Raw genomic sequence first — 130,252 nt, forward strand, 5'->3', positions numbered from 1 at the left:
TCCCTCATGTTCAATGTGGTTTTATTGTTGTTCTGAATGAATGAAACTATAATTTTGCTTATGCTATTTCTGGCAATATTTCATTTGAAAAACCTGCAATGCCAACATGTTTTGAAAAAGAACTTTAAACCTGGGTGAAAGGATGATGGAAAGTGCCTTGTGCTATCTCTGTGTCACCTACAGTGCTGCTTAGGAAACTGACCTTTTATTCTGTAAAGATAAGAGATTTTGAAATATTTTCCTCTCACAAACTCATATCTCAAAAAGTTTTGCATAAACCACTAAATTAAGAACAACCCGATATCAATAAAGCTGAATATTTCAATCAGACATTTTTGTAACAATTTCATTTCAACTTCAGTTTTCTTAAAACCTCAGTAGCCCTAATTTCCTAGCAGTTCAGTTGAGCAGAATGGCTTGACAGCTGTGACACTTTCTTACCAAAAAAGTTTCCAAAATGAAAATTCAATAAAGTTGTTTTTGTTCTGCGTGTGAACATTTTTGATTTTAACAAATTAGTGTTCTTTAGAGCAAGGAGGGAATGTTTAACTGAAATATTTTTTCTGAGCACTGGTTGCACATATATAAATTGAAGTACCAGGTTACATCTGGAGATATACAGGATTCAAACAATGTACATCATAGGAGACCTTGGCTTGGCCCCAGTGAATCTGTTCCAATCTGCTCCAGAAGACTTCCTAGAATTGCCAAGAAAGTTTGTCTCCAGAAGTCTTCTGTGATCCTTGTGTCAGAGCAATGGTCTTGGCCATTCATGGTGACCCATGAAATGTTTCTCAGACCCTTCTCATGTTAAATAAACTCCATGCTCTATTGCTTAGGAGCTGTGGTTAAAAACCCTTACCTAACAGCACTATTTGCAAAATCTGTTACTTGAGAGTGATGAGCTCAAGGGGAAGCCAAAGGGACTCTTTGCAGATCACTAGGTGGGGGCAGCCCCACAGGGCACCTGGCCCTCGCTAGACTGGCAGCTTGCTTGACCAGGGCGTTTGGGGTATTAGGAGGCAATTTCAAGGTTTCTGTGTGCCGCATATGCCTCCTTCCCTTATGTACTTCATCAAGAGTTACACAACCACAGAAAAAATCGGGGATCTATAATGCTGCTGTACCAGCCTCAGTCTGTACATCCTTGTTAAAGTGTAACCCCATGAAAGTCTAGACATGAGAGGGCACAGCGCCTTGCCTGTGGATGTTATGGTATTGATAGTCGCTGGCACGACTGCAAGGGTAAGCAGTGATAAATTTAAAAACATCAGGAGCTGGGCAGAACACCTTATTACAATGGCTACACCAGGTCCCAGTGGTAGCAAAGTTGATGCATTCAGGCAAGGTGATGTAGGTCACTATTGCTGTGGAAGCGAGGGAAAGATAAGAAAGCGAAAAGAGAAGAGTGGCTCTGTCTTGCTGTCCAGGCCCGACAGGCAGATAAACTGTGTTCCCGCAGCCCGGAGAGCCGGAGCTGCCCAGCCAGCCTCCGTGGAGCTGGCTCCCCGCCATCCCGCCAGCAGCCCAGGGCCACAGAGGAGCGGTCCAGCGCCGAGGAAGCAGCTGGGCTCGCAAGGCAGAAACCCCCAAAGCCCGAGGCAGCAGCTATGGAGAAGGCGGTGGGGAGAGAATTGGTTTGAGAGCTTTTTGTTCAGAGGTAGCAGCTCCAGCTCTGCCCCCAGCTGAAAAAGCAATCTATTTATGTAGGTATATACGTATATATCAAGCTTGGTATTTTACTGGAAAAAAGTTATGGAGCTTTAGTGTTTGCTTAACTGTTCTTTTCTATAAATATTAATAGGCATGTTGTCTTTTATACATACACAGTTTCATAACAACAGACTGTATTCCAGCTTTGCAGAGTCCTAGTCATCTATTTGCCTGGGGTGAGTAATTTCTTTTGATAGGCAAGTTAAACAATATACAGGCTTTTTTTCTCAACATTTATGGAAAAACAGGGAGATTTCTTGGCCTGTCCGGGTAGACCTTCAGGATTTCAAGAAACTCGCAACATTCCAATATTCTAATAATCTCCTGAAGGTTTCTTAGTTATAAATTGTTTTTTGTTTATTCATTTGTTTTTTTCCTTTTAACATAGTGTGATGTGATACAATATGGACTTTAGATTATTTTAACTAGTAACATGCTTTGTAATATAGAATGTCATACTACATGTACAAAGGAAGCAATGTCAACAGCTTACACCAACTAGCTCAGTACTTTACCCAAAATCTGCCATATGCTGTGTAAGCTAAGGGCAGTAGAGTTAATTTGCCCCTTTTGCCCCTTCTCTCTAATCTTTATTGCAGGTATCTGCAGCAGTCTTCCACTTAGAGACTGAGAAAACCCTTCATTTATGGATCTCAAAAGAGATTAGCCTGACACAGCAACTAAACACTGCAAAGGATGATAAAGACGTTTCTGGGTATACAGAGAAGAAAAACTTTAGAGATAAGGTAGACAAAATCTTTGGCATTTCCAGAATTACCCAAGAATTTTAAGATCACAAGTCTGGACTCAGGCACCTGCAGATAGAGTCAGGGCAGTATTACGCACTTGAGCTAACCCCAAAGCATGTCTGAAAGGGACACAGGATACAATCCTGTGGCTTCGGCCATGAAGCTTACTTAGAAACTCTTTGCACCCTGGAAGACATTTGTTCCTAAGCCAAAATTCATCATCTCTGCAGTCCTGACAGTACCACTGCCATGCTTTAAACTGCTTCACTAGAAATAGTCCTCTACTTTAAAAAAAAAAAAAGTTTAAACTGTTTTTTTTCTGCCAAAGCCATTTTATTGACTGAATCCTTCATGCCTTCGGTCATTAAGTTACTTGTGAAAATTTTATTCGTTATCCCTGAAATAATGTGGCGAGTGTGGTGGGAGCCTTTTTAGAAATGTGCACCTCATCATCTTACTGTTGCCAGTCTTGGATCAGCAAGGCGGTCAAGCACGTGCTTACCTTTAGGTATATACTTAGTCCCCACAACTTGCTGCTTTCACAGCAGGTAGAAAGGATAAGCACATACTTAGAGATAGGCATACACTTACTTTTCTCCATCTTTATCACAGCACTTGTAACCAGTAAACCCTAACACTAGCCAAATTCCTTTACTAATTTGGAAAACAATATTTACTTAAAATATTAATATATTTAACATATCTTATCTTTGACATAATTAATTAAAGGAATTTTTCTAAACTAATGTAACGCCTACATGCCCTAACAGTAAAATGTGAGAATAATGGAATTTGGAGTGAGTGATTTATTAATCTTAAAATATGTACTTTGAACTAAAAAGGTAAAATTTTAAATTGGGAAGCAATGCATATTAAAATTATGCTTTATAAATTAGATTTGTATGACTGTGTTTACACAACCATAAAGGGCATATGCTAAGTAATTATCATTTAATATATTTTTCCATTTTTATATTCTGTAAAACAGAAATAAATATAAAAGAACCTATTTTACTATGTTCTTGGTGGCCTTTTTTTAGATTTTCTTGACCTTTGATATAGATAAAATTTTAAAAGCAGAAACATAGGAAATATCAAAATTTTCGAAAGTAACTATAAAAAATCATACACCCTCTTCCAGTTGCTGCTACCTTGTCTCTACACATATCAGATGCATCATTCTCCAGCTTTTCTCTCCTCTCTTCTCTCCTCTGAAAGTTTCCTTCAACCTATTTCCAGTACTGCAGTCAGAAGTCTTCACTGACTTCATAGTCACCTCTATCCCTACCTACCTCTTTCACATTAGACATTGCTCACCTACCCTCCTTTTGGAATCATATCTTCCTTTGGCTTCTATGACTCTTTCTGTCTTTGTCCTTCTTTATCTCCCTAATTTCTCTTTTTTTATGTTCTAGTGCTTTGCAGTCACTAGTGACCATGTTATCCAATACCTCCTCATTGGTTACTTTTACTCCCTACCAGCATCTATCAGTCATCTCCTGGCTTTTGGGTATGCTGCAAATACATAGAGAGAAAAGCATCTTCGTCTTCCACCTTGGTATAGCACTGTATAAATTTTAAGAAATACAGGTTAATGTCTGGCTGCTGTGATACTGAAACCTTTTAAAGCTATGATACATTCTACTTGTTGATTTGATTAAACAGCTGATAAAAGGATGGCAATGTATTGTTTGTATATGTCACCTTCATGTCACCTTTCTCACATCATCTTAGATAATGTGATTACACAGCAGAATAAATAATTGTCTTCTACATTAGAAGTCTGGCATACTAGCCAAAAGCATGCATAATTAAAAAAGCATGTTGAATGCTGCCAGAAAAATTGTGTAAAATATGTGTGAGCTTGAAGGGAAGAAACTATACAGAAGTTGTACAAGCTGCTTAAGAAAATCTTTCAACTATGACCCTATTAGAAAATAAAGACCTTTTTTTCTCTTTTACATACATGCATGTCAGTGATGTCTATAGCATACAAACTAGAGGTGGCCCAAGTTCAACCGTGTATTTAATTGTGTCTCTGCCTATCTGGAAAAGTACACAGTTACATACCTAAAGAAATATGATTATGCACTAGTGAATAGGAATGCTTTCTTGACTCAGGTTCAAAGTTAGACATACTGCACAAGTCATCTGTATCTGATACTAATATGCTCACCCAAGTAACTTCACTCCTACCATCACACTTTGTTAGGTGAAGAACTACTAGACACACAAGACCTGCATAAGACCCAAAGGAAAATACATCTTTGCTTCAACCTTGAGTCAGTCTGGACATAATAATTGCATGGAGTTTAATTTGTCAATTATAGATTTGCTGAGTTTAGAGAAGTTGTTGTTGTTTGTATCTACCCTTGCCCATGAATTCTGAACTGGAATTCATAAAACTATTAGCTTAATTTTAATAGCAACAGGAAAGCAGGAGAAAGATTCACATGTCATGGCATGAAACAAAAAGCCCAAGATCAAGAATGATTTAACATTTAAATGGAATCTCCTTTATATTCTGTTAAGGAGTTTGAGATGTACTTTTTTATCTTGTCTTCCAGGATCTTTTTTTCCAGAGGAAAACTTACCCATAAATTCACAAAATATTCTGGTGCTTGGTATAGTTTTACACCCTGAGAATTTATTATTCATGAGATAGGCCTTTTGAAGTACAATTTCTAAGTATTGATGTTTTATCTTTAAACGGTGAACATGAACACTGGCTTGAAGGCCCACTGACAATCACTCAGGAATAGCTCAACTGCTGATGTATAGACAAGGTCTTCCCCACACAGGGAACTTTTGTAAATATTAGTTACTAGAATTGCAGTACTAATACATGTAGTTAATAATTATTACAATGTGCCGAAACTGCACAGTTTGCTCCCTGATTACAATATTAAATTGCTATTGAGCTGTGGTATTTGCTTCAGGCAATACTACTGAGAAGCCTCTGAAGACTTTGGTTGGCCTCTCCACACAAGAATGGGAAACGTACACCTGCACAGAAAGCACAGGCAGCACTGGGGTTTGCCAGAAAACAAACAAAACCCAGACAGTAGAAGGAAAGTTTTATCAGAGATGATGTGTCCTTTCACTTGGGAACTGTCATCTTGTAAAGAGAAAACACACACATACGCTTGATAACAGCTTCTGTGGCAGACCATTACCATGGTCACGTTGATTCAAGCTGTTCATACAGGGTACTGCGCAGGCAGCTCTGAAAGCTTTGTTTTAGTTGCTTTTGGTGGAGTCTAAAAAAGCTGAGCCACTGCAGAAAAGTTCAGAGGTTCCTCCTGACATGTCTGCACACCTCTATCAATGGGTACCTCCCACTGAAACTATTGCCCATTGCCCTACAGACTGAAGAGCTTCCATCTAAGAGTAGAGTTGTGGACTACAAAGGGGAGCTATTGTTGCTAGTACCATTTTTCATCTTTGTAGTGCATTACAAATTCATGATGGGTCTAAACCCAAACCTTCAACATCAGCTTTAACTTTTGGTTCTTTATCTGTCTAAACCAACAAACCAAACTTGCCATTTTAAGAGTCTCCATCTTAACAGTGTAAAATTCAGATATGACTCAAACTCTCTCTTCAGATTTCAGGTATTTGAGTTAGTATCAGCATTCAGACAAGCTTACAGTAGGGTCTGAGAGATACAGTGATGTCTGAGCACTGACCAGGTCCTAGGTAAAAGTTTCTGTTCAAGGATGAGAGTTGGAAAATGCTTCTGCAATGCAGGTTAATTAATGCTGAGTAATCTGCTTTGTAAATGTAACCCTGATTTGATGGGAGGAGAAGCTGTGAAAAATCTATCAGGAGCAAGGTTTCAGACTCAGAAATTGTTTCTTCTTTGCCTGTGCTTGAAGCCAGTTTCTCTGTGATTTTTCTAAAGTGAATGTGTTTACAGTTTGGTAAAGCACAGAAAAGTAGCATAACCAGAAGAGGAATGTGATTTGCAGGTACAAATTCCAAGCTTTGCACATACAAAAGGCTGTTGAAAGATAGCATGCAGGCTTTTGACTTTTTCTATAAAGCAAAGCCAGGTGTTTGCACTTGGAAAGTGCAGGTGCAACTTTATGTACTTGAGTTTATCAGGCCCAGGCTGAAACTGTACCCTATATGAGATCATATGCTATTGTGCAGCTTCTGCATCATTAAGGCATGCAATTCATGTAGATTCTGGGAGTTACACTTGAAATCAATGTGCTGGGTTTTCTCACTCATTTCTTTTGTGAGCTTTATGGTCTCCTTAACAGTGCTATGTGACTTACATGGGGCAGGACTTCCATCCTCCTTCAGAAAACATATGTTAAATTGAAACAGTAATAATACTATAGCCCCTAGAACAGGAAAGAAAGAAGAGGGGGCATGCATTTGCTGGCTGCTTGCCTAAAACTGTGCATAGGTACCTCAGCTGAATTGAGTATTTCATTTCAGCGTTTGCAACTTACCTCAGACACTTCCTCAGAGAAGATACTAGTGCTAACTCGTCCTTTTTATTTGTGCAGTTGCTGAATTGCAGAACGTGTGTTTTAGGTCTCAGCTGTCAGCCTTTTACAGTGGGTTTCTTGTCCAGAACAGAATGTCATTCTTAAATTAAATCACAAAGGTGTTAAGAAGAAAAAGAAAAGGAAAGGAAAAAAAGAAAAATTTGTCTCCAGACTGCTTTCAGGATTCTTCTCAAACCAAGGTCATAAAACCAAGTAGAAAGAAACTATTGTGCATTAAATCTGTCCTGCGAGTGCCTGCTTGTATCCTAGTACCTATTTTATGGGACATTGTACTGCCCAATTTTAAATGTGCCAAGCAAACCTGGGACATTTAAATAGGGGTTCTTTTGGATCATGTGCCAAACTAAGATCAAGGTAGCCAGGTACTGCTTTTTCCCCTGATTCTGTTCTGCCAGGCATCTCTGAGATACTTTACATCCTGTCAACAGCCCCCCTTCAAGGATAACCTGGAAAGCAGGTAGGCTTTCCTACAAGTAGCGAGGGTCTGCTCTCTTTCTTCTGGTTTCTTCTTCTACTGTGGCTAACAGAGAAAGATCAAAGCTTAATGCACAGAACAAAAAGAAAAGAACTATCTGGTGTTATATGTTGTATTGGCAGGTACAATTCATTGTTTATACAGTACCATTGGTACAGCAGCACACAGGTCAGGTTCCTGACTATGCTGCCTGTGGGCATTTTGCTGATCTATGTCAGCTCTGTTCTCGGTCAAGTATCATGGCCCTATCCCACTGCTGAGCGCATATGTCTTTTGTGTGTGAATTGCCACTTAAAGAAAAGACATACAGCTGGGAAAATGGCATCTCGAGCAGCATATATATGTTTTGCTGGTTCTGGACTGTGTGATAATTTTGATCTGATCTTACAGCCCTGATTCTGGACAAAATCGATTGCATTTGTAGCTATAACAAAGGTTAGTGTAGGTTATTTCCAAGGCGAAACTAGAAAGCTGGAAGCTTTAATAAAAGCTAAGATTAAGAGAAGGACCCAAGCAGAGGTTGGCATTATTTTGAAGCTTATGTGAGAATTTATATTAAAATTTTTCTAACTTCCTTGTTCGCCTTCTTTTTAACAAACCTCCCTCCCTCACTGACTTCCGGCCAAGTTTAGAGGAAGATTTCTCATCTAGGCAATGCTTTAACATTCATGTCCTGTATTTTACAACCAACCCATAATCTCTGCAAGCCTGGACTAAAACGGGCTATGACTTCCCTATCTACTCCTCCTAGTGAAGATTTACCATCAGTGCTGACAAGCCAGCAGCAGCCTTGCTGGCTGCGGGTAACATCTCTTCTCACTGACAAAATATCCCATCAGCCTGTATTAGTCTGGGGAGCGTGTCTCTCCCAAAAAGCCCTCCGTCATATCCACAAGTCCCGATGTGAAGCCCTACTGTCAGGGCAACACTCAAAATTTATTCTCATGCTGGCCTCACATGTTAACTTAACACCAAACTAAACTTTCTGCTGAAAGGCTGGAGCTTGTATTCACAGAGGGTGAAAATTGGTTCCACTGGGAAAGCTTCAAAGTCATTTCAGCCATTAAACTGTGGCTGGATGTATCATAAGTACAGGAGAGGTTGAGGCACTGCCTGTGAACCATGGGGACTTGGTAAAGAAGTTTCTGCTGAAACTGGCAGCGCTATTGTGTATTCTGCTTCAGTCCGGCTCTGCAGCAAGAGCGAGTCGCGTTCGTACATGAGACTCATTATGCTTCCTCTGTTTAACATACCAATTACTTTCTGTATTTACCATGTTTAGAACGACTTCATGTCAAAAATTAATAATGCTAAAATAAAGAGCTACGCTGCGGTGTGCTAAAGGGGAAGCAAAGCAGACTAATAGAATGTATAATAGAAAGGGAAGGTGAATTTGTAGCTGTGGGGATCACATCCAGACAAATTTCACTGCGTGCAGTGGTGGGGGTCCCACAGAGGCATGTGTGCTCTTTAAGGCACACTTCAGACAGCGGTAAGTGTATCTTGAGAGGCTGCAGTGCCTAAGGAATTTCACCCTGTAAACAGTGTAAATAAGTTGTGGTGCCAGTCATTCCCTCTATGAGCTGCGCTCCTCTGAACTTCTCATTGGCCACTCGATATTGGATAGAAGCGTTTGGGGGACAAGTAATTAAAATGAGTGGGCAAGATGACAGATGACTTTTTTTTTTTTTTTTTTTTTTTTTTTTTTTTTTTGAACTGATCTTTGTACAAGCTTGGGCAAGTGAGGAAACCTTGATTCCTCCCTGCTGGTCCTAGGAAAACCCCTGTAATAGCAGCGGGTCTGTGATCTTCCTTCTCAAAACTCAGAAATCCACAAAGGATTTTACACAGATTCCACAGAGAGTCTGACAGCTCCAGTGCATTAACCCTTGCTTATAACTTCTGAATTCAGCATCTGTCTGGTAATAGCATTTGAAATGCTGTCAAAGCCTCTAACAGACAGCATGCAATCACGCACTGAAGAGTACTTCCTTTGTCACATTAATCACAATAGACAACAGACTGGACAGCTTCCTAATGGGAAGTAACAATAAAATGACTATATTTATTAGTGACACTGGAATTCTTGTCATTAATGGAGATCATAAAAACAGTTATAATATTTATAACCAAAACAGATGGAAAATTTATGTTTTCATTAAATGAAAGCCTCTGTACATGAAGACCTCAACAAGCATCTAATACACAGAAATGCACTGTTAATTTATATTTTAGTAGGTCTCCTGTTTCTCCAGGTTGGCATAGAAAAGATGCTAATTTCTGCATCACTTCACTCATAATCTGTGTTGATTTCTTTATTGGAACTTCATGGGGGACAAAGGGCAGAAGCTCTGAATCCACCTACAGCATGGCTAATTTGCTGGGCTGAAGGAGTAATAGAAATGTGGAAAGAGGCTTTCCCAGTTTCTTTTAACAATCAACTGATCAGTTATAGTGTGACACCTTCATGTAAATCTTTGATGTTGGAAAGATTAAAATTCTTCCAAAGACAGCCGAGAACACAGTTTTTAGTTTGCCTTCCTTTCACTTACATTTTTTAAAGTAGAAGGAGTTCTGCAAAAAATGAAGGAGGAGGTAGGAATCCAGCGACATGATGACAAAGGATAGGACCAGTGTGCCATCCCTTTTTTCCTTTGCTTGCTGATCCTGCTCAGACATTTGGAGTTCCTCAGCCAGAAGGTCCATGTATGGACAGACAGAAAAAATTCTGCCTCAGAACAAGTCCCAGGGTCTGGATGTAGGGCCCCTCCATGTAAAGCCTAGCGAAGAATCAAACTCACCTTACTGCTTTATACCCTGCATGTTCCAAGGGGAGCAGACTCATCAGTTTGATATAGCCCTTCTTGCTCCAGCATTAATAGATGGTGTTTTCATACTTTCCAGTTTTCCTTGCTTGGGAAAGCTAATCCATACCTAAGCAAGCAAGTTGCTTTTATGATAAAAACACACTTATAGTGCTGAGAGTTTGCCTTCCATCTTTGCCCTCTTATAAAAGATGATCTCCATTAAGAAATCCGTATTTGATAGTCCATTGGGTAAAAGCTTAAGAGATGGTTCGTGTGTATAGACTTTCTCAGAGCCAAATCCAGAGCTCTTTGCTTACTTCTTTTCCATTTAAACTTCCATTTGCTTTAGTGGAAGTTTCCTTTTCACCAATTTCCTTATTAAATATGCTATTTACCCATCTTTTTTTTCCTACCACAAACTCAGTCATGCTCTGAAGGCAAAGCAAGGTTCTTTCCTTCCAATGCATCACTTGCAAGTAATGAAATCTCTGTCAGAAAAAAGATGCAAGAATTATTGCTGTGCAGACGTTATCCACCTCTTACACAAGGAGAAATTCCACTCATGCCAACACTAAAGGAAAAAAGGGAGAGATTCAGGAACACTTGCTAACAACAAATGTGTACACAGACTGGCCTGGTAACTGATAACAAGTACAGAGTTTTACTAATAATACAATAAAAAGGAATAAGAACCAGATCACTTGTCCTAAAGAGGTTTTGCAGGGCTAAAAACCATAAGCTTTGCAGTTTTGAATGCAGGTAGCAATGGTTCTCAATACAGAACACGAAGAGATCTGCTGAATAAGAAGGCTCCATTTTTATAACATTGGTTTTAGAACAAGACGTACAGCAATCTTTTAGTCATAAAGAAGCTCAGTCTTCCAAAAGAAAGGACAAAAATACATGATATGAAATCTAAATCACTCTGTTTCATTCCGCTTGGACTGGATGGAGGGCTATTTGCCTCTCACTGACTAGGTGAAAGCTAATGAAAATGCAGAAATACTTCAGGTTTAAATACCTCCAGAAGTCCTCCTTCTCGAGAGAGTAAGGCCCTTAGCAAAGAGAGGCTGCAGTTATTAGTATTTCAGCTAGGAAGCACTAAAAAGAACACAAATTTCACACCCAGCTGTTGTGCACAGCCATGGAAAATATTTTGCAATACTTAGTGTATCAACCTCTACAATTTGGAATTAGAGTATAGCATTGCATATCTGTTTGGTTTTGCAATTAGAGTACACTTCTTAAGCACTTGTTATATTCAAAACTTATCAAGACACATTGCAAGGAAGAAGACCGGATGGAGTTAATATTAACTGTATAGGTGAAAGAAGCAGTCAATCTGCAGTGCTGCACTTCTGCTTGGTGAGAGCACAGGGGTCTTAGAGATTTGCTCTGATGTGCTGCTGAATTCTCATCTTGCTCCACGACACGGCCTCTGAAGGCCAGTCACTCGTGCGCTCTACTCAAGGGGATTCTCTATAGTCCATTGGCAATTTCTTGATGTTATAGGCTGATTGTCAAAACAAACTTTTTGAAGAAAAACTTTTGAGAAGGATCTTCCTCATGTCATGGTGAAAAGTTGTCCAGCTAGTAAGAGCATTCACTTGGGCTAGAAGAGATTGTTTCTGCACTCAGTTAATCAGAGTAATGATTTGTCTCTCATCTTTAATTTGTCACAGTCTGGAGCAGAGCCAGTTGAGGTAACATCAAATATATTTACCCAAAGGACCACAAAGCTCATTTCTCTGCATGCCCTAAATTCCTACTCGAGACACACAATAAAAACTATCCATACCAAAAATTATGCTACAAGACCTATCTTCTTGCTATAATTACACAACTCAGTTCATAGTAGTAATTTACAACAGCTCTAAGTTATGAACAATTCAATAATTTCAGGGTAGTTCATTGCCTGGACCTGAAGGAACCTCTTTCTTTGGATCCTGATAGATATTTTAAAGTAATCTCATCACCTGCCAATGGCTTAGCAAAAATTCTATACCACTAAATAGGAGAGTAGAGAGTTCAGAGAACTGAATAGAAGAAGAGCAAAGATAAGGTTATCTGGGATTCCAGAAAAAAGAAAAATCTCACATGAAAGGTCTGATAAATAGCTAAGTGAGAAATAACATTCTATTGATCGAAACTCTGCTATAATTTGGATGTGTCACATCAGGAATATATAACTGACTTCATGTAACTCAAAGTAATCAAGGAGTTTGGAACTGGAATCTCTGTCTTCAGCAAGTAATGTGCACCTTCCTATGTGATAATTGTATAATTTGAGGCTATCTATGAAATACAAACAGAATAATTAATATCTCCCTCATAACATAAAATGGTAGGATGGACTAATGTTGTTTGATCTCCTTGAGTCTTCTCTTTGTAATAAGCTCTTATTTTGTATTGCATTATGCATAGTATATTCACTCACATCGTACTATTGCACTGTTTTCTACCAAGAAAATGAAAATCCTGGCCCCTTTTTACATGAACCCACACCACATATTGCCAGAAGTAGCTCACATCTAACCTGAGGCCAATAGCTGCTGGGAAGTAATTAGTTGTAGTGCTGCTATAATCCCTTAGTAAATGTAAGTGTAACTCCTATTTGTGCTGAAGGTGAAATGTTTGTGGTAACAAATGCCCTTTTCTCTGAATAAAAATGTATTTACTTTTAATCAATCAGGGACTCATTATCAGTGTTGTCTTCATCTCCCTAAACCTTGCCCTTTTTGTGTATGATTTCAGCGTTGGAGGAGAGTGTCTGCAGGTCATTTAAGATAATATTGCAGAATAGCTCTAATGACCTGAATCGGCTAGGGATAGACAGTCAGAAATTACGAGGTAGTCCTGTTATCTTGTAGTATCTTTAGGCTTTCACTGGACCCTCACAGTCCACAAAACAAAAAAAGGAAGGATGGTGCTACCCCTACTATTTAATCGACGGGTACCTACACACATCTAGGCATCGTAGGACGTGCAGACATGCATGTATTGCATGCATGCAGAACCGTTTCCAAACGGGAAAATGGATCATAGGTGAAATGCCGTGCTTTGTGGCTGAGGACTACAAGCTGTGGACTCCAGAACATGATACGGAGAAATCATTGCCTTAATTTAGAGAGAGGAGCTGGCTAAAGAGCAGGGCAATTGCTGGGCTAGCTCTGAGCAAGCTCACTAGAACTTGAGCGCTGTTGAAGAGAGGTCTCCTGGCCAAATATAGCTTTTAAAGACCTTTAGGTTGTTGCAGCCCTTCTTTCTCCCCCTTCAGAGAGACAAAGCATCTGGGGTGGGGGGTGGTGGAAGGTTTCAGCCATAAAGCTTCTCTGCTTTGAAAGGCTAAGGAAATTGGAAGGGAACTCTGGGAATCTGTTGCCATGATCTAGGGCAGCAGGTTTATTTATTCTCAGTTTCCCCAATGTGCTTCTCTTATCCAATCCTGGAAATAAAAGTTACAAATCTCAGCTATTACAGTAAGTAACTTCCCAGCGCGGCCCCATGCTGTGTGATCAGGCAGAGGGACTTTCCAACAAGCTTTTCCAGGACGTGCTTGAGGAGGGATGGCAGGATCCTGTGAAGGAAAGAGCTTGAATGATGCTCTATCTCACCTTTGCGCTCTTGATGTTCAACCCTAAAGCAGGGCAAGAGAAAGGTACCCACTCCTACTTATTCACAGGTATCTTACAACAACAGGGAAGTGACAAACATTATTGAATATGGCGAGGTGGCGCTGACTTCAGGTGTGGCTGCAATATCTGCAATCGCTTTTGTAATTTGTTTAGATTTTAATTTTTTTTATATATTTGTTGAGATTTTTACATTGACTGTGAAACATTAATACCAATAAGAAAAAGAAAATCTTAGTAATAAGCTCATTTTAGAGAGGAAAAACTCAGAACCAGTGTTGTATCCCTCTGGAGTTAATCTGTTATCCTTCAACATACAAGTAAGGCTTCTATAGACAAATGAAATGGCAGTGCACAGCATCTGTTTGCTATGGAAGGAGCACATAGTTGTGGTGAAAACTACATGTGTTGCAGAATGAAGTTTTGATTCTGAACACGTGCAGTTACCTTTTGATACAAAACTCTACCGTTACAACCTGTGATCTGGACTCCATTATCATCTGCTTTAAAGACCTCTTTCTATAACATCAGCGATGCTGAATCAAGCCAGCATATTTGACTTACAAGAATAGCTTTAGCAGAGGGTAAATTGTGACGAAAATTGTCTCCTTCCTTGTTTCTTTCTTTGTACAGTGCAGATCAAGTGATACACTCTCAGCAGTAATGCAGCCTGGTCATTACTGAGCACTCTCCCTGGCATGCCTATGAGCAAACTTTCTATTGTTTCAATTAGATGATCTTGGGCATTCAGGGAATTTAATACTGATGGAGCTCAGCTCCTAAAATCCTAGAAATTAGAGCCTGAGAGAACCTAGGGAATCATCTTGTCCATCCCTTGACAATGCAGATTATTTTCTACTGTATTTTTACTGTGTTTTTTCCCAGTCTATTTTTAATGATTCTAGCAACGGGGTTTCCATCGCTTTTCCTGGGGGACTATTCCACATTCTAATAGATCTCACTGTTAGGAAAATTTTCCTGATAATCAGTCTAAATTTTCCTTTGCTCAATTTCATCCCATTACTCCTAGATATGCCCAGTAGAGGCTGGTGAAAACTGAAAGTGAGTAGGCAAACCTGACACATTACGTGTGCTCAGAGCCAATTTACAGCAGCAGGTAAAGTGATAGAGTCAATTTGCAGCATTCTGTAAGTGACAGAGAGGGTCTTAGGGCATGCACTCTCTGAAAATGGTTCTGAATCTTGACGAAAACCCCAAAGTATAGAAAAATATCCAGAAGCTCTAATGACTTATATTTTTTACAATTTTCAGGCTGAACACAAGAATCCTCTATGAAAAGACAACAGGTAGGACACCTTGTTTGTACTACAGTTGCCAATAAAACTTACATTTATATGGGCATCTGAAGAGCATACTTTCCTTCTCACTAAACACTGCAAAACTGTCATTTTCTTTTACATGCTAGGCAGAATTAAAATCCAAGTTACATTCCTTGAGCTATTACCCACTCAATAATGGATAACTAAACCCACAGTTGAAAATTGCATTTATATTGTAAATGTTCTTGTGTAAGTAACTTTATGTCTGTATAGTTTTCGATATCTTGCTAATAAACTTTCTAACAAAATAAGTTTGCTAAATTCCTTCTGCACATACACACATCTCTTTTTTCATTTCTCTATTTTCTTCTTCCCATCTTGTCACTGCTTTGCTGCCTACATCACTACTCCTTTCAGATCATTTAACTACTTTCATCTCTCTTACTGTAAAAAATTCATATTTCTCATCCTCCTCTTCAGTAACATAGATCTCTTTAGTCTTGGGCACACATGCACCATTTCTACCCCATCACCCAAAAAATGTTTTAAATCCTGTTCCTTATTTATATTCCTTCTCACTCTCACCTCTTCCCCAGAGCCTTTAACTGACAGCACCCCAAGACCCTCATACATCAGCCTTTAGCTGGTATTTGTGTCTGATAGAAACTGCTAAGTTCTCAGGCATGGACAGTGCCCTCCTTTATGCTGGTTATGGGAGATGACAGAAAGCTAGTGAAGTAATTCACAGGGGGAATGATATGGCCACAGCAGCAGGAAAGAAAGATGATTTTAACAGCCTCTTGAACAGCTATCCAGCCTCTCTCAAAACCATCAAAAAGTTTAGCAGACAAAAGAAAACTAGAAGACTGTGTTAATCTCATAGCAATTCAAGGGACTCCACAAGGACCTGACCAGAATTGTATCCAGATGCCTAAGTAGTGGTTGAACCACCATGAATCACAAGAAACATGAAAACCAGCAACTCATGACAAAGCAGGTACATCTGGAAGAAACACAAATCATAGACATCGGAAGAGCTGGTTCAGCCATTTGTTATCAGCAGTTTGTATTACAAACTCTGCACTTGGGGGAGGATTCAGCAGTTGTAATAGGCAAGCAAAAGAGGGGCTTGTGAGAGATTACAAAGAAATACCAATACTTATCAAGAGCCACAGGATGACAATGACAAGGAGCAAAAGCTGATTCTGAGGCTGTGAGAAGCAAAGAGGGTGGTGGATCTGATGGGAGAGGGAAAGAAATGAGTCATTAGGAGAAAGAAAGTTCGGGTTGGATGCAATGGGAGACATGCCTCATGAATCACTGTCAGTATCGGGTCTCCACATGTCCCTGGTGGTGCTATGAATATCTAAGATCTAAGAAGGGTAACAGGGAAAGTCATCTTTCCAGTTACCTAGCATGGCCTCAGAAACTGGTCTGAAATCACTGAGTGCAATCCTATGGCATTGGCCAAGAGGTAGGTCACAGGACAGGATTACAACCATTCCTTCTGGCCTCAGATTTGATTAATCCCACTGACTTCTCCTATAGTTGTTTCTCTTCCTTGCAGTCAGTTCACATACTGCTCCAGATATCACTTTTTTCTCACATGTTCAATCACGTAAGCCACCTTATCTGCAACCTGGACACTTTCACAATTTCTTAGTCTTTTGGTTAGCTGGAACTCAAGAGGCGTCTTCTGAATGTAAAAGAAAATTCCCTACATAACTGAGGATCCACTTACAGTAATGTCTTGTTTCTCCCTGTAACAAACTACCATAGTAGAAGCCAGTAGATGCATTCAGACTGGAATTACTTCAGTGGCTGAGCTGGAAGAGCATTTCTTGTAGGGGACCTTTGCTCTAAGAAATCACTCCTCACCACAGTCCTCTAAAGCCCTCTCCCTGCCTACCAGTGCTGTCATTTTGGTTCTCCTCTCCCAGTGCGTGGGAAATTTAGCAACATTCATAATTAGCAGTGCCCTTCACCTGCAATTTTCCTTGTACTTGATAGGCACCAATCCGTCAACTGTATTTAGGAATCTGAAGAACCAAGTGTTTTATCAACTTCAGCTGTCTTTGATGCTCCTGAAAGGTCACGAGCAATCTTGTCTGACACTCCTTTCATCCTATTTCCCTCACTGATCCCATATTTTTTCAACTCTGCTGATCACAGTGCTCGCAGTGACCCCTTCTTCCACTCTGCTTTCTGCCTTCTTTCATGGCATTTGAGCTATCCTTCCCCATCTCCTTCCTTCATGTCCTGCCTTAAAACTCACAAGACTGCTATGCTGATCTTCTCACCATTCATGTTCCCAGGCCCTCTTTCTTCTGGACATCGAATGTAATTTGTTTTGATCTGTTAATGCATAAGCTCTTTTGGCCAAAAATTTTGAGTCCTTGTTTCTTTCACCAGTTGTCAGGTACCTTCCTGGCTAGCTGATGAGACAGCTAGTGTACCTATGTGGTATTAGGTACTGAGCTTAAATTTAATTGTTGTCCTATTTAAGATCTCTATAGGTTAGTACATGTCTCTACCATATATAGGACATATAAATGCTTCATTAGAAGTGATAACTCTGAGACAGAGCGGATTTGTTGAGGTAGAGCTCTACACAGGTGAGACAATAGAAGGAGAAAGAACATGCAGGAGTCTCAACAGATCTAAAGCACAGCCCTCTCAAAGTTGCTGTGGCTCTGCCTTTAGAAAAAAAGCCTCTCAGTTGTCTGCTGCTGTCTATGGGGGTCCAGAAGCAGGCTAACGTTCAGATTAGATCTTGGAACAGTCGTGAAAAGCAGAATGTTCTTTTCTTTAACCCCTGTCACATAGTTGCCTTCTCTACCCTATTTCAGTCTTTTTTTTTCAGTGGCTCCTGCTTTCAGAGTGTTTCTCTTTTGCCTTGTGTCTAGTCCTCTGGCATGCCATACCTACCTCTGTCTGAGAGCGGAGTAAGTGTGTCATTAAGGTGCTTCTGCCTTCAGCGTGAAGATCTATGACCTTCTCACAAGCCCCAGTGGAAGGCTAGTAGGAGGATTTTTTGGACAGGTTGCTAGCAAAAAGAGCTGTGGGCAAGAAATCTGTGCATGATTAACTTTTCCCCTAAGAAAGCAGAACTTCGTACATTATTATAAATTAAGAGAAGTGTATCAGAAATATCTCCCTCATTAATTTCTCCTTCTAATTGGAATAACCTGATGAGGTCATAAGGGAAAACCCTGGTGTCAACACCGGGACTGTGTTCAAATAGAGAAATTATGAGCTGGTATTCTTCTTGAACCAATGACAGATCTGTTCTCAGACAACAAAACTAGCCAGAAGGAATTAAAACAAGACCAGAAGGCACTAAAACAAGAGCTGGAAACTTTACAAAAGGAATTACAGCAGCATCTGGAGGTTTCCCAGAAATGGATGAAGTGATTTGCAGGCAGAGGTGAACTCTCTGTTGGAGTTACAACTACAAAATGTCCCAATGGACTGAGAAGACCAGCTGCAAAACTTTCAGTCAGAAATGGAAAGCCCAAAGAGGTAAATGACAACTATACTGCCACAGACTCTTCAGGGTAGGGAGAGGCCAAGCCAGAGCCTGCTAGCAGGGATGAACTGGAACAAGGACTTACAGGCTAAAGCTTCAGCTCCAAGAAGAAATTTCCAGTCAGACCCATCATGGTAGCTACCCATTTGGGCAGTTAATTGTTCCAATCAAAAAGCTTAGGTAAACACAGATATTTAGTGCAGTTCTACCTGGTTGTCAAGTCATGGAGTCCAGTGGCAGAGGCTGAACTTTCACAGGTCAAATTATGCAAATACCTAATATCTTTTAGAGGAAATTCCACTGTAGACTTACTTAGATAAATAATAGGCCAAATGGAAGCTGGGAAAGATGAGCAGGAAGGAGGAGTTCTAGCAGCAAGCCTGAATAGCCATGCTCTGAGGGTGTTGTGACACTTCTTTCCCAAAAAGATTTCATGCAAACCGTTGACTTTTGGTTTAGAACCGTTCAGAAATCTGAGTTGATTCATATGCAGCTAAAAGACAAGAAAAAGGAAAGAGAAAATCCCAGACAAACTGCAAGAGAACCTGCAGAAACTTGTGTTGTTGGCTTGTGCAGATGTCAGTGAGGGCTGTCAAGATAGAATGGCGATGGATCAATTCAGACACTCATCTGGACTTGGGCTTTCAAATTAAGTTCAGTGGCTGACAGCCAAAGACACCTCAAGAGGTCTGTAGAGTTTGTCATGGAAATTCTGATTCTCCCCTTGCAGTCATGGACCACAGGAGGAAGTAGTTTCTGGTGACAGGGATGAAAGACAGTCACTATGAATTCTGTAAGTGCAGTTCCATAGCAGGGAAGGGGATACGAATTTGCCTCACAGTATTATTGAACAGTGAGAAAAATGAAAAATTTGTCTTGCTAAAAAAATTGAAAGTAATGTGAACTTCATTTGAAAACTGGCACTGTGAAAAGTAGGATTATTATGATCATAAGACTGTCCTGGGTCATGATCATTACTTCATAGAGAACTACTCTTTCAGCTCAGGAAATGGAAGGACATCATACTGAAGAAGCAAAGCTCAGAGACATATGAAGAGACTAGCCCACCATTTTTATTTCAATCTGGGCAGCTAACAACAATAATGGGAATTTTGGCTATTGAATATTTAATAGGATAAGTGAAATGTGAAGGAATCATAGACATTGTCTCGAATCTTACATTTATTAGACCAGACAAGCCAAAAAGACTACAGATTTGGGAGATCCAAAACAGGATCTCTTAATTGATTTCAAATGGAGAAAATGTCTGGGGAATGTGAACACATCCAAGAACTGGGAAAACAGGTTTGAAAACAGGACCTCTGTAATTTGAACAAGAACTATGAGTAACTGAGGTAATAGATGAGCTAATAAATTAGTTAATCATGTCTAATAACAATAGGAAAAATCTATTGTAAATATGGTCTTCAGAAATTTCTTTTAAAGATGTGGCCTAGGTGAAACAATTGATTTTCTAACTGGGTTGCAGCAAATAAGCTGTCCTGTTTCCAGCACAAATACCATTATAATAGCAACACACTCTGCTATCTTTCCTACAAAGGAAAGACAGAGAGTGTCTGAAATCTGCTTTTTGGCCCAGATTCTTGGTTATACTTTACTTGCCAAAATTCTTGCAAGTCAGCTGCAGGACCAAATCCGTGTTGTTTGCTACTGAGCAGAAGATACAAGTAAGCAAGTAAGGAAGGAAGGAGAAAAAGAAGACACACTTTCAAAATGTGTATCAGTGGACTGAATAAACTATAAGACACAAGAAAACTGAGACAGTGTAGAACTGGCCTATATCTTGAATTCTCCCAGAAGTAGAAGTTCTGTGTGACTGCTCCTGTTCATTTGTGGGCTTGCTAATAGCACCATCACCACTCCGTAAGTCTGATAAGAACAGAAATCTGTACTAGATAACTTATTTCTTTGCCTAGAACAACCACTTAATATCTTCCAGTTTAGAAATGGTGGATGGTGACTGTTCTTCAGTTCCTGAACCACACCTGCTCCTCCATCTGTCAGATGTGGCTTCCAAGCCAACAGTACGTCAAACAAGCCTCAGCAGGTTCATCTCCATTTCTTGCTAGGGGAAAATTTGAGCCATTGAGGATGCTTGAAGTTGTCATTGCCAAGTTGTGCTGGGACTTCGTGTTGCTTCAACTCATAGCAAGCTGTCATTATCTCCTGTAAGCCTTCCTAGAAGGTCCACATCTCCTGATTATGTAGGTAGCCCTAGGAAGGTGTTGGTTCATGGCTTGTAACATCAGAAAAAGGTGAGAGTGGCTTCATCGGGGGCCATACAGACCCAGAAAGAAAATACTCTTCAGGAACTTGTTAGAGATACTATTTGACCGGTAGCTGGAAGAAAATAAATCAGGAAGGGAAAATGTCTTTAAAGTGTTATTGAAAAAAATAGAAACATCTGGTGATGTGAAATGAGCCTATTAGAAATAGCTTATAAATGTGGTAAGGCTTAAGCTTGCTTTAATTTTGCTTTGCTAAAATGTGGGTGAATTTTATCTTGAAGATCTAGGTATCTGTAACTTTGTATGAATTACAATGGCACTGTTTCAGTGGCCTAGCTGATGTGAGGGATGTACATCAGGCTAAACCTCTTTCAGACAGGTATGCTTAAGTACCTTTACCTTTAATATAAACCTATATTATATTCTAATATATTCTAAAATACCTTTAAGAAAACTGTAAATAGATAACCATCTGTGTTCACCTACAATAAAGAAAAGGTGACACAGTAAAGAAAGGCTTTTCTGAGTATTTTGGGAAAAACATGGAGGGGGGTGTTAAAAGAGAGTGGACAGGACATAGATCAGCTTGAGGGGAAAACAAATACTTCAGCCACTTTTGAAAGAACTGATGTATGACCTGAGAGCAGCAGAAAGTACACTTTTGTGATAGGGAGTTGCAAATGACCTTCAAGCGAGGAAACTGCCTCTCTTTCTCTTGTCCTGAAAGCAGAATTTTGTATATTTCTGTAAATAAACTGAATTTTATCAAATACACTTCACTCCATTGTCAGTTTTTCCTCCTTGTTGTTATAATACAGAATTTTGTCTACCTGCTCACATCACAAGGAGTTATAAAGCTGACCACCTTCATGATAAGACACAATGAGGAAAAGTGATGGGATTTAGGATCCATGTCAATGGATCCATGGTGGATCCTTGCTGGATTTCAGCAAGGAACTGAAATACACAGATACAGACTCAAGAGAATTTTCTGCCACATTTATTACTGTTTTCTTCCATGAGTTAATTAAAAGTTTGGTTCTCAGAAGATTAATCCAGATTTTAACACATTTTCTTCCTAGCTGCAGAATCTAGAGATCATCATCTGTTAGAGTGGGAAAAAGTCCTAGAAACAGAAAAATAAATCAATACAGTGAATATTCTTTACTAAAAGGAGTGATAGGTTTGTGATGAGGAAAATATTATGATCAATAATCAGATACATTTTAAATTGAGTGGCTGAGAAGAAAATTGAACAAGTAGAGCAGCGCCTGATGAGGCTTATTTTCTTTCCTGTCAGATTGCTGGTTTTGTTCTTTGTGTTGAACTTTTGGATGATAGCTACACAGTTTTAAAAAGGCTTCCCTGATGTCGCACCTATTTATTCCTTTAGTTTCCTTGTAACTCTGCAGGCAGTCTACAGAGAGCAAGATCTGATCCACAACAGAGGATCCTTTGAGTTGTAGTGTTTACCATGCTATCTCAAGCCCTAACCACTTCATTCTTTGTAATTTGATTATTTGGTCACGCCCTGGAATGCAAAGTATTATTCTGATGCATTTGTATAAACCTAGCCTCTTCAAATACAGTAAGTAGTTGAATGATTTATGTTAATGACATGCTCTCAATAATTTTTATAATGCAAGATCTCAGCCCAGTTTTAATGTTTAATATCCCTGGGATTCACATTGAAATTATTATACACATTATGTATTCCATTCCTTGGACTTAGAATTAATTTCAAAACAGAGCAAAAGTGCATCCTATTTGTTTTCTTGAGGGAGTTTGCATCAGTAACAGTCTATTTATTCTCGAGCTTCTGAAGTTAGAAATACCTTTTTACTTTACTATGTTTGATCCATCCTGATGAATTGTGCAGAACATTTCATTTCTGTGTCTTGTCTCAGTTATGTCATTTCCTTTTTCACTTGAAAAATATTTATTCTAGCAAAATTTACCTCCTTAAATGAAGGACACAAGTTGTTACAAAGCACTCTCACAGAATCTTCAACATAAAGTTGTCTGCCAAAAATAAACAGAAAAAAAATAGCTACTTCTCTAGATCCTCTATATGAAAGACTACATAAGAGAATTCATAATCTTCATTGCTTTGATCGATCATTCAATCTTTGCATTGGTGATGTTTCTAATACAGGGGCTTAACCTCTGGAGTGACTCCAAGCAGGATGGAACAAAGCAGCTAAACCTGTGTTAGGCTGTGATCTGAGCACTCTCAGGCAATAAGTCTGTAATTTGTGAGACTGGCAACTATCTTAAAATTAGAATTAAAGGAACATTTAGCATTAGTGATGTTCTTAATGTTGTCACAAATTGCTTTCCTAGGCATTTTTTGAAAGGTTGGGTCTTACTCAGAAGCATACGTCCAAGATACCTGCTTACCCAGTAACCCATCCATTCAATCCCCTCCCAGTCAAAAATCAAACCCAAAAGGCAGCATGGAGATGTAAAGAGGAAAGGGTGTTGAAGCTCCTTTTTATTATAATCCTATTGAATGATTTGTTCTAGCTGGGCTTATATATATATATCCATGCTGTTGTCACTGAGCAGGTCTTTTGGTATTACCAGTGCAGAGAGAAAACCCTGGTTTGAACTAGTCCACTTAGGAAAAAGGAGTTCACTCTCAGATACGAGGACAGTGTGGCAGTGCTACTTTGGTGTGTGAGGACAGAATGATCTACCACCTTTGCTGGGTGAGGGTTTCAGGATTACCCACCTTGCTTGCTCAAGCTTCACATATAAATGGGGGCTTGGCCACACAATCCTTCTAGGCAAGATCCACAGAGGATTTCCTGCCTACTTTCTCCTTTTGCCATGTTAAGTCCAAAGCCATGTAGTTCTCAGTTTTTCCCTTTCCCTGAAGGCATGTAAATTCCTTTTCTGCATGACACATCCACAGGTGCCCACAATGCTGCGGGCAGGCATCACACTGTTGGGATGCTGAACAAGTCCCTCCTATTTCACAAGTGCCAAAGGGCTCCCCAAAACAGATGGTCCCCCCCACATCCAAAGAACACTTGGATAGGTATTCTCTTAATGGCTCCACACCAAGCAGAGCTAACAGAGGAAATTATGCTTCTTTTTATCTAGCCACTAGGCTTAGTAAAGTTTTCATATTAAGCAGAGCAGGAACTGAAACATCCCAGCCGAGTGCCCTAATCCCCCTGCCATGCCTCCACACTTATTCTCCCTGGCTACTTAATTCTCTCTTATAAAATGGAGCTGCTTCACTGGAGAGAAATTGGGAATGATTCCCCACAGTCCCTGGGCTGTTAGTTATGGTATTCCCCCATGAGATGTAAGCTTGAAGCTTTTTCCAAGGGAGAAGTGAACCAAGGTCCCCTACAGCCCAACTGAATGATACAGCCACTGAGATACTTCTCCTTACCATGAAATGAAGCACATCTCCAAAGGACTGTGTTCTTGCCAATATGCCTTTACATATGCAACTACATTCTCCCCCTTCCTCTGCTTTGGGATGGAGAAGAGGTGGGAATTTGGCCCTGAATGAAAGATTATTAGTTTCTCTCTCAGCAAGGGAAAAGACGGGGACATACAATAAGAATATTAATTTTAATGAGAAACACAGACTGGCAAGAGAACTTTATTGGCAGAAGTGAAATTAGCTTTTCTACATAAACAGTTAGTGGTGTCAAGGGACTAGTCATTCATTGCCCAGAAGGAAAAAAAAAAAAACAAAACAAAACACAAGAGTCTTTAAGGGTCCTTATTCTCAAGAATGCTCTTCGCTGTTTAATGCAGAGAGGATTTGCTTTGTACTTCAGCAAAAATCAAGTATGAAAGATATCATTCCTTTCCAATATTTTGAAGCAGTAAATATCCAGCAGAAACTGAGTCCTTCAGGCTTTTCTCTTGACCCTTCCCCTTCTTCCACATAGACATGTGTACATACATTATACATATTTAATTTTTTAAAGCTGTTTCCCAAGTTGGAAGGAGAGTTAAGTGTAAAAATCTTCATGATCGTAATCTCACCATTCTCAGAACCATTTCAGTTTTGGTTCACCTTGGAGGACTCACCTTCCTTGCTCTCGCCCATTCCTGCTTACTGTTGTCACCCTGACGTAGGTGAACAAGCTACCAAGGACAGACTGTCCAGTTCTGTCAGTTGTGTGACATGTGCCCCTTTTTCCCATTTTCTGCTTTCTAATTCCCCTGAGCTAGCCCACAGGGGGCCTGCAGGTGATCAAGGTCCCCTTTATATGACAGATCTGGTGGTGACCATTCTGGTCAAAGCCCAGACCAGAAAAAATGGTTCTTGAGACTTTGACCACACTTGTTAGGATAGCCTCTGTATTGTCAGGGCAAAAGCCAGACAAATAGCCTATGCAGTAGTTTTCCTCTGTGTGTCTTTGGCAGTATGATGGGATTTAACCTGTAGGGTAAGAATCCATGGAAGAATTGTATTACATAGATTATATAGATTCCCAGAAGGGAGGTTTTATCTTGCTCACACCTGTAAAGAAAAATAACATTTTATGTTGGAGAACAGAAATGTAGTCAGCCTGCCACAAAAGGTGTTATTTAGTCGAAGTGATCCTATTTTACACTTGAGAGTAGGGCCAAAAAAAAAAAAAAAAGAAAAAAGCCCACTGGGGTGTATTTCTTCACAGAAACTGGCCACATCTGATAATATCCGTTTTTTCCCCCCACAGCACAATGAGAAGCAAATGTGTGCAGAGCCTCTAATATTTCCACATCCGCACAGCCAACAATGACTGCATGAAAAGAGAACCATTCCCTCGCATGAGTCAGCCCCAGCCAAGTCAACTGGCATTCCTGTTCCTTGTCAGTTCAAGACAACCTGATTTCTCTAACTTTAATACTTTTGCAGGTTTTCTTTTAAAAACACTACTGTGTCTGATTTCACCTGGGATTAACTAACCTAAGCAAGGAAGAGTAGTAGTACCGATTCAAAATTTGTGTTTTACAGCTGCCCAAGGAAGCGTGTGTCCACAGCAAGGGAGGAGACGTTTCACCTCCGTGACGTGTTGCGTTATTCAGCCAGGAGTCAGCACAGAGTAAAATGTCTTTTGTTTTAATTATAAACAGTCAATGGTGTGGTTGTGCAGCTGCTGTGAGTCTGCTGCAGGACTGACCCTGGGTATTGACTCTGAAGCAGGTATTGACTCTGAAAACAACATTGCAGGCAGCAGAACCCCTGCTGCCCCCTTTTCCTGCAGCCTACTTTGCCTATGCCAGAGTCCAGCAAAGCCAGGCTGGTGAGGATGCACAGGGTGAAGCTATTGCTGAGGGACACAGGGAGAGGAAAAAAAGTCAAAATAACCCCTTCTAGCCCCTGTAGCTGCTGACTTCTCTGGGCTCCCAGCAGTGTCAAAACCAGTAATCCCAACTGCAGAGGGGTTTCCCCAGTTGCTCCGTCCCAAACCTTCCCTCTGTTTTCTCCCTTCAGGGCCAGAGCAACCTGGCAGACACTTCTGGGAAGCTTTGGCCTGCCTTGACATGAATGGAAAGAGACTCACTTGCACTGACTAAAAGTCTGGCCTGAAAGCATCAATTGGCTCAGCAGAACACACTTTGTCATAGGAATATTACTGATTATGCTTAAATGCTCACACTTTTTTTTTTAATGAAGATGTGCAGCAAATCCAGCCCACTTACTCCATGCTGCCATGTGTCAATAATTACTGAGTGTACATGCAACTCTGCTCATCATTTTTCCAGTCTTGGATTCAGAATAAAAATCTGTCTCAAAATATATTCCGCTCTAATTAAACAAATATATACAAGATTCAGAGCCATCTGTATTTCATACTGTAGTTTGTAATGTCTCAATATCACAAACTCCAAGGAGTAACACTATACATTAATGGGAGCATGTGTCATATCTACTTGCTCTTTATGACTTATGGGCTATCTATATTATCCCCATGTCTCCAAATCTCTAAAAACAAGTGTAAATAGTAATTCTTATTAACTGCAGAGACACCTGCACTGATACGGACAAATCTGGTCAACAGCAGGTTCCCCTGCTGTTTTACTAAGCCAGCAACATGCTCCTGTCTGTGGCAGATGCTCTTGTTTTGTATTACTTCTAAGCAGATACCAACTTTATTCACTTTTTGAATTTCTTTTCAGGAACCAGTGTCCTTCTGTCTACCAAGGGCCTTTTGCTGGAACAAAGCAATGAAGAGATCAGGAAGGTACCAGGAGACTGAATTCTGGTCCTGAAAATTGCTGGCAGCTTTTGCAATCTTCCCATATTCCCTCTGCCAGGGATTAGCAGCAACAAGAAGGAGAGGGTTACTAGGGAAGACTTGTAAAATAAGCAAACATTACCAGTCTAAGCATCCACCCACTAAATACCAGTTAAATTACTAGTTTAAGCACCTAGGATTACTAAATACCTTTCTTGGGCACACTAATAGGTAATACTTTTCTTCAAAGCTCTCAGTATTTCCATGAAACAGGAACTGTATTAGGAAGCAAAGTAACATAGCATCAACTTGGGAAAACACAGCAATAAACAAATCCAAATGAATGATAAGTGGAACACCCTCCACAGTGATTTTTGACTATTACTGCGGTCCATAGAAACATAGGACTGCAGGGACCCTTTGGGTCATTAAGTGCAAACCCCAGAGATGGCAGGCAATAACTTGTTATAAGTCCCTTCTTAAACTGAGGAAACTCCATTTTCAAGCTCTCCAGGATCCTGCCCCATTTTTTTTTCTGGATATATGTCCCCAAAACATGCTGTTGGTTGTTTGCCTCAGGCATGCCCTCTAGGAGCTATTCTTGCTGCTGAGACAAGATCCCACTGGACAGCCGCCTGTGCTAGCACAGCTCTGTGTGAGGTGCTGCTCTTTTGGACTAGAACCACATGCCTCCATTCTTCCTTGGAGCACAGCCATTTCAAAATGTTGCAGTTATTTGAAGAGGAAAGAATAGGAAGAGCAGGAATTTTACAAGGGGAGGCCTTGAAAAATTTAGGAACTTCCGGCTTACAGAATGATGCAAAGACCATTTACTTCTTGTAGAGCTTCCTAGAGCGCTTCCTAGGCAACTGGGTTTACATGCATTTTGAAACCGTTTGTTCCTAGAGACGCTACAGGGACTACTCAGAACTGCACACCATGTTTCAAAATAGTTGGAGTAACGTTATGCTCACAGGTACAGCTCTGCATGTCCATGTGCCCAGTTGTGGACCATGGGCACTTTGGCGCAGACTCCTGGGCCCACAGTCAGGGTTCCTGCCTTAAAACAACAGTGATTACACAGCAGCATCATATTGCCAAGTCAGTGCAGTGGATTAAGGGGGAATTTAGCTTTGTGGAGCTATGTAAAGTTTTGTATTGTTCAGCAGGAAGAATAGCTGCTATATAGATGTATAGACTAGCTCCCTCTGTATCTTAAATAGAAATACAGACATCTGAAATACTAAACCAGAGCCTACAAGAGGCATGCCATGATAGCAGATTCAGAGGGCACATAAAAATGAATATGAGCAGTGAAATTAAAAGGCAGCATTTTTAGAATTGTTAATGGTATGGTAATTGGAAGTCAAAGCAAGATCTATTTAAAAATCCAGGATGTCTACTAGGAGTCCATAGACCAACACACATCAACAAAAATTAGAAAAGGAGGCCAGATTTTAATTGTAAATGGGATACTAACCCTCAGCAGCTCAGTTTCCCAAGTGTCAGTCAGAGATGGTTGTTTGACATTTTACGTTTTACTCTTAGCTTTAGTAAAAGCTCACCAGTGGCCTGTGTATGGGCAGGTTCCTAATAACTGGTAACTATTACACATTTAGCCAGGTAGCAAAAGTATCCTTTTGGATAAATGTCCAAGGGCTTGCCTATTATTGCCTCCATCCTAATTGTGTAATTAGGGGTGAAGTACTTCCATGAATGATTAAGTACTCTGATGGAGGAGGCACTGTTGCATGTGGCTATTACTATTCAGTTTTCCTTCACTCCAGCTTTGCTGAAACACAGGCCAAAGTACTGTCTGCTCAGGATTTCTTTGAAAACATTACAAAGTTAAATGTCAGGGCTAACGTGTGTAAAACTCTGAGAAATAGAGATTAACAAGTCTCAGATACCTTTCTTGCCTATCCAGTCACTGTAAGGTGTATTATACTGGGATCACTTATAGTGGATTTCACTCATTGCTTGGGTTGACAGTCAGGGTGCACCAAGAACATATCTGTGGAGACTTAGCCCAAAGTAACTAGTACATTCTCAATGTGAGTACCCTTGTTTCTAGTAGAGAAATTCAGCTGGGAGTAGAATACTCAGCCAGATGAAGATTAGCTAGAAACGAAGAAATTTCACAAGATGAGGTCACCGCTGGAGTGGAGGTGAATTTGTCTAGTCCCATCACTGGAGTCTGGTGCATGAATAACTCTTTATCTCCCGGAAATGCAGGATGGCATCAGGTATTTCTTTTCTCTGTACACTGACAACTTCCTATTTGACAGAAGAAACATAATTTGCAGGATTCTTGTTCTTTTAAAGTGATTTTCTGCTATTTTGCCCATCAGCAATGGGAGGAAACCTGCCCATTGCTGAACGTCAGGTAGGCAACTAATTATGATCATTTCTTCTTCCTTCTTCACTGCTGCTCCTCAGCAATGGGGAAGCTGAACACTCCAGCTCTCCTCAGAGGCAAGGGTTGATACAGAAACCTGAGTTACTGAGACTGAGTACCCCCAAAATTGCCAGTCAGTTAAGCCTGAGCATGTGAGGTATCCTCGCAGGCACTCTAGCATCCATAAGTTTGCATTTTAGAGGCAATATGGATAATAATAAAGCCTTACAGTGCAAAGTTTCACCAGAGCATACAGCTCCAACAGGCTTCATACTAGAGTGATACATCTCTGATAAGGATTTTGCCAAAGAATATTTAAATAGCTACAGACTTCTTTCTAAGATGGCCTTATGGATATCTCTTGTACCTGGCTGAAATACTGGAGAAGGGTTTATCAGGAATCATGCATTCAATTGACTGTGTAAAGCCAGCAGGCTATGTATACACCATTATCCTACACCCATCACCATGGTATCTAAGTGCCCTCTTCATGTCCCTGTTTATATTCATTATTCATGAACCTTTGTGCAAACAGCATTTTGTTCCCCATGAATGTTTGGAGAATGACTGCTCTTCATACAAATGGCCACATTCATATGTTAACATGGGTGTCTTTGCACAACAAAATATTCATTACAAGTCCTATCTGCTATGTATCATTCATTATTTTTCCATTTTATCCAGTCAAGAGACTTCCATGACCACTCACTCAGCACAAACAGTGAATAGTAGAAGTGAATAACTTGTGAAGACCCCCTACAAATCACAACCACTCTCTTAGAATAACACCTAGCACAACTAAGTCCTACTCCTTCACCGAGGTTGCCACATACCACCCTAGTACCAATAGCAGCCACAGCAGAAATCTGAATTGTCTCATGAGAAAACACAGAAAAAGTCACATTCCCTGAGCAACCAATTGGCGAATACACAGGAACCAAATAGCACCATTTTATTTCTAACCAGGGCTTTTTGTCTGCTTGAGATGTTTCTGATTTGCCATTTCATGTCCACTTAATCGGGTGAAGTATAAGGAAGTGGATATATATTTGGGAAAATGCATATTGACAGTGAAGCACACATTTTGGATTCTAGAAGCTGAGGCACGGTTTTCAAAACAGAAGGACTGAAGTTAGATCAAATCTTTAACTAGGCACTGAAATAATGAGATTTCATCTACACAAATGTAGAGTATCCTGCATCTCCTAAATTAAATTGATGGTATCTGCTCTTCAGTCAGAACACTAGTAAATAAAGCACCTATTTAGGTATGCACATAGTGGCTTGAACTCTAATTTTTGGCTCCCATTTTGAAAATCTTATCTGAAGTAAAATCCTAGAAACTGACTGCAAGAAGAAAGCTTAAAATCTAATGAGTAAACAGTACAAAATCCTGCACTAAACACTGAGGAATGAATGAGTGCCCATGCAAAAAGAGCAATAAAGAACATTTAAGTAACTTGCATGAACTGTTAAGATAAGACCAATTGCATCCCATTCAGTGGTAATGCACCTCAATCTATGTCACTGCAAAAATTAACCTGCAATGAAAGTTTCTAGTCACATTTGTCAAAAGTATAATAGGTATCTAAGTCACACAGGAAAACTGATGTGTTTAAACAAAACTGTTTATCACTATGAATAACCTGTGTAAAATCAGATCAGAGGGGAGGAAAAACAAAATGCAGTGAGAAACAGCTTAAAACTGTTTTGGACACCTTTCTTTACAGCATATAAACCTAACAGGCCACCTGTTTGCCTCGTAGTAAGCAGAATCTATGAAATAGTTTAAAAGGTGACTTTCAAAAAATATTTAGCTCAAGGAAATGCCATGAAGCAATAGCTTAAATCTTTCAGAGTTGTTATCTTTCCTGTGTGAGGATGTTGCATGGCCTCCACAGCCATCCAAAGTGGCAAATGTTTCCCAGAATTCTCAGGGAGAGCTGACAGAGTGAACTAATCTTTAAATTATTGATGTTCTACTTCACTGAGAGATGTAGTATATCAATAAATGGCTTTAGTTAAGAAGCTAAGGTCTAAGAAGCAGTGGTAGAAGCTTGCAAAAGTACATCAAAGCTTACAGAAAATAAAATCAAGAGCTTGTGGGAGAAAATTGATGTCTAGGAAGGACAGAGAGAACAAACAAACACTACAAACTTTCAAGATCCACAGTTAGAGTTTTCTACAAGGCAGCATTGCTGGCCATCTTAAACATTTACACATTTTGCAGGCTTCTGCAGCCTTCTCTGTTGTCCAGCAGCTTATAAAAACATTATTATGGAATAAATAACTGGCCACCAGTAAAAAAAAATTGCCCTCAAATGAAAAAGGAAATCACTGTCATATGTAGGACAGTGTGGTCTGGTAACTGATGGCCTTATTGTGATGGTATTGCCCAAATCACTGAACCCACTACTGCAATTGGCTGCGCTTGGAGGTTTCTTTGGCTTGATAATAGGCTGAGCAGACACAGAATGGAGTAAAAGCAAACCTGAGTTCACACAGTGCAGGAAACAGTGTTTGTGGCTTTTCTTTTTTTTTTTTACTGCTGTCATCTTTTTTTCTGTAAAAACAACTGCAAGTGCGAGACAACAACTGCAGAGTTGGGGTACCTGCCTGCAGCTGGTACTTTTGTACCTGTCTGATACCTTCCCATCTTCTAGAGGTGTATGTATTAAAAAAATCACCCTCTGTGCTCAGTCCATGCAGGAGGTGCATTGCCATATGCTCCTTTCCCACTCCCAGCCTGCTGGTATTACCTGGCTCAGCAGAGCCTGCAGAGTCAGGTCCCTGGATCCACTCATACCCTTTTCAGCATTACCCTGGAAGACACATAGAATAAAAGAAGTGAGGAGGCACTGGGTCATAGGAGGAGCCAACATCATTACAGGTTCCTCACACCACAGGGTGTAAGTGAACATATGAATCATATATTACATGACCCAGAAGTATAACCTTTGCAGCACAGTCAGAAAGAAGGAAGTCCCTCTTCTAAAGGTTTTCATAATATTGATCCTTAAAGCAACACTTCTAGGTGAAAGTATCCAAATAATCCTTCATGCAGCTTGGATGAACCAGTTGACACTGAGCTGTGACTAACTCAGCCCTGCAGAACCCCTCCCTGCTTGCTGCTGTGAACTCGCAAATACCCTCTCTAGAAGACCAGTTCCCACCAAAGGGAGAGGAGCTGATGGAACAAGGACATTCAGGGAGGATCCCTGCCCAGAGACGATAAAAACAGTAAAATTTCAAAAGGATTAACTGTCTTGGGATTGGCTAATGCTGCTGTTAAAGGGCAATTGGCATTGCATGGAAAGCCACTAAAGATAATGAGAGAAGCTGTTTAGGAGATAGGCCAGAACACATGAGCAGGCAGGACTTATTCCTTACTCCTGGGTAAAACGTATCAGAAACACTGAAATGGAACAGTGCTCCCTACACCAGAAAAATGCCACTTCTACAGCCTTGACACATTCCTGCAGAACATAATGTTTTTGTCAAATTTCCCAGCCAAGAAATAGGCATGCTTCCCAAAAGCACCAGCTTTTCTGCATCCCCCATCTCCCCGCCAGTCTTCACCTGAGCCACCTTTAGACTCCTGGGAGCCCCAGGCAGTACAGGGAAGCTGTGGGCATCCCTCGTTTGTGCTCTGTGGCAAGGATAGGGGAGCTGGGCAGTCTGGGAGTTTTATTAATTTTTCCTTGAAAAACAAAACCATAATGCTATTGTAATTCTTTTTAAGATAACTATAGGATTTTTCTGCTCTGTAGGAAATTTCTAATTTCAAAGTTTCATTCCATTCTTCATTGCAAAATAGTTTTTTAAAAATGAAGCTTCCCAATTAAAAGGAGTTACAGATTTTAATCTAAATCTGTCCCTGAGTAATAGGTCTTGGGGTCTGTGGTGATGTCATATGCCCATTAATTGATCAGACTCATCTTGAAGAACATATCAGTGCTTGGGAAAGATATGTTTGCCTTATCCTCAGGACAAATGGAAATTAAACAAGTCCAGAAGGCTTTCATGCGTTGCTAGCACTGGCCTTTGCTTCTAGAGAAGTCAGTCTAACTATTAGCAATACCATAGCTTATCCACAGGATGGCCTGCTTGCCAAGAAGTTGCTAGACACTTCCCTAAATAAGGTGGAAGTCTAGCTGCTATCGAGGTTCCCACCACAGCAGAGCCATATATGTACTCCGAGAGAATTTCAGGGGTATTTCTGGAGTGGCAGGAGGACCTTGCAGAACAAGGCGCTCAGTCTTGAGTGACTGATGAGTAACTCAGCCAGGTCACTCTGTGTGCTGTCAGAAACCTGGTGCTGGCTCTGTTTTTGTCTTTTCACAACAGAGCACCTGGCCGGGAAGGGGGAGATCTGTGTTCTCAGCCTGAAAGGACTTCATCTGTAAAGATGAAGTAACAGTCTGGCAGTACTTTACAGCCTGGCAGTACTGCAAATTCCAGGGTAACCTTCACCTTGTGGCTGGACCTCCGTGGAGGATGCCAAATGTGCAGAGCTGAGCGCAGGCAAAAGGGAGTCTGAGCCTTCAGCCAAACAGCTGCGGCATTTCTGGAGAAGTGGAGTGATCGCTAGATCCAGATCCAGTCTGACTTCCTTTTCTCCTACCTCCTGAACAGCAGTGGTGTACCAAGTCCCAGCCCACAAAATCATCTCACTATTCAGCTAGATCAGTATGCACTTCTCTGCCACATGCTTTCGTGCTTTCCCTGACCCCTGATGCAGTGTGTGGATAGACAGAGCTGGTTTCAAGAGGCATCCAAATTCCCAGTACAGCCAAACAACAGGCAGACTCTTCACAGTATGATGTATAACCCCAATCAGTGATGAGATTATTGACCTGGCTGTAAAAACATTGATACCTCTTCTCCTGTTATAGCTTCCCTTCCCTACTTCAACATCCTCTACACTTTCTTTTGGTTTCCCTTCCTTCCCTTGTGCTCTTTCTCTGATACAACACTTTTCCCCCCATCTGTGCCATCTGGAGGATGCTCAGTGGGCTCTTTTGGACTCCCTGCAGTTCCAGCTCTTTTCCTCCAGCTTTTCTTTTTTTTTTTTTTTTTTTTTTTTTTTTTTTTTGTCTTCAAAAGAGCTAATACAAACATCAACTAAGAAACTGAGACATATCTCTGTTTAGAGTTGCTCCTTAAGAACTTGCAAAATTGCTAAGTTCTGCAAAGGCTGATACAGGTTTCTTGCTCAGGGGTTTCAGCTCCAGAGCAAACTCTGGCATAGTCCCATTTCACTCTAATGACTTCTTGAACTGGAGTCAAGCCGCTGAAAAAATCCTTTATTACATTCACTCTTTATGCCAGACACATCTTTGCAGATGCAAGCCACTCATGCCCCACCATATTGTTTTACATTTGAAAATGCAATGGCAGTCGTTTGTTGCAGATTTCACCTCTGTACAGCCTGTATTAGCGTTGCAAGTTCATTTAAGGTGTAGCTCTTAACTCATCACAGACATCTCCTAGTGCTTTAGGTAGACCATCCGGACCAGGACCAAGGAAGTCTGGTCAGTCAGAAGAGGGTGGGCCCTTGTCGGGGTACAGAGATCTTTGCTGTCGCAGCCTCTCAGACAGCTTTCAGTATCACAGCTCGGGCTTTAACTTTACACCAGTCCAACAGTTACAATTTTCTACAATGTCTTCACAGTTTCAAAGCTTCCTCTTGACTTTCATGCTTGGGCAAAGCTGCCAGTGAAAACAAGGAGTGGCTTGCTTGAGTAATGGGTATAAAATTGGAGCTTAGGTTGGTAAAAATTACTGCAGGAGAAAGACGGCAATAACTGAGTATATGCAGCACTCCTATTAGCTCCCTGTCAAAAGACTAAACCTTTCATTCTACAGATCTTTTTATAAACCCCCCTAGCTTACAATTTTCTCTATAAAACAACCATGAATTTAATTTGGCTTTTAAAGAACAGAAGAAAAGGAAACACCCAGTACCTGATCTGTGTCTGAAAGGTAAAGAGGGAATTTTACATAAAACAGCCAAGTCAGAACTTTTTTATTTCAGTTTTTATTGGGGCTCTGATTTTAAGCCAGGCAGTATTTCAGAGAAACTCATATTCTGCTATTTTTTCCAATGATATGTTTTTAATCCTAGATTTCACCAGTAGTCAATTGCTTCCTCTATTCCTTGCTCCCCACCTCTGACTTACTGTCAGTATTTCTGGCTGATTCTATTCACAGCCCTCTCTTGCTAAGCTCTAAGTCCGTGCTGAGATTTCTCAGTACAGCCTCAAAGCCAAAAGTCTTAATATAACCTGGAAGCCAAGCAAAGTCAGCTGCGAGAGACTGAATGGAAGAGAAAAAAACACTGACTGTGCATACTGAGTACTTACTATGTATTTATAGTTGGAGTGTTAGCAACAGGCATCGTAAAAAATGACCTGAAAACAGGAGAATAGAACATGGCTTTTTAAATCTATATGTGTTTTTTATGATGCACAACAAAAGCCTGGAAATGTTATTCCTATAATCCATTACTAAGGTGGAGTGGCAAAAGATTCTTGCTTTTTGTCCTAAAGATTAAACCATGTCCATTTTGACTTTTCAGGAGTGCTTATGGAGGACCAGAGAGCCAGTATGATTGTCAAAAGTACCACAGAAACTAAACTTGAACAGATAAGAGGGTAAAGTACTTCTAGTAAGACCATTTCAAGCTATTTGTTGTTTTTTTCAAGCATACTCAAAAGAGGTTAGAGGAAAAGATCTCTTTGTTATTCAGCATCTAAATTAAAGGCTGATAAAGCTGCTTGTTCTGTCCTGTCGTCAGCCAAGATGACCTCCAGCAAAAATGACAAGGATATTTATTCTTAGCCCTATGAACCAAGTGGAATGAAAAACAAGTATTAAGAAAAACTCAAAAATCACATTTATTCTTTCATTATACCTATAGTTGATGCGACCTCCTTTTTCCTGTTCCAGGGCACATTCTAAGATACCATTTGCAGAACATTTAGGAAACGGTTCATGAACATTAGTCAGAAGATTTTTTTTAAAAGCCTAGAGGCAAATAATGCACTCTTCTCATCATTTTAATAATAACAATAATATTTTGGAGAAACTCTCCAGCTAAAAAGTCCAGTAAAAGAAACAAAGCCAGCCATGCTTATTTGGAAGTGCCTAAAAGAACTCTGCTGAAAGTTGGTGGAAATTTGACTTAGTAGTCTCTAGAAAATGCACTTCTTATCAGTGACAGTGTTTTCCCAGCAGTTGGGAGACAGGCTGAATAGGCTGCAGATTTATGTGCAGCTAATCTAACCGTGTAATAAATGTCCGTACTCAAAAGGTGTATATTAAATAGGGCAGGGATCCAAATGACACATATAAAGTCCATATCAAAGAAAGTTGCACAGTCTTTCCCACCAATTCATTGCTTTCAGTCTGGTTTCAGGAGGAAACGAGGTTTACCAGTCATGCTGTCTGTCAGTCAGTCCTCCCATAATAATTCTCCAACCCATTAGCCACTTTCAGACAAATTTGAGAGAGGAATAGAAGTCTCAAAGATATTAAGTTCCGACAAGTTTCATAAAAACAAACAGCTGGATAGAGGAGAAAAATCCAAATTAGTGCCTCTGCGGAGGGGGTGAGCGGCAGACTTCATACGCGGGCTCATCTGCCTCTCCGCAGCTTTTGTCCTGGCAGCCCGGCCGGTCTCAGCCCGCAGCGAGGGGATCAGGCTCGGCACCCCATGCTGCATCTGGCTGCGGCACCGGCGCGGGGCAGCGAGCGGAGGCGGCTGCAAGCCCATAGGAAGGCTCTGCTCACCCTGGCGCCCACGGAGCTGCTCATTCTCCTTCCCTGATGCAATTGCAGGACTTGTTTTCCTTCCTAGCAGGGGAAGGACAAGGAACATGGAGGCCAGTCTTCCCGCCTTTGGAAATGCCAGTGCAAAACTTTTCTCTTTTTTTTTCCACTTCCATTCTGCTAAAATCACTCACTGAATGGCAGATGAATTCTTGAATAGCTTTGGTCAAATTGAAACAGGCTTCCTCAGTGATTGAAGGGGATTCAACCAAAAAACTCTCTTAGCTCTTCTTGTGCTTCTCATTGCCACATAAAATTTTTAATTGGAAGCCTATAAAACAAAGCTTTCCCCAAATCTTTTCAAAGCCACCAGGAATATCATCCAGAATGTCCAAAGGAGACATGCAACAGGGAGCTGGGGAAATCTTATTAAAGGGTTTGTTAATAATTGATATATCAAAGTATTTTCTTGTGGGAGCAGATTAATCTTAAGTTCCTTACAGGAAGAGCAAAATTCTAAAGAATGATGAGAACACTGAGGTGTCTTCATTAAAAAATGCAAAGTGCAATATGTAAGTGCCCCACCATAGTGGCTTTTATTAAGAAGTGAAAGAGAATTGAAACTGTTTTTCAGAAGACAGTTATTCAATATTTCTTATGCTAACAGTTTGCTGTTCCAGAGGAAATCTTTGGAGAGAAGAGTGGAGGCAAAAAGACCAACAGCAGAGGTATCAGCAGCAACAGGCTCCTTACATCTAGCTGACAGTTTTGGCAAAGCAGAAGGCCGAGGGGGGTTAGAATGTCATCAGCTATTTATGGATATTTCTTTATTTATTTATTTCATTTTTGCATTTTACATGGAGGAGAATCACATTGCTTCATTATTTACTGTAGGATGCCTTTCTAACACAGTCTAGCAGATTTTTATACCCACAGCCAAGCTAACAATTAATAGGATCTGCATGCAAAAATTCTTTTCCCCACTCTCCATTCAAATTCTGATCCTTTCCCACAAGATATATGATTGCTGAGAGGTAAGTATTATTTAGTACTTTTTTTCCAGGGGAGAGAAAAGAAATAATTTGACCTCCCAGTTGACTGGCATTGCCTGACCTCTCATTGCCCTCGCTGCAATTGCATACCCACTGCTTAGAAATACAAAGCCATCTTTCAAAACAGGGCCACTTAAACACTGAGCTTGGGGAAGATGATGGAGAAGGGAAACACTACCTGTTAGGTTTTAACAATTTAATAACTTGACAAAACATACAGAGAGGAGAGACAGAGTTCTGGGAATGTCTTAGGCTAAATTTTCCCTCTGATGCCAACATCCTCGGTATTATTCTTTCATGAATTTCTCATTGTGCTATTCCAAAAGTGAGATCAAAACTGGGGAAACAGAGGACTTCTTTAGCTGTGACCCATTTGATCACTTTCTGAAAGAATAGAGGAAACTCTTAAGATTAGTACTTAACATTTTTTCTAATGAAGTTTGAAAAATCACTATGCCTATGAAAAAGTCTGGGCAGGTAGGTCTCATGGACCAAGTTTTTCAGATAGCGAAAGACAAATTCCTTTGGACCTCCTTAGTTCACTGGAGCTCCGTCAGGATGAATTTAGTCCTCTGTATCTTGATGTTTCTTTTGCTCTCTTCCATTAATAATAGACTGGGCATTCCCCAACTGTCTATTTTTAAACACCTTTTCCTGAGAAGGTAATATTAAAAAATGCAGTTTTGCAATACCTTTGACTTGTTCCCCCACCTTCACTTTTCACATTCTCACAGGTCCCCCTTTGGGTAGCCAGGGATGAAGTGAGACAAAAGCACTGGCTGTAGGTGCCCAGAAAACACTTTCTATAGACACAATAATTACATTAAGCCGTGCTGAACTTTCTTCCTACTCATCATGTTTTAGGATTTCAAATATCATAGAGACCCTGAAGAGGCCGTGCTATTTCCTTTATAGAGATCTCTCTCTGGCTCCCATCAAAAACAGTTTTATGCTGGGGAGAATTCTGCTTTTTTGCTCTGCTGTAGGTGTGGAGTTTGTCTGTTGATGCTAGTGAATTTGCTCCCAGTTAACACAGTGCAACTGCAAAAAGATTTGGCTTTGTATCAAACTGCATTTAGACTATTGCTGGGACCCACATTTCCCACTGGTGGTGGCTGCTATTTTTGGCTTGGTACCAGGGTTGCACCATAAATAGTACTGCCAAATATACTGGTACAGGTATAAGACTGTTTTGCATGCTGATGCCTTCTCCATCTACTCTTCCCTTCTCTGAGAGCCTAAATTCCTTTGTACCTCAGGACATTTCTCTGGGATAAATATTTTTATCACATGCAAATGTTCACTTGCAATGCTAAGGAATGAGAGGAGGGGAAAGAAATATTAAAGGTAATAAAAAGGATATAACTAAGAGTAATGGGAACCACAAAAAGGAAAAGTTTCACTGAAAAGTCAGGGGAAAAGCTTCCCAATAGTGAGATCTAATAGGCCATGAAAGACTCCCAAAGGAAAATGGCAGTCATATCACTTGAGACATTTAAAAGAAAGCATGAAAAAAATATCAATATGCAGCCAAAAACAATGTTCCCTCACAAAGGGAGGGATGGGCTAGGATGACCTATCAGATATATTCCATCTTTAGGATCACTGGTCCACCTGTATTTTGCTTTTAAAAAACTAATGTTACTTGCGAGACCCCCCCCCCTTCTGTAGCTTAATTCTTCCAAGCAGAGAAAATGTGTGTAACTTAATATCTTATATTTCATTAACATTGGTTTTTATTTAAATACTGCATTGCTCCATCTGTTTAGTAGCTATGCTACATGTGACAGACTAATAAACACAAAATAATACAAAAATGGGTATTTTATGTGGTATCTTCCTCCTTCAAAATCTTGCAGATGTTTGAATCCCAGTGATATTTCTTAGAGGATGGAGTTTGCAACTCCTATAATTAAGCAATACAGTACCATTAAGTCACTCGAGAGGAAATTAGGAACTAAACTAGTGCTGTGTGCCGAGGAAGCCAAAATTGTGAACTGAGATCTTTATTCAGTGCATGAAAGTCTGCCTTTTTCTAGTTTACTTTAAAAGAGGTGTTATTCCTATTATACACCACCAGAAGATGTAAGAAGTGGAATTAAATCTGTATTCAATGTTTATTTTACATGTAAATTGGGATCTTAAATTGTGAGAAAAATATGTTTTTGTCAACAGTGCTTTCTGTTTTGATATTGCTGTATTAGCTTTTAATGGGCAGGAGAAATGTACAGATTTGGAGGCTTTCCAGGGGGTTGGCAGTATTCCACTGCATCAGCACTGAGTGAAAAAGATGTTATTCCTTCTTATTACAGTAAGAACTGGATAAAGGTAATGTCATTTCTTTGAGTCATCCTAACTAAACTCCATCTAAAGAGGGGCAGTTAGACCAAAACAGTCACAGTATGAGATGTGGAAATCATATATGATAGCATATGAACTCCCAGTAACCTGTATGGGACGTTGATACCAACACTGCTCATACACATCACCTTCAGCATCAAATAGTCCAACGGGCTCGGAAGTGTTGTATCCAATGGAAAAAAAAGGACTATCTTCCAAATAACACTGAATTATTAGACCTTGGATAATCCACCATCACAAGAGCTCTATACGACCTGCCAGCCCATATGGAGCTTTACACAGCAGAGGAAAGTTTTTCTGATTGCCGTTTCTTCATTGTTGATTTCCTTAGGTTTTTAAGGCACACAAGGTGGCTGGCCCATCTTCATATAGCTCTGTCTGGGCCCTCTCCTCATTTTCCTATCAGCAGTTCTGCATATCTGCTAGACAACCATCTTCTCAGTTATCCACTGCCTGCAACCTCACAAGGATTTTTGTTCTGTCTTTGACAGCCTCCGGACCACTTCTCAGCAGGATCCCTGACTCTGAAGCTGTCACCATCCCCCAAGTCACATAGTATTTGCCTGACTCAAGAATTCTTTGTAGCTCCCAACTTGCCAAAAAACATAATCTTTCCCCTTTACTTTTCAAGGGATGTGATTTTACTCAGCTACATACAGAAACATCAGCAAGATCCTGATGTTCCTTTTCAATTTAGTTCTTGGACTGATCTTTCTGCACCTAAATTGCCACTTCAACAAATTGCTTTTCTCACTAGTCTTGACACACGCCTCCCCTGATCTCAGACTAGACTACAGTTTGGCAGCTTTCATAGATGGAGTTATCCATTCTTCTTCTAGTTCCCAGGCCCACAGATGCTCTTCTTTCTCTCTATTTACCTACCTTGACTGAATAGGATTTACATAGAAGGGAAGCTAGGAGTTTGCCAGTGCATACAAGTGGATAAATAATTCCCCTTAATTTAAGTGATTCCAGAGCCTTGCTGTGCTATCAAAGGGCTACTCATGAATGTGGCAAAATAAGCCAATGAGGTGCCACCTCCCTGCCACACTGCTCCTGAGATTAGATTTCAAACTTGATCTTTCTATTGTGAATTAACTGTATTGTAGTAGTAACTTCAAGCAGCAAAAAATATCATCCAATTGTGTAAGACAGTGTAGTAAAGTAACGTAACAGAAAGTCCTCTTCTGCAGGGCCTGGTAACCTAAATAGATAAAACAGATGAAGGGATACAGAAAAGAAGTCTCATACAGTGGTTGAAACCACAAACATTTAGTTAACAGTTTATGTAGATGCCCTCATTCTGTCCCATTTCTGCTCAGTGGGAAGTGGCACTGTGCCATTTTGTTGTCTTAGAGTGGCACCTCAACACACTTGGTCATACCAGTCATGCTGCTTTTGCAGTTAGAAAAGGCAAGGGATCAAAAGGGAAAGATGAGGACCTAAACCTATTTCTGAAAGGTGGCCCTACAGGAGCCACCTGGAAGGGCAACTGCAGGACACTGTTCATCTTACCCTGAAAGCTACTGCCCCTCTGCAAGGGGCACAGCCCTCTCCATGGCCATCAGAGGTGCCAGGGGACTAGTTTGGCTCAGACTCTTGGCTTTTCACTAGCGATACTCAGAAAAGACAAGTCTCCCCCTATGCGACTTGACAGTAGGTCTATGATAGTGCTGTGAATGATCCTCTTTCCAGCCCTCTCCTAGAAGGACACATTCATTTCTTTGGAAGGGAATAAATCTTTGTAGGTTACCTCCTATAGTGTATGGCAGGATACAAAATACTCAGTTATTTGGCAAAGTCAGATTAATCACACCAGTTACCGGAATGCCAAACACTGCTCAAAGAGTTTTGAAAGGCAAGAATCTGCTTTGTTTCATACAAAGTCTCTGCATAATGAGAAAAAAAAGTCCTGTTTGTCAGCTGCCTCCTTGATTATGTTCAATAAGAGTACACAGGGCTGGTTTTATTTTCACTTGGCAATTTCTGTGTTGCTATGACTTCACTAATCTCCAGTCCATAAATCATTTGAGTAAACAATATACCAACAAGCTCAAATCCAGAGGAAATTTCTCCAAGGCAAGTGTTTTCATCTTTCTGTTTTCAAGAGAGAACTCAGGAGAGTCCTCCTACATGGGATATCACCGTAAGAAAAAACTCCTGACATTCTCTAGGTTTAACTTTAAATCATATCATTAGGTGTAGGTATTACAGTGAATAGAGAATAGCACACTGGTCAGCTGAATCTTTTCTCTCTCTGAGTTCTGCTCCCTCTTGACCCTTACATGAGCATCCTTCTGTTGACTAGAGGATCTCTGTTTCTCTTCGCACTTCAAAACCCTTCCTCCTAGCAACAGAAAAGCTATCGATGTGTGGAGGCTTTTAAGGCAGCCCATAGCTATGCTCCCTTGAATGTCAAAAGTGATTGGTCTCACAGCTACAAATCAAATGTCATTTTACTTAATAACGTATTTCTTAGTGGTGTCTATCTCGTCTGAGTTGTTTAGTTGCACATCTATCCTTTGAGTTTTATCTATAGTTGCTATCCAGTGCAAATAACCTTGGGCTAGGGGAAATGGGCATCAGCTTTATAACACAACTTAAAACGTAGTCCCATAGGTAAAAACATGTTATAGGAATGAGGAGGGAAAAAAAAGAAAAACATGCAGATATGCACTAAAGTGATCAAGTAGTAGGCTGGTCTAACTCTCTACTGCCTTATATCTTGCTGTCAACATAGTGCAGAGTGAGTTCAAAACAGACAGAAAACAATGTCAGACCCAGAAGGTGATATTCACACCATCACTCACTTCATGCAAACTTCAGTAACTATGCAATGTGAAAGGCAGAAAGAAATCATGCACCCGCAGTTTTGTTGATGAAGGGTCTACCTACCAAGGTAACTCTGAGATACAATATAATCATGTTTTTTACAATGTCTTTTGCAGGTTGTGAAAGAAGATTGGATGTGCCAGCCTTTGGGAATCCCCGACCTGGACAGACTCAGGGTGCAATGGGCTGACTGGGGAAGGAGGGTTTGGGTGCCTCATAATCATTCTCTGCTTGTGTGAATTGAATACTCTCTCTTTATGATCAAAGTCTTTTCTTTATAATTGACATACAAATTGACAGGGGAATGACCCTGTGTATGGGATCCATGCCTAGCTACGACTTAGATATATTGTGTGATGACAGCAAGAAAGTTAACTCTTTTGGTCTTTGTTTTACCCATCTGCAATATGGTGCTCTTATTTTTCTCATAGTCACTACTGAAGAGGCCTAAGAAGTTGTTGGCACACTGTACATTTCCTTTCTGCTAACACAGACTAAATAATATTTTTTCTAGATTAAGTACTTGTCTCTTACTTTTGTTCTCAGTCCTTTCAGTAGAAAGTATCTTAGTGTTATCACAAGGTCTTCAGCAGTGGCTTCTGTATGACTGCTGGCTTTTCTCATGCTCTTCCATTAAAGGATCCAGCCTGAGTTTTCCAGCATATCCTGATTTTTCCTAGCTGTGTGTTGCTACTTTGATACAGCAGGAGACAGACACTGAGACAATATTTGAGAGGTTTTGTTTTCTCCTCACCTGCCTGCCTGCATGGCTCAATTTCCTTCCTTCCCTGGCTCTTGGCTCTCTTCAGCGTTGCTCCAGGCTCACCATTCAGAGGAGCCATCACAGCTTTCTGGCCTGTCAGTTTTAGAGAGAGTTTGTTCAGACGTATCCTTCAGAGAGTCTTCACTTCACTCAAATAACAGCGAGGAATCCCCAGTATGTTGCAATTTAAAGGATGGTAAGAGGGTGGAAACCTGCTTCACGGAAGTCCTAGCACAGAAAAAGAAGCCCCAAGACATAAATCTCTCTTTTCCATTCCTGTTAGGCATATTTCCCCTTTGCTTCCACTTTCTTCCTTTCACATGAGATGATCTGCCAGAAAATATTTTTTCAACTATCTTCAAATGTTCATCTCATTTTTGACTACCCCAAGGGCAAACTCAGTCCCTGTTTTATTATCGCCTTTTTTTTGCCACAGCAAATAAAAGAGGTATTTTTCACCCAAAGTTGTCAAAGGTCCTTACAAAGGTGAACAGGCAATATGGGTCCCATCTGCCAAGTGAGGTTAAGTGACCTGCCTGAGGCCACACAACAGGCCATAGCAGAGCTCACAGTCAATCCGTGACTCTTCTTGCCTGCCAGACCAGGAAACATTATTAAATCTATACATTGAACAAGTACAAACAGGAGAGGAAGGTAGGAATATGGTCCTCACCCTGCAGATCACTTTAGTAATTTAACTACAAAAAATCCAGTGGTTCTTCAGAAACAAATTCTCTCTAATCCTGTTTTCCATCCTGTTTCTCGGAAGAGATCTCAGTAGAATCACCTTTTTTCCATATAGGTAGTCATCAGTGATGGGAAGCTTATGCAGCTATGCTTAAACAGATGCTATATGCAGCTTCTCTTAGGGAGGCAGAAAATGTAAGCAGAATTATGATATTTAGGCAGCTGCTACATGCACCAGTAGACCTAAAGAAAAAATTAAGTTTTCAATTAAAATGTCTAGTGTTATTGTTTTGTTCCAGCATTCTCTCCCCTTCTTGTTGAAAAGTTCCTCTACATGGTCTTAGTCTTCTTTACACCCGACTCCCACTTTTACAATCCTCTGGCTGTGTCCCACCAAAAATAATAAAAAACAGTTTAAAAGCAAATGAAATATTACTGAGTACCAAAGAAGGTCAGACATATAAAACTATTTATTTTTGTAATGGAAATGGGATGTGATTCTTCTGCTGTAGAAGTTTTCTACTGAGTGGAAACTTATTGTGCCGAAAAATTTTGACCATCATAAGAACCCTTCAGAAAACATATATAGACCTGTTGGGGTAATATATTTTTTAAAGTTAAAATATAGGGGTGGGGTTTCTCTTTAAAAAAAATTAAGAAAAGAAAATTGGTATATTCCTTTTCTACATTTACCTTTTAAATGAAGACTCCGGTAATTTAAAATTTGTTTAAAGAGGGTTTTAAAATAGTAGCTTGCAAAATTTCAGAAAACATTTTTGGTGAAAAACCTTGATTAAAAAGACACTTTCTTGTAAACAAGTCAGTTAGCATGGCTGACTGCAGTGTGCATAAGTGAAAGAGCCATTATATGTTTATGACTGAGTCATAAGCATACTGCTGCACACCATTTATAATGCCATTTGCAGTTTATTTGTATCTCTCACCTATCTGCAGCTGTCCGGTGTGGGCAAGGATTTGCAGTCAGTCAAATGTTCCTTAGAAAAAGATGCCCGGTCTGAGTAGCCTCCGAACCGAGACCCAGCGCCCAAGGCTACCAAAAGCCTTGTTGCTGCCAAAGGTACCGAAAGGCTCCCCCAAGGGCCTCAGGGCGGTGGGGCCGGGGGCCCCTGCAGCCAAAGGGTGACTGGCACTTACCTCTGCCGACCTCCCCAGGGCTGAAACATCCACCTGGGCTTGGGCGAAGGGGAGGCGCCCGGGCAGCCAGAGCGAGGCAAAAAAAGGCACAGGAGGGTTACAGTGGCAATGGTACGGGGAAGCAGAGGAAGGCAGGGACCATGTCTGATCCATCCGGACGCATGTCCCAGGGTAGTGAGAAAAAAGGGTAATTGAAACTAGAAAAGAAAGTGTTGTATTGGACAATTAAATACTGTTTTTTAAAGGAAGCCAAATGTTTTATAATCACCAGCTAATTTAGATATTTGTGCAGCTGATTGAAAATATGCAAAGAAAGCAGAATTATTTAAGATTATTTTTAAATGTTTGGAACTTATTAGAGTTGACTATGGAAAAGAGATAATTAAGGATTCTAAATATAATTAATGTGCTGAGTTATAAAAAGCTCTGCTTAGGTTAGGGGTTTTCCAGCAGTTAGCAAGATGGTTGACACAGTAACAACATTTTTACATTTAAAGAGCTTTGCAATTCACATAAATATGTATTGAAAAATAATTTCACAGGGGGTGCATAAAGTATATACCTCATATTACTTAGCTGTTTATCGTTCCATCTTCATTTTAGAGCCTTAATACATGAGCAAGTATTGGGGAGAAATGAAGATAAGTTAGAGTAGAAAGTCCAGACAGCTGTGTAACATAGATTTCCCCTGTCTTTGACATATGCAAAGGGGAAGCAGAATCACAAGCAGGCAAGGAGACACATTCATTTCTGGATGCATTAAATGTTGATTTTTCAACTAAAAGCTGGCATTCAAAAGGAGAGAAATTTTAAAAAATCAAAAGACAGAATTTCTTTGAAAAAGTGTTATTTAGATTTTTTAAATACTCAAATGATAAGGGGGCCAGTCTTCTTTCTTTGATTCTCTTGAGACAATCTAAATCACAAACTTTGATCATTTGAGAGGAACAAGCCTAGAGGCAGGGAGGCATTCATTAGCGGGAGGGAAGTCCAATATCATGGCAGGACCAAGCAAGAGGACAAATACCTCCTGCAAGGAGGTGAGCTTTGCTTGGGTATGCATATGTTCTATACCAGCCAAAGTAAGAAAAGTATGCTTTTCACACCCTTTGCAAAGCTTATCCATCTGTTCAAACTCTACCCTGCCTGAAGAGCAAAGCTGAAACCCTGGCATGTCGAGGAGGCTGGTGCTCTGAGAAGGGCCAGCTCGTGTTCCAGGCAAATGTAGGCCTTAACGCCGGTGCCAATGGCCTAAAACAGTCTAGCTGCCAAGTCCCTTTGCAGAGCCTGTGCTGGGACGTGCTGTGGAGAGCCCGAGGAGAGTCAGCGTGGTGGGGCTCTCATACCCACTCATGCCCTAAGCAGCCTGGCGGGGGGCCTGGGCACTCAGACATGGCTTGTTTAATGTGCAGAGAGCAAAGTCCATCCGGGCTGCATGACAGACTGCATTGAAGCATCATACCAGCTGGGCACCAGAAATCGTGGACCTTCTGAAAGGTTATGAAGTTCAGCTAAAGGACTGCTACTGTTTTAAATATCTTTAGGCTGGACTTCCAAATCAGCTCCTGAAAAAAAAATGCTTAGAAAACAGTATTAAAAATTTCAGAAGAATTATGGGCATGAATATTGTATGGAAAGGCCAAGCAAACCCAGCTAAGAGCCTAAGATTTAGCATAAAGAGAGTTAGGCACTCACTGATTTCCAGTAGTATGTAGCCTCCTGAATCTCCATGCCACCTTTTAAACTGGAACTTAACATCCCAGGCTATCAAAATTTAGAATTTACCATCAAGTATAGTGCGATGCAATACTTACCCTTCAAGAGGACTTGACTTGCCAGATTTCCCTTGTAACATCTATTTGGTCTTTGAATAGGATGCTCATCGGTCCTCAAGAAAAGTAAATTCAAGACAGTGCAAGGGAAAGCAAAGTGCAGATAGCGAATAAAGTGTTTAGAAGGAAATTCATTCTTCTCTTGAGGAAAAACGCTAGTATTGCAAATAATGTTGCCGTAAATCAAGTCATCTAGGTAATCTTATCTATGGGTGGACCAGAACTAAATTCTTTGTTGTTTGCCTGTGTTTTGAGATCCTCACTGGATCCTTGTTATTGCCTGACTGGCGCAGCACCTGGAGAGACTCCCTCACATTTAAAGTAACCACTTAGCCTCTGGGAGAACAAGAGCAGTCAGGGCGAGACTTGTGTAACCTTAACAAACTGAAATCAATCCCTCCAGTAATGGCTTTCCCAACTCTTTGCTTTCATTTTTCTCCAATTCAAGGAGCATGCCTGAAACCAAACTAAGAGGATATGATCCGCACCTCCACTAGCGCATGCATTTTATCAGTATCTTTAAAATTAGGAATTTGTCTAGATTTTATAGCAGCTGTTTGAAAGTCAGGTTTCTTTTTGTTTTAGATATGTGTTTGAGGCTGTAACTTTACATAGGCTTGAAAAGAACTTTCATCTCCTTGATGCTCTGTGTTCAGTTTGAATGCACACACTCCAAAATAATGCGGACAGAAAGTACTTTAAGTTGATGTTTTCCACAGACAAGTGAGATTTAAATACATACTACAAGCCATTTATTGCATAGACCTTCACTGATTACAGCAGCATTCAGCGCCTACAGTCTGTTGTCAAGTACTGTTACTCAGCTCCCTGCCACAGGGTATCTTGCCATTGCATGGACTTAATGGCAGATAACATCTGTCCCCCCAAAAATGAGTTGAAGTCTGCAGGCATTTATCACTCAGCCTGTGCAAATGGCCTCCTGAGAACCTCAGAGAAAAAAATTTGCTGAGGTGTGAGCACCCCACCTAATGTCAAGCTTGGGCTCTAGAGCTCAGCAACACCTACCTGCTAGAGGTGTTATTTTGCCCTCATTGCAAACAGGCTGTCATGTGGAGACCATGTTTTCCTGTCTCTCTGCACATTAGGATACTCAAAGCATAAAAGCACATTCCCAGAACTTTATTACCACTACTGGAAAATTATTCTGTGGAGAGAAGGAAGATAAAACTCCCAGACAGATGTTGCCCAGTCTTAGGGCTTTAATGGGAAAGAAGAGATCATCTGAGGGGTTTGTCATGCTTCAGCCTGTTCTGCAGTTGCACTCTCATTCTCATTTAAGATCCTAGTGTTTGGCAGAGGGAAAATCCTTTCTCTAGAGAGACTCTGTCCCACTAGCAAGCTTGCTGTAATCAGATTCTATTTTCTGGAATAAAATACAGAAATTTGAGATATGGCCACAGATCTCAGAAGGCCAGCCCACAGGTTGTTCCCACACCACCCAGAGGAGCGCCAAGCAGTGCTGCAGCCTGCACACAAATAGCCAGGGAATAAGGAAAGCCCACCAAAGCAACTGCCAGCTCTGATGCGGACCTGTTCTCACCTATATGACCCTGGCAGGTCCCCATGACCCAAATGTAGCTTGAAGGCTCCACTTATCCGCACACTACTGCCTTAACACAAGACCACTGCCCCACTTTGCTCTGCAAGGGTGGATTACGTAGTGCAATTTCTCCAGGCTCAGAGCATTGCCACCACTGGCATACGCTGTGCTCAGCTGCTGTCATCACCAGCAGAGCAACTGCAGCTGCCCTCCTCAGGGGAGGAGACAGAAGCTGGAAAGGCAAACCTCAGACTTCATGGTTTTCTTTTTCCCACAAGAGCTAGGAGGAGCATCTGTGCCATGGGAAGATGGGACGGGAAATAAAATGGGTGCTGGTGGGGCCCTGCTGCCCCCTCCTCCCCACACACACACACGCTTGACTGCTTTGCTTTTCTAGGTCCTAAGCTGGTGTTTTCGCAGACTCTTGTCTCAAGGGGGTCCGAGTGCACACAGGTTTTCCATACTCCTCTGGCTTTGCTTTCCACCCTAATCTCGGCTTTGGCTTTATCTGTTCCCTCTCCTACATCTGATCAGCCTAGAAATAACCCATAAAAAATCACAACAACTCCAATCAGAAACAAAATAAATTATTTTAACTCTTTGGAGCAGCTGTTCCCCTCCACCTGTGAATCCAAGTGCTAGGAGAAGCATGATTCACATAACTGAAATGAAAACTGTGGGAGGAGGGGAAGGCAATTGCTGTGAAACTTAATGCCACTGAGGAAAGGATATGACAGCAGGTCATCCAGACGTAGCTGCACCTTGGCTAGGGTCTAGGATACTTAAGTGTTGAAATGATGTATGTCCTGGGGCTTCTAAACCTGTCCAGCTCCATCCTAGGTAGATTCAGACATATGCCTCTCGCTTCCTAATTAAGGTAGAAGTCACAAACAAGGCAGAGTCAATCTCTTGGAAGGAGCTTCCCGCTTCTATGGTTGTTTCTGTCAAAGGGAATGATTAAGATTGCTATAAATGTTATTAATGTTGTCCTTAAAAAGTCATAAGGAAATCTGCTCTGAGCCAGGCTGCTGTTCCCCTGGAATTCAGAAACTAGCCTGTTTGTTTCCCAAACAGTAATTTGCAGCAGATAAACATAGAGTAAAAGGAAATATATGGTGCTGGATGGTGACTGAAAGAGTGCAAGAGCTGGGAGATGTTACTCACGCTACACAGCCAGGCTATTTTACAGCTTCATATCACGCAGCTGAGTTCACTAGGCGGCAGTGTGTAACCCTTAATATTTGTCATTGTTAAAGAACTGGTGAGGTTCAGGAGAGTCACAACAAAATATTCTGTTTAGAAACAATCTTGTTCCCATATCATATTAGCTGTATTTCCCTTCTGTCATTGCCATTTACAAGGATATTGACATATAAACCAATGTTTGTTTTGTCGAGCTCATTTTCTCTTCCTACCTATTTCCCCTCTGAAATCAGGAGGTGAACTATTTGCAGAAACAATATATTTGATAAATTTACTCCTTTTTCCTTTTCACAGATTATCTGGGAGCAGACATTGATTTTTTATTACTTTGTTCATTACCTAAAGTATTTGTCAAATTGTTTACAAGAATAATCCAAACCATGCATTGCTATCAAGCAGCCTGTCACAGGTATCGTTAACAATTTTGACTTAGTGATTTACCTTATGGAGCTGAATCTTGAATGATTCTTCATGTCTTTTCCAAATCCCCAAGACATGGTTCATTTGTTCTGCAGGAGCATCTTCTAATCCCTGACGTGCATCAAGTTGTCTCTGTGCTAGGTGCTGCATAAACACAGTTGAAAAAGAATCTTATTCTAATACACGGTCCAAGTCTAGAAATGAATGGGTATCACCAGAAAAGCCAGAGCACAGAAAGAATGAGGCTATATGGGTGAGTATGATGGACATCAGTTTAGCATGCCAGCGGTCAAGCAATTGTCAAATATTTTGTAGGCATCATAGCAAAGACAAGTTCTAAGTAGAGATTGGAAAAACAATGAGGTAATTTAGATAAATACCTAAATCATTTTGGTTTATTCTTTTATCTGATAATAACGGTCCCCCGTGTTATTCAACGTGGCTTGGGTTCCTCACAGACCTTCAGGCTAGCTTTATGAACAATTGTGGTATCAAAATGCCTAGAAGAACAGGTACAGGTATTTATGATACCGTCTCCATCACCAATTCTCATAATTACTTTTTCAGAGAGTAAAAGAGATGACAAATACAATCATAGCCAAAGTAAGAATGCGTACTTTCTCAATCTTTAATTTAAAAGACAATTTTGTAAATTCAAGTACGAAACATTCTCATTTTCACTGTATTGTCAGTGCACTTCCTGTTTAAAAAGGAAAGAGTCTGAGAGAAAGAGACAGAGGAAAGACTCTGCATACAATGAGTTTTCCCCATAATTTTCCACAAGGAGCTCACAGCTCTTTAAAACTAATAATCATCATTTCAATATATAAAATCAAGCTTCAGCAGAATCAGGCCAGAGCATATCATATGTGACTGCTGGGATTATATAATGGGGAAGTTCTCATTGATTTTTATAAAGCATTGGATCCCAGAGATTTTAAAATTAGGCACTGAGGTTGACCCAGTTTGGGTGGAAAAAGCTTGCAGAATCCCAGGGAAGAACATAGCCCAGGGAGAAGTCTCAGGAGGTACAGTTATTTTTAACCTTTCAGACCTGCATGACAAAGAATGAATTCTGAAAACTCTGAGTAGAAAAGAGGTATTTAGTTTAGAAATTTTAGAATCCTCTACCCCCTAGATCTTGACCCTGGTAGAGAACTTGTACAGCAAACTTTTTTTTGGATTAAGAAAAAACTTTGGCATAGATTGAAGCTGTCATTTGACTCTTCCCTCCAGAAGTGTGCAAGACAAAAGTAAAACACTTTCTAGGACATGATTCAACTAGCAAATAGATAAATCAAAGCCAGAACACCAAGACAGAAAGTGTTTTCTTTTCAGCTAGAATCAAGAAAACTAAATTTGTAATCAGCATAAAACACAGCATACACAAACCGTATACATAAAAAGATGCATTTACCCTCAGAATTAACATTTGAAAACTGTTCTAAGAAACACTGCAGTTTTCCAAAGATTAAGTATGCCTCATTAGATGATTCAAACAAAATTTGTTCTAGATAAGTATTCTGTTGGAATTGTAATTCAATTTTCTTTCAACCTATTGCAGGTTTCAGCCCTTCTTATAGATGTGACAGAACCATTAGCTGAAGAGATTTCATGACACTTGCTGGACAGCATTTCACATACAAAATTTATTTATTTGTAGTGGGGTAATACTAAACAGGCATTTGTGTTTCAAATCAGGTGAGGATGAGATGTTTGTATTGGTATCTGATCTTATCATAACAGTGTATATATTTTTAGCCACTCTGAAGTGGGAAGAGGACTGAGTACACATTATTTTGACAGTCTAGTTATATAGTACTTGCCTTTTATGGATTAAAAACCTCACTACCATTCCAGCCCCATTACACCAGATAAAAAGGCTGGACTAGCATAACAGGGCTTTAACACACACCCTTTGCCTAATCCCTAAGGATGGAAATGCAACAAAATGCAAACAGCAGAAGAAATGTGCAATAAGGATGTACATCTTGGGTCTCATTTCTGAAGACCCCCTCTAAACCCCCAGGCACAGACGGGATGAGGAGCAGTGAGGCCAGGGAGTCTGAGTCAGCTTATGACTTGTTGGTCTCTGACTCCCGTGCTAACGCATCTCCCGCAGGGCTTTTAAGGCTGCCTTCGATTAGTCAGTGTGGAAATTTTACAGCACGGGGCTCTGGAGGAGCTCATGCTGCGTGGCCAGTTGCAGGTAGGAGAGAAGAGCTGGAGATTGAGTTCACCCCTCACTGACCCTCTCTTCTGTCCTGTCTCACACGGTGCTTGCTCGTAGTGGGACCATCCCCTGCGGGCAGCTGGCGAGGGTGGGCAGCTCACGCTGTGACCTGCTAGCGCAGCACCAGCTGTTTGCTACTGGCACTCAGGCTACAGCTCAATGAAAAGTACCTTTGGGCAACCACATCCAGGTTAGCTATTACTGCTGCGGCCTCTTATTCTCGCTGTTCACTGTGCCTACCAGGTGTCCCGGGACAACACTGTATGGGACCATGCTGTGAATGGCTTCTTGCTTTAAAAAAAATAAATCTTTTTCCATATTTTTCTTCTAAAGCAAGATCAAAATTCCTGATCCTGTTCTTGGCATAACTGAGAAGGCAATGTACTGTGGTACTGGCAGAAGGTGGTAGTGTCTTAAGCTGGTATTGCCAATGAGGATACGGACAATTGTCTCAGAAGAAAATCACTGGCCTCACAGCCATGTTTTGTTAACAGAGCTGAACGTTTCTCTTGCATTGCAGTCTGGCTTTGTTTTATTCTTCCTTCCCATCTTCAGTGGAATAAAAATCATTCTAAATAAATGCCTTAGAAATTCAGATATTTTTGACATAATAGTCTTCCCTATCTCTTAACAAACTTTTAGCTTTTTACCCACAAATTTTAGTGTTGCTACCTTCGACTAAGAGTCAAAAGTATCCTGTTGATCCTCAGCCACCTGCCATTAAAAAGACAACATGAAGCACATGATCACAGAAATAAGCCTGGACAAACTTCATTCTAAGGCAAGAAGAGTCAGATATCACTGACCTACAAGCTGACTTTCAGTTCCTGCAACTGAAATAGAAAAAAAGCCATTTATAACCTATTAAAAACCCAAGGATGATTTTAGTCTTTTTTTTTTTTTTTTTTTTTTTTTTTTTTTTTTTTGAGAAATCAGTCTTTCAGAATAGCCTGGGAGTTGTGCATAAAGAAGAACTTTGCTATGTTTATTTAGAGAATCTAACCCCTTGGAGCCAGCATTTTCACTAATGCATTTTACATTAGCGGGCTGCATCAGGAAATCCTGACTTTTGGTGCCAGGGGGGTAATTAATATCAGATCATGTTTGCAAAATGGTTGTGTTTATGTGGGAATGAGGACTGAGCTGTAACTGGCAGGATTTGAAGTACTCAACTTTGCTATGGGGCTTCAACAGCTTTCTAGAAAGTGGGATGTTGAAATTAAAGTACTGGGTTTTGATGGCTTAGTAAAGCTACCGTTGCTGAAGAGAGCTACAGTCTTTTGGATTCTGCTCTTAAGCCCTGAAGGAGTGTCTGAAGTATTTTCCTTAAAAATTTTAGGGATTTGTAGATAACATAGAAATGGTTGTTTTGTTCCTGTGGTCTCAGATGTTCCAGGAAGTGTCAAAATATGCATAATTTGTTCCTCTCCTAGCATATCACCTCACACAACACTTCCTTCCAAATCCCTGTGCTTACGAGCAAGGCAACATTCACATATGGTGCAAAAATATTTTTTTAGCACACCTCAGAAGAAGTACTTGCTTGTGTGTACAAACCAGCTAGCACAGTCTGAGCAGTAGGTATGGTTCAATGCCAGCCTGTTTCCCACCAGCTGTGATCACACTCAGACTAAGAAAGGTATTTGGAAATATACTTGATGAGGTATTTCTTCAACCACTGTCATGTCCTGTTATTGCAGTATGGGCTATGTGCCAAATTTATTTCTTCAGACTGTCCAGAGTCTACAAGCAGAAGGGATGGGGAGTAGTTAAAAGTATCTATTTTCATTCCTCTGGCTCTTTTCTTGCATCCTAATCCCCTAAATTTTGGAGAAACTGAGAGGGGAGTTAAAAAGGAGCCGACTGCTAAAGCTATCTTCCACAGGCCAAAACCCCTTCTCACTCCGAAGGGATGGGGCAGCTGGCAGGTTCTCCATAAGATAGTGTATTTACTCCCCTCACACTCAGACACTTTGCTGGAAGTTCACGGCTCCCTCAGCAGTGGTGGGGATTAAAAGAAAAGGTGTAATCTATGTTAGAGCTAATATGTTTCTTATTATAATGAGCCACTACACTATTAGGGATCTTGCGGTCAGCTCATGGTGTTTGATAAATACAATCAATACATGTTACTCCCCTCTGAGATCCACCTACCATCATTTTTCCATACTCATCTCTTGACAGTAGTCATTTGGGGATAATTATCCCCACCAAGAGCCTGCCTCCAATGTGCCCATTGTCTTTCCTCCTGCCATGAAGTGGTCTCATACAGGCCCTCAGATAACAAATCTAGACTATATCATTATTATTGGTGTTATTTTACTGGTTCCTTGATCCTAAGATGGGAGTAACAATATAATCATTTGCTATAGCTAAAGGAAAGCTATGTGTATCTAATGAATTATTTCCTATTTGGCATCTGTGTAACTGATTATTTCTACCTATGTCTAAGAATAGTGCCCTGAACTCAAATACTCCTCAGCAATCTTGTCTACAGTTTTTGTTCTCTGTGGAGCACTGGACCGTCTCTTCCTTTTCTCTTTCTACTGATATCTCTGAACAGTTATATTTCATTTTGTGGCTTGTCTTGATTTTATTTCAACAAGCTCTATTTGTTTAAGCTTAGCCTAACAATGCACTTCCTCTTTTGTTTGAAGGCACTGATGAGTTCTTGATCCTCCATGTTGGGATGATCTGTACTTCTACTCGTAGCATAATTTAAGGATTTGCCTGGTCTCTTGGAACACCCTTTTCTTTAGACCTTTTCCCCCATGTTACCTCTTCAACCTCAGAGATTATAGAAGTCATCTTTATGGAAGTCCACTGTTTGTTAGGCTTCCTGAGAAAACTGTGTGCGCCTGCCTGCCTGCCTGCCATCAGTTGAACTCCCTGACAAATTTCAAGCAAACTCGACAAAATCCAGCCAACTCAGAGGGGGATGTTTCAAGACAATAAAGAGGAAACTTTTACCAAGAAGAAATCGGACAGGAGAACAGGTCGCCGAGAGAGATTGTGCAGTTTCCATCCTTGGAGTTTTTCAAGACCTGACTGAAAAAAAATCCTAAGAGACCTAATCTGATTTCCCAGTTGACCCTGCATGGTGCATGAGGTTGCACTAAAGACCTCCTGAGGTCCCTTCCAACCTGAAGTACCCTATTATCCTGCTTGATGACTCCTGAGAATGCCATCAGCCATTTAAATCATTGTAAAGTATCAAGTTGTTCCCCTGGTATTGGCACTGGTGGTACAGACCTTGACTTGCAGATCTCTGGAAGCCCTTAACTTTGTGCATGTTTCTAAGCCTCAACACCTCATCCTCCTCCCAGCTTATTAAGTCCTCCTTTTACTCAAACATCTGTTTTATGCTTTAGAAGGCAACATAGCTCTCAAATTCATCAGTGTACAGTAAGCATGTTGCTGTAATACATGGACCCTTTCATACCACACATGCTTGTCTACATAGGGTCTCATGAAACTATGCCACAGGATGTTGGCAACATTGCCCACAGTGCACTTAGGGACCTACACTCCTTGGACATCCATGTTCCCAGGAGAAAAGGGAGTATCAGTCTCTCCTGCTCTGCAGACCTTGACTTGCAGGATATGGGTGTGGTACAGGGAGGAAAGTCACAGGCTGGGCCAATGAAGACAGTCAGTAAATCCGAAAATTCATGAAGCCTCACATAACGATGGAATAATAACTCTTCTTGTTAATGTAGCCACAGATGCCCCAGGATGGGTAAGTTATGGGAACTGAGGAAATTGTGTTGGGCAAGGTTCCACAAGACCCTGTGGATTTTTACATTTCCTCAGCATTATTTCCTTTTGCAGAGGCAGATTTTAATAGCCATCTTCCTTGTAGTGGGCTTTCCCACTTCAAAGTCATTGGCCACTGAGAAGCCTTTTCAGGGCAATGAACACCCTCTTCCATACGTTTACTGGTGTTTGGAAGGCGTTGTGCTCTTTTTGAAGTGCAAGGAACAGTTCCTATGGAGATCTTCAACCAAAAGCCCTGCTTCCAAATGACAAGGATTATGTAAATCCACAAATTCATACTTGTCTCTCAGGCCCAGAACCAACCTCCTCATAACAATGGAGAAGGTGGTTTCAAACAGACCGAAGCAGAAACTGCAGATGATTTTCTCATTGTCCATCTGGGAAGCTCCATATAGATTCCTATCAGTTTATCACAGCCATCTTCCAGCATCTCCAGCAGCAATTCTATCTTTGCACCTGTGTCAGGCTTCAGAAGCAGTCTTGCCTGCTACCCTTCTAGAAGACAGACATGGTCAAAAGTTGAGCTACCATGGCTGAGAGAAACAGGAGAGATGATCAACATGGTTCCACAAAGAGAAAGAGCAAAAAAGGTGAGAGTGAGCTTCTCGGTTTTTGCCTAAACATGCAAACTTTCTGCATGACTGATGTCATAGTAAAATGTGGTAGCTGGCAAGTTAATGAGCTACTGAACCAATGTGTTGCAGAAACACAGTCAAATATACATCAGCCAGCATGGCACCCTGCAGCATCCTCCTGTAAAAACTCTCAGTGGAAGTGTAAGCAGCACAGCAAAAGGTGCTTTGGCACATTAGCTCATTTCGAATTAACTGATGCAAATCGGTAGTGCAGACATACCGTCAAGTGCTCATTCAAATGGTGACTAGCTATCAGTGGTCATTTAAACAATGATCACAGGCTAGAGTATCAGGAAAACCTAGTTAGGTGGTCACTGCTTGTCCTACGGACCTCGGGTCCACTGCATTTTAAACTACATATTGTCAACAGGAAAAACAACTAACCAAGCAGTCCAATTCATTCATCTCCATGTTCATTATTCCTTCCTCTGCAGAGTGCGTCTCTCAATGTCCTTGGTTTTCTGCCTCCCTTGTTTGCTGTCAGAGAGCAGGAAAACCCAAAGCAATGCAAAATTGAAGGGCAAGTAATACAGGCCACAAAGCAGAACTAAGCTGCTGATGTAATAAAGTATCAGTGCTGTCCTTGTATCAGCATTCACAACAAGCACCAATGAACACTAGGCTCCACTGGACATGTTACTGTACACGCAAGCTATTTGGAGTGGTTACAGATTTCCTAGTACCCACCAGACATCCATTTACAGTCCTCAAATCAACCACTCACCATCAGACAGTAACTTTGGGGGATACAATAGATGCCTACGGGCTTGCCTCAGTTTTGCCATGCTCTTATCTTCCCTGAGCATACATAGATACTAGAGCAGGTGACAAATCTGAAATCAGTGTGAAGTTGGTTAGTTCTTTGTCACATTCAGATGGGCATGCTCTCTGGTCTAAAGAAATTAAAAACTCCCATGTTTATGGGCAGAAAGGTCTTCCCTGAAGAATAAGCTTTTAAATAAGGTATCTCATGGTAGAAGGCAAACTTTTTATCCCAGCTGAGAAAACAGCCTTGGGAGCAAATATAGACACAGCTACCTTGGTGCTTACATAAAAACAGCTAGCCTTGAAATGATATATATCACTGCTAGTAAAAAAAAGAGAGAGAGAAGATACAAATCATTAACCTTTGAGATTGACATCATATTGACTTGACAAGAAAGTATCTTAACAAGTAAGGCCATAACCAGTATTTAGATAGAAACTCTAAGAACTGTGGCACTTGTTAATACTGTAGCTCTGTGGAAAAGAGGTCTGAAGGCTCTGGACTGAAAATGAGAAAAGCTATTACGGGACAAATGTAAAGGCAATGTAATACTGCAGACTGAAAATTCTTCACTTGATTTAAAGTTTGCTAAGAAAAAACAGGCACTAGCACTGATGTAGCTTAATTTCACGAAAATAAAATGTGTATTTCTACCAAACCTGCCCTAGCAAATGGTATTTTTCTACAAAAGTATCTGTAATGGACCTATGTCACAATGCCAGCACACTTCTGGCAACATCCTACTGCAGTAGGTGATTAGAATTTATGCTGTGTAAAATTAACTTTTAGCTGAAATGAAAATAATGAACCAAAATACAAAAGGATTCATAAGGCAATTCACTGATTGCTTACAAAATGTCAGGTCAAGTGAACATAATGCAGTGTTCTGAAGAATTCACAGACTAATAGCTTTGGATATTCTAGTAGCTTCTTTTACATCCCCACAGTTCTTTTAGACCAAAACCTGCTTGTAAATATGCAAAATCACTGGCACACTGAACTACCTTTGTTTAAGATGAAGTGAAGAATAATAAGGGGAAATTAGAAAGCATTATTTAAGGAAGAATGAGAAAAAAACTAATAAAATAATCAGATGTCAGGCACAGGAAATCATACATTCTGCTAAATTAGTCAAGAATTTTTGTTGGAAAAGTATGTCACAGGAAACTTAAGGGAATTGAGTGAAAGCACTCAGCATCTTGCAAGCTTGAAACATATATAGGAATTAGAGAGGCAGAAGGTCTTTATGATAGGTGTGTGTTTCATGGAAACCAATGTGCCCATTCTATCGCAAGCTGAGTGCTGAAACTGCTCCATACAATGCCCTCCGAAGAGCCAAATGCATCAGCTCACCAAAGGGAGGTGGAAAATGAGCTGAGCAATTAGCCAGCGAAGCTGATAGCAATGTGACTCCTCAGCCAACTCATGACCTCAAAACAGAAAACACACCCTACAGTTTTTCAGTGGTGCCAGTGATCAGAAGCAGAAATTAGGATAATAGGACCCATTTTGGAATTATTATTAATTTCACCAAAAAGCCAGATTTAAAAGCTATGTAATAACCATGTAACTTAGAAATTTACTAGGATAAGTAATAATGCACATTAGCAAATACATCCTAGGCATCTCACTACTCACATTTTGATGCTTCACTTCACCATCATGGGGGGGGGGGGGAGAAATCATTTTTTGAACAGATCATTGTCACACCAGGTTCAGATCTGTATTTCATTTTAGTTCTGCAATCTAATCCAATAGTCTGTTGCTAATAATGCCTACTACCAGATTTTTCAGAGTAAGGGTCTGATAATAAGGATGACAAAAAGAAATCTAAACGTTCTTCCACCATTTCCTGTCCATAAGACACCAACAGGAATTTCTTCCAAATTCTAGCATGTTGCTTTTTACTTAATGCTGTGAAGCTTGAGATTTTATATTCTTTCAAAATAAAGTGTATCATCTGATCGGATGTAACTGTGCATGTTCCGATACATATAAATATCTAATTCCTTTTTTAATCCTACTAGGCCTCTGGTCTCAATAGTATCTTGTGGATCGAGTTTGCAGTTATGCATTTCATAAAAAGCATTTCTTATGATCAATTTAAATGTATTGCTGCTCATCTTCAACATATATTGCCCGTATCCTTGCACAAGTTGCACTATTTACTATGTACCTCCATTTTACCCATTATCATTTTTGAAACAAACAATCCCTATCTGCTAAACTTCTACTCCATTATTTCCTTATCATTCATTACCCACCTATCTTTTACCCCACGTTATCCTTTTTTGATACAGGAGAGACAAGAATTTACACAAAAATTTAAGTGATGAAAAAACTCTGATCAGTTTTATGGTGGTTTGTTAAACATTCCATACCACCACACCTTAAAACATTTTGTTGGCACTGTGACCTCTGATACTGAAGTTTCTCTGAACCTGCCACAGAACTTCTCCCGAAGTTAACTAACTGCATATGAGTAAACTGATATTATTCCTTCCAATACCTACTTTGTTGTATTGATCAACAACAGCTCTCATGTCATTAAGTTCTGCTATGGCTCTCTGTGTTTAGGTACTGAAGAATCTAAGCAGCACTATTTTCACCTTATTTTGCTATCTCAACATCAATTACTTATTTCCACTTCTTTTGATAGGTGTTAATCAATGGTCCCAATACAGAAGCTCTGGCATAATTTATTATCAAGCATCATCTTTTTTTTTTTATATTTAACATTTACTCCTATTCTCTCTCCCATCTTATCTACTTTCCAATGTTTGACAGTTCATCTTATTGTATGGTCTGTTTTTATGATAGCAGGTTCTCAGAGAATTGAAGGCTGTGTGAATATACAAACACGGATCAATTCCATCAGACTTAACTGATCTTTTACAATGATTCTAGTAGATGTGAGAGGCAGATTTTGGTGAGGGCTCTTTTTTGGGTGGAGGGATGTAAGCATATATATCATCATTTGGTATAGTATTCAACATCAGTTTAACTTACTACTTCAGCCCAGTTATCTAGTCTCTCTAGAAGATTCATTTGGGTTGGTTTCATAGAGTATCTCCCATATGATCCTATTTTATGGTACAGCAACAATTGCCCATGAAGAAAAATCAGCTACTTTCTTTTTAAATTTCTTCAGGGCTTCTGGCTGAATTACACCTGGCCTTGCTGATGTAACAATTTCTCTTCTTTTCGTAAATTTAAGTAGTCCTTTCTTTTTTGGAACTAAAATCTGATTTTTTTAAAAAAAAATCATAGGAAAGTATTTTCTCAACATTCTCTGTGGTGAGAACTGCAAAGAAATACAATGATATTTTGCACCGATGTCCTTGCCCCTCTTTCTCAGGAGTATCACCTTAGAAAAGTCAATTACTTTAAATGTTTAAAAGTAAACTTAGGTATGAAAACAGAAGTGGGAGTATTTGCAAAAAAAAAATTGTTCTTTCTGCTTCATGCAGCATGTTTGCTTATTTTTGTTAGAACACTGTGAAGTCAATTCCACTCTAAACAGCGAGCCAGCTTCTCCCTATCATGAGTCATTCACAGAGCAGAAGGGGAAGTAAAACCATCTGAAAAGAAAGAGCAAAATGTGATGGCAAAAATCACAACACTATGACAAGTAAAAATCACTTCATTCACTTTGTCTCTCTTAGGCCATTTGTACCATTTCTGTTCACATATCTGATTTGCTGTATTGGTCCCCCCCCAACTCCCGCCCTCTTCTGCATCGTGCACTTGGCATTTTACATGCAAAATGTAACACCTTTTCCACTAGTTTCCTATTGGTTGGATTTTACTTAATAAAAGATTCATACTAAAATGAACATTGTATCTTGCTGTTTCATCATCTTGCTCCTATTATGCATCCTTGCTTCTTTATGTTTAGGGAAAACTGATTTTTTTTAATACAGAGTTTTAGTAGAAATACTCACTTTTCAGTAGAGCGATCGTCTCTCAAGTTGTTCTTCTAGCGTAGTATCAGAGGAATAAGGCAATTTTTGTCACCACCAATTAAAAACTTTTACGAAACAGGACCGTTATAAAACAATTAAACCTTGCAAATGCAGTAGTCTCTAGGAGGGAAACCCTGGAGGAAATTCTGCTTATTAAAATTGCAATTTTAGTTTCCATTAAAAAGGAGAATAAGAAAACAGAAGATGGGCTGGCAAGACAAATTATTTCTTAATGTCAGTTGAGCTTATTTCAAATGAGATAACATATCTACACCAGGTTGGGTTCAACACATTTTTGCCTCCTCAACTCATTTATCTAATTCAGTCATCTTGATTATAGCCTCATGGACCTTCATTTTCAGGAAGAATTTTGTAACAAACAACCTACACAACATGCTGATTACTGAACAGTTAATTCTAATTAAGTTGGCTATGGCAAGAGAATTTTGATAAAGTCCTAGAATGTAAATACAGTTTGGTTATCCTGGCCCAACTTCTATATAATAAAAACCCACAGCAGAGTCTCCAGATGAGACAGCAGAGTGATAGAGATCTAATTTAAAGAAACAAATGAGAAAATTAAAATCACAAATAATTTATTCTTCCATTAGAATTGATGGAGTACAGTTTTAAATAGCAATGAAGTACACAGTGGTGGAAAATTGGCACAGAACCTACAAGCATTTCATTCATAATAATGCTCCTCATACTGTATCTCTTCAAACCTTGATGTGTATTTTCTATCAACCAACTTTAAGTAAAAGAAAATTGTTTTCCCTTTAAAAATGACGAACAAATTGAAAATCTTGTTTTCCATGTATAAGGTCATACAGATACCATGAAGATCTTTTTTCTTTTTTTTTTCCTTTTTTCCCCCCCCCCCCTATTCAAACATGATTGCCAACTGAAAAAATATGATTTTACTCCTGGGCTAATTTTAAGTTATGTCCTTTATAAAAGTTGCCAGGAATTCTTGTATGCATATATTCCTGCACAACAGAATATCCATTAATTTATCTGATATACAGTTGCAGGACAGTCTCAAAACCATTTTTTGTTTACTATGCTACTGATCAAGGTGCTGCGTCTATCTCACATGCAACACTATAAGCATTAACGCAGTTCAAAACAAAATTTGGCATTTACCTCACCAACAGGTTTTATATTTGATGTTCTAAGACATCCCTTGGTCTCACGTTAACCAGTAAGAAAAATGGACACACACACAAAATGCCCCCTTTCTAAAGATATTAACTCCCAGTTAGGAAAGTTTAGATAGGTTTTACAAAGTCTTCTAGGCTATTTTGATACATACAAATTATTCAACTAAAGGTTAAAAATACACTTACACAATACAGTCCTGTTCTCCATATTCTTTTCTGAGTTCTTTGCATATTCAAGCCAAGTAAAATTAACACTTGTCATTTTCTGTGTTATTGCAATTATTAAGAGGGACTACAGCTTGCTTGATGCAAAGCTGTGACAAAATACTTAAGAAATACAACCCAAACATTTATCTTGTTACCCCAAAAATGTTGCAGGAAATTGTCAAACTATGTTAGAAATAATTTTTACAAAAATGCTTCACTCAGAAAAACTGGAAAGCTTAAAAAATTAATCTTTGCACAAGACTGTATTATACTGTCCTTAATTATGTTCCCATTTAGATAACTGGGATTCTTATTCTTTGTACATGAACCTATCAGTGATGTATGATGCTCTTCATCTTTTTTCACTGTTATCTTTATTGTACACCATTTCGAGGACTTGCACAATCAAGCACTTGTCATGCCCCTACCCATTTTAACAGTAGATTTTTTATCCTGCCCAGCGAGTAGTGTACTGTCTTGCATATTCACCACATGAAAAACATAATATACAAAATATTGCTGTTGTAAAAAGTGTGCATTTCCCCTTTCCCCCTACAAAAAAAATCTGTGGAAAAAATATTAAATTCCCATAACCTTCATAAACATACAAAGCTGTTCGCACCTTTCTGTCTGTAACAGTCTATTTGATATACAGTTCTCAGCTCACTGCAAATTTTTTTGTCACGTATTTTCTGTCCAATATTGCCATCTAGAGTAGAAATGTGAAATCAGTTTCTGAGAATCTACAGTCTTTTGTAATTAACCCATAAAGACTGTATACCATAAAACAGCCATTTATCCACATGATTTTTCCAAAAGCTAGATGGATTGGGAAGTTCTCCTCTTAGGAAGATGTCCACAGTGCTGAGGAAACAATATGGCTGCTAATAGATACTGCCTACCGGAATGTGAGTACTTTTTCACTGTTGATAATTTCCATACTGACCCTAAAAAGGAAATTCAAAATATGGAATTAGACCAACAGGTAGCTTTCCTGTATTAAAAACTGAAATCAGAAGACCAATAAAAAAACTGTGATGTTAAATGGTGTAAACATATGACAGTAAGTAGTACAAAGTTTCATTTCACTAAATCCTTTATGTTTTAATGTATTAGTAAGACCAATGATGATATGGATTTAAAACCAGAAACTTAACAGAATAGTATGTTTTTTATACAGCACACTGCTGTGAAATTTGCAGAACACCATCAGAAATAAAAGATGGGAATTACTTCCCACCTAAATATCCAACTATATTTTAAAAAGACAAGGTCACCTAAAATTCAAAGAAGTTTAGAAAACTAACCTGCTTTCAGATACCTAAAATATTCATATATCAAGCATCACAGAATAGACTGATATAAGTAACTCAAAAACCAAGGCACATTGTGGTGAACATAAATAAGTAACCAACTTATCCTACAGGAATAAATTATTCCATAGATCTGACCCACAGAATTATTCCCCTTGTTGATATCCTCTACTTCCTTTGATAGAAAAGTCCAGTGTTATGTACTGAAGAGGAGGGCAGAGATGAAAGCCTCAGTGCTACAGGCTTACCAAGATCTTTTACCACAGGGTTCAGAGCTTGCAGAAAAAGTTAGTGTGCCATAAAGCAAACATTCTTCAAAGTGCCATTTCACATAAATTCGGTTTCTCTGTCAACATTCCACATAAATACCATCACAACATGGCAATACTTTAAATGCCATTTTTACGCTGCAATGTCACTTTTTTCCATTGTAATACGCCGATCAATCGGGAAGAGTTTCACAACAGCTGCCAGATGAGTATTTAAGCAGTGCAGTTCCTATGGGAATGGCTAGTATGAAAGAGTGGGAAGGCCTCCTATAATTGAATTTCCCAATGGAACTTAGACTGCACAAACTGGAGGACTAGAACATACCTACACAGAGCGTTTTCCATTTCTACCACATGGGAATCTGAAAGAAACTCAGCAAATTAAGTTTCCTTCACTCTGCATTTGCCACAAGCAAAGCATTTTCCTATAGCTTATTCTTTGCACGAATGAGATATTAGTTCAGTGACTGAGCATTTTGTTTATTTTTTAAATAATGAGGAGAAATAATTGCAGCTCTAAACTACCACACTAGAAGAGTCAGTCTGTTCCTCCTTGCTCATCTTTTCTAAATTCTGTAGAAAAGAAGCAAACTATTCTCCTTTTGAAATGCTGATAATGGTAGCTATTCTTACTTCTAAGGGTAAGTTCTTGTTAAAAATTCAACTAACCCTTTACTGACCTATCACAATTTTTTTGAACACCAGAACCTCAATTGGATCACAGTGTATGTTCAGTTATATCAATTTTATTTATGCTAAGGGAAGTAATAGTGTCTACTCCAATGATGTTCCTGAACTATTTACACTGCTAAGATTATACTTTTACAGTTTAGTAATTTCTACATGAATAAAACCTCTGCTTCATGCATTAACAAGAAGGCAGTTTTACAGGAGTCCTCAAGAACAATTCCAGCCTAGTGGGCATACTTTTTCTTTTTTTAAACTTATCTCAGTAGTGATAGGAAAGCACATGATTTTCAGGTCACTTCTTTCACATGTTCAGTGTTCCTTTATACTGCTCAGAGGAGAACTGTGCAAAAGCGGGCTTCATATCTCCCAACACAGTTCTACAATAGAAGGACTTTAGTTGTTCACTTGAGGTACTCCTGCAGCTGGAGAGGAGGATTACTGGATTTGTGACAGTGGAAAATTATTTCAACCATTTTTAATGCAAAGCAGTAATGAAAAATGATTCTACATGGGATTTAGGAGTCTCACCTTTTACAACAGTCATTCACCTTCAGACTGTGAAACAGGTCACCTTAATTTTAAGGTTCAAAAATATGGTCTGTAGGCGCTCATTTTGCCAAACTGCGTTAAACTTCGCAAACTCAGAAAAGAATGGCTAATCATACCTCCAGATAAATGTTTCTGAATGACCCACATGGAAATAAAAGCACAAGAGTTGCATATACACAGCAGAGAGACCATGTTCTCAAACTCATTAGTTTAAATGCCTGCAACAAACTAAAATTATCAAATGAGTGTATAAGAGTCACAACATTCTGTTTAAATGAAGGTATACCTGGTCATATCCATAAGGCCTCTGCTGTGGTGGCTGTGGCGGCCCAGGCTGTGTGGGTCTATATCCCCCATACTGCTGGCCCTGTCCTTGTGGATAATTGGGATACTGAGGTCCTGGGCCACTCTGCGAAGGGCCTGGAAATCATTAAAATGGAAACAACAGAAGAAAGAAAAATTGGTTAAAGGAGTTAGAAAGAAGCAGTGGTAAAAGCACTGAATTTTACCAATTAAGCAGGGCTCAGAAGTAGCACTACTGTGCAATTAGATCATCTCCTACCTAAAAATGTATCAGGGATCAGTGGTCCACCTCTTGCACTGGAATGCACCTTAGCTGACAGGGCCTGTGCTCCAACCATAGACCACTTACCTTTTTTTATTACCAATGCACGCAGTCCACACACTAGGTCATAGGACAGGAAGAACAAGGCAAGAAATTACAAATAGGGATCATGATCAGTTTGTAGGGTTTAAGGAGGCACACACTCCTCCCGCCATATGCTGCTCCAGGTCCAGAACTTATTCTTCCAGGAACAGCTAAACGGTCAGTTGCGTTTAGCATTTGGACTTTTGAAGATACTAGCAGTGCTGCACTGCCTAAGAATCAGTTCTCACACCACGGCAGGCAATCATAAATGGGATAATAGGCAAGCAAGTTACATGCATAAAATGTGAGATGTTACAACCAGTCATCCCACTATTGTGGGATGAAAAAAGGCACCCTCTACTCGCCATTCCTCTGGTCATCTTAACTTTCTAGGAAAAAGGTAGAAAAGGACTTTGGCTCCAGCCTTTTTAGGCTGTAAAAGGAAGCAGTTCTTTTGTCTATACAAACTCTTTCTGTCACTACTCACAGGGACTCTTCTTTCTGGACAGTTTATCATTGGAAGTTGCGTTTTACTACCATAAGGCAGCGCAGACACGTTCCAAACAAAATGAACTTCATCCCCTCCCACCTTAGGAAGATGAGGTGTGTTTCAGTGATACTCCAAGTTGATTGTTTGCAGCAGATGCCTTGTAAGTTGCCTTTTTCAGCACCTCCTCTTAAATTGGTGGAGTTAGGAATACCTGCAACTCTCTAGGAAGTGCTTTCTGTGCAAACCAATTTTTTCCAGAAGAAATGGATATGTTTTAGCACTGAATCAGATTATTGCTAGAGAGTGCTAGTTTTAGCTACAGGCACTGAACATTAAGATGACATCAGCTGGTAACTCTTTTGATAATTCTGGATCTCTAAGAGAGTCAAAAAGATGACCTGGAGGAGAAAAGCTCCATAGGCTATTACCTTTCTTCTCAGGCCTCAAATCCCCTTGAACTATACAGTTTTGGCTTTCTGCAGTGGGACAAAACTTAGAAGATTGATAATAATGACTGAGATGCTGATTTATTTTTTTCAAATTAGTAACCAATTAAATATTAAATCAAGCAAGGATACTACATCCTAAAAAGTGCTGCGTTCATCCGACAAACGAAACTTGGTTTCATTTATTCACAGTAATTCTTCATAGTAGAATTGTAAATGTTCAGTAACAGACTTTGTAAAATAAAAATGAAATCTGTTTATTTGGGACTTTAACATCTATTTTTGCTAAAAAAACAACAACAAAAAAAAGAAATTGAGAAACAAGCTTATCTAGGTGTACAAATTTTGGTGGGTAAGTCAGTCCAGTGGATTTCTTGATCCCTTTCCTCTAGTACTTCTTAACCAGAGTAAATCAGATTTATTTGTTTACAACATTTAGAATACCGGGCTAGATGGACCTTCACTCTGCTCTTGTGTTAAGCTTAGCAGAATACAAGTACATGAATATTTAGAACTATCAATTCATCCATAACCTTGAAAAGTTTGTCAGATCTCAGTAGATCCTTTTAAAACTTAACTCTATCTCAAAATAACCAGATTTGATGTGAAACTGGCATTTATCTAGATGGCAAACAAACAAGGTGCGCACTTCCTTGCATACCCACAAACCTGAATTCTTACCATTTAAATCCACAACAAAGCTAAATGTTAAAATATATGGAATTAGATTTCAGAGATTCCTTTTTAAAGGTTGCTGCTTCTAAGATAAATATGTATCACCTTACAATATGCAAGCAAGGAAAACTTAAAAGAGCAGTGTTTTCAGTATGACTTTCTGTCCTAATTTTTTAAGTAGTAATGCACAAAAATCACATACTAGTACTATAAGCTTCCTGTTAGGGAGAATGTCCTTGAATCCAAGGATTACATCATCTCACGTGTGCCAAACAATTTCTCTTGTGTCACATGTAACACAACAGCTTTAAGAAGTTTTCACTATCAGTGCAATACTTTCTAAGACAAACTCTTCCCAAAGCTGCATTGGTAATACTTCTATTAATTTACTGATCAGTGCAAGAATCTTAAAATGATTCACACAGGTTGGATGAAATTTTACATGAGTTTGAGAGATGCAGTTCTAAACTGCAAAACCAAAGACAAAGTGGTGAGAACAGCTTTTTGCCATCTTTGTGCCCTCCTGACTCTATGTTCACCTACAAAGAACGGAAAAGAGCAGTCTTTCAGGGTCTTTCTAAATTACAGATACTTGTGCCAATATTGTCTAGAAACCCCTCAATTTGCCATGCTATCAACTTGTCTTAGTTTTCCATCAGATTTACTTCCCAACGGATGCTGTCTTCTGCACTTTCTTGTTCTGGCCCAGCGAGGTTGAGGGCATTGTGCTCTTTTGCATAAAACTGGGCTTTCAACCCAGTAAAACTGGGCTGGAATAACATATAAGGATCTCACTCAGTCTTTTCTATGACCACTTTCTGTGTCTTCAGGTTCTTACCATAACCCTGCTGTTGTCCTGGATAGCCTTGTTGGCCTGGATATTGCTGCTGTTGTGGTGCATAACCCTGCTGTTGCGGTGGTCCTTGATATGCATCTTGCTGCTGACCATATTGTGAGTTTCCTGTAATATGATTGCAAGAAAGAAAAAAACAATTAAAGATACCTACTTTATTAATTTTTTCCTTCTAAGATGCACAGCCAACAACACAAGAACAAAATGAAAATGCAATATTGATTTCAAAACTGAACGAAACAAAGAAAACTCAAACCAAACAGAAGGAATTCGGCCAAACAAACTGCAGTTAAAGCCAATTTTGCAAAGTTGAACTGCAGCATTTTCAGCATCTCTGCCAAACGAGCATTACATTTACTGGAACATCACAGTCATAAGATCATGACTATGCTAAATAAAATAAAAAAGACAAAATTAAGGACAGTTACAAGAGCACAGACTAGCTACACAAGATCAGCAAGCTGTTTCCTAATGGCACTATAATTATACAAAATATATACACACACAAAAAGAAGATATACAACTGAACCAACAAATTTATGTTTAAATAAAAATTGCCATTGAGGGAAAAAAAAAATCTCTATAGTGTTTTAGTCATTTTACTGTTGTTAGAAATGACAAATTATGGTTATACATTTTAGGTGTTTGCATAAATTATTCCGAATGCTTCAAGTTCCCTGCAAATTTCAAGACAGCCAGCAACTAGTATTCTACAAGAGCTTTGCATGGGTATAAGTTGTGTTGTGCAAGAATTTTTGTTCCCGTTGCAGGTGGGGGAGGAAAGGGAATGTATGTGCGTATGTGTGTGAAGGTATATAGATACCTCCTTCGTAGTAATGTTGTGAGGAATCCTCATAAGGCCTATCGTAGCCTTGTTCAGGATACGACGGTTGCTGATAACCGTAATCATTATGACCTACATCAATTCGACAAGAGACAGGAAGAAACGTTAATGGCCTCTGAGTGAAAACCCTAAAAATATATCTTTCAGAAAAATGAAAAAAATTTCAACTGGAAATACATGAAAAAGAATTTTCAATTGTATTAGCCAAAGATTTATTAATATGATTTCCTTTCATACTGAATTAACATGTGACAGGAAAAAATAGGCTTAATGCAGTAGTTTTAGCAACATCACAGCAAGGGATGGTCTTAACCTTCTGATAATCCTTGTTGGGAAAAAAAAAGTACTTTATCTTTCACTCAAAAAAAAAAAAAAAAAAAAAGAAAGCATTTAGGCCTTTCACATGTAAATAACCTGAATTAAATTAGAATGAACAAAGAAAGCAATTATCGTACTTTGTCTAACACCTGTTCTGCTGATCTCCAATTCAAAAGCATATGCTAAAAGCAGTGTGAAATATAACAAATAAAGCTCAATGAAGTTATGAACCATAGTCTATATTAAATTTTGCTCTGAAGCAAGAGGAAAAAAAAAGCATTCTCAAGGTTGACTTCTCCCTACAAACAGAATTCCTAGAAGTCTTAAGAAAACTTCTCCTGTATTGCATTCCAGTCATGAAGAGAATCATTAAAAAAGAACCTTCCTTTTCAGAGACTACAGACATCTCCAATTAAGAAACCAATACATGAAGTAAGCACCCTACCTGTTGGTTGTTTTAAGACCAATACATTTACAGACGACCAAAACATATCATATTGCTAACTCAGTCATGAAAACAAGCTGAAATTTTGTTAAAATCTGGGATAAAATTATACTGAGCAGCTAAAATAAGAAAAAAATAAATCTAAAAGGTCTTTGTAATTAGTTCTGCAACTGTACCAAATTTCATTGACTGAATCTAATATAAATACATAACCATTAAGTTTCATAATATATCTTTTTACATTCTGTATAACAGTAATAATGAGGCAGTTATAAAGAATAAATCTTTAGAAGGAATAAGTCTTAGAGAATTCATCTGTGCTGCCACAGAGCTGTCAGTGATAATGTCCAATTTCCCTTACTACAGTAAATTACCTGTAACCATTGAAAGGTCATGTGTATAACATAAAAGCCACAAAATGAAAGCTCAATAATTATGACTGAATGCAACTTGTAAAATACCTTTGCATGTATGTATCTGAAAATAACATGTGTAAGCTTATATGCAATACCTTTAGGCATGGTCCTGAGTGTCTTGAAAATTCGATTTATTATCAACTAAAATTAGAACAATTAACTTGTGTCCTTTTATTTGCAATGAGGAATTCCTTTGGCAAATATACAGCTTTGCTTTGCATATGTTTTTTAAAACATTAGTATCTGCTACTTTCCTCGAAATTCATAAGATGCCATTAAGTTGCAGACAGGGTTATCACAGTAGCCAAGAGCCAACATCTTTATTGCCCCAGCCTGAAAACAGGTAACTGCAACTCTCCTAACTTATAACACAATCTGATAGCCCTTAGGACTCTAAATTCGAAGAAGTAGAAGAACAGATTTGTGAGATTCAAAGTTAAGGTCTTGTCTCAAAAGCACTGGGGGACTTTTAAAGAGGATTCACAGTTATAAGCTCCTCAGGGCAGGGACCATTTTATGCCTTTGTAAAACATTAATTAAGCTAAAGGCCCATAACATAGCAGCAATAAAACATTTTTGTGACTTATATTAAAACTAAAAGCTAAGTTAACAAAAAACAGAAAAAACACGTCTTAAGCAAGTTTTTCCAGTCCAATAAAATCTTTCATAAAAGGATATCACCCCCTCTCTTATTTATTATAGTTACGACTTTTAATTCAGCTCAATTATACTAGATTTAATAAGGAACCCTTCATACTTTTAGACAAATCAATTATAGAATCTTCATTTTGAAATACTGGTACTGATGTTACAGTAACAAATGGAAGTAACACAAATTATATACTTTAAGTTGTAAAATTAACTAATCATAATAACTTAAGCTGCAGTAACAATTCTGAATTGGGAGGCTTTTGTAAATGCGAGGTATGATATTCAATTACTATTCTTGCCCCATTCCCTAGTTTTGGGCAATGTAAAGTCTACATTAATATTGGGCAGGTATAGAAAATGGGAAGGTTAACATTTATGAGAGATTACCATCAGGGTAATATTGCTGGTTCATGCCTTCTGGAGGACCTTGTCCACCATGACTGTATTGGTCCCCATAATAGTCTTCCTGGCCCGAGTACTGCTGTGGTGGGCCTGAAAAACCACAACCAGTCAATATGTAAATAACTTGATTTCTCTGTTATAAAGCTTGCTAATTTTTGATTTTAGTATGAGAAATAGTTCTGAAATGTACTCCCCACCCATATTGTTGCATTTCAGACAACATATGTAATCTGGTTTACTTAAAATACACAGTCACGCACACACACATACACACAGAGTTCTTTGGCTGCAGCAGACCTGAGCACATATATATCATACTTCATTTCTGAGCTCATTTTATGAACATGTATGTAAAAGCACTAAGGCATTAAAAATAAGATTACTCCCCTTCTAAAACGACTGCAAAGAAAGAAAAGATGCAAGATTGTGGAACATTTTCCTCTTTTTTTTTTTTTTTTTTTTAATTGAGCAAATTTAGAACCAAAGAGGTACCCTGCTCCTTTTCTATACCTATCAGTATTTTTAACATTGAAACAGAATTCTGCATCAGGATATCTGAGATGCATTCTTTGAGATACTTTTTGTCAGAAAGAACTCAAAACAGAAGAAATACTTGTCTTCAAGTTTCAGGGTGAAACCAGTAATTTGTTCCTGCAAGATCCACCCTCAAGAGGATAACAAAAAAAAAAAAAAGTCGACGAAGTCTAAAATTGTGACACATAATAATTTGATCCAAATTTGATGCAAGCGAGAAAGTGATTTAAAATAGTTTTAAAGGTGGTTATTCAAAACTGATATAAAAACACTGAAGTAAATTCTTACCTTGCTGTGGTGGCCTATATGGAGGAATCTGTCTCTGACCCATCATGTGATTTCCTTGGTTAACTTGTCCCATCATTCCTATAGGTGGCTGCTGTCCCTGGTAATGCTGGCCACCTGCTTGTGGTATATTGTATTGCTGGGAAGGAGGCTGCTGGTGCATCATCGGACCTGTAAAAGGAAAAAATATAGTGAATGTGTCTTCTGTAACACAATCTGTGATTAAATCTTTCAAAAAATCTAATATGGAAACTCAATCTTAAAAATGTGAACTAGAAAAGGCCCTACACTTCTAGTTCTCTCACAGGTCTTGGTTGCTTCTGGATCTCTGCAAATGCAGGCAATCAATTCAGTGACTAAGTTACAGAATAGAACTCAGTCTGAGCAGTAGGACTGCTTTCAAGATATTTTTTTCTTTAAACTACAGGCACATTAGTTTACTCATACTCAAAGGTAATTGAAACATTTCCCCCCCCCCTTTTTTTTTTTAAAAGCCCCTACAAAGGAAGCATAGATGAAAAGCTGATAGTTTGAAACTTTCTGATAGATTAAACTTTCTGATAGATTGAAAACTGAGAGATTGAAACTTTCAAATGACAAGTCATAGAAACATTACTTAACATTGTGAATTCCCTGGGGCTTGGTTTTGATACACATCCAGTTGTTATAGTCCATTAATGGGCAACTTAGCTGTTATCAAAAAATACAAAATTTTACTTGGCCTATAAAGACAAACCACTTGTACCACTGGGTCAGGCAATCACACAACAGGTATTACGCAGAAAGACTCCCAGAAATACGGGCTCTGCCCACCGCAGAACAGCCCCAAGCAGCATGTAACAAAAATCTTCTTTCATACAAAGCTGCAAAAAGTTACTGTGAGCCACAGGAAGAGACCAGGAGAGAACAAGTTTTGTCAATGTTTTATTAACTGAGAAAATCTTGTTAAGGCTGAAGTTGAAGAAATGTGAACTTCAGTATTGAAAACAGACAGTAACAGAATGGCTATCAACACCATATGGCAATGAAAATTATGATTAAGCTATCTGAATATACCTGATTGCAGATCAGGTTGATATAGCTTTTAATGAAGAATAGCTTTCTCACTTCCTCTGTAGCAACACTTCAGAAGAGAGTTATTCCAGTATTACAAAAATGAGAACCAAACAGTTGTGATAAGGAGCTAAACTTTTTAAACAATATTTTTTAAGATGTTTATTCAAGCTAACTGATGCTTATTTTACACTTTATAATGCTGAAACCCTAAGTTTTTTTGCAAAGAAGCTAAGCTGTAATCAATCTTGCAAAAAAACAAAGCGAATCAAAGTACCAAACTAGCACAGCTTCTCCTTGTCCCCATACCAGGAAATAAAGGAAGGTGTCATTTATTTCTTCTAATGAAAGCTACTTTTTGCTATTGCTTTTTATTTTTGTTTAAATAACTGAGTGTTGGAGCACAAGAAGAAAGTACTATGCGGAAAACGCGGTAGTGGAAAATTAGCTGGATACAGTCAACACTGAGAATGGATTTATACAGGGAAAGGAAGACATAGCCACTTAAGTCTTGTCTATATGAGGTTACTGAAGAAATTTAAGCCAAATTAATTAACGGTATGAATTCAAAATCTGTTAGTTAAATCCCATTAAACCCCTGTGTGGAATCTCTCAGTGAGGAGTAAAGTGGCCTTAGTTTCGTTAAGCTTAATTTTCCTCTGAAGATACATATTGGCTACTCTAAAGATGATCTAGTCATGCTTCTGTTCTTCAGCATAATTGCTGTGTTCTGATTTTAAAGTAATAAAATGGCTTAAATTGAGATACTGTAATTATTTTTCACTTAACTACAATATATTTCATTTTTTGATCTTCTGAGCAAGTAGGTAATTCAGATCATTCCAATTCACTGCGTTTTTGTTTGGAAGCACTGGGAAAGATTAATCAGCTTTGAAAAAACAAAAACTTGTTGCCGTAATGTTCCTAGATCGCAAGAAAGCTTGTTAATTAACAATATTAATATTAGTCACAATACAATGTGATAAAATGTGTCGGGTCCCCACGGTGCAATGTAGAGGTTTTCTGTTTGCTTTTTAAATTAGAACTTCATTAACGCTTTGTAGAGTCGCAATGAGAATTCACTACCCTGTATCACTGTGTATTGTGTTAATAACAGGGTGCCTGGCTTATTTCCTGTTTGTTCACATCTCTCTCTTATCAAAAAGATACCTAAAAGAAGAATCATGGTCTCTAACATCTCATGGAACAGAACCATTTTATGCAGCAGTTTTGAGGGATGAGGAAACTTTAAAATTTTCTTTTGAAAAACTAAGCCTACAATAAAGTTACATTTATCCACCATATTGCTACCTAATAGGACATAAAACTGTAACCAAGAAAACCCCTTCTAGTCAAAAACTGTCACTAGTTCATTATCTAAGAGTTTCTAATATTTATAGTATGTATTTTTTGAGCCCACGTAAAATACAGATTTTGAAACTTCAATCAGATCACAGTACACTGTATTCTAAGGAAGTCATGATCTCTTCCAGACTTGGACATAAGACATCACATGGAAAAGTTCACAAAAAGAGCACTGCAAGAGAATACTCACTGCTTTCAAAAACTCTCTTTAGAAACAATCAGTTTTTGGTGAATTTCTAGAACTATTTATTCCAGACTAGACAAAACATCTGATTTGTACTGAGCCCATAATAAGCCCAAGAAAATATTATGTAGTGCTATAACTGTAAATATGCCGGTACAGAAATGGATTATCGTCTGTCCAAGAAACTTCAGTAACTTTGGCAGTACAAATGCAGATATGCATTAAGGAGAGGCCTTCACATGTTAATATATTGCGAGCATTCTTGGGATAAAAGAAAGGCCGAAGAAAAAGATTTTAAGCATTAGTATTGTAGGTCCTGTGAGAACTGCAGGTACTTTTGGTAGGCATTAAATGGGCATTCAAAAAATGCACTGTGTAAAGCCAAATCAGTCTTGCAGAGCAAGTGAATGTGTAACAAAGCCAGTCAACAGGTGAAAACTGAACTACTGTTCATTGTTCAATTTCCTTTAATTAAAAATAATCTGCATTTGTTCCATTATCAAGAATGCACAACATTCTCCACAGCTACTCATTTCAAAGAGTCTTCTACAGCTACTAAATAAAATGTTCTTCCTCCAGCCAGTGTCTCATACACAGAACTACTACAGGGAAGAAAAAGGTGTGTGGATATAAGTAAAAATGGACTGGTACTGAAGTACCTCATAAATCCAGTATTCTGTGGTAATTCCCTGTCAAAAAATTTCTCAAGGAAACTGACAACCTATTTTCCAAATATTTAAGAAGAATGGAGAGAAACAGAAATGCAAACTAGAAGTGGGCCCCAGAGCAACCTGGTAAATTTGAGAACAGATATGCGTTGAGGCTGAATGAGCTGCAGAAAATTGTAGCTGTTTAAAACAGCTCCTTAACCTTGTTCCTTTACTGAAACTCAGATATTGGTGACAAGTGCTATAAGAGGACAAGAATAACTGCTGACATGGTCAAAACTTCCAAAAAGCAGGGAAACAAGGAACCATACCCAAGTGAACTGGTGGTACTGCTGTTCTGGTTGAAGAGCTAAGGGAGCAGGCTGGGTTCTAACCAAAAAGCAATAGTACAAACTGTTGTTTCTCCAGTCTTCAATAATATGGTAGCTTTGTTGCTAAAAAAGAGTATTATTCAGTGTGGCGGACAGATGAATGAATTTTTTGCCTTAAACATTTCTTGGTGCATGGGGTGCAGGCAGGCCATAACCCCGAACAAGCCATCTGTCCCTGGCGGAAACAGGACTGGGCTGCTGCGACCCCCGAGATGGTCTCCCTGTGACCACCCAGAACACACCGAGCCTGCACTGAACGAGACCACAGTCGGGCAGAGACTTTGGGATCCGTTTTTAGCACAACTTCTATAAAACTTGCTTGGCATGAGTGGCTAAATTTGCTGAAGCCTTAGGCCGCACTCCCTAGTTTGGTGAGAAAGGGCCCCAGAGCTGGTGCAGGCGGGAACGATAAGGGAGTTACCAGCAATTTGCATTCCTGTGCACTGCTGAAACAGTGCTAATTGCTGGAGTTACCACCTCTTTGTCAAGACCTTGAGAGATGATGGTGGGACCCGAGGAAGGAAGACACACCTATAGGAAGGAAGACACACCTGTCTGCAGAAACTGCAACAGAAAAGATAAGGGAGAAAAGAAACAGCCTGCCTAGGAACAACGATGAGATCCAATAAGGAGCAGGAGACCCCAGACTCAAAAATTACTATTGGTCTGAACTACCACGTGGGGGGGTGGGAAACTTAATTTGAAAAAGCTATAATTGCCCAGGGATCTCTTTGTTCAGGGTCCCTCGTTGGAGGTACCCAACTCGAGCTGTAACCACTGCACGCGTGTCATTCCGAGCTAACCTAGGGTCGGACCCAACTCGAGTTGTAATTACTGCACGCGCACCACCAAAACTTGCACCCAGGGTGAAGAGGAGCCACCTACCCACCAGACGGGAGCCCCCCCCCACTGCCGAGACTCCCAAAGGAAGAGGACCAACAGGACGCCGCTGGATCCACGGGTGGTGATATCTTTCTCTCTCTCTCTCTCTCTCTCTCTCTTTCCCCCTCTCTTTTGTTGAATGTTGGTAAGATCTGTTTTTGTCTAGCTAGTTGCAGTATTCGCCATTGAATTATCCTATTTGACCACATGCCTTATCTTTGTGTTAATAAATCTTAAAACTGGTTGGCTGGTGTCGTTTCACCTTAATTCAGTCCAAGGGCATCACGAACTTGGTCCTTTGGCCCCAAGGGGAGGGAGGTCGTCCTGAACGACTCCTTTCGGGCCGCGACATTCAGGCATTTCATATTGTGCACACATACCGATAAAGCAGCCAGATACCACATCTAGATTATCAGCAAAATGCTGCACCATACACTCTAAATCTCACTTTTGTGTACACTCTTACACAACCACAAAACACATGCCTAGAAATTTGGTGGCCCTCAGCAAAATTTTATTTTGTTCTTCAGAGTTACAAAAAAATCATAGGAAATACTTGTTTTCAGACATAACTGATGATAACTCCTGCAAGACCTAGCTTAGGAACTCTAGCATAGGGTAAATTTAACCTTCAATTTTCTCAGGATTCTTGACAAAAGCTAGAAATTCCACCAGAGTCCAGATACCCTAGTCAAGTGCACCAAAATCTTAATGACTTTTTTAACATTAAGGATCTGTTTAAACAATTTCTCAAAAGACTTCAAACTTTCGAAATACAAATTTTTCTGCTACTCCTACGTATGATTTGGACTGCAAATTAAAAGTAGTAGAAACTTCTCCACTTTTTTTACTCCACAAAGTCTTCATCTCAAATTGAATTCGAAGTTTCTATGCCTAACCATTTCAGATGTCATTTAAAAAACTAACATAAAAATGTCAGACAAAAAAAAACGCACAATGGTTACCAACACTGCCTCTCATGTTGTACACTACAGAAGAAAGATGTCTTTCTCTATCGAGAACAATTACCACAATACCTGTTCCTATCTTTGTTTTCTCAAGACAGGAGAACTGCAGTGTGTTCTACAGCTAGACATCCTGCAAAGCTGGCTGTAGCATGATGGCACTTCAGAATTTGAAGACAATTTTATTTCTTTTTAATAGGTTTGATGTCCAAAATATTAGGATTTAACTCTATTAAGACTGCTGTGCTTTATCCATGACACGGTGGCTACTGTAAGCAGGTGAGGTATTCAAATTAACAGGCTCTCTTTATAAGGGAATGAACAGATAGCAAGACATTCACAAAGGGTCATCAACCTTGGAAAGTATTTTTATCCCAAACTGTCACAGCCTGAATATGTTTATATTTTGGATAACATAGGGTATTCCTATCTTTCTATTCTTTTATGTGGACAACAAAAGGAGATAAGGAATTCCTCTCCTGCCTAGTGCCAGCTGTCTCTGTGATCTCTTTGTATTTGCTTTTGGTTAAAAGGGCTCTGAAATTTAATGGATTTTTTTTTCAAGTTTATATAAATGAAATTGTCATTAAAATCTCACCATCACATTCCAGAATTGCTCTTTTGCAAATGACCAAGGCAACATGACGTCCTCATGTACAGCTCAGCTGTCAAAAGTAAACTAACCTGTCCCGTCCCCCTGAGCCTTTCCCAGAAGCAATGTCTAATACCCATTAAATAAAGATGGGGGAGTTTGGCAACTTAGTTCACACACTTCTTGCAAGGGAAGGGACTCTAGCAAAATGACCTGAAAAACATGATTTCTGAGATGGTCAAGCTACTACTTCCTTGGTCAAGCTACTACTTCCTTGGTCCCTACTTTCAAAGCATTTGAATTCTACAGTTTATATTCTATGAATGTTAAAGATCTGTTCAATAGAGGTAAGGAGGAGTTTTCATGCAAGTTTCCTGTTCCAGGAAATTCTGCTCACACTTCTCCTCTTAAAAGCCAAAGATTAGCAAGAGTTAAAATATTTCATACAGCATAATGTAACTAGCTTCCCATACACAGAAGAAAACCACCCATAAAAAGGGAGTTTCTGCCATATTCACTCAGCTACTGCTGATTCCTATCTCTTCCACAAAAGTAGCAAATATTCCTTATGGATTTCCCAAAGTGCCAAGGTAGTTTATTAAGTAAGAGTCACCTGTAAAATCTTCTATTTATACAATCTGCTGCTTAAGTCCAGAACAACTGAAATTCTTATTTTAACTGGACTGATTACATAAAAACAATACTGTGAAAATTTCGCTTCTCATTTAAGACATTCCTTTGGCTAGCATTTTATAAACTAGTGCAAATCAGTAACGAGTACAGACTAGGGAGAGAAAGTAAATCTAACAATGGATTCTGCTACTATATGTTATACTTTTTAATTATAACTTCTTTTTTTTTCCTAACACCATCTGACTCAAAATGTATATACAATGAGATGCTTGATAGAAACCTCATGGAAAAAGTTATGCCAAAAAGTTAGATCAAACCTTTCTGTGTATTATGGCATATTCCTCTGTTATATGATGGCATGCTTTTTCTCTGCAAGTGCCGGCTTCATTCAGTACACAGTAGATACTCATTTAAAAGCTACTCAGTATTTTTTTTCATTCTAATTGTTCAGTGTGAGATGCCATGCCTATTCAAACACTGCTATGAAGACAGAATTACTAATTTGTTCATGGGTTTTCTTATGGCACTCAAAACTAGAATGTCCAAATCTTCATAATGAATACACTTTCACAACACTCCTGTGAAGTCAGATGGTATTAATCTCACTATCAGATTCATTTCTCTACAGATGGGGAACCCATGCAGGGAAAGATTACGGTCAAAAACTAATTTTTAACAGCCAACTTCAGATGCTAAGACCTTATCTTCCAGAATATTCAACATTATATTGAGCTAGTGTTGTAACTGATAGGAATAGTAGGATATCACATTCTCAATACGGATTACCCCATATAAGGCAAAGCAGCAAACCTTGTTAAGGGCTCACAAGTATTTCCCTGACAGCAGTATTGAGATTCAAATTTTGGTTTAGTTTCTGTTTCTGAAAAGCAGCATACCCTACTGATTAAAAAAACACTTCAAGCCACAATCTGCTCATTCCCTTTCGGTTTGATTGTATCCAAGCGCACTTCCTATCTGCTCATTCTTGTTTCTTCACTTAAGATGAGGAGCCTGCAGCGTTTGGGTTTGGCTGGTATAGCTGCCCAGCCAGACTGAATCTTGGCTACCTCTCTGAATCTCTTTCACGGTCTCACAGACATGTCTGCCATTCTTTCCCCTGCTGTCTTGGAGTCACAGGAGAAGACATACACAAAATATTTCCCCTAATTTGTCACCAAACCTCACAATGAATGCATTAACCAGGAGTGGAAAATGGAGGAAATGTGTTACATAGACAGGAGTTGGAATATTCTCAGGTCAAAGAATTAATGTAACGATATCCAACCAACGCACATCTTCAGTCTTAAAGATACCCACGAGTATTTCAAATTTGACCAAGTTGGGATAGTATTTTCATTGAAACGGCAAATATAATTTTGCTGGCAGAACAGACAAATTTCAAAGTCCTGCTATAAGACACCTGCACTCTTACGTTTACATATGAAGTGCTCTATTTAGTAATGTTTTTGTGCAACATTTAAAATATTTTAAAGAATGTAATTTTTCACTCCATTTTCAGAAATGGTCCTACACTTCTGTGAAAATTCCACAAAAAAATTCAGCTTGAAGCAGACGTTTGACATTGAAAAATCTCAACCTAGAGGGTCAAAATCTGGTAAAATTAAAAGGACTCATAATGTGAAAGCTTACTGTGACCTTAAGTCAAGGCTTAAGCTCAAGTCAGTGCTACCAACTCCAGTGATACAACTGTTCTAAAAAGAGATTTTGTTCTCTAAAATTGGTTATATACTGCTTTATCCTTTATTCCCCAAAGATACTACAATACTATTATTTGTCCAGAACAAAAACATTCTAAGTGTCTTTCTGCCTAATTTCTAATGAGCAATTTCCAAGTTTGAAAAGAGTATTGAAAATACAGCAGGGGAATATTGCCAGAAAGAGTAAAGAACTATTTTGAGATGGGAGAATCACTAGTCCTAAGTTGTAAGCCAATCATACAAAGAAAGTTGTTTTCTGTAGAGCAATTAAGCTGATGGCCTCCTCATGCAAAATACTCCATATTTACTGCTAACTCTCCGCAGCTAGGAAACTTTAACTGAGCATGCACCGGACTTTTCTAAAGAGTCTCACAAATTTTATAAAATTACTCAATGATGTATTGCCCAGAATACATAGATACTGATTCAGAGAGATAGACAAAAATCTTCCCAGTTGTGATGGCTTTCTCTGCTATGTGCCCATTTTTCCTTTCCTTTACTGTCAGACTTCAAGAACAATGCCATTAACAGTGTGGATGATGTAAGCCTCAGAATTCTTGCTTTCACTACTGGTAAAAAAAAACTGTAGAAACACCTGGTTTGTCTTGACTTATTTTGGCTCTCATATTAACTTAATCTTTAGTCTGTTATAAGCCCCTAACTGATCTAATAAAGTATACCTCATGAACAGCTGACACCTATATAACAAAATGGAGCTTTGGCCTCTAGCGAGAGTATATTGTGATAATAAGAACCCATGCTACTGGAATATTATTTTTATAATGACCACAAAAGGAGTCTTAAAAATGGGAAAATATATCTCCTACAGTATCAGAACAGAAGAAAAACCTCAACTCCAGTCATATCCTTCAACTAATCTGTCTTTACTAAGAGTTCATACAGACTGAACAAAAATTCTTGCTGTAACCATGGCAAGAGCATTTTTAAAAATTCTACAGCATCTCTTCTAGTGGGTGGCATGTTTGGATCCAGTGTAGTAACAGACTTAACAAGCAAGCTGAAAATACAGCTTGCTGGCTTCTAAAGCACCTTTATGAAAATAGGCAGTATAGATACAATTTAATAATTTAGTCTGTTGTGACTCTAATGCAATATTTTAATACTGCAATGTCCTTGCACTTCAACAAGGACCACACTGTCAACAGGATACATCATCTGTTTATGCTATGCAAATATCCTAGATAGAAAATTAGTTTTGAATTTTACTATATGCACAAGGACATCTCCTAAAAACAGTAGGGAGTAGCAGATTTGTTACTGGAAATGAATTTTATTTCTTAAGATTAAAAGACATTCCAAGCTAAAACAGCATGATGCAAAGAACTAAGATTAATTAAGCATAAAAATCTGAAGGCTACCTGGCTTTAATTTTTCCATTTACCCAAGCGACTGAAGAGTATACAGATGTATTTTATCAACTCACATGGCAGTAATACTTAGAAATGTAAAATCTGAGAAAGATAAACAGCAGTTCAAATTTATAACCCATGAAAACAGATCCAATCCCAGATTTTCACGCAACACCTGAAAACAGTCCAATGTCTGCAAACAAAAAAGAGTCACGGACATACTGGAGAAAGGAGATGTGGAGTTTTAAAAACATGGGACAAATATATTTAAGAGCAAAAAACTAATCTGCAAGCAAAGACCTTTTAAAAACATGTCAGTATTTCAGACTTGTTTCATTCTTATAGAAGCTAACAAGTGCTTCACTTACCTTGGTTTGGTTGCATGTTCATGTTTGGTCTGGGACCATAGTTGCCCATTGGCTGTCCCTGGCTCATAGTCATCTGATTCTGCACTGGCATACTCTGTGAGGATGGCACTGAATGATTATAACCGCCCATTGACCCATGACTGCTTGAAGGCATGTTCATGGAACTGTTTGTCATATTGAGTTGGTTAGGTCCAGGTCCTTGCATAGGCATATGGTTAGGTCCTTCAGAAAAAAGGGCAGGGGGAGAAGAGTTTTACATTAGGTAGGTACCACAAAGCAAGCAAATACAGTCACACTAAATCACAAAACTAAATAAAGTCATTAAACACATTTACTTTAAAACAGAGCTAAAGCATAAAGTATTTGCTAGTAATTTCCTGACCTGGTTAACTCCTAAATTACAGTTAACAACTGTCAAAGTTCAGTTCTACTCTGAAATAAATTCTCTTGTAGAGCAGCTGACACTGTTAAAACAAAACTAAATTACTGCAAAACCCATCTTATACCCATATCATATGCAAAGCTAGGTTTTTTTAATACTTGCTTAACACACCCTGAATTTCAACTTGAACCGCACTTGAGCAGAGTATAGGAGTATAACCTCAGTAGGTTAACAAAAATCCAGCTAGAACATTTTAATGTATTCAGACAAATCATACTAGACACTTTGAACTAAAGGTTAATGTTTTTTTAAAAGGTCAGGTAGTATTAACATTGATATGGTACAAATACATAGAGAACAGACATGGCTAAAGGCATATTTAATGTTGTTTGAGCATCATATCTATAGCCAACATTCTGCAAGTATATTTACTGATTCCTAGCGTGGGAGGGGATGATTGGAAGGACAGCCACCAAATATCAACTCACTTCTCACCCTTGCAAAGACACAAAAGAAGAGCAACCTGGTCATGTACCCATGTGGCCAGTTACACCTGTTCACCCTTTACTTCCCCCCTTCCTGGCAACACAGGTTGCAGTTGAATTGTTCTCTAATTACATCTACTCTCAATGGATATTTTAAAAAGCACAAACATTACAGCTTGCCAGTATGCCATCTGACCAGTTTAGCCATTGCTTTAGCCAGGAGAAGTGAGCAGTGATTAGGAGTAAAATTAGTAGAATTGGATATAAACATGACAAGAAAAAAAAAGCTAGTGAAATGCAAGGATTATGCCTATGACATTATGCCTAAGCATCATATGAAGAATTTATGAAGATACGAACAACTAGAGTATGTGACAGAGAGAGTAGGTCAGCTGTAAATCAGGCAAGTGTTGATACACAGGGTTTGAAAGACGACACCATCGTTGCCAAACATGCCACGTTTTTCTAGTTATGCAAGCTGCAAAAACCTATGAAATAGCAAAAACTTAGAAGAGGAACCTAAAAGAAGCTATTCCAGTAGAGTTGTAGAAGGATACGGTGATTTGGTTACATATCTCCACAAGCAAAAAAAGTTATCTGCCTTCAGATGAAAACAGCTGCTGAGTATTGTCTTAGCCAAAGAAATAACTGCACTAATCTAGGACAGAATGACGGCAAAAGTAAGGATTTAGACTAGCAGAGTTGCACTCAAGGTCACAGAGGCAATACCAGCTGATGTGCAAACAAAACAATGCAGAAGGAAAAGATAATGATGGTCAAGGATCACAGCTAATAAAGGCCAACATAAAGAAACAGAGAACATGTTTAAGGAATTTCCTCTGGCCCTTTTTGGGACACTTTGCTTAAATGAACATATAAGTTTATTTTATCAAGAGAAGTGGAAAGCATAATGAAGATATCATATGTGCAGTTCACCGCTGCTGCAGAACAAAAAGTAAAATTAAGTTAAGCAGAGATTGCTGAATTGTACAAAGGCAGATCCACTACAAATACAGAAAAAAGATCTCAGTAAATAGGATTATGATCATGACAGGGAACTATAGATGCCTATACTGCCACCTCTCCAAATTAAGAGTGCCCAACTCTGTAACAGAGCGAACAAGGTGGCTTAATTGGGAAATAAATGAGACCATCCCTACCAATGAGATCTTCAGTGTGTTAAGGGAACGCTAAGATGGAGAAAAGCTCCAGATTGTGGTGCCAAGAAATTATTACAGGACTGTGAAAACTGCTTTCTCAATACCTTTCCTAGGAAAGTAAAGGAGGACACAGCATTAGTGCTAGAAAGTCAGTGCCTGGGAGTGTTTATTCACTTTTTGTTTAAAGGAAGAAATTGTCAATAACAGATTTTAGAGAGCTTAACAGATGCAAAGAAATTATTGATACCCAGTAATAAAAGAAACAAAATGGGGAAGACAAACAAACAAACGCAAGAGAGAACAGGAAATGTCACACGTGCATGTTCTGGGATCAAAAACAGGAAGTTTGTTAGCAAGAACATGGGAGACAATGACAGGAAAAGCTGAGACTATTGTATGAAGAAAACCTTCCAAATGAAAAATAGTAAGAGAAAGTTTGACACGATATAATGTTTTAATTACAAAATTTGCCAAAATACTTCATGAGGTTCTCCTGAACATAAGGACAAAACAATCACTTTTTTTTTTTTTAATACGAATGAAGTATGAAGAATAAAATATGAAGAGTGTATGAACAGCATCTGTCTTTAAAATAACTACTTTACACACTATACTAATTAGATTCTGTGTTATATAAAAGTTAGTGGAATAAACATCTTTTTTTGACTGTAAACAGAAAATCATTTGCCTCTTAACCACTTACGGACAATGTCTGAGCTCTGAGACTAAGTCATAAGTCTGCCCAAATGCATTTGGGACTATATTCATAGGAAGGAAAGAATTCCAGAAAACTTGGTAACACATAAGCACCTATTATTCAGGAAGGACAGTTACCAGTGCCACGACCTTTACAGAACCCTATGGCCTAGTCTTACCTTTCAACTTTCTATATGAACACCTATATTATAAAACAGGCTCAAGAAGTCAGGCAGATAATAACCTACTACCAGTACAGCCCAGTTCACCTTCTTCCACACCAAGACCACCCATACTTTCAATTACACAAACTCAATGAATGCAACCCTTCAAACAAGTCTTTTTTCAGGTTAAAGCCATAATCTGCTACGGGTACAGACAAGATTCAACTCCATTAGAGGCTGAAAAAGGTTCGTCATGACTGCCTTCCCTGATAAGAGGATACAGATACTTGTCTGTCAAGGGATGCAATTAAGGGCCTCAGCAGTACTTCAAGCCCTTTATTAACTAGAACACAAGTGTGAGAAAAAGAGAAAAATCATACTTTGCCCTTTAGGTAACGGGACAGGTCCATGGCACAACTTTAAATCAACTCAGGCACTGACTGTGACTAGACAGCTCTTTTAATCCTCCCACCACCCCTTCCACCACAGTCAGGCCTGTGGAACCCCTACTGGAGGAGGCCTTCCAGAATTCCTTAACTGGTATTTTTAAAAACCTGGATTTTATTTCTTCCAGGCAGGTCAACTCCTGGTTGTCTTCACAGAATTCTCTTCGTTTACACATTAATGACTTAGCTCTATTTGAACAGATCATCTTTTCAGATATTTAAAGCTTTGTATCTAGCTTCCATTAAAAAGCAACTAAATAATTTTACAGTAAGTGAACTATGAACAGAAAGCAAATGCATACACAGAATAAATGATTATATGTATATGCCTATGAAATACAGAGAGGTGCAAGTACAGCCAAACTAGCAGGCACTTTAAAAAATTATTTTAGCTATCCCCTTAATAAGACAATTCTGTTTCGCCTTCTCCAGAGTGTAACTATGAAGTGATTTTAGCATGCCTTCCGAATATTAGAGATACCCTCATCTTAAGCTGTTTATCTTCACATCCTCAGAGACAACCTTAAACAGAAAAGGGAAGGAACAGACATTCAAAAAAGGGAATATGTTGGAAGAAAGGCTAAATTAAAGCTTAGATGGAAACTGTATTTAAATATCTGTCTAGGCGAATACCCAAACAAATCTATTTACCTTTCACATGTTTTCATAAGAGCTCTCTTCTTATTCTATCTAATTGCAAAATATGTATGTTTAAGCAGTGACTTTTCTCCCCTGTTGTTCTGCAGCGAAGTCATTATGCTCACATTGTGACTTAGTAATCATTCTCCTTGGAAAAGATCATTATAATAACAATAATATGATTACACTAGAAGGTCAAATAGACTGATCTGAGAGGCAGTGCTATTCTCCATGGGAGATGATGGATCTTAGATGGATGGGAGACTCCTCAACCAGAATACCTCTGCTATACTTAGGGAGCAGCATATATATTGGCCTTTCCACTTCCAAATGCAGACCATGACCAAAATGTACGATGAAACTAGCTTCTCTACATCATTTATTATACTTGTTGCATGCAGCCTCTGCAGGCTATTCAGCTACTTTTCTCAGAAAAGTTGTCACTAACATTATCAGGTCAATTTTATCAAGATTTGAAGAGAAATTAAGAGACTATAGAAATTGTTTTATTTTTACCTTCATATTTTAAATTTTGCATAATGATTTACTATGTTTATTGCTATGGAGCTCATCCTTGTGAATTTGAGAAATGAATTTTGAAAAATCCTTTGACAATAGTTTTCCCTCTTGGAAGAATCAATACCTTTAAAAGCTTTTGTATGAAAAGTTCCTTCATATACAAAAGTGAAGGGGTCTTGAGCAAAAGGAACGCTAGGAATGCAATTTTAAGTTGAAAGCCAATTCACGTGAAGTAGGCAGTATGACTTTATGAGTGGAAATACTGGAAAATAGCCTCTCTATAAAGAAGCAAGCTTTTCCAGGGCTCCCTCCATTCTGCTATGACTGCTGAAGGGAGCAGTTACTCCAAAGCCAGGCTGGTACAATGTGGAATTTTATCATCTTATTTCATTGCTTTGTTTTTTTTGACTTTTCAAGCACTTTTCTTTTTATTACAAAACAGGATGGCATAAAAACTGACTTAAAATTTACATCTTGAACAATGATCTGGAGGCCATTTCTTTATAAATCCCTTACCATTTCAACTTCTCTTCAGTAATAAAGAACACAGAAGATCAGTGGAAACTGGACAGCTTTCTGTATAAAAGTGATTTTTTTTTTTTTTTTTAAGTTTACCCAAGCTTGAAACATCCTCCTTAAGATGTATCTATTTTATTACTATCTAATTATTTAGCTATGATGATTTCACATCTTTTTATAGAAGGATTTGTATTCATTCAGCCACAGGCCAATACCGTTCTCCAATAAGCCTTCTAAAGCCAGCTGTACTGCATGGTTTCAAAGACTAAATTTAGCCAGTTCTGTTCATCACAGGAATGCTGTGTGTCAGCTACATCAAAGCCCAAGGGCAGCCTGATAAACACTGAATACAGGTCACGTAGCTCTGTAGCTAACAAACTCTAAGAGAGCTTGTACTCGGGGGCATTCAAAGCAGTTTTGTCATCAACAATCTAGTATCCCTTGAGCCCCCATGTCGTTTCAGTTGCTAAGCAACACTGGTGTTAATGTCTTGGAGGAGAAAAACTTACCAGGCATCTGGCCGTTCATCTGGTTCTGCATGTGTGGTGCAGGAGGGCCCCCACCTACCATACCATCTGAAGACATGTTGTGAGAACGCGGAGGTGGGGGAGGGCCACTCTGACTCATCCCTCCTGGACCCATAGGCATATTCTGTGTGGGTGGCTGAAAGGAGACAGTTTAGTCAAACAACAGAAGCAGTTAGTCTGACAAATATATTAGATGTACATATGGTACAGCAGTTGCCTATATTGTTAAGTGGAGTATGAAAGAAAGCACTGAAAAGCATTTTTTGCTTTTTTCTGATATATTTAACTCCTCTCAATATTAACTTTGGCAAAACATTTAATATTTCTATCAATTTTACATGAAGTATTACATACAGGCAACGCTATAGCACCTTCAAGCATTATGTTAAAATAAAAAAAAAAATACAAATCAATGCCTCATTAAAAAATTACATTCAAACAGTTTAAGATTGCTAGAATTACTCTCTCCCACATACACCCAAAAGCTTTCCTTCAAAGCAACATTTGTTCAATAGGAAAATAACTCTTCTATTATAATTCTCTCACATCAACAATTTGTTGCTGTTAACAGACCTTGCACCAGGACAAAGCAGGTACAAGAAGAGATGAAAGCCTCTAAATGCTTATAGAGTACCAAAAATTTGCACCTGGGTGTGGTAAAATGTTTGAGATCTCTTCTTTTCTCTCCCCTGAAGCACTGAAGGCCTAGTTCATAATTTTGTGCCAAACACCCCCTACAGACTGGAAAGCACATTAGTGCTGGCCTCCAAAGGTCCAGAGACAGCTGCCTAGAAAGGATGTTTTTGGCAAATTTCCTAATGAAATTGTGAGGAAAATAACTGAATAACCTTGAGAGTTCAAAGAGGGAAAGCAAGAAAAACAATAAATACAAGGGGGAATTTACTATTAGGCTCTACTCAGGGCAATGTAAGGAGATACAAGAACTGCTAGTAGTTTCATTTTCCTATTAAAAACACCTGTGAGACTGTACTTAACCTCTTCACATACCTTAGCCAAAAGCTTTCAAGGAAATAAAAACAATCTCTGTGACAGGGAAAGCCTAGGTCTATGGCTTTTGAAGACCCTCTCTAAAAAGCCATAACTATTCATGCAAAATCCTTTCCTGTGAGATAACATGCCTGTTTTTCAACATCTCTCTCCACAGAAAGAAACAAGGGGGTAAACTCTAGGTTCTCCTCTAGTCCAGTCCCCCTTTTAACTATACCTATTCATCAGGAGGTTCTTAAACACAAGACATAATAGAACAGGGGAAAAAAAAATCCTTCAAAATGAGTGTAAAGCAGGATCCCCGTTTTGCCTTGGAGAGGACAACATATGCAACAAGGACATTAACACATGTAGGTAATACAGAAACACGTGCTCACTTCTGCCAGGGCGGATGGGTGTGTGATGGTGTTATAGCCACTGATTTATTTTCTCAACATTCTCTTCAAAAGTGGCTGCCATTTCAAGGTATTATTTTCCTTGCTATATTTTAAAAAATTCCTCAAGAACTCAGTGAAAGGCTTTTTTTCAGCAGGAGAAAGGAGCTGACTTATCTTACTAAATTCCTTTCATTCCTTCACAATGAACAGAATGATCTTTTATAAGCAAGTTTCTTCCTCATCCTGTAGTAAAGGGGGGAGAAGTTAAAAAAGGTAAGAGCAAAAGGCAGCTCTACTCTCTGAACAGTATAAGGAGTGAAATGCAGCTCCATTTTGCTTGATCTTTCTTCACTACAGAAGTCAAGAGGGAATAAAGGCCACTCCAGCTAGGTCTTGCTTCCTCTCACCTTCAAAAGATTACTATCATCATATTTTGGCATCTGACAAGTTATCTAAAACCGATGCACAGAGAAACAAGTGAAAATAAAACCAAGAGACTATTTTTCATTTTCTTTAGAATGAGTATTTCCTGAAATACCAGCACACCAATACGTATTACTCTACATGAATTGCTAGAGCTCAGAGTGTAACAATAACCCTGTTTCAGCACATAGCAGAGCCAAAAAACAACCAAGCTGGAATGAACAAACCATGCCAGTATTTTCCTGTTAACTTTTCAAAACTAAGGTGAACTTCTTAGACTTCAATTATAAGTCATTAGTAAATCCACTGTTCACACCTGCTGATAATGAGAATTGCTGTAAAGTACTAAAAAATATTAGGTCATACCTAGATCTTTCGCAGGTGCAACTGCCAAAGTTATGAACGTGCCCATAACCTTATGCATGGCAAGATATACAAAAAAAAAATCAAATAGATTAGACAAAGTTTTGTCTTTAGACAAAACTATATTTTCCGGCTCTAAATTTATTCTGGAAGTTTTCTAAATACGTATTGGTTAAACACTGAGATAGACGCTAGAGGTATCAAACACGGAATTCAGAGACCAAACATTCAAGGACAGAAAAAAAAAACCACTAACTATTTTTAAAATTACATCAAAACAAAAATCTGCAAGAACCACTGGGAACTACATGGGAACAGAGGGAGTAATTAAGGGGACAAAAAATGGCACTATCAGAAAATAAGCATGAGGAGTTTCTGGATATGGCAACACTCCTAAGACCAGTGTAATTCCATTTGAAATTCCTAAAAAAAAAAAAAAAAAAAAAAGTCCAAACTGCTAACTGCTAACACATGCAACCTTTCTTCAAAATAAACTACTCCACGAGATGACTGGAAGGTAGCAAACACTGCAGCTCTTTTTATAAATAAAACAGTAGGATGAGTTCTAGGAATCACAAATCTGAGGGCATTGTTCTCCAAGCTACGAGTCAATTGATCAAAATAATTAGAGAATTATAAAACTCCGAGAGCAATAAAAGATAAAGACAAGTCAGTGAAGTGTCAATAAATGTCACTGTATCTTTCTAATCTGTTTGAATTTTTCAAAAATATATGCAAAAAATGATTAGCTGCATATTTAACAAAAGCTTTTTGATAAAAGTTTTTTGACAAAGACTTTTTGGAAAATACTTTGTCCAGGGCTACACACTTTGATTGATCAGAAACTGCTGAAAGGAAGACATAAGCAACAACTTTACGCTAAGTTCAAAGGATAAAGGAAAACATGAAGGACTCCTGGAAATATTTATTAGTAAATGTCAACATCTGAAGATGCTACAATGTTGATAATTGAAAAATGGAAAAAAGAATAAGCAGAATGATGCCAGGTGAAATTCAACATGGATAAATGTAAGGCAATTACACTGGATTTTGAACACTCTTCTCTCCCTCACAATTCTATTGTCATTGCAACTAATCTGCAAAAAGAACTGACCATGACCCAGACGGTTTAGTGGGAAAACAAAATACGACCCCCCCCACACACACACACACACACACCCCACCACCAACAACTATTCAAAATATATTTGTTTTCTTTCTGACTGTTTGCAGTGCTTGTTGTACCAAAAGTCAGGTACAAAATAAAAGAAATAAAAAGCCATTGTATTTCTGATATAAGTTCAGTTTTGAGAAAGTAACCAAAAAAAAAACCCCCACAAGCAGAAGGATTCCAAAGACGAGCACCTAGTGATTAGAGAATTCAAATATCTTTCATGTGAACCAAGTCGCAAAGGACATTTTTTTAAATAGAAAGGAACCAAACGTAAATTGTATTTCTGTCATATCCTCTTAACTTATGATACAAACAAAGAGTAGATGATCCAATTTATGCTGAAAAACAAAATACCCCAAGGGCATAGTCAATAAATTGAGGAATAACATTAAACATATAAGACACCAAAAAAATCACATAAACCTGAGGAATTCATCAACACAAGACACTAGAAGAAGGTCTAAATAGGATTCAAAAATAATTACACATACATATATGCAATAAAAATGGAGTTGTATTAGGATATTTTTAAAGTGTGTTTTAAGACTTCATGCTAGGGTCATAAACCAGTCACTACCTGAGAGTAATTAAAAATAAATGCCTCCTGCTGATATAATTTATCATCTAACGAAATTCCCTCCAGAGTACTTTTTACTGGCCACAGCCAGAAGAAAAGAAAAATTTGATTTTAAATGGCAATTTCCGTGTTTTTATCAGAGTTAATGCAGGCTTTTAGAGGTGATGAACTTCTTTTAAATCTTCTGTAATTACAAGAAAAACCCTGTGTCATTAACTTTTTCTGTTCTTTATAAAAGTTATGGAAATTGGCTATCTCCAGTAATATGCACTAAGCATAAACAGATCTTTTAAAATACAAATTTACCACACAATATTCAAAAGCAAAATGCTAAAAAGCAGAAGAAAATCCACACCCTTTTTCAAAAGCAAAGTAACCCAACATGAATCCTATTCATTCGGTCTAAATATAAAGGATGAGATTACATCCAAAGGCAGGTTGACAGAACAAGAGGAAAGCTACTTCCTTCTTGCAGGATGAGTGACAGAAAGGAATGGAAATTAAAATCACTGCTGATTCTGTTCCCATTATGAAAGAGAAAATATTTATTATTCTACTATCAGTAAAAAAGTAAACTGAACAATTAAATGTAAGCTCAGAGTTAGATACACCTTCACTTGCTAACCTTTAATTTTTGGCTCTCTTCCCCAAATACACAGGTTGTAATTTCTAGTCACTATGAGCCTTTACAATTTATCAGAGCATGAAAAAAAAAATTATAAGCTATTTTGCCTAACTCTGGAAGGCTAAACTGCAGACACTGAAATTGACCTGCAATTATTACTGAAAATAAAAATCTCAGAGAAAAGTGTATATTAAATTTTAACTGACAATTTTCAGCAAACATAAAATCCTACTAAACTGAAAAATCACTTGGAAGTATACACTGAAAACAATAGTCATACTGTACTTTTTCAAGGTTTTCCTTTGAAGTAATAAAATAGATCAGAAGGAATAGAGCAAAAAAAAATGATTTATCATGGTGGAACTGGACATCTGGAACTTTCATGTATTCTCTCTTCTCTGCCCTAGTTTAAATTATCAGATTTTTTTTGCCATTAATAGCAGGTTAAAAGATTTGTTTATGGAATATTCATTGCTATAAAAACCCAGGTGGAATACCAGCTCAGTAGTCAAAATCTTAAAGTAGTAAAAATGTAAGAGACAGGAAATATTTTTAAACAGGCTAAAACACACTATCACTAATCAATATAAATAGCAATAAATATTTTAAATATACTATTAATAATATAATTTTCCTGCAGTAGTCTCAGAGTAACAATTAAAAGCTACAAGCGATGCAAACATAAAAGCCTTTCCGATCTTTCCAGAAGTAGAGAAATGCTCAAACTCAGAATTTATTCATCTTTGTTTTCATTTCTCATATAATTTTCTGCAAAGCAAAATATTCCATCCCAGGAGGTACCTTGCCCTGCAATCAACTGCTAATATCACAGCCCTTGTCCTAGTCTCGGAGAACAGTTGTCTGTTGATAGGTGGTGATGGCACCTGCAGGGTACTTACTGAGGTGTCAGAGCGGGAAATAAGATCATGAAGGAATACATTTTTGAGATTTGAAAAAGGTGAGATTTATTTAATTGGTTTATGTCTCTTCTTCTATAAGGAGCAGGATATTCTTGTACTGAAAACATCTTAAAAGAAAAAAATAAGCAACCCGTATCAATTCTCAGAATATGTGGTATTTGGGGGCAGGGGAAGATTTCAGCGTGAAAAGCATTTACAATCATGTCTAAAAAGGAAGTTTAATTACAAATGTAATTTGTGCTCTCACTGCTGGAATTACCAATTGTGACACTAGCAGTAACGAATTCTAAATTCAGAATGAAAACCAGTTTCTAAATCTCCATTTATATTAATACCTTCAAAATCAAAAAGAACTGAATTAGTATTTGAACAAAATGTTAAGATATTTCATAATGGAAATAATAAAACATTTTTTCCAAAGAGCAAACCGGAATCCTTAATTGTTTCAAATTGTACAACAGACTGTATAAAAGTATTTCATTGTTTGAGTATTCTTTAACATTATGTTAACAACCAGAAAATTTAACCCTAAAATACTTGATGTCCACATAGCAACAGCTCTTCTGAGACTTAAAAAGTAGTAACATACAATTCCTAACTCTTGATATCACTAGAGATGATTTAAATTGCAAGTTAAAAAAATCCAGTACAAGTTCAGATGATTTTATTGTGAGAGACAAGGAATAAGTAACTGTGGGCATTAACCCAGGGAACATGCAGCTACAGAAACTAGAAAAATTCAGAGGTGCTCTGCAACTGCCCCATAATGCATTTCATTTTTATTTTTAAAATGATCTGCCCCTGCCCTTGAATATTTTCTTGGGAGAAGTAATTTGGAGAATGTCTAAATTTGATGACATTTTTGAAGGATGCTATTATCAAGATAAGAAAAAGCAGGAGCCTTCTGTTCCTCAACTGTTTATCTCCCGCTTCTTTAGTTTTTAAGATACTTTAATGCCTGGTCCAGTATTTACAGGTTCTTTCTTGCATTTAGTAAGCTAACAAAAAAGTTCCACCTCTGTTCCAGCTGGAAGTCCTGATGTAACCTCAATTAAACCAGAAAGAATTCTGTAGAACCTTCAGTGCGTTTCACTGGGAGAAGAGCAAAACTGTACAGGTGAAAGGACTTGCATCCATATAAACTGCATCTGTGCTACAAGACTGCCTGGTACAGCTCTCTCAGAGAACTGTCTAGAGCAAAACAGAAACAAGGCAAAATTTATTCTACAGCTCCTGTACTTGACTAGAGAGAGCACATCTTCAAGTATGGAAGGATTACATTTTAGAGCATTCTACTTAATCAAACTGCCTGTTACTTTTAGTAATTACTAAAATAGCCACAAAAGTCAGTGGGCAATAGAAGTAGGGTTTTTGTGTACAGTGCACTAGCTCCCCATGTGGACGTACTAGATTAACACTATATACAAAATAGCTTACTGATCCTCTTACTCAAAGAGGAGTATGCTAGTGGCCTGCAAAATCACTCCTAACATGCTAACATCTTAAAATAACATACTTATAAAAACGTCTTTCATTGGAAGTGCTGATTCAAGAAGCTCTCTCCAACCGCTTTCCCTTTCCCAGTTTCATCCTTTCAGTTGTCCCAACGCAGCCGTTTACGCAGCCCTGCAGTGAATCAGAACTGATCTAGAATGAAAATCCCCTCCCAAACATACACCATTAACCTGGATTGGTTCATCATACAGCAACATTAAAATATGACACTGCAGAATTGCAGAGGATAAGAGTACAGCACTGCTTACATCAGCATAACCATTATCATTAAAAAAAAAAAAAAAGAAAGGAGAGAAAAAAAAAAGAAATCTTGTCAAACAACTGCCAAACTTCTCCCCAGCGTTTAAAAGTCTTTACTTCAGCCTCTCCGGAGCAAAATGAACAACTCGGGAGAGCAATTTTTATTGTAAGACAATGGCACACAAGTGTAAATTGAGGGTCCATAGTCTGAAAATTCTTTAAAAAAGAAAAAGGCAGTGTACCTAATCCTATTTTGCTAGAGTGGGAAGACTCTATTGGCTCCAAAAGAGGCATATCAACATAAAGACTGGTGTGGATATAGAGATGCAACAAATGGGTTAGAGTGAGCAACAAGCCTCTAAACTTAATTCATAGGAAACTTGGTTGTCATGCCTTCAAATTTTCTAAAAATCCTATACTGCTGACAATTTTACAGGGTATCGTTCTTGTAATGAGAAATTTTGCAGTTTCCTGGGTTTTGTGACTAATGTGTTTTTTTCCATCCTCTGTTTAAAAAAAAAAAAAATCACTAGCTAGTTGTAAAACTAATTCTATTTTGGTTACATTTTTATTTATGATGAAGGTATAGCGAATTACAGTTTTCACTGAGAAGCCGGAAATCACATGGCATCCAAAACCTCAAGCAAAGCAAATGGATAGAGAAGATCACCTGTGGCCTTGCAGCAAAGACAATTAGTTGATACTAGACCTCTCTGTAAGAGCTTATATAGCTAGATCATAGTGCATTGCTCTCATGACTGGTTATTACAGCCATATCTAAGAACCAGGCTATTGACAGCAACAAAGAATTATGTCTCGTCTCTAACAGACCTGTAATACCATAAAACCTCAGGAAAAATCTTATTTACCATCTTATTCAAAGTGCTTAGTCTCTGAGATCACTCCGACACAGCGATAGTGCTGAATTTTAGAATAATAATGTAGTATTACAGTACCAACCTAGACACCACAGATTTCTTATCTCAACAAAGATGACCAAACCGTGGGCTAGAGCCATTACCCCAGGAGGCTTACCCCTTGTGTTTCTTGCTCACAGAGCATGAAATAAACATAGCAGATGAGAAAGGTAGAGTATAAAAAGAATTGGAAGAAGGAAAAATTTAAGAAACAATGTTCTTTGAGAAAGATGTAGGCACATAAAGGTTAACTTTTATCAACTATAGATTTGCACTGGCTAAATAATTTGTAAGGACAACACAGGAACACGAAACTTAAGTTTTCAACCACATCAAGTAGAGTTGATTCACTTGCCTCTAATTCAAAGAGCAGCAGGAAAAATCATTCTTTTCTCTAAGCTATTCTGATGTGAAACCCAACAACAAACAGAAGGATCCAAACTGTTGTTTTAAAGAAGACAAGCACTGATGCTGATGTGTTCTAGAATTCCTCCTTGGATTCATATCCACCATATTGTGCAGGTATACTCCAACACCTTTCCTCCCTTTCTCAAAAATATTAACTCACATTGTGTTCCTGTCATCACATCCCATCTAATGTTTCTCTTAAAAAAAAAAAGTCTTTTAGACATTATGCTTTTTGAAAACTGTTTATCAAACATTTAACAAAAGCAGCTTTTCTTCAAAATTCATGCTCAGCTGAGTAATAGCTCACAGGTAACATTCAATGTTTCTTTTACTCTGTTCTCTATTAATATAGGTTACAAACAGTTGAGAAGAACTGAATTTGGCACGGACCTGTGCTCTGAAAAGCTAATGCTGAGCATCCAGTGTAACTTACAACTTAGTGTTTTTAAAATAATTTAACCAATGTTTACCCTACCATTCACTGCACGCAGAATTAAGCCAGAGACTTAAAGACTGATGCCAACTGTCACCAGCAGTTAAATGGATACAAGTAACAGATACATCTAACAGATTTTCTCCTATACTATTATGAAGAACAGACTCTCCCACGTAACTTGGTACACACTAGACAAGAATTTTATTACAGTTAGGACTCTCATCTTTAAAAAGATAAAATTTGAGTTGTATTTGTAAAATTTAACAGCTTAATAGCAAGAGTTCTTTTCTGTATGCCATTTTGCTTTTTCATGTTATATCAATATAATTTCATTAGTGTGTGTATATACTTATTCTGAACATAAAAACCTTTGTATTGTCCAACTCCTAAGACCCTGAACTGTTTCTATAAACTAACATTCTAATCATGTCACAACTACACTAAAACTGTAGTTTTCAAAAGTACTAAGTGACATTTGGCAAAATGAGGTAGTATCAGGGAGGAAAGGAAGACAGAGTAGCTATACCTGTTTTGACTTAAAGTTTTGCGATGGCTTTTTAATGCCACTGAAATACTAAGATCACATGAGACTTTTGACTAAGTAAAACCATTCTTATGATACCCATTTAGCCATCTGAACTCTACAGCTATTTAGCTAAAATAAGCTGTCTTGCATTGAGGAACTAGAAGCAAAATTTATCAGTTAAGTTCAGGTTATGATGTTTAATGATTCGACCTCTGGAAGCAGATACTTTGGAAGTAACCAGCACTTCAGTGTAGTTAATATTGGGTGTTTATTAAAAAAGCAATCATTTTATATCAAAAGTGTTTTGTAAATATAATGGCAAGGATTCTGCTCTAGTCTTTATGACAATTTTGGGACTAGATCAGGAATGGTATACATGAAGGGACGACACAAATCCTGCAAACGGCATTAGTTTCAAGAGAAACATCTCAAAAATAACAAAAAACCCACTCACTTTTCAGTATTTTATTAATACCTTTTCCAATATTATGAAAAGAAAAAAAATTAATAAGGCGTGCACATTTTTCCACAACTCTGAGATACAAGGAGTTTCCTTGTAAGTCACTTTGCATACATTGTTTACCTTGCCACTGGAAGAGACTGCCACTTTTAATAGAACAGTAGAAAACTGGCACATTATAAAGTGAATGACTGTGCACATTTATTTTCATTAGCTTCTTGAAATACACACTGAAATCAAGTGCTCCACAGACACAATGAAACTTGACTTCTATCAGTAAGAGAAAGACAACCTCTAAAGAATCACCTTTTCTTTGTAATTTTAAAAAAGTGTTCCAAATAAAGTAATTCTTGTACAGCTCCATATTTATCTGCTATAAAGCCAATGCCAAAATGAAGGGGTGGGGGGGAGGGAAATCAAGTGCAGGACAAAAATTCCCCTTTAGTTTTTCCAGTAAAGTGATGGTCATGGGAACATCATTGCCATTTGGCAAAATGAGGAAGTATTGCGGAGAAGAAGAACAGACAGATCAGAAAAATCTATTGTCACTCAAAGTTTTGTGATGGCTTTTTAATGCCACTATCTCTTAAGAGAACATAAAAACTAAGTAACAGTCAGAGGAGGATAGGATGCCTGTTTTGCCATTTTAAATTTCATTTATGTGGAAACACACACACAACTTTACTAGCTATTTTGTGGGTTCTCTAGTAAGTCTCTGAAACCATCTTCGATTGCATCTTTGTTCTCTACAATTCAAGTAGTGCAACATATTGCTACTGCTTCCCAGTTGCAGCATCAAAAGCAGCACAGATGGAAATCTAAAGAATGCAAGTGTGGTATTCCTCACTATGTAAGGCCTTTTTGGGCAGCTTATTCCATACAGTGGTGGTAAATAGACTCTTACTTTCCTCTGCTATCCAAGAAATAGAATACCTGCCAAAATTCAGTAAAAGGCAGTAAAAAGTTGTATCAGTTTTACATGCTGACTTAAACCGCTACCCTTATCCAGTAAAGAACATCCAAAATGCTCCAAAACAGGCCCACGCTTAGCAATGCTGAGAAAAGCATGGCTGAAAGAGACTGGTCGAGTTACAGAGTTCACTCCCCACTTCTTTTTCTTCTGATGCGATGAAAGGCCTCTTCTCACAGGAGTCATAATTTAATATTGTACATTTACAATGCACACAAAGACAACATAAGCCTTGTTGTAACAAGAAAGTTTCAGCAAGATCTTTCTAGTTCTTTTCACCTACAGTTTGCAATGGTCACTTTACCTGTTCCCCTTTTCCTCAGTTCCAGCCCCCTTTCAGAAGCATTTCTGTGCACAATATAGTGGATTCACTATATTCCTGTCTAGCATAAGATTCATCTGATTCCCTACAGGCAATACAACACTTCATTTCAAAAAGGATGCACATTCATTTTATTAATATAGCCCATTCTGAAAGACATGGCCAGTGGCACAGAAGCTGAATATTTCTTTTTTAACATCCACATTAACATCCAATACAAAAAGCAGGAAAGAGGCAGTAACTAACTGGTATAAGACAGAAAGAAAAAGTGGGAGAGAGCATCCTACAAGCATCTTTCCCAGCAATATGAAGTGTTAAGTCTAAGGACTATTGTGAAAGGATACAACAAAGTACCATTAGGTCCAAGTCATTTTTAGTTATATTAAAAACATTCATTCACCTGAGCACTTAGCTCTATTGTTCAGCATGAATGCTATCTTAACAATAGAATCCTCATTTTAACTTCAGTTTGTCATCCATAAAACATTTTATAAAAAGTAATAGTTAAGTTCTGAAGTTCCCTGAGAGTGTATTTATCTGGTTAAAACCAGGACAAGATAGACTTAAGTACAGTTTACTAGGAGAACAACCTTCCATATATGAATAGATCAGACATACTCTAATGTTAGAGAAACTAACCAGAATAAAGTCCTCTTAATTTATATGGGAAGTTACTGCAGTAATAATAACATAAACCTGGTATATTATATTTTACTCTTAAAAATAGTACAAGTTTACACACACAGTGTCTTGCTCCATATTTAACTGTTGCCTTGAATTTAGTAAGACTGTACAACAGCTGCCACAACAGTGGTGAACTGTAACCTAATACCTCTAAGTCAGCTTTGGCCTCATCAGTTCTCAACAGAAAACTAAAGGAAAAGAGTTTGAAGCAATTGCATCTTACACTGAAAACGCAATAGCTCACACATTCCCAAGTTCTTCTGGCTACAATTAAATGAGAAGATAACTTTAAAGAGTAATTTTCTTGAAAACCAACAAAATAGTTTTGATTATCTGATTAAGTTATCAAATTTCAGACAAATCTTCAAAGATTTGACTTGGTTGATCAGAGTGTTTATGCTTTGATATGACTGAACATCCAAATTTGGTCTTGTATTTTATTTTAGAAGGAAGAGTAACCAAGAAATTATCTTTTCCTCCCCTCTTCCCCCAATCCATTGGGGGAAACAGTTATCAAAAAAAGAAGAAATAATGTGCCATTTTCCCACTACTGTGAAATCTTCCTTACATACAAGATCAGAAATACACTTCAGTCCTGATCTGCAGAAGTCCTTATTGGCCCCATCTTTGTTTTCTCTTAAGAAAAGAGTGCCACACATTCAACTGTGTAAACAGAGCTGTCCACCAGGAACTAGGATAAGGTCAAATTCATTTCCAGGTGTCATCAGAACCAGGATATGAATTAAACCTCCAAAAAAATATTAGTTGAATAACACACACAACCCTCTTAAAGGTTCCCCACCATCAGCTCCAATCAAGCTACAAGGATAGATATATAAGAGAAGCCTCTCCAGGCACACAGGTTGGACATAATGAAGCACTCTTTCTATAGTCCTCTAGGTACCAACTTAAAAGGATGCTTCACTAGTAGCAATGATTGGAGAACACTTCTCCAGAGACCAAAGAAAAAGTAATTCAATTTCCGTTGGTGAAAGCTAGTATATAGAAATGTTTGTTTTATAACTTATTAGTTTCATATTACAGAAATGAATCAAGACTACATTAATTCAAGAAAAGTCTTATTACCAAAGAACCTTCTAGTGTTACTCATCATAAATCGGCCAATCTTTCTGATTAACACGTAATACAGACAGATCACAAGCTATTTTAACATTTGTTTTCTCTTCCCTTACTGCTCTAAAAGCAAGATAAGCAAGGCAAAGGGAAAAAATAATGGTTGGTATTTTATAAATTAAGGGCTTCAGGAATACGGAGAAACACCAGATTAAAGAAAAACAACAAGTATTATCCAAAAAATGCTTACCTTGTAAAGCTATGCAGTGCTTCAAGATTGGCCTGCATAACCTTATTTTTTGTGCATTATTGCTATCCACCCAAAAGGGTTGCTTTCTGATACTACAGAAGGGCAAAGGATTTTGAAGAGGCTCACTTAGAGACTAAAACAAAGCTGATAGAGATTTACCTGCCTCATTCCACTGAGGCTGAAGAATGGATAATACTTCAGCCAAAAAAAAAAAAAAAAGAAAGAAAAAAACCCTTTTCCCTAATCTCCACAGCATAACAGATAAACTAGAACACCGTTGTGGGGGCTGACTGAGAAGAGTCACACCAGGGGAGTTCTTAATTGGAGGGGGGGGGAAAAAAAAAAAAAAAAAAAAAAAAAAAAGACTACCTATGAGGCAGGCTATATAACCTGTGCACTGTGTGTTTAATCCAAAATACCAGTTTTCAGTTAAGCAAATCAGATTGTGAGCAAGAACACAAGCAGTGAGATTACTAGACTCCAAACACTGTACGAAAAAAGACTCCACCTTGTACTCAGTGTACAGTAAATCTTAGGCTAAATGTTTGGTCAGTACCTCAAGCACTTTTTTTTTTTTGGTCAGGAACCCAAATGAAATCCACTCCCTTAGTTTTATAGTATTTTGTACTTACTGCTGGTAGGAGAGACTGCATGTTCTGGTTAGAGTCAGCTATAGTGGCTAGGTAAACCAAGTTTGTATGCAGCATCTGCTGGTATCTATCAAAATGAACACAGCAAGACAGATCTTAAGAAGTCAAGAATACAGTAATATTAGCGTTTACTCAACTCTACACATGTAAATAAAGTTACCTAGGTAAAACAAGGTTCAAAAGACACACGAGAAAATTTAGGAATCCTGTGTCTTTGTCAACACTTCCCTACTGCCCAGTTTTTGACAATTTCTCCATAAAAAGATACAGCCACAGTTTTGACAACTATCTTTCTATGAAAATCTAAAGCAAAGCAACACTGTTCTCACCCATTTCATTTCCTGCTCCAAAATAAATCACCAGGAGACATGTAGATTGTAGAAGTCTGTGTGGCTGTTTGGTACAGTTTGTATCACAAGCACTACAAGACATAGCCTTTTGTTATGTCCCCAGATGCAAGACACCATACACTTATGTGAATCATGACCAAGAACAGTGCAAACATTTTAACAGAACCCTGAGCTTTGAAGATTTGCTATGGAATCATTTTGTTTCTGCTACAGAACCACATCCCAGGACATCTCCTGCTTTGAAGATTATTCCTGCAAATGTGGGCTAGATTATGGACATGTAACTACTGTATCAAGTTATACGCAAACCTGTTCCACACCCTACTCATATGAATCAAAACATTCATCTAAAACAAAAATACCTACCTTTTGTCCCCCTACAGACCACCAGTCATCTTAGGAAGGGACTCAGTAACTATACTGTGATGTCCCATCTGGCACATGATGGAATATTTTTGTCCAAATACTATGTTATAGTACATTACACTATGTTATCTTTGAAGGTTTGAGAAATAAACTACCACCCTCCCAAACTGTAATCATGATACAGGTGAAAAAATCCCTACATTTTGGTTATGCAGTTCCCATAAGCGTCATCATGCTATCAACTTGCAGCGGTCAAGTTACAACTTTTCAGTGACCAAAGTGACAGTCATATTGCAAACAAAATAAATCATATGTCATATCTGCAGCAATATTTTCATATTCATATGGACAAAACAAATCAAGAATTGCAATCTAGATGGAAATTCACCCAGTTCACAGTAGATTTGGATTAATGTCTTACTGAGAGCATTCAGATGTCTTTCCTTTGTTCTGATAGTCCATTATACACTGAATAAGATGGTTATTTTCATCCAACATCTGAAATGACAAGAAGTTCAGAATAAGTTTCATGCTCTTTATGGAAAGAAACTGAAGATGAGTTAGAGTCTTGCTCCTCTTCCCTGAGTTTTCTTTTATAAGCAAGTGTTCTAAAAAGCTCTACTTTAACCAATTATTTATAGAACCTCTTTTGCTACCATCTCCTCCCCTCCCCTCCCCCCCCCCAGTTTTCAATTGAAGGGTTTCAAGTCACTGCTATAGCTACATATCTGAAGATTTTCCTTTCAAATACCTGCACTTGTTCTACACCAAGTTCTTATGAAGTTTTCAAAATCTTCAGTTTCTTTGGTTTGATCTCTACCCAGAAACTTGTTTAAAAATTTATGCCCTGAATTTCCTCTCTCTTATTAAAGCCTGTAGCTGTTCAAAAATTTACTAATAATAGGTACTGAAAGGCTACAGACACCACCATATTATGCTTCAGAACTGTTCAGAAATATGAAAACATGTGAATTACCATGGGGGGGGCATCTTAACCATGGGAAGTTGCAGATCTCATTGCTTTCTACAAAAAGCTCATGAATTCAAGATGTTGGTGAGTTCCACAAAAAGAAAAAATAATATACTCTGGTCTCTTAGAGCTGCACATCCCCACACACACATCTTCTAATCTCTCCTGCACTCTAGTCAGACAAGAGACAGCAGAACTATGGCTAATCTGAGCTACCAGCCAAATTACCCAAGTTAACTGAACTAAACAAAAAATGTACTGCCAAATGGAAAATTTTGCATCAACTTTTCCCAGCATTTTGCCCTCAGTGGAATGCTAGTTTAGATCTCTTTCTCAGTTGCTGAATTTCACAAAATTGATAGGATCTTAATTATCTCCCTTCTTCCAAACACGGCTGAAATTAAAAAGCAGGCTCATGCTTCTGAAAGGGAAGCAGGGACACCATAATTACACCATCTCCAACTCCATAGGAATCTAACATAAAATAATAATTAAAAAAACTACAAAAAAAAGATTTTTTTCTTCCAAATAACCTATCCTTACTATGAAAAAGGTACAGAGTCAGAAACCTCATACAGTCCACTCTGCAGTTACATCCATGTAAGGATGTAACCAAACAAGTCTTCCTAAATTCAAACCAGTAACTCACCAGAATTGAAGCAACTCACCAGAACTTACCAGAATGATCAGTGAGCAATTATACTTGCCTAAAATTGCTAGGCCTGGAAACAGTGTCCTTAAGCAATGGACACATACAGAACTGCAATGTTTTGAACAACCTTCTGAGCTCCAGAAACTAGGCAGAGTTGTACTTCCATGCTCTAAAGGGGCTTGCAGACACATTCATACACAGACACTTCACATGTACTAACATCCAGTTCTGTAAGAAATACAGTGGCTATTTTCACCAGAAAAATGACGTAAAAAGCAGCAAGTATATACATAGACAAATAGAAATTTGACAGCGCACTTGCAAAGATAGCCTTGGATCAAGGCTCTAATCAGAACATTTCCAATCTTCTGGTAAAAGACGGCACATACTTAAGGATAGGCAGATCATCAGACTGCCAGTTAGATGATTCCAACCTCTCCCCCCCCCCCCCCCCAATAAGCCAGACCTCTTTGCAGAGAGAGAGAAAAAAATGTCTAGCACCAGGAAGAAAGCAAGTAAGATGCAATACAACTGCAGCCTAGCTATGCTGCGGGCACTGTTTTATACCATTTTCATCAAGCAGTTGCTGATAAAAAATTGAATAGTTCTCTGAAAGAATTATAAGCACCTACCACCAAGAAAGAATCTAGGTTTCCAGCCGGATGAAGACACCTCCAAGGCTTCCAACAGCTTAGGAACACTACAAAAACTTGTCAGCTATAACTATAATAGGATTTTGCAAGCACAGCTGCATCAAATTCATGGTAAGCTTAAAGCACAAGAAAAAAACCTGAAGTATCTACATTCTTTAAATGCATCCCAGTGAACTGAAGTTTCTACTAACTACCTGTAAGCAGCTCTCCACCCACTAGGCATGTATTTTTCAGCTATGCTTCTCAAGCATTGCTTTCTTCTGCTACACTGCAACAGAGGTCTGCATCCTAACTCTGAGGGCTTCTTTGAGGCCCTGATCCCTACAACTTAGACACCTCACTGACACCCTCGTCCTCTAATAAATCAGCTGCTGGCTCTATCTACCCAAAAGGCACCTCCTCCTACAGAAGGAGCAGATGGCCATAAATTCAACAGATTTCAGATCACAATTTAAACTGAAGACAGTGAGAGTCTACAGTTAAGTTTCTGAAGGATACAAAGTTACCACGGAACTTGAACTGCTCCTCTGCATGGAGCAACACAACATAGCCTTAATTATTACAAGTCTTAAACACACTTTCTTTCCTTGCTTTGGAGAGTTAGCTTGCCTCCTCCCATGGGAACCTAAACGGACAGATCTCGAGTCCCTGTCACCGGCTCTAACCGTAGCCTTCCCGCATAACATCACTTCAGAGTTTGTTTGGAGTTTTCTTTTTTTTTTTGGGGGGGGGGGTCCTACCAGGTAGGCCAAATTTGGGAGTGCCCGCAGGGGGGGGGACCAAGTTTAGGAAGGGTTTAAGCAGCAGCACGACTGCAGCGTGACTGGCAAGCACCTCGCACAGGAAAGGACCCGGCCGACTTCTCCATTTCCCCGCGGTGCCGGGCCGAGGCGTTACGGGCTCGCTCGCCTTCGCGACCCACCGCGCCGGGACGCGGCCACGGGATCGGGCTCCGCGCGGGGCCGCGTCCCCGCCGGGGGGGGTAACGGCCGCCCCTCGCGCCGCCCGCGCGCGCGGCCTGCTCAGCGCCCCGCCCCGCGCACGCCCCTCGCGGACGTCCCCGCGCCGCGAACCCCCGTGGGCGGCGCTGCCCCGCGCCCCCGGAACAAGTGCCAGAGCGCGGCGGGACAGCCCCACGCCCACCCCTCGCTGCGCGGGGCCCGACCCCGCCGCGCCACGCCACGGCCGCCGGCAGTGCGGTCCGCCCGCAGCGCCCTCCCCGCCCCGAGACCCCCCCCCCCCGCGCGTCCCGGCGCCAGGAAGCAGCTGCAGCCCCCGGGGCCGGGCCAAGCCGGGCCGAGCCCCTCCTCCCTCGCGCCCTCACCTTCTGGATGGCGGCCGGCGTGATCTCGCCCTTCCCCCGCTGCCTCGGGGCCGCGAACGCCACCGACATGTCGGGCCACTGCAAGGAGGATCCGCGCCCGCCCGCGACTCCCCCCACCCGCTCACGCGCCCCGCGGAACCAACAGCAGCGGGAGGCGGCAGCGATCCGGGAAGAACGCGCCGCGCGGCACGGGGGGGCGGCTGCCCATCGGGCCGACCCATCTCTATCCGGCCGGGGAAGGGCGAAAGACTAAGGGGTATTCCTTCCCCTCTCCGGCAAGGACATGGAGGCCCGATAAGGCAGTGGCCGCCTCGCTGCGCTTAAGAAAAGCAAAAGGAGCAAGAAGCGGCGCTGCTTCTTTTAAGCGTGGCCTCCCCCAGTCACGCGGCCCTCTTGGCAACCCCTTTCCCTTAGTGGCGCTGGTACGTTCCTGCTCAACGCTGCTCCGCGCTGGACAGGCAGCGAAGTGGTACGGCCGGTGGCGGGGGGAGAGGGGGGAGAGCTGTGGTGCTCACGTTACACAGGGCGCACTCCGGCTGTGTACGCGCTCTCCTCCCCCCTCCGCCCGCGGCCGCAGTTGGTTGCACCCGAGCGGCGAGCGGGGGCGGCCGTGCGGGGCGGCGGGGGGAAGGCGCCGCGGGGAAGCGTCGTCAGGCGGCGGCGGCGGGTCCTGCGGTCGCTCAAGTGCCGGCGAGGCCGCGCCGGTTTCGGCGTGGCGCAGTCAGAGCCGCTCGTGCGGGGAGCCACGCGCGCAGGCCCGGCGGCTGCGAGGCAGGGGGTGCCGCTGCCGCTGGGGCGTTTTGGCCGTTGGCGGTGACGCGTGCCGTTTGACCAGTAGTGTCTGCGCTGTCGTTTCCAGGCTTCTGGGGTTTTTTTGCTGTCAGATCATTGCCAGAACTGGCAGGTTAAAAAAAAAAGTTGCAGGGGAGCAGGAGCTGGGGCTGTGTTCCCACCAGCTGGCTTGTGTGGGGTTTGCTGCATACCGACCTCCCCGGCCACAGCTCGCCTGTCATGAAAACGAAACCGAACAAGAGGAAGCAAGTGTTGCTATGACTTTTAATAAATTATAGACACTAAAATTGCTAAAAGCAGCCTTGATTTTTTTCAGTGCTGCCTTTGGAGGGATCCGTGGGGACTCACCACAGATCCTCATACATAAGTTTGCAAAGTTTAGGGCTGCTCTTCTTGATAGTAAGAGTTTCAAAGGTAATGGCAAAGGAGAGTAGAAAATCCAAAACTAAAACCTTCTAAATGTGCTTTTTCCTAGGCACCTCTCTGCCCTGCCTGTATGCTTTTTAGTGCTACACTGTAGGCCATGAATACTGCGTCTCCTTCCTGACCCATTGGGCAGTGACCTTCAGTAGCTGAGTTGTGCTCTTGTGGTTGACAGATATGCCTGCTTCTGTGGCTGATGGGACGCTGCTGTGTTGCGTGACACCATACAACAAAATGTGAATATGCTGCCTTATTCCGTGCATTTCTCTCTTTCCCTCTCAGCTGTTGCTGGCTCAAGTCCCTGGCTCTTCCTTCCAGCCCTAGCCTTTTTGGTTACAACACACATTTGTCAGTGGCATCCTTGGCCACCCTGTGGCTGTGCAGCTGCTTCCCAACTGGCATCTTCGCTCCTCAGACTGTTTCTAGGCTGGCTTGATTCCCCAGCCCCGTGGAGATTGCTCTTCCTGGCTCTGCTATCCTAGGATTGACTGTGACTGCCCATCACCCCCTGTTTTTTTTCCCCTTGACAACCAGTTCCCAGGCTTCTGTCTCCAAGCTGTTCTTGCATTCCCACAGCATCCTCCTCTCCAAGGGCCTGTCACCAGGGCCCGATTCTCTCTGTTCCCAGAATGGTGCTGCTTCTGCTCTGTCTCTTCAGATTATATAGGGCCCTGAGTTGATGTGATGCTAATCTGGCTTGCTGTCCTCTCTGGAAAATGACTCTGGCCCAGTCATTTCACTGTAGGTCATTCTAAAGGAGGAGGAGTGGTGCCAGCATATCCATTAGGTTGTTTGTGTTTCTAAGCATTTCACTCATCACCATGGTATCTGGGTCCATTTTACTTTATTTGTAGAAGTAGTATTTTTTATCTCTCTCTCCCACACATTTTATTATTATCTGCAGCAGCAGCATTATCATACTTGTAGGAAAGCAAAGGCAAAAAGAAAGTGTTGAAGAAACCTTTTTTCTGAAGTTGATGCCATCATGGTCATTCATGGTTATTGTTGAATATTCTTGGAGTGAACCCAAACCATAGAGGTGGTGCTCTGTGCTTAAATCAATATTATTTCTAGATACTACAAATGACAATCCTAGGAATGAAGAGTACAAGATCACTGTGACCAGAACATAATCAGAAGGTACTATCTCCTAGTCAGTTGCAAATAGAAAAGTAGGACTTACTTCTTTAGCAGAAGTAGATACTTGGCAGCAGAAGTAGATACTTGGCTTGTGAGAATTAGTGAGGTGTCTGAAAGTATTCCCAGGCTGCAAGCACCTTCAAGAATAGGAGGACAAATACATTCTCATGAAGTATTCTGAACACTGAGAATTCTTCAAAATGCTTTTCTCTTCCCACAAGTATAACTTATCTTGCTGTCATCCTCTAGTTAGACAACCACTGTTTCTGAAATGTTTTGCATTGGGGTATCTTGGTGATTACAATATTTGACACAATGTGGGTTGGGTGTCAGCCACATAGCAATTGCTTTTAAGCTCTGAATGGTGCATCATACTCTTCCCACACTTTCAGGCTGATGATCAGTGGAAGAAAAAAAATAGGCTTGTGGGAATCCACAGGTGAGGAACCTTAAAATGAAAGGAGTAATTGCCCATCGTAATTCCCAGAGATGGTCCAAATTAAATACCAGATACTTCTAAGTGCATTTCTGTTTTCCATCCCAAATGCAGAAGAGTGGTGTTTGGAATTCAGCTGTTATCATAGGAAGATATAGACATAAAAAAAGATCATTCATTTATAATAATTAAAACTCTCTCTTTTGCCTGGTTTTATCTGACAGTTGTAAACTAAATCCAGTTATTCCCCTTTCTTTGTGATGATTTTACATTCATATGTTTAAAATTTTGGGTTTCCCTGTTTATAAATAGCAACAGATGTAAAAAACAGTTCAAAAAAGAGACTGCAGCTCCATTTTTTAACATGGGAAGAGAAATTCATGTTGAAAATCAGCATTTAAATAATGGCACAGATGCATACAGGCAGGGAAATAGATAGCTACAATAGAAATGTGCCACATGTCTCGGAACACATAACCACAACAGGGTGTCTCTTTTATGACTTTCTTAATGCACTGCAATATGCCTAGATATCGAAGGACATATGGTATATTTTCTTTTTAATTGCACATTTCTTTGCTCTTGTGAGTTACTCGCAACCTTAACTTTATTTAATTGTAATTTTGATGCATAAATCTAGATCATCACCAAGAGTTTCAAATACAAATATGTTTCATCCAGCTTTTCCATCTCTTTTCCCACTTTTACAAGAGTGTAGTGCCCTTTTTTAATGTGTATTTCAGTATTTCAGTATCTTTTGGAGAGCGAATGCAGACGGAGGAGGATGGGCCCTTTTCTGAAACACTTTTTCCCCATGTTTCCAACTCATCTTTCTCAAAAACAAGTACTGGGTAACAATATAGGCTCTGAGACTAGAGTCCAGAAAGCATTAACATATGGTTCCTAGAGAAAGCTATTTATTTGAAATGAGGTGCATAACAGTTGAGCGATTTTAGCCTCCTCAGGAGTGTGTCAGAATTCCTCATTGCACTGGGCTTCATTTGATTTAGTTTGGGGGAAAGCTATAAGATTTGCAATGATCTGGTCTTCCAACAGTTCTGAGAAGAAAAAAAAACTATCTTCAGTTTCTGCCTGTATTTTCTGCCATTTTTATTATCTGAGCTTCCATAAATTCCCTGGAATAGAAGAGACAGATAAAGGAAGGGATCAGGAAACATTCCCTTTCACAAGCAGGAAAATACAGAATGCTAATTCATCATAATTTTCAAATTTAAATTCAAAACTTAAATTCAAATTTTAAAGTTGGTATTTACCAAGCTGACAATACAAGACAGAGGAGAGCAAAGAAGTTTATGGTAACACTGCTTACACCTGCTGACTAAAGATTGCAGTATCAAGCTGAGAACGATTCCTGAGAGTTAGAAGTTTCTCAGACAGAGACTAATACATTGGTGACAGCACCTCATTTTGTGCATTCACCTCAAACTGGCAAGAAAGAATCACTTTATTAAAAGTAAGTATCATAGCTCAGAATCTAGTGCTAGTTGGATGGCAAGGTGAATTTCAGGGTTGACTTTTTTCATCTTGCGATAGGAAAAAAGAAAAGAGTTTTGGGTTTATGCCTGTGTTCTGTAAACTTTTTAGATCAGTAATCAATAAGAGAACAGTTACAGCAAATCTCAAGGGAGTAGCTTCTTTTGATAGATGAAAAAGAAAGGTAACAAAAGGAAGAAGTACTATTTTTGGTTTCGTATTTCTGTGGGCTTCCCCAACTGGACTTGGTGTTACCTTGTGACATTGTGGGATTTCCTACATGCCCAGAATCCATGTTAATTCTTCTTGATGCAAAATGAAGCTAGCATCTGAAGGTCTGCCAATTTAAATGGTTGCACTTAGGAGATGGTTCAGATTCAGTTTCTTTAATTAATCAGTGAGTTGTTATCAAATATACAATATCAGATTGTTAGAGTAAATGGTCTCTCATGGTGTTTTTGCTTCCTAAAAGAAATCACGCTAATAGGGTAAATATGTCTTGAATTTATTCTGTCAGCTTCTTGTCTGGTTCTTTGAATTTTGCCATTTATATTTTGTATTGGCCTTTGTATAGAGTATTAATCAGAATATTAATATTGTATAGAACCTGAAATACAAGCTAATATGTCCTGATATAAAATGAACTACCCAAATAGCATGAAAACGACAAAGATATTGGTGGCTCTAGTATGTTCCAGAGGAGCAGCAGCAAAAACAGGAAAAATCATTGTGAAGCTAAATTTTTACTCTAGTATCTGCCATGTTAGTTTGCAAATATAAATATTGAGAATAAAGAAACTCACATCATGTTCAGTAGTCTGCACTAATGGGAGTAAGTGCAACAGCAGCAGTGAGAAAATCTTTTAGTGTCCTGATTTTATTCTTCAAAAGGGAGTCTCCAGCTCGTAGGAATCGATGCTATAAATAAAGAATAGGAGAACATCTAGTCTAAACCTCCTTAGAGCTGAAAAATTTTTAAGAATTCCTAGAGGTTATTATTTTATTTTAGGACACAGAAGCAAAGTACTATAGTTCACTGACTGCTTCATTTTTTTAATGTCAAAAGCAAAGCAGAAAAGATAAACATGAGAGAGTACTGCCAAGCGCTGCTGAGGAAGAAAAGGTAGCAATGATCTTGATGATAACTTGAGTACTCATATCTGTGTAAAGGCAACAAATTTGCAACCGGAAGGTGTACTGTTCTCCTGGAGATGTCTCCCAGGACTCACTTCTACGTCATCACTGCTCTTCTGAAGACTCATGACCATGAAGGACAGAGGAAATGACTGAACAGCTACAAGACACTACTTCTACCTTGTCATCATAATTCTAAACAACTTTTTGAGGAAATACAGAAAGAGAATTATATGAAATGCAGTTTTCTTGCAGAGGGCAGGATCCCATGACCTAAGGAAGACCTGGAACTCCTGCAGAAATAAATCAGTGTGGACATCATCAGTGAATGATCACTTTATAATTAAATTCAGAAAAAAAACATGCACTCCATTCCTTAAAATATTGTGAAAGTTGGTCAAAATGGATACTTACAAGGCTTTTATGAGGAACTCAGTTTGTTTGCATAATTTGAAGCATATCTTTAAGAAGACCTAGCAACTTGAAGGTCTTCAAACCCATCTAGGAATTGAGAGATCAAAACCAGATGCCAGTGATTTGGTGGTCTAAATTCTGAACAGCAGAAGATATAAGGACCAAAGAACTTGGATCTGTAGAAGCATTTGAAGGAGAAGACAACCAGTGGAGAAGTATGGAAATGGGGCAGAGCAATTTTGTCTATTCCTTTGTTGCCAATGCTATCCTCCTGCCATTTTATGCTATTGAGTACAGTGTGCCTTTCAGGTGCTTTACAATGTACAATGCCATACTACACTAAATTCTAATCCAGGATTTGGCAAGAGACATAAGGATACTGCATACAGCAGCAAGCTGCATTCTTCCCTGCCATGAAGCACATCAGGTGATACTTCCACTCCCTCTTTCTCCTTACTGTGAGTCTCTATATGGTAGTACTGGTCACAAATTTACAGCATTGCAGTTTCCCTGAGCTGTCTCTTCCTAAAGCTAAACAACCTCAGCTCTTTCAGTCTCTCCTCATACAATAGATGCTCCAAGCCCTTAGTCATCTTAGTGGCCCACCACTGGACTCACTCTGATATGTTCGTGCCTTTTTTGTACTAGGGAGTCCAGAAATGGACACAGCACTCCAGATGTGGTCTCACCAGTGCTGAGCAGAGGGGAGGGATCACCTCCCTTGACCTGCTGGCGACACTCTTCGTGATGCAGCCCAGGATGTTGTTGGCCTTCTTTGCTGCAAGGGCACATTGCTGGATCATGTTCATCTTGTCCACCAAGATCGCCATGTTCTTTTCTGCAAAGATGCTTTCCAGCCAGTCAGCCTCCAGCATGGTGTTATTCTTCCTCAGGTGCAGGACTTTGCACTTCCCATTGCTCAACTTCATGAGGTTCCTCTCTGCCCATTTCTCCAACCAGCCAAGGTCCCTCTGAATGGCAAGACAGCTCTCTGGTGTATCAGCCACGCCTCCCAGTTTTGTAACATCTTCAATTTGCTAAGGGTGCAATCATGTAGGTCATTGACGAAGATGTTAAACACTGTTGGCCCTAGTATTGACCCCCTGGGATACTTCTCTAGTCACTGGTCTCCAACTGGACTCTGTGCTGATCACACCTCTCTGAGCCTAACAGATCAGCCAGTTTTCATCCTCTTCACTCTCCACTTACCTAGTCCGTACTTCATCAGTTTGTTTATAAAGATATCATGGGAAAGTGTTTTAAGCCATACTAAAGTTGAAATAAACAGTATCACTGCTCTCCCCTCATCCACCAGGCTGGTCATCTCATCATAGAAAGATATCAGGTTGGTTAAGCACAACCTTCTTGTCCTTCGTGTGTTTGCAAATGGTTTCCAGCATGATTTCCTCCATCACCTTCCCAGGGATTGAGGTGAGGTTGACCAGCCTGTAGTTCTGTGGACCCTCCTTCTTGCCTGTCTTGAAGATAGGAGTGACATTTGCTTTCTTCCAGTCCTCAGGAACCTCCCCTGATCGCCACAACCTTTCAAATATAATTGAGAGGTGCTTTGCAATGATATCGGCCAGCTCCCTCAGCACTCATGGGTGTATCCCATCAGGTCCCATGGACTTTTATATGTCCAGTTTGTTTAAATGTTACTGAACTTGATCCTCCTTCACTGAGGGTAAGTGCTTCCTTGTGCCAGACTTTCACACGTCTCAGGGACTTGGGACTGCTGAAGGCAAATCTTACCTGTAAAGACCGAGGCAAAGAAGGCATTGAGTACCTCAGCCTTTTCTGTATCCTTTGTCACCAGGTCTCCTGCCCCATTCAGCAGCAAGCCCACATTTTCCCCAGTGTTCCTTTTGCTGATGATATATCTGTAAATGGCCTTGTTGCCCTTCATGTCCCTTGCCAGATTCAGCTCCATGTGGGCTTTGGCTTTCCTAGCCTCATCCCTATGTGCTTGGACAGTACCTCTATATTCCTCCCAGGCCACTTGTCCCTGCTTTCACCTCTTATATGCTTTCTTTTTATGTTGAATTTAGTCAGGAGCTCCCTGTTCATCCGTGCAGGCCTCCTGCTGCTTGTGCTTGTTTTCCTGCTCAATGGGATGGACCATTCTTGAACTTGAAGGAGATCATCCTTGAAAATAAGCCCACTCTCCTGGACTCCTCTTCTTTCCAGGGCTATATCCCATGGGATTCTTCCAAGTAGGTTCCCCCAAGTAGGTTGTGATCCTGGTTTTTTGTTGTTCCTTTCTGTCAGGATCCAGAACTCCTCCATTTCATGGCCACTGCAGCCAAGGCTGTCCCAAACCTACCCATCTCTGACCAGTTCTTCCGTTTTGGAAAGTGTGAGGTCCAACAGAGCATCTCTCTTCATCCACTCCTCAATCATCTGTGTTAGGAAGTTGTCATCAGTGCACTCCAGGAACCTCCTGGATTGCTTGTGCCCTGCTGTGTTGTCCTTCCAGCAGATATCAGGGTGGTTGAAGTCCCCATGAGGACCCGGGCCTGTGGCCATGAGGCTTCTTCAAGTTGTCTGAAGAAGGCATCATCTACTTCTTCTTCCTGATCAGGGGGTCTGTGCCAGACACGCACCACTGCACCACCCATGTTTATCTGCCCACTAATCCTGACCCATAAACTCAGCTGGCTCATTGTCCAGCTCAAGGCAGAGCTCCATGCATTCCTGCTGCTCTCTCACATAGAGGGTGTTTGGTTTTGTTCTCCATCTGCTTGCTTTGTTTGTATTCTCTATATATTGCTTTTTAAATCTTGGAAGAACAATAACATAGACATTTTCACATTGTGTTCTTTAATTTGCTATACATAGTATATCTCAAAATCGCTGTATATTTTATCAGGAGAAGGTCTTCAAGATTATTTGTTTTGATAAATGAAAAGTAATAAATTGTACAATGAAATACAAAGCAGGGAATAGAGTTATATTTGACCAAAAATAGATTAGAGAGATAGTCTTGTCAGTGTTAATAACCAGTGGTGCCATTTCTCTTATATAGCACTTCAGTGACAAGAAAGCACAGCAAAGAAACAATATACTTCTGTAAATATGCTTTGTGAGTGTTATTGGCTTGAAACCAATTTGGAAAAATACAGTCTTAATAAAATCGTGTTTTTCTTTTCAAATATTTTTAAGGATAAAATTACTATGATTGGACATCCACTTGCAGAGTGGGATCTGTAACATTTCTTACGCACACTATGCATACATTTCACTATTAACCTTGGAATGAGAGATATTCATGTTTTATGTTTATGTTTAAAAAGGAACCAAAATAAATTTATGTTGAAGACACATACCACATCATTGTTTGTACTGTGGTGTTCATTCTCCCAGAAGTGGGAGACTTGTTTTGCCCCATTTTGGTATTTGCTACTTACGTGGTGATTTAGTCACCAGGACTGCTTAAGGGCACATGATTCGTTGAAAGTCAAAACTCCTTTCCTGCAAAAGTTTCTACCTTGTTTATATCTTGCTATTCTGTATAGTCACACTGCCAGGAGAAGCAGAATTAGTAACTGAGTACATACGAGTTTTCAAAAGCCAAGATAATCACTAGAGAAAATAATTAAGTTATTTTGAAATGGTATCTTTCTCTGGTCCAAATTTCTTACATGGACTGTGCAAGTATGACTAACAGTTGCTTGAAATGTGTCTCTAACCTGTGTTACTGTAAACATACATACATATATTTATATTGACATGTGTTTCTTTTCAGTCAGGAGAAGCCCTTTAAAACACAGCATGGGAACTCCTGGCCTTTCTCCTCCCGGCAGCCCTCTGAGCAATACTAGCAGACCTATTGCAAACCTCACAGCACTGGATCTTACAGCCCTGCAAAGGCCTGCCCTGGTGGACCTGGTTGAGGGGCCCCCTCCTGCACACCAGAAGCTGTGCTGAGAAATGGCTCTCGACCCCCAGCATCGGTGCATGCTGGCAAGGCAAAGGGGGAGAGCTGCAGGACCAGCCCCCTAAGCCCCGCTGCGCTTGCTGGAGCGGTTGGGCAAGGGGGAGGCTGCAACAGCTGCAGCAATGATCATGCGGCAGGCTGTGCTCACAGGGAGAAGTCTGACCTGTAGAGGTGATGGCTGCTGGAACGCCATCCTTCCCAAGGTACACCACTAAGGAAAGTAGGTGTGTGGGCCAGGTAGGTGTATATAACAATGAGAAAATGTTCCCCTGGCATGTGGGGTGACCTCCTGCCTGCCTGGGAGGACCTGCCGGCATGCTCACAGGACTTGGCGTACCAAACGATGGGGGAAAAGTTAGCCTCCAAGGAAAGAAGGGAGCATGCATATAGACCTTAATTACAGTCTCTGCAGCTTATGTTTGCATCAAGGTGGAAAACTGCAAGCTAGAAACTACAGTTCTTGGTCTTCCCTTGTCTTAAAATGAGGGCAACTAGGGATGCATACTAGAAATGCATAAACTGCCTTTGAATTACCCCAAAAGAGGCATTGACTGTTATCAAGCAACATATGAAGATAGAAGAATGTAAGTGTGCGGATATATTTATTTTGCTTTAAGGGCAAAGAGCTGCAGTATTATCTCCTATCTTTTGCTTTTATTCTGTATGAAATTTTAAAACATGTCTTTAGTCTAAAAAGATATTCTAGAAAGTTATTACAGTATTATTCCACAGTTCTTTATTAGCCATAACTTGCTATACATTCTTTTGTAAGAAAAATATAGTAATTTATCTTACTGTTAAATCAGTCTGAAAGTCAAGCTGAGTTCACTCTGGATATCAGTAATAACAACTCTAAACTAAAAGCCTAATTAGTAGCTTTGCTGATAGGAATGGTGGGCCGTAATAATATCTATGCCTCTGATGTATTGAGGAAAAGGGTGTCTTTTGTTCAGTAACATGATCTGAACATTTTTGATAAAGACTATTAGTCTTCTGATAATGATAAAACATTATTTTGCACAACTCTAAATATATTTGCAGTTTAGCTATTAATATGTATATACTGTTGCAGGAGGAAGGTACTTTGTTGCTCAAGTATATTCATTATGCATTTTTCTGAACACTGTTCTTTCTTACTCATTCCCAGTGCGCCTTGAATTTGCCATGCGTGATGCGTAGTTTTACTTTATTGATCTAGCTATTGGGGTTAATCAGTGTGGAATAATTCAGTTTGGTATGATTTGGCATTTGTTTTTTGAAAATAGATCACAGAATCACAGAATAGTTGGGGTTGGGAGAGATCTCTAGAGATCATCTGGTCCAACTCTTCCCTGCTCAAGAAGTCTCACCTACAGTAAGCTGCCCAGGACCATGTCCAGTTGGGTTTTGAATATTGCAAGGGTGGAGATTCCACAGCCTGTTTCGGCAGCCTCTTCCAGTGTTCAACCACCCTTACAGTGAGGAAGGGTTTCCTTATGTTCAAGTGGAATTTCTTGTGTTTCAGTCTTTGCCCATCGTCTCTTTTGCTGTCACGTGGCCAAGCTGCTCATCAGGTCTGGGGAAGGTCTTACCAATGTCCAGAGAGAACACAGCGCCCCTGGTCCCATCCCCAAAACCAGCCCCCGAGAAAGGCAAAGGAGGAAGAAGCCAAGGAGGAAATGTGTGATCTCCCAGCACATTTGAGATTAGCTGCCAGTTTTATTCTCCTGGGGGCTGGATACTGGCGCCCTTGCTTGGGGCTGGTGCACGGCTCATCCCGTGGGGTCTTCACGGCCTGCTGTAAGGATGTTGCGACTGGCCCCGTCTGGCCTGACCGGCTGCTGCTCTCAGGAGCTGGGGAGTTGGAGGATGATGCTGATTGTGGCAGGCTGCTGGTGCTGATGCCAGCCAGGTCTGACTCTGCAGTGGAGGCTGTAAGGGAGCTGGAGGACGAGCCCGATTCCGGCTGGCTGCTGGTGCTCGTGCCAGCCAGCTCTGACGGCATGCTGGGGGCTGCGAGGGGAAGCGGCAAGGTCAGCAACATGGCCCCAAGACCCTGCAGCCAGAGAGGCTGGAGCAGTGCCCCCAGGCCTCCTGAGGGCAGAGACGCTCTGCCAGCCTGTCCCAGAGCACCCGCTGCCAGGCCTTGCCTGGGCCCTGGCATGAGCCCGCGAGCATCTGGGTGCTTTGCCTCTTACCAGGGCCCAGGCTGGCACACCCATCACATTCTCAGGCGTCGCTGGCAGCGTCCAGGGCCGAGCAGCACCGACAGGTGCCTTTGGAGGCACAGGAGGAGCACAGCAGCAGCTGCCAGGGCCTGGGGAAGCAAAGGGGTTGGTGGCGGTGGCAGCCAGGGCTGGCAGTGATGCCAGGAAGGCAACCATGGGCAAAGGGACCAGAGCAAGGCAGTGCCCGACAGAGCTCTTGTGCCTGCTCCCAGAGCCCTTGGTGAGACCAAAAGCCCCAGCAGAGCCCCAGCAGCACCCTCCACTGCTTGGAGGACCACTTGGTCAGCACTAGCAGGGGGCATCCCTCCTGCCCTGGCACCTCTGCATCCTTGTGCCAAATGGCTGTCCCTTTCCTTGTCCCCACCCGCAGGAGGAGGTCCCTCCACCTCCTCGCAGGGCCTGTGGAGCGCTGGAGGGACCAGCATTACGGCATCTGCTGCCACACTGGCAGCTGTGACATTGCTGCATTAGTGACAGACCCCCTTCCTCCGCCTGCTCCCGGCCTTGCCTAGAAAGGCACTGGCTGGCATCACACCAGCTGTGCCTCTGATACAATTCTTCGTAGCCCCCATCTTCCTCCCAGGCTGGTGTTCTGCAGGAGAAGGAAGGGCAAGTCATGAGGCTCCCAGGCACTGCATGTCAGGCAGATGCAGGACGTCCCTGCTCTCCTGGCACCCCACCCAGCTTGAAAGTCTGCGGGGACGCAGGGCCCAGACTAGCAGGAGCCTTGAGGGCCAGGAGTGCCTCGGGAGCCCCTGGCCCAGCACAGCTCTTGTGCCCTTCTGTCTTGTGAGCCCGGCAGACGTAACCCACCTGATGGGGACTGGGATGCCCATTCTTAACGTTTCTGGGAGAAATTTCCTCTTATTATTGCACTGGGGGCAGTGGAAGCACGACCTGCCGGCACGGACTGCCTGTCCCTGCAGGAGAGGCACAAGCAGCATTAGCAGGGTGCTGCTGCTGGGCACCAGCCGTGCCTACAGGGCGAGGGAAGGGTCTCCTACCTGGATGCAGCCCTGGTGGAACCAGGCGCCTTTGCACGCCGGGCACACCATGGTGTTGTGCGATGTTTTGTCACCCATGGGCTCCAGGCAGATGATGAAGGTGGTCTCCACATTGGGATGTGCCTGCCTTCTCCCAGCAGAAGGGCCTGGGGTGAGGACGGGAGAGGGGGGCAAGGTCAGGAAGCGTCGAGGCCTTCCACGGTCACGGAGAGGAGGCACGAAGGACCCCTCCGCATCCTGGCTCTGGCCCTGGCAGGCCGCTCACAGGTGTCGCTGTGGGGCTGGCAGGCAGGCAGCTTCCTCGGCTGCTTGGCCAGCGCTGGCAGGAGGGGTGTCAAGGCAGGGAGGCTGCGACACGAGGCCCGGCAGCCCTCACCTGAACTCCTTGAAGAACTGCGTGACGCAGCCGTGCTCGGAGGCGCAGGGCAGGTGGAAGCTGCAGCTGCAGCCCTTCTCCTGGCAGCTGTTGGACGCCCCCCTCTCACCGCAAGCAAAGCAGCACTGCAAAGAGCACAGCCACCCCTCATCAGTGACACGCACTGGGCCTCCCGGGCCAGCACCACACCTCCAGGAAAGGCACAGGGGTCTGGGCCTGCTGGCTCACAGCTTGCTCCTCCACCTCACGGAGGAGGTTTCTGCCTACGCTGGAGCTGCTGGGGAGCTGCTGGGAGAAGAAGCACTTTCCAGACGTGGGTGGAAACACTGGCATTTCTTTCCCGTGGGACAGGCTGAGCTCCTGTGAGCCTCTCTGTGAACAGATGTCCCCAACCCTGTCAGGTCCTCCCCTTCTGGGCTGCGCTCTTGATTTTCTGCTTGGTATCCACAGGCAAGAACCCGCAGATCCCTTCCTCCTTGGTGCCTCACTGCAAGAGCCCACTGGCAACATACTGAGAACCAGAAAAGTCCAGGAGCTTGTGAGGCTGGTGAGGCAGGGCCTGTTGCTGGGGAAAGCCAGAGGGACCCCCAAGGGCAACTCACCAGGCAGCACTCATGCACACAGAGCCCTTGCTGCCGGTGTTTCGGCCCGCAGATCTCTGAGCTGTCTGCCTGCCGACACAGCATGCATGCTAGAGGGCAGAGAGCAAATGTCCCCACCAGTGAGCACCCTGCCAGGGCCTGGGGATGCGTCCCGGAGAGACTCCCCCCAGGCCCTGCTCTGCCCCAGCTTTGCCAGGTGACGGGCAGGGCTGGAGCTGCTGCAAAGCCACTCCGTGGCTTGGAGGGGATAGGGGCATTGCCAGCAGGGGTGTCCCAGCAAGCGCCCATGCCCCAACCTGGGTTTTCCCTGTTGAGGAGAGCAGATGCTCAGCAGCGGGTCATCGAGGAGCTCCCGCTACCCCCTGCCACCACTCACAGACCACCCTGACAACACCTTTGCCAGGCCGTGGGGCGCAGGGAGCTGTGGGGATGGACGCGTCGCCCTCACTGTTCTCCCTCGAGTCGGGAGCCTTGTGCTTCATCGCGCACCCAGGGCCAGTTGACTGAGTACTCTGGAGAGCCCCGGCCACTGCAGTGCTGAGGTTTCTCTTCCACATGCTGCTCTGCTGACCCTGAGGGAGAAGCGGGACCAGGGTGACTTTGCAGCACGGACATGAGCGCCCTGAGGCAGGGGCAGCCACTCCTCCTTGGCACCCCGCGCCAGCCCCTGCCTCCCCTGCCCTCCTCACCCCACACCTCACCTGCCCAGGTTACTCAGAGGCGCTGCCTCCCAACCTGGGACCTGCTGGAGTCATGACGCTCTTTGGATCCCGCCGTGGGCAGCCGTGCCACGGAGTGCCGCTTGGTGGCTTGGTGGCTCCATGGCCGGAGAAACGGGAGGCCTGAACTTCAGCAGCCTCAGCTGTTCCCTCCATCTCCGGCCCCTGCCGAAGACATCAGGTATTTGCTCCCTGCACTGCCCACTTGGTGTCTGGCAGCCCAGGGCCCCTGTCGATAGGTTCCCACTCACTCCCATTAGCCCCCGAGAGAAAGCGACTGCTCCATCTGCAGTGGTGGTGCCCCAAAGCCCAGCGTGCAGCCAGGCTGCTCATGGCCACCTGCTCCACTGGCACTTGTCCCTGCCCTACCTGTCCCATTGCTCCACGCCACCCCTGACCCAGGGCTTGCCCAGCGCCCGTTCTGGGGCGCAGCAGCAGGCTATGGGATTGGAGGCAGAGGGGCATGTGAGGTGTTGAGGGGCAGTGTGTGGAGTCCCTGAGGGCACTGTGAGCAGCTTGTGCCACCAGGTCAAGCTCTGCCCTGCCACAGGCCCTGGCTCCCCACACAGACCCGTCGACGTACCACGGGCAGAGTTCCTCCTCCTGCCCCAGACATCCCAAATGCCCAAGGGCCAGACCACCGCTTCTGTTGGCCTAGTTGCCAAACCAGCAGGGTCCGGCTGGCAGATGGTGGGGCAGAGGCGAGGGTGCCTTTGGCTGGGGGCAGAGCCAGGAGTGGAGATTGCCTTTGGCCAGGGGTACAGCCCTGGAGTTTGTCAGGCTGAACAGCATTCTAGGCCGATGGGGCCACCTCTTGACAGCTGTCCCTGGAGTCTCTGGCTCCGTCTTCCTTACACCCTCCATTCAGATACTTACGCACGTTGGTAAGATCTCCCCTCCGTCTTCTCTTCTCCAGCCTGAACAGTCCCAGCTCTCTTAGCCTTTCCTCATATGAGAGATGCTCCAGTCCCTTCATCTTAGTAGCCCTTTGCTGGACTCACTCCAGCATGTCCATATCTCTCTTGTACTGCGGAGGCCAGCACTGGACACAGTGCTCCAGATGTGGCCTCACCAGCACTAAACGGAGGGCAAGGATCCCTCCCTCCACCTTCTGGCAATGCTCTTCCTAATGTGGCCTGGGAGGCTGTTGGCCACCTTTGCTGCAAGGGCTCATTGCTGGCTCATGCTCACCTTGGTGTCCACAACATTTCTAGTTGTTGTCCACCAGATTATTAACCATAGATTTTTTTGGTTGATACTTGTCTTCCCCAGATTTCCTTATAGTCTTTGGCCAGTTTCAGCTTGAAAGTTAACTAGAGACAGGGACAGACCAGAAATTATAACCCATAAATCAAGGATAGAGGTAATTTTGCAATCTTGGGCTAGGAAAGAAAAGACTGAAATTCATCAAAAATTATGACCAGAAGAGCCAAGTGGAAGAGGTAGTGGTGGTGAAGAGAAGCAGATAAAACCTTCTATGCTTATTGGTATTTATTGGTTAAGATATAACGAACACAGAGTGCTGTGTGAGAAGAGAGATGTCTGTTAGGAAAGGACTATTCCTATCTCCATGTATGCCCTCTTTTTTATCAGTTCCTCAATGGCTGGAGGAGAGAATCTTTCTATTACTATTACTATTACTATTACCTATGAGTGTGGCTGTTTCTCAGCACACAGGACTTTGAGGAAGAGAAGGAGGGGATGCTTATGTGCTATTTCAGTCATGCTTGGGACTTTCTGTTCAAATCCCTTGTTTATTTATCATTGGTCACTCATATCTTTCATTTACCTTCTTCAGCCCATTGCTGGTCTGACAAAATACCAGTGAAAAGTTTTATTTCCTTCTTAACATTCATTGATTTGTATCTTTTAAGAAAAAAGTTTGATGAGAGGAAATTCTGAGTCTCAGATCCAGCCAAGAAAGAAACAAGTTTCTCATCTGCTTTTGAGAAGTTGACTCGAGACTCTTGCATTAGTCCTTAATTTTCAAAGAAGCAGTCTTCATCTTCCTCTCATTCTATCCTGTGGACATGGAAGGAGCTTCTCATAAATGACCACAGTACATTATTGTCCATCTTCAAAACTTTTCCCTGCCAAAATAGCTATGAAACCAGTGACAACATTTAGGTTGAAGTTTGGCATTTTCTTACAGCCAAGTCAACCTAACAGGTAGTTGTTACCAAAAGTCATGTTTTTCCTTCAGTGCCCTCTATGCTTTCTTGTGGCCCCACATTCCCACTCCATGGTCTCCTGTGCCATCACTGATACTCATCTGATCTTGTAGTGAGATGATTAAGGAAGCTAAAGTAGTAGAAAAACAATTGTTTTTCTCAATAAGTAGTTTTCTTCCTGTTAAGTTTCATGAATTGGGAGCAGATGAGTTTCAGTATCAAAGAAAAGGAAGACAATTGCTGGGGCAGAAGAGTGGAGCAGGATTGCACTTCTTTGACAGTAGTTAGCTGTTAGATCAGCTTAGCCATGACTGCACCTATAAACAGCTAGTATACGAGAATACTGCTTTTATCGCATTGATCTGTGTTGTGTTGCTATCTCCCTGAGCTCTTGTGTTTGTAACCACCTTATTTCCTTTGTTTTCTGCTTTGATTGTAAGTCTTTAGTGCAGGGACTGCCTCTTTGTACTGTATTTGTAAACCACAACTTTTGCAACTTTGCAACTTTTTCCTGTGATGTTTACCATACCATATCATTCTTTCCTTCTAAACAGATGCCTCACATTATTTTTTATTGCTTGAGGAGGATGACATAGTCTTCACAAAGCTGTTTGCCTACATCAGTGTGAAAAGACTTAGTATTATATCTCCTCTGCATAACATGAATAAAGTCAATATTTGAAATGACACTATTTTTTTGTTCTGATTTAACAGGTCGGAATTTGAGGGCTGGATATAGTTGTGCTGGGGACAGAAGACAAATCTGTTGCCAAGCTTCAAAAAGAAAGATCTGTGAGGAAGATTTATGCACTTGATAATGCTGTCTTTTTGGCTTTTGCAGGCATTGTTTCCAGTGTTACTGCTCCACAGAGCATCCCATTGCAGGTGTGGGGTATGTGAAAGGTCTTTAAAGACTGGATTTATGAAAAACATTGTGAAGATGGACAGGGTGGTTTGGGAGACTGGTATTAGGGTATGAAGGTATTAGGTTCATACATAACCAGTTTGAATATACCTGAAAGATCCTTATGGGGCCAGTGGGAAATATTTTGATCTTTAAAACTCGATTGATCACTTATTATTTTTTCAACCATCTTAATCAGGTTTATTTCTGTCTCATCATCTGGGACAAGCCCCTTGGATAGCAGAAGTTGCTCCTGACTGGTTGCAGCAGCAATAAGCACACTAAAGGGGAGGAGAAAGGCAAACCTGGGGCTCAAATTCAGCAAAATAAACCAGGATGGTATTGGAAATACTCCTGGAGAGTTGGGAGATAGCTGTAGGCTCGAATTGGTGCTGCTCTCCTCCTTCTCTGATGTATGAAACCTCTGTGCAATAACACTTGAGAACATATGCCTCTCCACGAAATATCTTCCTTCAGGTAAGGGTTGAATGAAGAGAAGACTGCTTGGAAACTCAGCAGATAGGTTAGCAGAACTGCCTAAGCATACATCTCATCTCAAGGTGCAGTTTTGTGTTACCACTAAACTGACTGGTAGTGGCTAGTTGCCACCAGACGGCAAAGGTCTTGCTCCTGGCTGTGCTCGCCCATGGTTGTTTCTGTGCTGGCTTTGCTGCCCAGCTGAGCCATGGTGAGCCAGGTCAGAAGCCTGTGTGGCAGCGAGCTGAGCCAGGAAGAAAAGTTTTCTTGCACTGGCTCACTAAGGTTGGGTAAAAGTCAGCAAAGGCTCCAGGAAAGGGGGAAGAATACACAGGGAAGAGCCACAGTAGCACTGATTTAGATGAGTTTAAACTCCCATACAAGTGCATGCTCCTGGGTAGTCGTCTCCTTCCTCCTGTCTCTGCTCTAAGTGCTGCATTTTCATCTCCTCCCTAGTGCTGTTTCTGATGCTTCCTTGACCTCCTGCAAGTTGATTCAACTCGCTAACTTCACAGAAAAAATCTTCAAATGTTTTGCTGGGTTAGCTTGTCAAATTGATTCAACGTGCAACTATATGAACCCCAAAATTGTGTGAGGGAAAGAGGGAGTGAAGGAAGAAGCTGGGGTGGGACTGTCCATTTTTGGTGGTCAAACCATTAGAGTCGTTCAGCTGTGTTGTATAACCACACATTAAGGGTACCATTTGGTGTTATATTTCACCTACGGTGAGGGCAAGCTGTTACTGAAGGAGATAGTCCTAAACTCACTCATCTGATAAAAAAATATTCCTTTTTTGGTGAGTTGCCATAAAGTTGTGTGATTGTTAAATCCAGCTCAAGGGAAACTGCAGGAATGTATGTATGGGAAGTGGCTGGGAAGAACAGAAATGCTGCTTTTTGTGGCAGCCTCCAATTAGGTCATGTTATCATGATATGAAACCATCCTCTTAGGTTGCTTTCACAAGAGATGAAAACAAAACTCAGGTTGTCAGAAGAACATTAATTTTGAGTTATATCAACACAGTGATCTTACCTGACGTGGAACTGTAGAACAGCTTGTGCTGACACAGGGAGAGACTGAGAAGATGCACTGAAAGACAGAGCATGGGGGAATCACCTCTTTTGGTAGCAGTGTTGTCTTAGACTGTGATACTGACCACGGAGATGCTCCCCAAGAAAGGGTTTCCAAGTGAAAGAAGAAGTTTTCAGCTGTTTGTAGCAACCAGCTCAACAAAATGATCAAACTTAAAAAAAAAAAAAAAAAAGTATTTATTTACTTTTTTAAGCTGGGTGTTTTCACTGACTCTACAAGTGGGTGAATTTGTAGAAGAATGGGAGGATGAAGGACTATGTCAGGGAGTGGCTAGGAAAGTGGAAAATCAGAAACCTATTAATTAGGCTTTACTGTCAGGAAAAATAAAATATGAGACTGTGCCTTGCATTTTCTGCACTAGCTAGTAATGCACAAGAATGTGGATGTGCCCTCAACAACCAACAACCCTCTCTTTTTACAGACCGTGATAATGCTTTTCCTCCAGTTTCCTGGTACTGTGTGGTGGAGAGAGTGATACAATACCAGAACCATGAAGTATGGCATGCTACAGTAGAGGACAGGGCTTTTTAAAAATATGTGTTTTTAGAGGAATTAAATCCATACTTAATACTGTAAACCCACTTTCCTTAAACTTAAAAGCCATTATGGCCTGAAATTTATTTAAAGACTTTCTCAGAATAAGAAAGTTACTTCTATATGCTACTTCAAATTTGTGTTTTCTGTCTCCATCTACATTGCTTTTGCAGCAGTTTTTGGTTTTTTTAAAAAAAAAAAACTGTCGTAATAGTTTGCTCTTTCTTGAATAATGATTTGTTGTTAGTTAACGGAAGAGTCTTTGTGATTTTTTTTTTTATCATTATGATTATGCAGGCCTGACTGCTGATGCTAGAATAGCAATTAACAGAGCCAGGATGGAATGTCAGAGCCATAAACTGATTGTTGAGGATCCAGTCACAGTAGAGTATCTCACACAATACATTGCAACTTTAAAGCAAGTAAGCACTTTGGCACTGTTAGACTTCTGTATAAAAGCTTTAAATCCTTAATATTGAAAACAAAGCAGTTGTTTCTCTTCCATCTATTAAAAAAGGAAATCAGGTTAAGCTTTCTTTGTAGGACTTCTTAAAAATGTGAATATCACTTGAGGAAAAATAACTGTTTTTCACAAGAACATAACAGCTATTATGAGTTCTTTTATTTTAAGAAACACCAGCAAATGTATTTTCTTGTCTATTTCCATGTGTATAGATCTGTGAAGAACTTCCTTGTATAATTTGGAAATAATAATAATGAAGAGAGACCAAACAATATTATCACATAAAAGAGCTGAGGTAAGACTGAAAACTTAAAAAGAAAACAGCAACAAAAATCCTTACAGCAGGGAGCAACGTGAGGGGCTAAACTGAAAGTAAAACTCACAGACACCGATTCTTAATTTCAAACACTGAAGTTTAGCAGAACACCTGTAAGCAGTCTGATTGATTGCAAGCATTTGAGATGGTCCTTGGAATCTGTTCACTGCTGTGAACAGTGATTGCCTTTGTAAAGCTTTTACACCTATTGCTTGCTATATTGCTTGCTACTTGCCTCAAAAATGGTAGCTTGTTACAGAAAACTAAGAGTATATCCCATTTGAAATTTGTCTCACATTTCTTTGTGATTCTTTTGTTCACTTGTTGCTTTATATGTGAACTTTTCTGTGTAGAAGACTTTTATGTTTTGAAAACTGTGTTACCTGTATTTGAAAGAACACAAACACCAACTAAGCCATTAGAGTTTTGGTATCAGGTAGTTTTGAGTCTTACCTTGCTCTTGATGATGGGCTTTTGTAACTGACTCAAGCAGGATAGGAACAAATATGGTGAACCCTTCAGTGCACTGTTTGTTTAACCTAAAAGATCTCCCCATCACCTGCAGCTGTGCTACTGGAAGCAGTGGCAAGAGACTAATCTAGATGATTAGGTTTAGCCTTCCATTCCAGTCTCAGGGACATTGTTGCATGTGTTGGTTGGTCCTAGGTAGAGCTTTTGTGTACAGGAGGCAGAAAAGAGAGGTGGAGTGATCCCATCTTTCAGAGCTGTGAACATGGGCATAATACTTGGGAGTATCATCACTGTTTTTTTTTTTTTTTAATGAAAACTGATGGAGTGAGGCAGAACTGAGGAAGTACCCAGGCTAAAGAAATGGTCACATCTGACTGCAGCTGGTGTTTGTACTGTGTACTCAGTCAATCAGATCTTTACCCCTTCAGTTTACTGGGGTAATTTCATTGCTGGCTTTATGCCTAATGGTTGCTTGAAGATCTTGTATAAGCTTATGGGCTACCTCTTCATTAGTGAACAGAACTGCCAATGCACTTTTTGTCCCTGAGGCCATGTTCAGACCAGACTCTCCTTGCCTCAGAAACAAAATAGCTGTATTCAGACTGATGTTTCCCAATGTGAGTTATTCCTAAATGTTGGTCAGAAATTGTCTGGGAGAGAAGTAATTAGGCTACGCCAAAAGCTTGCCAGAGACTGTTGTAGCAATACTGATGATCAAGTTCCAGTGTCTGGGCCCACACACTGGTAATTTTTCTCTTCTGGCATAGGCGTAGCTAAGGTAACTGAAAGCTGCAGCAGTGGATTGATTTCTCCAGTGTAGCCAAGCGTGGTGTCCACCTTTACAAGTTCAGCATCTCTGCTTTGGATTACTTCTCTTTGGTAGTAAAATGTAGATATCTTCCAAACTTACTAGAAGAGGAGGGGGAAAGATAGTATGCTAACATATTATAATACTTTCTGTGCTCTGTTCATGTGTAAATCAGAACAACTTTTTCTGCAAAATGGATTAAAATTCCCCCAAACCTATCAGTATATGTATCTTGGTGAAGGCAAGATCAAAGATCACATTTGTTTTGAGGGAAAGGACATAGAGATCCTTTAAAGTCTTATACCAGCTTTACACATGTTGTGATTATTTTATGAATTTTTTGCTATCTTTAGCCACCAATGAAATAAAAAATCTAAAGAGAAAATTAAGTAGTGAATACCACTTCTGTATTGACTATCTTTGTTTCCAGGAGGATAGTTTTATTACATAAGTATTTCTCATTGCTACATTGATATTGTAAATGGTGGTTTTATCAATTTTATATTCTTGTCACTTTCTAACACATCTTAATATTATATATGGCTGTAAAGTAACTGCTAGTATTGGCAAGTAACTAAACAATTTGCATTCTCTCAGAAATTTTGTGGGGGGAGTTGCCTTTTAGATAAAAT

At 40.2% G+C, this 130,252-nt stretch overlaps 1 protein-coding gene and 1 long non-coding RNA gene across 6 annotated transcripts; one reads left to right on the top strand and one right to left on the bottom strand.

Moving 5' to 3' along the window:
• Positions 1-63,146: 63,146 nt before the first annotated feature.
• On the bottom strand, positions 63,147-107,907 carry SS18 (SS18 subunit of BAF chromatin remodeling complex). Of its 5 annotated transcripts, none has more exons than XM_026095950.2 (11): positions 107,707-107,907; positions 104,529-104,605; positions 103,374-103,458; positions 89,455-89,608; positions 83,936-84,157; positions 73,770-73,937; positions 72,933-73,037; positions 70,695-70,787; positions 69,857-69,979; positions 67,045-67,178; positions 63,147-64,884 (listed from the first exon to the last, which is right to left on the bottom strand). In XM_026095950.2, exons 1-11 carry the CDS (start codon positions 107,773-107,775, stop codon positions 64,858-64,860), a joined length of 1,257 nt encoding a protein of 418 aa, XP_025951735.1. In that variant the 5' UTR covers positions 107,776-107,907; the 3' UTR covers positions 63,147-64,857. The 5 variants fall into 5 exon arrangements, with proteins under 5 accessions (XP_025951735.1, XP_025951736.1, XP_025951737.1 ...); XM_026095951.2 differs by lacking the exon at positions 107,707-107,907 and adding an exon at positions 106,362-107,067; XM_026095952.2 differs by lacking the exon at positions 70,695-70,787 and having other exon boundaries at positions 107,707-107,906.
• A 181-nt stretch (positions 107,908-108,088) lies between these two features.
• On the top strand, positions 108,089-118,597 carry LOC135327589 (uncharacterized). Its single transcript, XR_010387915.1, has 2 exons — positions 108,089-108,128; positions 108,974-118,597. It is a non-coding gene; the product is annotated as an uncharacterized LOC135327589 (long non-coding RNA).
• The last annotated feature ends 11,655 nt before the right edge of the window (positions 118,598-130,252 follow it).

Source organism: Dromaius novaehollandiae, chromosome 2, assembly GCF_036370855.1.
Source record: "Dromaius novaehollandiae isolate bDroNov1 chromosome 2, bDroNov1.hap1, whole genome shotgun sequence".
Classification (NCBI taxonomy): Eukaryota; Metazoa; Chordata; class Aves; order Casuariiformes; family Dromaiidae; genus Dromaius; species Dromaius novaehollandiae.

What these genes read in the sequence shown, in the direction of transcription:
- SS18 (XM_026095950.2), bottom strand. Translation starts at nt 107,775, where the DNA reads ATGTCGGTGGCGTTCGCGGCCCCGAGGCAGCGGGGGAAGGGCGAGATC. An exon ending in CCAGCAATATTACCCTGATG is followed by an intron (nt 70,788 to 72,932) that starts GTAATCTCTCAT and finishes GAATTGATGTAG; the next exon opens with GTCATAATGATTACGGTTAT. An exon ending in ACAACATTACTACGAAGGAG is followed by an intron (nt 69,980 to 70,694) that starts GTATCTATATAC and finishes ATCATATTACAG; the next exon opens with GAAACTCACAATATGGTCAG.